Below are 137228 nucleotides of genomic sequence, written 5' to 3'. Positions count from 1 at the left end.
CACCCAAGTATCTGCCTGAGGATCAAAGGGGTGAAGAGAGCACCAGGAGACTGTGGGTAGAGAGGAGATCGGAAACGTTGAGTCCCCAGGTGATCTTTTCACTCCAGGGCTCAGCCCACCCATACATACGTGGGTCTGTCTCTAATCAGCACAGGACAAACTCTGGAGCAGGGACCATGCACACCCAGACCGCAGACTGCCTTGTGTGATACACATCTGGGACCGACGAGAAGCCAGGAAGGCTCTGAGCTGGAGCCCACAGACAGAGGCTGGAACTTACGGCTTGACTCTATCCAGGTGGGCTGCCCAATAAAACTAATATACCTATCTTCATGATTTTTAAACAAGATCCAGCATCCCACAGTCAGGGAAGGGATACAATTTAAAAGACTCTTCAGCATATGAAAACCAGAAGAATTTCAATTCACACAGGGAGACAATCAACAGATACCAGTGCAAAAATGGCAAGGATGTGGGAATTCTCTCACAAATATGATAAAGTACTGACTATGCAAATACACAAACTGCAATCACTAACATTCTTCAAACAAATGTTACAAAATAGAACATCTCATAAAAGATATAAAGAAAACCCAAGCTGAAATTTTAAAACTGAAAAATAAAGTAAGCACAATAAACTCATTATATGCACTTAATAGCAGAATGGAAGGAGTCAGTGAACTTGAAGAGAAATCAACAGAAATTGTTCACTTTTAATTATAAAGTGAAAAAACATGTTTAAGAAATGAACAGATCCATAGGTACCTCGGGGGATGTAAACAGTAGGTCTAACATTCACAGAAGCCACAGAAGGAGAGAAGAAAGACGGTGCTGAAAAGGTTGAGGAAATAAAAAACTAAAAAAACACGTTCCAGCTGGGCAAAAGATATACACCAAAGATTCAAAAAGCTAAGAAAACCCTAAAGAAGGTAAGCCCAAAGGAAGCCACGCCTAAGTAAATTATAACCAAACATAAGGAAAGCCGAAGAGAAAGAAATGAACAATCTGAAAAGGAAATGACTGAGAAAATTTCTTTTACAAAAACTTCATTAAAAAACAAAATTTTTAGGAGTTAACTTAATGAAGGGAGTGAAAGAATTACACAGTGAAAACTATAAAAGAACTTAAAAGAAAACATAAATAAATGGACAAATAAATGGACACACAGCCCATGATCATGGACTGGAAGATTTCACATTGCCAAGATGTCAGTACCACCCAGAGTGACCTACAGATTCAACACAAGTCCTCTCAAAATCCCAAGGATATTTTCTTCACATTAAAAAACAAAATCATTCTAAAATTCCTATCCAGTCTCAAGGGACCCTGAACAGCCAAAATGATTTTGAAAACGAACAAAGCTAGAGAATAGATTTCCTGACTTCAGAGCTTTCTCCACAGGTACAGTAATCCAAGCGCATCTGCCCTCAAGACAGACACACAGACCAGTGGAACTGAGACCCCAAGAATAAGCCTCACCCCCCGGGCAGGTGAGTCTACACAGGGCGCCAGGACCGTTCAACAGGGAGCAGGCCGTCTCCCAGCAAATGGTGCTGTGAAAGCTGAACATCCCCCTGCAGAAGGATGGAGCTGGACCTGGAATTACTTAACACCGCATACAAAAAACAACTCAAAGTGGATCAAGTCTAAATGTACAACCCAAGACTATAAAACTCCTAGAAGAAAACACAGGGCAAAAGCTTTACAACGCTGGATTTGTGATGACTTCTTGTTTATGACAATAAAGGCCCAGGCAACAGCAACAAAAACAGACAAACTGGACTTCATGATGCATCAGAAATGCATCAAAAGACACCATCGACAGAGCAAGAAGACAACCCGTGAGATTAGACAGAGAATTTTAAAATCATCTATCTGATAAGGGATTAATATCCAGGATATGTAGAGAACCCGTAAAACTCAACCACACAAAAAACCAAACTTTTCAAAAATGGGCAAAAGACCTGAACAGTCCTTTTTCCAAAGAAGATGAACAAATGGTCAATAAACACATGAACAAATGCTCAACATGACTAATCATTGCAGAAAAGCAAATGAGAACCACAATGAGAGACCCCCTCATACCCATCAGGATGGCTGCTAACCACACAACAACAAAACGGAAAACAGCAGGCCCTGGTGAGGATGTGGAGAATTTAGAATGTTTGTGCACTACTGGTCGGAATGTAAAACCATGCAGCCACGGGGAAAACACTGTGGAGGTTCTTCAAAGGGTTAGAAATATAATTACCACGTGATCCGACTTCTGGGTACATACCCCAAGCGAACTGAAACCAAGGTCTCAAAGACACACATGTACGCCCATGTTCTTGGCAGCACTATTCGCACAACAGCTAAAACGTGGAGCAAAGCCACTATCCATTGACGGTGAGCGGATAAGGAAGAGGTGGTGTACACAGACACTGGCATTTTTCAGCATTTACAAGAGATGCAGTGCTGATAGATGCTTACAGCATGGAGGAACCTCGAGGGCATTATGCTAAAAGAAATAAGACAAATACTGGATGATTCCACTTATATGAGATTAATACTGTAATTAGTCAAAATCAGAGAGACACAATATACAGTGGTGGTCACCAGGGGAGGGGAGAACCAGGAGTCATTTAATAGGTGCAGAGTTTCAGTTTTACAAGATGAAGAGAGTTATGTGGATGGAGGGTACCGAGGGCTACACATAATGTGAAAGTATTTAACTGAACTGCACCCTAAACAGTGGTTAAATGGTAAATTTGTGTTATGCGTATTTTAACACAATAAAAAGAAAACCTTGAGTGAGATAAAGATATCTACAATGTAATACAAAGTAAAAATAATGCATCTCAAATAGACCCATCCTGCAAGAAGTGTTAAAAGAAGTCCAGACAAAAGTAAAGTAACATCAGAGAATCTGCATCTACCTAAGGACACAGAGATCTTTAGAACTGTCAATTACACGGCTAAACTGATAAGGGACATCGTACGTATTTCTTCAAAACATAATTGCCTGTTTAAGAAATAACAGTGCATTTATGGAATAAACATGAAAATAAATGTTAACAACAACAGCTCAAGAAAAGTACGGAAGAGATGGGAATGTGAAACTGAGACAGGCTGGGTGGGCCCTGGGACCCCTGGCTGCAGTGCTGGCACCTGACGGACCTCTTCTCAAGCAGCTGGGGCAAATGATGGACAGAGAGATACACCAAGACCCAACAAGTCCCAAATGCCACTTCTGAAGGGCTTGGTGCTGCACACACACCACCAGCTAAGGGCTGGGCAGACCACCCAGGCCCCGCCGTGGCCTGAGTCCTGGACACACCTCTCCACTCCCCTCCCAGAAGGAACCAGCTCCCCCACCCCCAGGGAGCAAGCAAGCAGGGGCCCCAATAAAGCCTTGCCTGAACTTCACGTGTGACCTCTAGTCAATTTCTCTTGATGAGGAGGAGGCTAGGAACCCTGGTCTGTATCAGACTTAGTGGCACCCAACTTGGGGCAGCTGTCCCCTTCCAAAGAGAGGGTCTGGGCACCTCTGGGCCCACTGAACAGAGCTTCCCCATGGGTGACAAGCGGCCGCCTGAATTTCTTACTTCAGCGTCACCGTGTTTGTAAGTCTGCCTTCCTGGCCCCTGGGACCTCAGACCCTCATTCGGGCAGTGCTTTCCCTCCCTGAAATCTGTCCATGTCTCTCTCCTCTCACTGAGAGTGGATGTCGGGCAGCTACAGTCTCACTCCTCTCGGCCTGTGAACCTGCTCCCTCTGACGGGTGACAGGCTGGCCTCGCCCCATGCAGACCCTGGTCCAGCGGCATCCCCCTGACCAGAGAGGAGAGTGACAGCGGTTCAGACCCTAGTCATGTAGTGGCTGGAATACCTATCGTCCCAGTGTTCTCGCCTTTATTTCCCTGCTGTCTTGTTCTCTTTTTCAGCTTCTTCTGTCCCTCCCTCTTGATCCTTACACCTACACTTCCATACCCTTTATCCCCAAATATCTTGATTCTGTCTTTAGGTTTTCATCATTGGTATCTTGGTTTTATGCCGTTTTGTCTGTCAACACTGCAGGCACGAGGGAGCATTTAAATCTTGAAATACAAGCGGGCCCCACATGGCCTGAGGCTCCAGCCTCGGGTCACTTCCAGGAGCAGGAGTGCCATCTCTCCTGTTTTCACATGTAACTTTTCCGCCTGGGCTCTCAGGAACCTCCTGATCCATCTGTAGTCCCCAGACAAGGTGGGAAAGAGGCCTTTCAAAATTCAAACAACAAAACTATAAGGTCTCTGGTTCTGTCTTGATGTAACAACTAACTTGCAAGCGAGCTGTATTTAACTGGCTTAAAGGAAAGTGCGTGCATATATACATTATCATAAACGTGAAAGAAAACTCACCAGAATACATTTCAGGTTCCTGTGATTTGGGAAATATTCAATATTGAATTAAACCTGGTACTAGAGCTAGCTGAAGCCTGTGGATTTAATTAACACAGACCTGTCTTTAGAGTCATCGACATTAAAGTGCAAGTCGCTCAGCTGCATCTGACTCTTTGCGACCCCATGGACTATACAGTCCACAGAGCTGGACTATTGTCGGGTTTCCCAGGTGGCGCAATGGTAAGGAATCCGCCTGCAATGCAGGAGGAGCAAGAGATACGGGTTCAATCCCTGGGTCCAGAAGATGCCCTGGAGTAGGAAATGGCAACCCACTCCAGTATTCCTGCCTTCTATTGTACCGAGGGTCACTGAAAGTCAGTACGTGCATATTGTTTCTGTCATAAAGTCTGTCATCAAGGAGAATAACCTGATATGATTAAATTTTTAAATAAATGTAACTGAGATAAGAGCTTTTTGGTCAATTCTATGGGAATGACTATGTTGCAGAAATGTCCATCACCAAATGTTGGAAACTTGAAACTAAATTAAAAAACAGGAGTTCATTGAATATCTAGGCCACTTCAAATAAGATGAACTATTGGAAAGTTCACTGCTAAGTAGGTCTAGATTTACCTACATCTGTCTTCTTATGAGGGAGAAACTAAAGCTGTCTGGTGCCACCTGAAATGTTCTCTATCAATCTATAGGATATAATGTAAAAGACAGTTCCTGGCTGCTTATGGAAAGTAGGATGTGTGCTATCAGAAGGGAAGGTATGAGAAATGGAAACATTTAATTGACAGGAAAAAAGAGGATTTTTAAAATAAAGCTGGCTGTTTCTGAATGGGAGAAAATATGCTTACAGAAAGTTACAGAACGTCTGCAGAAAAGGAACACTGAGAATATATTTTTGTATGTGGTCAGGAATTCTAAGGCTGGATTAAATTTAACTAGGTAAATGGATTCTATTAAGAGTAGGCTACGCAAGACTGGATTTGGTTTTTCTCTCTCACAAGAAAACAAAGCTTTCTTGGAATGCTGCTCTTGATATCAAATTGTGTGAGTTTCTGTGTCTTTAAGTGATCTGTATTTACTTTGAAATCTTTTTTTTCACATTAGAACAACTGTTTCACAGCAACCTATCAGTCTATCTGAACAGGTATTTTAAAGCTTTTGACAGACTTTCCAAACATCAAATTCTAACTAAAGTGCTTTTGATCTCTAGCTAACTCTGGACCACTTCAAAGGGCCCCTGGAGCATCCCAGAGAGACCCAACTACTGGGCTCCTCTGATATGCTGCTGCTTGTGTCAGATGGAATCATCAGCCTCTCCCCAGTTTGATCACAGCCACCAAACAGGGAAAAGGGTTTGAGCTTCTTCTTCTATCTAGTCTTTTCACTTTATGTCCCAAATCCCCTGTGTGAATACTCCCACCTCCAGGCCGTCAGGTCCTGACCTCGTGGCATTTTCCACTGTGCCCAGCTCCAGTTCCTCCAGGAGGTCCTTTCTGCACCTGCAGGGCCGCTTCACTACAGGTGGTGGCAGCACATCCAAGGCTACAGACAACCCACTGGGCTGGGGGCTGCCCAGAAGCCTGCACTGGAACCTCTACAGGTGCTCAGTCTCAAGGAACACACCCCAACACAGGGACGCTTACTACAGGACACGAGCGTGCTCTGTTGGCCGTGCCACTCAGCGTGTGGGATCTAGCTTCCCAACCAGGAATCGAATCTCGGCCCTGGAAGCGTGGAGTCTTAACCACTGGACCACCAGGGAAGTCCCAGACATGAGCTTTATAGACAACAGACCCCCTTGGGGAGCCCTGGGAATGCACTGGGACTGGTTCAAAAGCCCCCCTCTCAGGGACTACTCTCATGGGGGGCCTAGGTCAACCAGAGACGTCTGGTCAGGTGCCGGGAGAGGAGAGGGTGCTCCAAACCCCATTAGGTAGGAAGGGAACCTGGAGGATGTCTGACCGTCTCTCCACACAGCCTCCTAGTACGACGCCTCCAGACGCAGGACTTCCTTTCTTGGAGCTCTTTCTCAGGTGCAGGCCACTCCACACGGCAGGATCCTCTGCTAAGCCAGAAGGGACACCTCTGGAGTACATCCTTGGAAATGAAAAATCCTAGAACTTACCTGGTGGTCCGGTGGCTAGACTTCGCACTCCTCCTGCAGGGGGCCCAAGTTCCATCCCTGGTTAGGGAAGTAGATCCCACACACTGAAACGAAGAGTGCACGGTGCAACTAAAGAACCTGCGTGCCGTGACTAAGACCCGGCACGGCCAAATGCATTTTTAAGAATTAATGTATTTAAAGAGAGATGGGTCGGGACTTTGCTGATGGTCCCGTGGCTAAGACTCAGTGCTCCCGATGCAGGAGGCCAAGGTTCAATCACCGGTTGGGAAACTAGATCCCACATCCTGAAACTAAGACCTCGAGTGGCCAAATAAATATTTTTTAAAAAAAGACGGGTTGAAAAGGGAAAAACTTAACCTGTACTGTAACACTGCCTGACCTTTATATGAGTTGGGGAGGGGTGGGTGGAGAAAAATGGCCTGAAAGTGGGTTCTAAATTACAACACCATCTTGCAGCTGGCTCTTTACTGTCACAAGATGGGAAAATGGACTGAGGTTCCCTGTGCCCAAGCCTTCCTGGCACTTTACCAAACGCTGCTCTGTGCAGCTCCTGTGCTTGGGGAGCCACACAGTACTCCCGACATTCTAGACAATCTCTTCTAAGCCTCCCCAACTCTCAGGGGGACCTGAGCCCCACCCACCTCTTCAGACTCCTCTGACCATCCCACACTCTGCCTCCCTGTGTCCCTCACACTCTCCATTACTTCAGGAAAGAGACCAGAGCCTCCGGGGTAACCCAGGATGGGGAAAAGTGTACCCTCTCAAGAAGTGGCAAACGGCGAAGGGACAAGCAGAGTACATGCCCTTCCCTAACCCACTCAGCCCAATGCAGACAGAGCCTGGGAGGGTTTCTAAAGACGCTGGTGAGTTTGCGGAAGGGTTTCAGCCTTAACTCTGGCCTTTGATTTGGAAGGGTGTCCAAATGGTCCTGCCTACTTGCTGTGCCTGCGAGGACACACAGAGACTTTGGGCAGCAGCCCAGGGGCAGGCTGACCAGCTTCCCAGGGACCAGTCCACACATTTTGCTATGGGTGTGGTCCCAAAAGGGAATTATAATTCCCAGGAGGGAACAGAAGCCAGGAAGCACACAATCTACTGTGCGTTAGAAGGGACGAGAAAGTGTATCAAAAAGCTGGTTAACTATGAAAGGGCTAAAGGAGTGACCAAGAAGGAAAAGAAAACCCAGCCCTCTTTCAGGCACAGCTTGTGGAGGCTTTCAGAAAACTGACTAACGTTGATCCATCTCCCCGAGGGTTAATCCTGCTGGTACAACATTTTCTCAGCCAGTATCCCCCTCATATTAGGCAGAAACTCCAAAAGTTACAATTAGGCCCACAAACTCTGATGCCCCAACTTCTAGAGATGATCTTTGGGCTATTTAATAACCCAGATCAAGCTGAGGAGGAAGAGAGAACCCAATGTGAAAACAGGAAGGCCAGGCTTCAAGCTAAACTGAGCTGTCAGCCACATCTTTCGACTTCAGGACAACCAAGGATCACGGAAGTTTAACCATCCACCTGGAGATAAACCAGAAGGGGAATGCTTCAAGTCTGACGGCCACTGGGCCCCAAAGTGCCAAAAACCACCCGTGGACCATGCCCAGCCTGCAAACGAACAGGTGACTGGAAATGGGACTACCCCAGTCCTGAAAGGGAAGGGGAAAGGGGGCTCCCGCTGACAGCCATGCTGGACAACTGAGGCGGCCCAGGGATTTGGCAGCTCCCTGCAACGAGATGTAAGTCTCCATCGGAAGCACCGGGTGTCCTTGACGCGGCTCGTAAGACAGCCAGTTTTTTAACTGACATGGGAGCCATTTACCACTCTGTCTTGACCTCTCATTCTGGGCCTCCAAAAGCTGTACTGGGACCCGAGTGGACAGAAAACCTCACACCTGTTTCTCTGCGGGGCCTCTAACGGGCCAATCTGAGCAGCACCTGACCTCACGCGCCTTTTCAGGTGTGCCTGCAGGTCCCGCCCCACTCTGGGCTCCCTCAGGGTCACATCGTTAGGAGACCCTGAGCACCCCTTTTCTTGACTCTAGACCAACTGAAAGAGCAACGGCCTGTTCCCAGCCGTATTCTACACGCAATAAACACTTCCTTCTGAGAAACCTGTATGCAGGTCAAGAAGTGGTTAGAATCAGACATGGAACAACGGACTGGTTCCAAACTGGGAAAGGAGTACGTCAAGGCTGCATTTTGTCACTCTGCTTATTTAATTTACATGTAGACTACATCATGAGAAATGCCATGCTGGATGAAGCACAACCTGGAATCAAGATTGCCGGGAGAAGTATCAATAACCTCAGATATGCAGATGATACCAACCTTATGGCAGAAAGCAAAGAGGAACTAAAGAGCATCTTGATGATGGTGAAAGAGCAGAGTGAAAAAGCTGGCTTAGAACTCAATATTCGAAAAAACGAAGATCATGGCATCACACCTGGTCCCATGTTTCATGGCAAATATATGGGGAAACAATGGAAACAGTGACAAACTTTATTTTCTTGGGCTCCAAAATCACTGCAGATAGTGACTGCAACCATGACATGAAAAGACACTTAATTGCTCCTTGGAAGAAATCATGGGGTTGCAAAGAGTCGGACATGACTGAGCTGAACTTGGAAGAATAGCTATGACAAATCTAGATGGCGTATTAAAAAGCAGAGACATTATTTTGCAGACAAAGGTCTGTCTAGTCAAAGCTATGGTTTTTCCAGTAGTCACGTATGGACATGAGAGTTGGACTATCAAGAAAGCTGAGTGCTGAAGAATTGATGCTTTTGAACTGTGGTGTTGGAGAAGATTATTCAGAGTCCCTTGAACTGCAAGGAGATCAAACTAGTCAATTCTAAAGGAAATCAATCCTGAATATTCATTGGAAAGACTGATGCTGAAGCTGAAGTTCCAATAATTTGGCCACCTGATGTGAAAAATCGACTCATTAGAAAAAACACTGATGCTGGGAAAGACTGAAGGCAGGAGAAGGGGATGACAGAGGACGAGATGGTTGGATGGCATCACTGACTCAATGGACATGAGTTTGAGCAAGCTCCGGGAGATGGTGAAGGACAGGGAAGCCTGGTGTGCTGCAGTCCATGGGGTCAAAAAGAGTCAGACACAACTGAGCGAATGAATAACAACAAAACCAGACAGTTTGGAACAAAGGGATCCCTGGGAGGGCTATAAATGCCCAACCTGTAAAAGTTAGCCTTAAACCAGAATCCACTTATCCTAACTAGAAACAAGACCTCCTAAAGTTGAGAGCAGAAAAGGTTTGGAATCCCTTGTAGATAAGTCCTTAAAACACGGCCTCTTGGTGCTCCATCAGTCTCCCTGTCAAACCCCTATTCTGCCAGTTGTTAAGTCAAATGGGGAATACAGGATGGCACAAGATCTAGGGGCAGGAAATGAGGCAGGGGTCCCTACACACCCCCCTGTGGCCAATCCTTGTTATATATCAGTCTAGAATCCTGGACATGCCAAACGGTTCTCTGTGCTTGACCTCAAGGATGCCTTTTTTGGCATCCCAGTTCATGCCTCATCTCAGTATCTGTTTGCCTTCGAGTGGCCTAACCTCTACCTGGGCCAAATGCAACAATATACCTGGACAGTACTGCCTCAAAGGTTTTGGGACAGCCCACATATGTTCACCCAGAGCCTAGGTAAAGAACTAAGGGAAACGCAGCTACAGTAGTATACTGTTAGTATACTGACCATGAAGGAGTTATTCTACGGTATGTAGATAACACACTAACACGCAGGCCCACCATGGAGGAGTTATTCAGCAGTATGCAGATGACATACTAACAAGTTGTCCCATCATGGAGCCCTCAGATCAGAACCCACTGAAATCCTTCATTTCCTGGGAGCCTAGGGCTATAGGCTATCTCAGAGAAAAAGTACAATCAAGTTAAATATCTGGGATATATTATAAGCCCTGGAGGTAGACAGCTATCTCGATAGAGAAAACAAGCTGTTAGGCCTAAGTGCTCCAAAGACAAAGAAACATCTTTGTGCTTTTTTAGGCAGGGCAGGATTTTGTAGAATCTGATTTCCAGGATTTGGCCTAAGGGCTAAGTCCCTACGGATGAAGCCACTGCAGATACAGAACCGTTACTTTGGACTGGGGAACACAGAAAAGCTTTTAATAATACCACACAAGCCCCTGCTCTGCATCTCCCCAATTAAAAAAAAATTTATCCATACATAGCTGAACACAGGGGACATTCTGGGAGTTCCTATACAAAAGCTAAGAGAAGTTCCTCTGCCTCCAGGCTGTTTTTTCTTCCAAACAACTAGAGTCTATGCCCCAAGGTTGGCCTGGATGCCGCCAGGTGGCAGCTCCCCTACTTTACTGGTGGAAGAAGCTAACAAGCTTACCGTTGCACAGTCTCTGGAGGTCCAGACCCATCATCAGTACAGAGGCTCCTAGAGATTAAAGGCCACCCCTCACTAACGGAGGCCACTTTACTAAGGACCAGGCTTTGCTCCTTGACTGCCCAGAGCTAATCCTCTAACCTGCCACACCCTGACTCGGCTATCCGAATGCCACGGCAAGCCGAGATGTAACACTGCTGCTCTGGAACCTTGGCCAGGTCTATGCCTGCAGGCCTGATCCTACAGAGGAGGCCACAGAAGATCGAGGAGCCTGGCTTACTGACGTGGCCACAGCTTCCTTACAGATGGAGTCAAGAGGGCACGGCATGCTCTGGGCAGCACCCACAGTGCTACAGAAGCAAAACCTCTGCATCCAACACTTGAGCCCAGAGGGCTGAGCTAATAGCCCTGACTTGAGCCTTAACCTGAGGGGAAGGAAAAATTATACACAGAATCAAAATAAGTCTTCCTTGTCTTATACGCCCATGCAGTTATATGGTAAGAAAAGAGGACTCTTAAATGCAAAAAATTCCCATGTAAAATATGGGGCCGAGAATTTTACATCTGCAGAAGTGGTTCAAAACCAAACACAATAAATTTTTTTTTAAATCACAACACTTTAATCAACTATACTCCAATAAAAATTTTAAAAACAAAACCAACACAAACACAATTAGCTGACAATCCTTGCTATTCAATATGGGCGAGGAGACTGAAAACTGGTTCCCTAGTTTATTCTTGTGGATCCCAGAAGGTATAAAAAACTTTCTGCCATATGTAAGTAGATAGCCAATGGAAATTTACTCTATGACTCAGGAAACTCAAACTGGGGCTCTGTAACAACCTACAGGGCAGGAAAGGGTGGGAGGTGGGAGGGAGATTCAAAAAAGAGGAGACATATGTACATCTATGGCTAATTCATGTTGATATATGGCAGAAATTAAATCAATATTGTAAAGCAATCAAAAATAAATAAATATAAAAAAAAACCTTTCTGGCAGGTTTTCATTTTCTCATAGCCCTCTTTTCAGCCGTGACTTATGCTGCATCTCGTTTATAGTGTTTTGGTGTCTTCCCTACTATTGTGACTCTGTGACTAAGACTTTTTGGTCCAACAAGGAGACCTGTGACCAAGAGGTCCAGATCTTTCACTCTAAAAATAGACAGACATGTTAAACTTTAACCCTGAGATTAACAAAAATATACAGCCAAGCAAGGACAGTACCGCCTGCCCTGTCTGGTCAACAGTTTAAGGAGGCCCTTTCACAGTTACCCTGGTTCTTCCTCTTTCTAGGCCCTTTAATGGATGTTGTTGTTTTCTCCCTTTTCTGGCCTTGTTTGTTTAAGCTTCTGGTTAAGTTTGTGTCTTTTAGGCTCCAACAGTTTGAAGTGAGGCTCATGATGACACAAGAAATCCAGCCCATTCGGGGGAGAGCGGCACGGGTCCCCCCGGTTCCTGGAACACTCAGTGAGGAGCTCCACACCCCCAGGGCAGGCTGGGGTCTGTGGCCCCTGTCAAGCAGGGGGACGTCTAGGAGAAGAGACCTTGGGCCACACCCCCTTAGGAATAAGGGTGTAGAGCCTCTCCGGGGAGCCGGGCAGCCTGGGACTTGAGCCCCTAAGGGTGTAGAGCCCCTCTCCGGGGAGCCGGGCAGCCTGGGACTTGAGCCCCTTCGCAGCAGTGCTGCAGTGCTTGCACCTGGACAGATGTCTCCTCGATCAACAAATACAAAGAAACTATAAGGGACTAATAATAGCTGCCTGCAGGTGCAGTGTGGCAAATTATGGACAAAAGATACAAAGAGACCAGAAAACCCAACTGCCGTTTCTGAAGAGCTGCCAGAGCAGGGTACTGAGCGTGCCCCTGTGTGGCAGCACCACCGAAGGGGTGGGCAAACCAGCCCAGCCATCCTGTGGCCCGAGCCCCCCACAGAAGAAACCAGCTCGCCCCTTCCTGGGGAGTGAGCAAGAGGGCCTGCTCCTTGCGCTCGCTCCTCCTGCTGCAGTAGGGGCCCCACTAGAGCCTTCTCTTCATTTCTCATCTGGCCTCTGATCGACTGCTTGGGGAGGGCCAAGAACCATGGTCTTCCAGGGCACAAAAGGCACCCCATCACCTGAAGACAGATTGTTAAGTTACATATATATTAAAAACCCTAACACAAAGAACAGAATAACAAAACAAAAAGTTACAACTAATAAAGCAATAGAAATAAAATGAAATCATTAAATCACTAAAAAAATTCAAAAGCAGAAATAAAAGAATAAAGAAGAGATGGGACCAGTAGAAAACAAAGAGCAGGGCGATGGTCATACCAAGTGTGAATGTGTCAGTGTCCTGAACATTCTACAGGCAGAGGCCCAACTATATGCTGCCTATAAGAAACACATGGGCTTCCTGGGGGCTCAGTGGTAAAGAATCCACCTGCCAATGCAGGAGACATGGGTTCAATCCCTGGGTTGGGAAGATCCCTTGGAGGAAGAAAATGGCAACCCACTCTAGTATTCTTGTCTGGAAAATCCCGTGGACAGAGGAGCCTGGAGGGCTACAGTCCATGAGGTCACAAAGAGTCGAACACGACTTAGTGACTAAACAATGACAACAACAACAAGAAATAAACTTTAAATATAACAACATCAACAGGTCAAAAGTGGAGAGATTTGAGAACTGTACCATATTCACATTTACAAAGCTAGAGACTGTGGTATGGAGCTAACAGATCTAGTTTTCAATGTCAAAAGAATAAAGTTTAAAAATTCAAATTTTCTTTTTAGGAACCCAAATTGTATTAGGTTGGTGCAAACATTTTTGCAGTTTTCACACTGTTGAAATTTGCCATTTGATACCGGAATCATTCTTAATAAATGTGGTTATGTTATACATCATTTTATTGCACATTTCTCATTTTATGTGATAATATTTGCTGTTTATATTTATTTTAGACTATGGAAATGATGTAAGACAAAAAACAAATTTGAGTGATTTTCTTATTCAAGTTCAAGATGGATAGTTAACAGGGGAGACAACTCACAACATCAACATCACCTCTGGCCCAGGAACTGCTAATGAACGTACAGTGCAGTGGTGGTTCAAGAAGTTTTGCAAAGGAGACGAGAGCCTTTAGATAAGGAGAGTAGTGGCCGGTCATCAGCAGCTGACAACGACCAACTGAGAGCAATCATCGAGGCTGATCCTCTTACAACTGCGTGAGAAGTTGCCGAAGAGCTCAACGCCAACCATTCTAGTCGTTTGACATTTGAAGCAAACTGGAAAGGTGAAAAAGCTCGATAAGTGGGTGCCTCATGAGCTGACTTCAAATAAAAAAAAAAATTCTCATTTTGAAGTGTTGCCTTCTCTTATTCTACATAACAATGAACCATTTCTCAATCGGATTGTGACAAGAGATGAAAAGTGGATTTTATACAAAAACTGGCAACAACTAGCTCAGTGGCTGGACCAAGAATCAGCTCCAAAGCACTTCCCAAAGCCAAACTAGCACCAAAAAAAGGGTCATGGTCACAGTTCGGTAGTCTGCTGTCTGTCCGTCTAATTCACTACAGCTTTCTGAATCCCAGTGAAACCATTACAGCTGAGAAGTATGCTCAGCAAATCGATGAGACGCACTGAAAACTGCACGACCTGCAGCCAGCACTGGTGGACAGAAAGGGCCCAGTTATTCTCCACGACAACGCCCGACCACAATGTTGCACAAACAACACTTCAAAAATTGAACAAATTGGGCTACAAAGCTTTGCCTCCTCTGCCATATTCACCTGACAACCACTTTTTCAAGCATCTCGACAACTGTTTGCTGGGAAAACGCTTCCACAACCAGCAGGATACAGAAAATGCTTTCTAAGAGTTCGTCAAATCCCGCAACTTGGATTTTTATGCTACAGGAATAAGCAAACATTTTTTGTTGACAAAAGTGTGTTGACTGTAATAGTTCCTATTTTGATTATAGTAAAGATGTGTTTGAGCCTAGTAATAATGATTTACAATTCACGGTCCAAAACCACAATTACTTTTACACAAACATAATACCACATTTCTTACCTGTGCAAATCATGAAATACAGTTTATTTACAAAAAAGGGAAGCAAGTTAGAATCTAGGCTATTCTCCTATGAGACAAGGTAGATTTCAGGAAAGATTATTAGTAGGAATAAGACAGATCGCTTCATAATAATAAAGCAGTCAGTTCACAGAGAACAAAACAGTTGTTGGTGTCTACATACCTAATGGCAATTTTTAAAATACATTTAGCAAAGACTGATTAACCTGCAAGGAGAAATAAACAAATCCATAATTTTAGTCAAAGATTTGAATACCTCTCTCAATAACAGAGTAACTAGGGAGAAAACCAGAAGGACACAGTAAATTTGAACAAAACCATTAACATTTACATTTTTATATTGCATTGCATTAACATTTACAGAACACTACACAACAAAAGCAGAATACACATAATTCTCAATTACAATGGGCATTCATCAAAGGTATACTCTACTCTGATCACAAAACAAGTATCAAAAAATAGAAAGGATGCAAGTCATACAAAAGACAGCTGACCCTGAACAACACAGGAGTGAAGGATGCTGACATACCAGCCTTAGTAAGTCCACATGTGACTTACAGCCCACCCCTGTATCAGGCTCCTCTCTATGTGCAGCTCCACACGCATGAGTCCAACCAACTGTGGATTGTGTAGTTCCATAGGATCTCCTATTAAAAATCTTGCATAGCAGTGAACCTGCACAGTTCAGATCCATGTTGTTCAAGGGTCAACTGTATGTTCTCACTTGTAATGGACATGAGAAACCAGTAACAGAAAGATTCTTTCAAAATCTCTAAGTATTTGAGAAGTCAATAGCTGTTATCAAGATGTCAGAGTAAAAGGAGGTGTGCTCAAATTCTCCTGCAAGAATACCAAAACTGCAACTAGCTGTTGAACAACCACTGAGAGGAGGAAGTTGGAACCACCAAGAAAGATACCCCACAGCAAAGGACAAAGGAGAAGCTGCAACAGGATGGGAGGAGGGGCTCAATCACAATAAAATCAAATCCCACACCCGCCAGGTGGGCAATCCACAAACTGGAGAACAATAATACCAAATAAATTCTCATACTATTGCAAAGGTTCTAGGCCCCATATCAGACTTCCCAAACTGGGGATCTGGCAAAGGGACTGGAAGCCCCAGGGAACCTGACTTTGAAGGACAGCGGGATTTGACTACAGAACTCCCGCAGGTCTGGGGGAAACAGATTCTTGGAGAGCACAAACAAAATCTTATGCACACTCGGACCCAGGGGAAAGGAACACTGATCCTACAAGACTGAGCTAGACCTGCTTGTGACTGAGGGTCTCCTGTGGAGGCGTGGGTTGGAAGGGTCCTGCTGCAGGGACAGGGGTGCTGACTGCAGCAGTCCTAGGGAGTCATGGCATATTGGCATAAGTCCTCTTGGAGGTCTTCAGTAGCCCTACCATAGCCCTACCATAGAGCCTGTAGATTCCAGGCCTGGGTCGTGCTAAGTCACTTCAGTTGTGTCTGATTCTATAATCTTAAGGACCATAGCCCAAGAGGCTCCTTTTCCATGGGATTCTCCAGACAATACTGGAGTGGGTTGCCATTCAGGCCAAACAACTAACAGGGAGGTAGCGTAGCCCCACCCATCAGCAGACAATTGGATTAAAGATTTACTGAGCACCGCCTTGCCCACCACAGCAAGACCCAGTTTTTCCCATGGTCAGTCCCTCCCATCAGGAAGCCTGCACAAGCCTTCCTCATCCATCAGATGGCAGAAAGAAAAAGTAAGAATTATAATCTCACAACCTCCAGAACAAAAACCACAATCATGGAAAGCTAACCAAAATGATCAAATGGATCACAGTCTTGCGTAACTCAATGAATGTATGAGCTATGCTGTGCAAGGCCACCCAAGACGGATGGGTCATGGTGGAGAGTTCTGACAAGATGTGGTCCACTGGAGGAGGGAAGGGCAAACCACGTCAGCATTCTTTCCTCAAGAACCCCATGAACAGTATGAAAAAGCAAAAAGACATGACGTGGGAAGATGAGCCCTCCCAGGTCGGAAGGTGTCCAATATGCTACTGCGGAAGAGCGGAGAGTAATTATTAAGAGTTGAGAAGGAATGAAGCATCTGGGTCAAAGTGGAAAAACGCTCAGTTGTGGATGTGCCTGGTGGTGAACACAGTAAAAGTCCGATGCTGTAAAGAACAAAATTTCATGGGAACCTGGAACGTTAGGTCCGTGAAATAAGGTAAATTGGACATGGTCAAACAGGAGATGACAAGAGTCAACACTGACATTTTAGGAACCAGTAACTAAAATGAACAGGAATAAGAGAAATTAATTCAGATGAGTATTATATCTACTACAGTGGGCAAGAATCCCTTAGAAGAAATGGAGTACCCCTCATAGTCAACAAGGGTCCAAAATACAGTACCTAGGTGCAGTCTCAAAAACGACAGAATGATCTTGGTTCGTTTCCAAGGCAAACCATTCAACATCACGGTAATCCAAGTCTATGTCCCAATCACTAATGCCGAAGAAGCTGAAGTTGAATGATTCTATGAAGACCTAACAAGACCTTCTAGAATTAACACCCCCAAAAGATGTCCTTTTTATCATAGGAGACTGGAATGCAAAAGTAGGAAGTCAAGAGATACCTGGAGTAACAGACAAGTTTGGCCTTGGAAGTACAAAATGAAGCAGGGCAAAGGCTAACAGAGTTTTGTCAAGAGAACACACTGGTCATAGCAAATACCCTCTTCCAACAACACGAGACGACTCTACACATGGATATCACCAGATGGTCAATACTGAAATCAAACTGATTATATTCTTTGAACTCAGAAATGGAGAAGCTCTTATACAGTCAGCAAAAACAAGACCTGGAGCTGACTGTGGCTCAGATCATGAGCTCCTTATTGCAAAATTCAGGCTTAAATTGAATAAAGTAGGGAAAACCACTAAACCATTCAAATATGACTTAGATCAAATCCCTTATGATTACACAGTGGAGATGATAAAGAGATTCAAGGGATCAGATCTGGTAGACAGAGTGCCTGAAGAATTATGGACAGAGGTTTATAACACTGTACAGGAAGCGGTGACCAAAACCATCCCCAAGAAAAAGAAACAAAAGAAGGCAAAACGGTTGTCTGAGGAGGCCTTACAAATAGCTGAGAAAAGAGGAGCAAAAGGCAAAGGATAAAGGGAAAGATAAATCCAACTGAAAGCAGAGTTCCAGAGAATAGCAAGGAGAAATAAGAAAGCCTTAAGTGAACAATGCAAAGAAATAGAGGAAAACAATAGAACGGAAAAGATAAAGAGATGACTTTAAGAAAATTAGAGATACCAAGGGAACATTTCATGCAAAGATGGGCACAATAAAAGACAGTAACAGCAAGGATCTAACAGAAGCAGAAGAGATTAAGAGGTGGCAAGAATACACAGAAGAACTATACAAAAAAAGGTCTTAATGACCCAGATAACCATGATGGTGTGGTCACTCACCTAGAGCCAGACATCCTAGAATGTGAAGTCAAGTGGGCCTTCAGTTCAGTTCAGTTGCTCAGTCGAGTCTGACTATTTGCGACCCCATGAATCGCAGCATGCCAGGCCTCCCTGTCCATCACCAACTCCCGGAGTTCACTCACAGTCACGTCCATCGAGTCGGTGATGCCATCCAGCCATCTCATCCTCTGTCGTCCCCTTCTCCTCCAGCCCCCGATCCCTCCCAGCATCAGAGCCTTTTCCAATGAGTCAACTCTTCGCATGAGGTGGCCAAAGTAATGGAGTTTCAGTTTTAGCATCATTCCTTCCAAAGAACATCCAGGACCAATCTCCTTTAGAATGGACTGGTTGGATCTCCTTGCAGTCCAAGGGACTCTCAAGGAAGCATTATTACAAAGCTGAGGTGATGGAATTAAAGCTGAGCTATTTCAAATCCTAAAAAATGATGCTGAAAAAGTGCTGCACTCAGTATGCCAGCAAATTTGAAAAATTTAGCAGTGGCCACAGGGATGGAAAAGGTTCAGTTTTCATTCCAATTTGAAGAGAGGCAATGCCAAAGAATGTTCAAACTATTGCACAATTGTGCTCATCTCACAGGCTAGCAAGGTAATGCTCAAAATCCTTCAAGCTAGGCTTCAACAGTTTGTGAACTGAGGACTTCCAGATGTTCAAGCTGGATTTAGAAAAGGCAGAGGAACCAGAGATCAAATTGCCAACATCTCTTGGATCACAGAAAAAGCAAGAGAATTAAAAAAAAAAATCTACTTCTGCTTCACTGACTATTCTAAAGCCTTTGATTGTGTGGATCACAACAAACTGTGGAGAATTCTTAAAGAGATGGGAAAACTTGACCACCTTACTTGTCTCCTGAGAAACCTGTATGCAGGTCAAGAAGAAACAGAACAAGACATGGAACAATGGACTGGTTCAGTACTGGGAAAGGAGTACATTAAGGCTGTATATTGTCACCTTGTTTATTTAACTTACATGAAGTACATCACGTGAAATGCCTGGCTGGATGAATCACAAGTTGGAATTAGGGTTGCTGGGAGAAATATCAACAACCTCAGATATGCAGATGATACCACTCTAATGGCAGAAAGTGAGGACGAACTAAAGAGACTCTTGATAAAGGTGAAAAAGGAGAGTGAAAAAGCTGGCTTAAACCTCAACATTCAAAAAACTAAGATCATGGCATCCAGGCCCGTCTATTTGCTATTTCGTGGCAAATAGATGGGGAACAGTGACAGACTTTATTTTCTTGGGCTCCAAAATCACAGCGAATAGGGACTGCAGCCATGAAACTAAAACACTCCTGCTCCTTGGTAGAAAAAATATGACAAACCTACATAGCATATTAAAAAGCAGAGACATCACTTTGCTGACAAAGGTCCACACAGTCAAAACTACAGTTTTTCCAGTACAGATGTGACAGGTGGACCATAAAGAAGGCTGAGTGCCAAAGAACTGATGCTTTTAATTGTAGTGCTGGAGACGACTCTTCAAGAGTCCCTGGACTGCAAGGAGATCAAACCAGTCAATCCTAAAAGAGATCAACCCTGAATGTTCATTGGAAGGACTGATGCCAAAGCTTAAGCTCCAATACTTTGGCCACCTGATGTGAAGAGACAACTCTGGAAAAGACTCTGATGCTCGGAAAGATTGAAGGCAAAAGGAGAAGGGTGCAGCAGAGAATGAGATGGTTAAATAGCATCACCGACTCAACAGCCATGAGTTTGAGCAAACTCCAGGAGACAGTGAAGGACAAAGGAGCCTGGTGTGCTGCAGTCCATGGGGTCACAGAGAGTCAGACATGACTGAGCGACTGAACAACCACCACCAGCATACAAGTGGACATGCAAACTAGAATGATGTGACGTCTTTCCAATTGAAGGTCCACACACACCCTGAACACACTATGAACTGGCGAGAACTGGCAGTCTGGTATACTTATGATGAAGATGTAACACGGCACAACTACTTGGAAAACAGTTTCTTAAAAAGATAACACAGGCGTGACATCACTAAAACTGGTGGAGCAGGAGTCCAAAGTTCCATCCCTCTGTTAAAAGCAACAATTCAGAGGGTAAAAATCATGTCAGACTTAACCTTTACAGATCTCTGGAAAGTAACTGAACATTTTCAATACCTGGGAATGCTTAATGCAGAAATAAGCTGCTAAATTCTGGTAACAGCACAGAAGGGCAGGAAGCTCCAGGAACTGCCCTCCACCTAAGTAAGTATCAGCTGGCAGAAACTGTCTAGCACTGTGACTGTTCTATGTGTACCTGTGCGGCAGAGCTGGATGAAAAAGTGGGTATATTTAGGTAAATTCCAGCCTGTGGCATGAAAGCAGCTGCTATCTCCCATCCCGGCCATGCAGGCAGCAGCCCATGTTTCGAGGAGCCTGTCAGAGCCAGAAAGAGCAAGACAAACCCTTTCTCTATGTACAGGGATTCTAGGTTCTGGTCGCTAACCGCTGCTTTTGATGACTAAGGGGCCAGAACAGAGGACACTGGCCACTGTTTACTTCCAGGGGCTGAGGTGGATTCTTGCAGAGGTCAAGGGACAGTGTTTATTTTTGCTGGCTTTCCCCCCTTTTGAGAGGCAAACATTTAAGGGAATCTTTGTCAGGTCACTGGCTGACTGCAGAGATCATGGACCAGAGATTCTAGTGGCTGTAACTACAAGAAATGTACAGAAATAGTTTGGAAAAGTCACAATAAAACCAGCCCTGAAAAATTCAGTAATCCCTGAGGATTAAGAATGATTTTCGAAGTTGCCACAACATATTATTCAAAAAAGCCCATTCTCAAGAAAAAAGTATAAAACACAGAAACAGGAAAATATGTCAAATTCACAGGGGAAAATTTTCGACAGAAGCCATCCCTGAGGAAGCCCAGACATTGGAATTGTTGGTCACAGATACTAAATATATTGTGTTAAATGTTTGATGAACTAAAGAAAATCACAAAGAACTACAGTAAAGCAGGAAAACAACATAGTAATAAAATGAAAACATGAATAAAAACACAGAAACTACAAATGGAATCTAACTCTGAAACTAAACAGTACAATAAAATAACTAAAACAATAAGCTCACCTAAGCGGTTCACCAGCAAACCTGAGGAGACAGAAGACTCCGCAACCGTGGAGTTGACTGAAACTATTCAGCCTGAGGAGCAGAAAGAAAAAAGCACGAGTTAACATGAACACAGTCTTGGTGGGACTTCCCTGGCCATCCAGTGGTTAAGACTCCATGCTTCCACTGCAGGGAGCGCAAGCTCAATTCCTAGTTGGGGAACTAAGCTCCCCCATGCTGTTTAGCACAGCCAAAAAAGAAAGAAAGGTAGAAAATGAACACAGCCTCGGGGTCATGTATGACACCATGAAACATGCCAACACATGCACTATAGGAATTCCTGAAAGAGGAGTAAGAAGAAGAAAAAATACTACAGAAATGGCCCCGAATTCCCAATTTTGAGTAAACAAATGAGTACATATGTCCAAGAAATGCAATGAACTGCAAATAGGGTAAACTGAAAGTCAACCCACCACATATTATAATCAAATTGTGGGAAGACAAAGAAAATATTGAAAGCCACATGAGAAAGTCGGACAGCTGAATATAAGTCAATGCAGTTAGAACACTCCCTCATGCCCTACACAAAATAAAACTCAAAATGACTTAGACTTAAATAGAAGCCATGACACCATGAAACTTCTAGAAGAGAACATGGGCAAAACATTCTCTGACATAAATTGTACCAATGGTTCCTTTGGTCAGTCTCCTAAAGCAATAGAAATAAAAACAAAAATAAACAAAAGAGACTTAATCAAACTTAACAAGCTTTTGCACTGCAAGGGAAACCATAAACAAAACGAAAAGACAACTGCAGAATTGGAGAAAATATCTGTAAATGATGCAACCCACAAGAGCTTAATTCCAAAATATACAAACAATTCATACAACTCAATAGCAACAACAACAAAAAACAACCCAATCGAAAAATGGCAGAATACCTAAATAGACATTTCTCCAAAGAAGAAATACAGATGGCCAATAGGCACGTGAAAAGATGCTCAACATCACTAGTGATTAGGGAAATGCAAATCAAAACTACAATGAGATACAACCTCAAATCAATCAGAACGGCCATCATTAAAAAGTCTACAAGTAACAAATGCTGGAGAAGGTGTGGAGAAAAGAGAACCCTTGTGCCCTGTTGGTGGGAACGTAAGTTGGTGCAGCTACTACGGAAAACAGTATGAAGGTTCCTTAAACAGTAAAGTCGGTTATCATGTGACCCAGCAACCCCACTGCTGCCACACATCTGCAGAGAACTACAAAAGACACACGCACCCCTATGTTCACAGCAGCACTACTCCCAACAGCCAAGACATGGAAACAACTTCAACGTCCATTGACAGACGAGTGGATGAAGAAGATATGGTACATATATACACAACAGAATACTACTCAGCCATAAAAAATAACGAGATAATACCATTTGCTACAACATGGATGCAACTAGAGATTATCATATTTCATTTCATTTCATTATCAGTGAAATAAGTTAGAAAGACAAAGACAAATACTGCATCACTTATATGTGGAATCCTGAATGTGACACAAATGAATCTGTGAAACAGAAACAGAATCACAGACATAGACGGGTGGCTGCCAAGGGGGAGGGGGTTTGAGGAGGGATGGAGGGGAGGTCAGGGTTGAGCAGATGTAATCTTTTGTATATAGAATGCGTAACAACATGGTCCTACTGTATAGCACAGAGAACTCTACGTGATATCCTATAATAAACCATAATGGAAAAGAATATTAAAAAGTATATATAGACACATACACATATATACATAACCGAACCACTTTGCTGTACACCAGAAATTAACACAACATAGTAAGTCAACTATATTTCAATAAAATATATATCGATAAAAAGAAAAGAGTGAAAAAGAAATTAAGATATTTCCAGATAAGCAAAAGTTAATTCCCCGTAGACCCACTCTACAGAGATGCTAACGGAGTCCTTGAGGGTGGAAAGAAAAGGATGGCAGACCATGATCCAAAGCTGTAATAAAGTAAGGAACACAAGTTCTGGAGGCTGCAAAGCCCAAGATTAAAGTGCTGGCAGACTGGTGAGGATTCTCTTCCTGACTTGCAAATGGCCAATTTCTTATTATGTCCTCACACGGTGGGGAGAGAGAGAGATCGCTCTCATTTCTCCTCTTATTAAGAGGACTAGACGGCACCCCACTCCAGTGCTCTTGCCTGGAAAATCCCATGGACGGAGGAGCCTGGTAGGCTGCAGTCCATGGGGTCGCTAAGAGTCGGACACAACCGAAGTGACTTAGCAGCAGCAGCAGTCACATCCTGAGAGCTCTACCCTCAATACTAAATAGCCCCCAAATGCTCCACCCCAAATACTATCCCACTGGGTGTTAGGGCCTCAACACATGCATTCTGGGGGACACAATTCAGTCAACAGCAAACAGTAAGGGTAAACACATAGGTAAGCATAAAAGCCACTACTACTGGGGCTTCCCCGGTGGCTCAGCGGTAAAGAATCCACCTGCCATACAGGAGCCACAGGAGACCTAGGTTCAGTCCCTGGGTGAGGGAGATCCCCTGGAGAAGGGAATGGCAACCCACTTCAGTATTCTTGCCTGCACAATCTGATGGGTAGAGGAGCCTGGTGGGCTACAGTCCATGGGGTAGCAGAGTTGGACATGACTGAAGCTTCTGAGCATGCACACATGGCTGATTCGTGTTGATGTATGGCAGAAACCAACACGATATTGTAAAATAATTATCCTCCAATTAAAAATTAAATTAAAAAAAGAAAAAAGGACACTACTGGTGTAAAGTCCTGACAAGAAATTAGCAATGAATATTAAATGAAGAAAAGCTAAAAATAAAAAATATTTTTAAAAGCCACTATTACTGTATTTTGGCTTATAACTCCACTTTTCCTTGTATTATTTAATAGACAAATGCACAAGGCAATCATTATAAGTCTTAAAATATATAAAGATGTAATCTGTAAAAAAGATGTAATGTATTAAAGTAACAATCTAAAGGAGAGATAGAGACACACAGGAACAAAGTATATACTGAAACTAACTGGTATTATTCAAATAATACAAACAAGGTATTATTAAGTTCCATTTAAATATTATTCAAGTAAGTTTAAGGTTGCCATAATATATGAACTGTAGTTCCCAAGGTAACCATGAACAAATCACTAAAAAAATATGGGAAAAGAGAATGGAATCAAGACATATGCTTAAAAAAATGAACTAAATACAAAAGTAGGCAGTACTAGAAGAACTGAGCAACATAACAAAAACACAAGACATACATAAAACAAATAAATAAATGCAGAAGGAAATCCAGAAGAGAGCTGGGGTGGTTATACTAAAATCAGAACAGAATATGACCTAAAATTGTTACCAGAATCAAAGAATGACATTATATATTGATTTTTTTAAAAGTCAACCCATCAAGGAGTTAATATAACAGTATATACATGCCAAATAACAGAGCCCCAAAATGCACGAACTAAACACTGACAGAATTGAAGGGAGAAATAGACAGTTCCTCAACAGTAGTTGAAAACTTCAATTTCTCACTTTCATAATGGATGGAAATTCAGTAAGGATACAGAGGACCCGACCACTATACACTAGTCAGATTTCACAGACATATAGAGAACACTTCACCTGAAGCGGAACACACTCTTCTAGTGTGCACGTGGAGCAATCTCAAAGGAACAGGTCACTCACTGGGCACAAGACAACGCCCAATAAATCTGAAATGACTGGAGCAACACAAATAATCTTCTCTGACCATATTGGAATGAAGCTAGAAATCAATAACAGAAAGGAAAGTGGAAAATTCCAAACACATGGAAATTAAAGAACACTTACGTAACCAACGAGTCAAAGAAGAAATCACAAGGAAACTTTAAAAAATGCTTTGAGACTATAGAAAATGAAAAAACACAAAGGATGCAGTGAATGCAGAGGAACACCGAGGGACTCTTACAGCTGTAAACGACTGCTACCTAAAAAACAATGAAGTCAATAAGCACACCTTAGGGAACAAGAAAAAGAGGAGAAAACTAAACCCAAAGCCACTAGAAGAGGGAAAGGATAAATACTGGAGTGGAGATACATGAAACAAACAACAGAGCAAAACAAGTTGGTTCTTTGAAAAGTTCAATAGAATGAACAATTCTCTATATAAGCTAAGAAAAAAGACTCAAATTACTAAAAACAGGAGTGAACAAGCTGGCATTATGATGGATTTTGCAGAAACAAGGAAGGGTTATACAATAAACAATGCCAGCATATTAGAAAACCCAGACGAAAAGGACAAATATCTAGAAACACACAACTACCCGAACTGAAGAGGAAACAGAAGTCTAAACAGACCTATAAGAAATAGAGAGGCTAAGTCAGGAAACAAAAACAGCCCGAGCAAGCGAGCCCAGAATCAGATGACTTCACAGGTGAATTCTACCAAACATTAAGGAATTAACCCCAATCCATACCACACTCTTGCAAAAGTAGAAGGGGAAGGAACATCACTAAAGTTACTCAACATGCCCTAAGTTATGAGGACAGCACAACCCTGGTTCCAAAGTCAAAAACAACAAAGCAAAGAACTACAAGCCAGGATCCTATGAAAACAGATGCAAATATCCTCAAGAAAATACTATCAAGTATCACTCACACATGGAATCTAATTTTAAAAATTATACCAATGAATTTACTCACCAAACAGAAACAGACTTACAGACATCAAAAACAAATCTGTGATTACCAAAGGGGAGACATGGGGTGGGGATAAATCAGGGTCTTGGGATTAAGATACACAAAATACCATGTATAATATAAATAATCAGCAAGGACCTACTGTATAGCAGAGAGAACTCTACTCAATATTCTGTGATAATCTCTATGAGAAAAGAATCTGAAAAAGAATGGATATATGTATAACTGAAACACTTTGCTGTACACTGAAACTAACACAACACTATAAATCATCTATAAATAAAATTCTTTTAAAAAAGAAAGAAAATACTAGCAAGTTGAATCCACTAGAGCATGAAATGATTATACACTATGATCACGTGGGACTTATCCAAGGAATAGAAGGGTGGTTCCACACACAAAAATCAATCAACATAATAATATCACATGATTAGAAGGAAGAAAAAACCACATGATCATCTCAATTAATACAGAAAAGACATTCAATAAAATCCAGCATCATTTCATGATAAAACACTTTTCAAACCAGGAATAGCAGGAGAGTACCTCAACATGTCTCCAAGCTAACATCCCAAATACCCAAAGCTAATACAATAATCAGTGATGAGAGACTGAAAACTTGCCCTCTGAGATCTGGTTCAAGACAAGGAGGACTGCTTTCACCACTTCTATTTCCTGGTGGCTCAGACGGTAAAGAATCTGCCTGTAATACAGGAGACCCGGGTTCAACCCCGACCCAGGGATTGAACCCATGGATAACTCCATGGACAGAGGGGCCTGGCAGGCTACAGTCCCTGTGGTCACAAAGAGTCAGACACAACTGAACGACTAACACACACACATTCAACACTATAATAGAAATTCTAGTCAGAGAAAGAAATAAAAGGCATCCAAATTAGACAGGAAGAAGTAAAACTGTCTCTATAGCAGATGACTTGGTATCCCATGTATTAATAGAAAGTCCTGATAAAGAAGTTCAGCAAAATTGTTGGATACCAGTTTTTATTTTTTTAAATGACTTGTATTTCTATACACTTGTTGTGCTTTGTGCTTAGCCGTATCTGACTCTCTGCGATCCCATGGACTGTAGCCCGCCAGGCTCCTCTGTCCACGAAATTCTCCAGGCAAGAATACTGGAGTGGGTTGCCATTCCTTTCTCGAGGGGATTTTCCTGACCCAGGGATCCAAGCCACGTCTTTTGCATCTCCTGCATTGGGAAGTGAATTCTTTACCACTAGCGCCACCTGGGAAGCCCATACACAAGCAGTAAGCAATCTGAAAAGGAAATTTATTAGATAACCTCTCATTTACAATAGCATTAAAAAAAATTAGGAATAAATTTAATCACGCCCAAGATTTATAAACCAAAACCATAAAACCCTTCTGAAAGAAACTAAAGACAACTTAAATGAATGAAAAAACATCTTGTGAAACTTAATATGGTTAAGAGGACAATATTCCCCAAGCATTCTACAGATTGCCCAACATTCTTTTTTGCAGAAACAGAAAACGTGATCTTAAAATTCATATGGAGTTGCTAGTGAAAAATAGTCAAATAGTCAAAATCATCTTTAAAAAAAAAAGCATTGGTGAGCCCACACTTCTCAATTTCAAAATTGTAGCACAAAGCTCCAGTTTTCAACCCATTATGTTTCTGACATGAGGTCAGACATAGATCAGTGGAATAAAATTCAGAGTCCATATATTAACTACATGACTGGTTTAATCAAGGGTGCCAACATGATGCAATGGGAAAAAAATACATCTTTCAACAAATGATGCTTGGAAGTCTGGATATTCACATGCAAAACAATGAAGTTGGACCCTTATCACATATATAAAATTAAGTTAAATTACTTTAGATTAAAGCTCTAAGTCAAGAGCAGAAACTATAAAACAGAAGTCATAAGTCTTCATGGTCTTGAATTTGGTAATGGCTTCTTACATGTGACACTACAACCATGAGCTCAAGGAAAAAATTAATAGAAGCTAATCAGCATTAAAAACATATGTACATCAAAAGACACAATAAAGAAAGTGAAAAGACAACCTACAGAATGGGAGAAAATATTTGCACATATATCTAATGATGCAAGGATTCAGAATAATATGCAAAGAACTCATACAACTCAACAACAAAAAGGCAGGCACCCCAAGTAAGAAACGGGCAAAACATTTCAGCAGTGACTTCTCCAAAGACAAACATCCAACAAGCATATGAAAGTCTGCTCAATGTCACTGCTGCTGCTAAGTCACTTCAGTCATGTCCAACTCTGTGTGACCCCATAGACTGCAGCCCACCAGGCTCCCCTGTCCCTGGGATTCTCCAGGCAAGAACACTGGAGTGGGCTGCCATTTCCTTCTCCAGCGCATGAAAGTGAAAAGTGAAAGTGAAGTCGCTCAGTCGTGTCCGACTTTTAGCGACCCCATGAACTGCAGCCCTCCAGGCTCCTCCGTCCATGGGATTTTCCAGGCAAGAGTACTGGAGTGGGGTGCCACTGCCTTCTCCGGTCACTAGCCATTAGGAAAATGGAAATCAAAACCTCCCTGAGGGACTTCCCTGGTGGTTCAGTGGCTAAGACTTTGCTCCCAACAGAGTGGGCCCGGGTTCCATCCTGATCAGGAAACCAGATCCCACATGCCACAACTAAGCCCGGGGGCAGCCAAATAAATAAATAGTTAGAAACAAAAACAGGGACTTTCCTGGTGGTCCAGTGGTTAAGAATCTGCCTGCCAATGCCAGGGAAACGGGTTCGATCCCTGGCCCAAGAAGATTCCACATGCCGCGGGGCAACCAAGCCCGGGCGCCACAAGTACTGAGCGTGCGCCCTAGAGATGGCGCTGCACAGCTAAGAAGTCACCGAAAGGAGAAGCCCGCGCACCGGAACTAGAGAGTACCCCTCGACTTGCTGCAGCTAGAAAAAGCCCGCCTGCAGCAACAGAGACCCAGCGTAGCAAAAATAAATAAATAAACTTTAAAAAATATAAAAACCTCAGTGAGCTTTCACTGCCAGGGCCCAAGGTTGATCGCTGATTGGAGAAACTGGACCCCCGCAAGCTTTGCAGTAGGGCCAAAACAAAAAATAAAAACACACACCGCATTGAAATATCTCACATAACCAGGACGTAGATAGATCTTTTTTTTTTTTTAAGAGAAAACAGGTGTTGGCAAGGAGGTGGACAACTTGGAACCTTCATATATCGCAGGCGGGAATGCAAAATACGCAACCACTGTGGAAAATGGCCTGGTGGTTCCTCAAAAAATTAAACACAGACACACTACAGGGCCCAGCCATTCCACTCCAAGGTATATACACCTGAAAGAAGTGAAAACAGGGACTCAAACACTTGTACACAAATCTTCACGGCAATACTAGTCACAACAAATAGTGGAAACAGCCTAAATGTCCGCCAAAGGATGAACGGACATGCACAATGTGACGAATCTGCATAATGCAATATTATGAAGCCACAAAAGGGAATGACGTCCTGATACCTGCGACACTGTGGGTGAACCTGGAAAACATTATTCTAAGTGAAAGCAGCCAGACCCCAAAGGCCACGCGCGGGCTGGCGGGCGGCCGCCAGGTGGCTGGAGGCGCTGGGACAGCGGTGATTACTCCGCCGTTACTTAATCGGTACCAGGTTTTCTTCCGTGGTGAGAAAGGTGGCGGTACCAAACATGGTTAGTTTTATGTGATGTGAATTGCTCCTCAGGAGAAAAAAAAACAAAATTTAAACGTAATCTATAGGACCTATTTTAACTTTCCTGTGAAAAAGGAAAATGAAAAACAAACTCGACTTACCTTGTTCCCGGGACGGGAGAAGCCGAAGCGCAGCGAATACGAGCCTATCTCAAGGGAAGCCCAGCACCGGACGAAGGAACTCGTTCCGCTCGTGAAAATCTGTTCAATAAGCCCCAAACTTCTGAGGGCGCACAGCACCGAGCGGGGTCCCTCCATTCCGGACACCACGCTCCCCCGGGGCCGCAGCCTGGTGGCCATCCAGGAAGGTCAGAGCAAGCCACAGGAGCTGGACGGCCGGAGCCGCTCGCTCGCACGCTGCAGCGCCGCGGCCGGCCGCCGGGGAGCAGTGGTGGCCCGCGCTCCGCAGGCCTGGTCTCACGTCGGCATCGGGTCCAGGAAGTATCCGGCCCGCGACCCCGGCACGTCGCCCAAGCTCGGAGCCTCCTGAGGGAGCGTCCGCCCCGGGTCTGTGGGGTCGACGAAGAAGCCGCCTCGCGAGTCGCCTGCAGCCTCACACCGCTCAGACCTCGCGCGCACGTGAGCGCCCCTCCGGCCACGCCCCAAACCACGCTCCGCGCCAGGACGTCTCGCTGACCACGCCCCCGAAACCACGGGCCCAAGCCCCTCACCTGCCAGGTCCTCGAGGGCCCCGCCCCCGTCAACTCCAGGCCACATCCCCATTCGCCCCGCCCTTCACCCGCGCTTTCCCCACAGGTTCCGCCCAGAGACCGCCTTTGCCGTCCAAGGCCCCGCCCCACCTCTCTCCGTGCCCCGCCCAGGTCCCGCCCCTCTAACAGCCAGAGCGCAGACACCTCCCCTCTCAGATCCCGCCCCGCCTAAACCGCCCCTATAAGGCCCCGCCCCTCACACACTGTCCCTCTCAAGCCCCGCCGCCACCGCCATAGTGCGTAGAGGCCTCGGATGGAGCACGAGGCGCGGGTTCTGCGCTTGGCCGGCGGCTTCGGCCGGGCCCGGTGCCTCCTGGCCGCCGCTTCGTGGCTACCGTGCGTGGCGCTGGGGTTGGCGCTGGGCTCGGAGCTCCTGCTCACCGCGCTGCCGGCACACCACTGCGGCTCAGACCCCGCGCGCGCCCCGAGCACCTGCCTGCCGCTAAGCTACCCCGAGTCCGTGCCCCGCGCCGGCTCCGACGGCGCTCGGCCCTGCTCACGCGGCTGGTACTACGCGCAGCCCGCCGCCGACCTGCTGCGCAGCCCGGTCACCCAGGTCTTCTGCTTCACTGCTCTGTCTCCCCCACCCTCTGTCCCCTCCTGGGGTTCTCCTCGCTCTTCTGCCCTCGGTCGACGGGGACTGTCATCCTGGGGCTTTTGATTGGGGGGTCAGCCCCCTCCTGTCTGACGGTGTAGCAGATGTCCAAATAGGCAGGGTGCCAGGCCTAAAGGCAGAGTCTGAGGTTGGCGGCTGCCCAGGACGGCAGGCAGTCTGGGGAGGCGGAGGCAGTAAACTGAAGTTGAGCCGGTGAGTTTACAGAGGTCAGCAGTGCCATGAACATTCCAGCCGCCTGTGACTTTGGGGCTGTGTAGGTGTCCAGACTGGGTTCCCAAGAGTTTGAATCAAAGGAGTGATTTGTTCAGTTCCGTTTTGAAGAGCAGGTCTTTCCACTGTGAGGTGTGTGCAGGCTGGCCTAGAGGTAGGGGTGCCATGGAGACATCCCAGGCACCTGGGAGGGGTAACTGGGTAACTGGGACCTCCCACCCCCACCCCCCACTCACACACCCCCCAACTCCCACCCCCTCACCCCCCTCCCAGCTAGGGCCTGCCCACCCCTACCTCCCTCTTGGCAGCCTATGCCCCACAGCCACACCCCAGCCCAGGGAAGAAGGGCATCTGCTTGGAAACTGGGACAGGGTTGCCACATTCCTGCTTAGGCTCTTCTGGGGCCCTGAACCCTCTGGGCCTTCTCCTTCTGCCCACCTGTTTGGTGTGGTGACATATCCTTGTCTACCAGCTTTCACAAGCAGTCAGATTTTAAAACAAAATCTCTGATGTAGTGTGACCCAAAATAATGTTAAGCTTAGGGAGAAGGAACAGGGTAGGCAGAGAGCTGCAAAGCTGGGGTCAAGGGCCCTTGGCTGGGACAAGCCGGTGAGCAAGGCCCCACAGCCTGTTCTGGAAGTGGCTCTTGAAGTGCAGAGGGCGGGGGAGGTGCAGGAGAGGCCTTGGGGCCAGCCTGGGGGAGGGTGATGGCTGGAGAAAGCAGGTGCAGCCCCGCCCAGGGAGGCATTGGGGCAGGACCTCTAGGGTCCTTTCTATCCTGACATTCAGGGAACTCCGGCAGGAGAGGAAAAGGAGGGTCTTGGCTAGCTGACGGGTAACTGGTGTCCCCAACAGAGGAATCTCGTGTGTGAGGATGGCTGGAAGGTGCCCCTGGAGCAGGTGGACCACCTCCTGGGCCGGTTGCTGGGCTGTGTCCTCCTGGGCCTGGGCTGTGACTGGTGAGGCGCTGCCCCTTCCCTCCTGCTCAGATAGCCCTCCCCTGAGCTCTCCTGACTGAATCGACGGCTGTCCCCTGCTGCCCACCAGGTTTGGCCGCCGGGCTGTGTTTGTGGGCTCCCTGGTGCTGGCCACGGGCCTGGGGGTCGGCGAGGCCCTGGTTGCCAGCTTTCCTGCCCTGCTGACTCTGCGGCTGCTTCGAGGGGGGGCCTTGGCAGGGGCCTCCCTCGCCCTCTATGTGGCTCGTGAGTACCATGGGGGGCCCTGGGAGGCGCCCACTCAGGCTAGGCCTCTGACCCATTGGAGGGTGCCTTTCCGGCACTCCAGTTGAGGGCCCTTCTCCAGAAGGCAGGAGAGACGCTGTTTACTCTGTGGGCTCTGCTTTTCGTGGGCAGGCCTGGGTGACAGAACAGGCCACACATTGGCCTCAGACGTCCAGGTCCTGGTCCTCCAGCCACTGGCCCTCACCTCCCTGGACAAAGCAGTCCTCCTGAGAGGCCTGGGCCTCAGGCTCTCCCTGTCTGCCCAGGCCTGGAGCTGTGTGACCCCCCAAACCGCCTGGCATTCTCCATGGGGGCTGGCCTCTTCTCAGTGGTGGGCACACTGCTGCTGCCTGGCCTGGCCCTCCTCGCCCAGGACTGGCAACTCTTGCAGGGACTGAGCGCCCTGGCAACGGGACTGCTGCTGCTCTTTTGGGGGTAAGTGAGCTGGGGTCATGTCCACTGCAGAGGCCATGTGTATCGCTTCCCTTTGACCGTTCAGCACCATGCAGGTGGGCACGGGACAGGGACACAGAGAGTCATGTGCTATGTATCCCCACTGGCTCCTGCCCTACGGGGAGGTCCTGCAACATCCTCACCCAAACCCTGCAGGTTTCCAGCCATGTTCCCCGAGTCTCCCTGCTGGCTGCTGGCCACAGGGCAGCCAGCCCGAGCCAGGAGGATCTTGTGGCACTTTGCCAAAGCCAGCGGTGTGGACCCCGAGAACAGCACGGAGGAGGAGAGCTCCCTGGCTATGGGTAATGGACCAGCCAGGGAGAAGAGAGACCTGAGTGCTAGAGGAAGAAGGAAGGGCATCATCCCCTCACTGGTGCCCCATTATGTCTCCCGGTCCACAGAGCTGGATGTGCTGTGCGCAGGACACCCCCAGCCCCGGCACCACTCAGTCCTGGAGCTCCGGCACACACACGTCACCTGGAGGAACGCACTCATCCTGGGCTTCAGTTCGTGAGGAGGGGGGGTGTGGGCGGGCTAAGGGAGGGAGGGAGGGGTCTTCACCTTCCCCCTGGGTGAGATACCCGGCTCTGGCTGGGCTTGTAGCTTTGTATCCCTCCCAGGCTCATCAGTGGGGGCATCAGAGCCAGCTTCCTGCACAGCCTCGTCCCAAGTGAGCCCAGCTTTTATTGGCCCTACTTCCTGGCAGCTGGCCTGGAGGCAGCAGCCACCGTCTTCCTGCTCCTGACAGCAGATCTCTGGGGGCGCCGCTCAGTCCTGCTGCTGAGCACCTTGGTCCTGGTCCTGGCATCCCAGCTGCTCCTTGCAGGGGCCCAGTGTGAGTGTGGGGCCCTGCAGGCTGGCAGGGCTGTCATGTTTGGCCAGGGGTTTGCCCAATGTGTGTGTGGGGGGTAGTCCTGAGATGAGCCCCCTCCCAGAGCTGGGGAGGCAGGATGACGTCGCTGTTCACCCCATCCATCATCTCCCCACTGTGCACTCAGAGAAACTGAGGCCAAAAGAGTTGAGGGCCAAAATGATTCAGTAGACGGGGTTTAATGTAAGGGTTTGGATTGGACGAGGGCTTCCCTGGTGGCCCAGATGGTAAAGAATCTGCCTCCAACGCAAGGGACCTGGTTCAATCCCTAGGTTGGGAGAAGGGAATGGCAACCCACTCCAGTATTCTTGCCTGGAGAATCCCATGGACAGAGGAGCCTGGCAGGTTATGGTCCATGGGGTTGCAGAGTTGGACACGATTGATCAACTAACAATTTTGAATGCGGGCCAACTTCCAAGTGCAGGAGCAGAGAGGGAAAGCTAGTGAGGCCCAGAGCCTGGAGACACGGTGAGGGGAGGGAGGGCGCGTGGGCAGTGTGGGAGACTCTCCTCCTCTGCAGACCTGCCCAGCTGGATGGTGCTATTCCTCTCTGTCCTGGGGCTCTTGGCCTCCCAGACCGTGTCCGCTCTCAGCAGCCTCTTTTCAGCTGAGATCTTCCCCACGGTCATCAGGTGAGCAGGCCCTGCCAGCACACCCCAACGCTCCCCACACTCCCCATCTTCGTGCCATCAGGACGGGAGTTCAGCTGTCTCTTCCTGGGTGATGAGGGGCACGCTGGTCACAGAATGGTCTGCACATCAGCTCGGGAGTGGAGGACAGGGCAGTCAGAGATGAGAGCCCCCAGAGAGGGTGGGATTCCAGGGGGAAATTGACTGGATTTTCTAACGGAAAGGACAACTTTGGTTCCTGGACAGCTTTCCCCCAGACTTTTCAGGTGTTGTCATGGGACCCCCACACCTTGGCCCCCACTAAGGGTACCCACCCCGGGAGCACTGCGCACCCTGTGCAGCCATGTCCTACCGCCCTCTCTTGCAGGGGGGCCGGGTTGGGCCTGGTGCTGGGAGCTGGGTTCCTGGGCCAGGCAGCTGTCCCGCTCACCACAATGCACGGCCGGCATGGCTTCTTCCTGCAACACGTGCTTTTCGCATCTTTCGCCCTCCTCGCCCTGCTGTGTGTCCTGCTGCTGCCGGAGAGCCGCGGCCGCACGCTGCCCCAATCGCTGCAGGAGGCTGACCGCCTGTGCCGCTCCCCACTCCTCCGGGGCTGCCCACGCCAAGACCTCCTGCCTCTGCTGCCAGCCTCCCTCCCTGGGGCAGGAACACAGCTGGCCCAGGAGGGCTGACCAGGCTGCAGAGACACTGCCACCCACCAGTGCTGGTGGAAGGGACTTGGGAGGGTGGTGGGGAGCCGGCTTGTTTCCAGGCGCCCTGGCCCCCCTCCAAGTGAGGAAGATAAAGGTATGTGTGGAACTTGGCTTCTTCTCTGGCTCTTCCCTCAGGCCCCACTCTTGGCTGAAAGGGGCTTCTGGCATCCACCTCCCCCTCACAACCAGGCATCCATAGCCCCTCCCACAGCCCCCCACCCCAGGAACAGCTGGGGGCCAGCCGGCTGCCACAGCTCTGGTGGAACTGAGGTGGCGGAGGCCAACTGTGCAAGGAAGAGAGAAGCACACTTTAATTCACATTTGCCCCAGGGCTGCGTCCTTTCACACAGAGATAAGGTCAGCGTGGGTGGGAGGCACAGCTGGGAACGGGGCCTGACCCCATGGTAGGTGACTGACGGGGGCAGAATGGGTGCCTCCTTCTGGCCACTCCACTCGAGCTCTGAGCCTTGACCTTCCCTGGGGGAAACCAGACGGACCAAGGAGCCAGGGTAGGGCCCAGAGCCATCTTCCACCTTGATGGAGGTCCGCTGGAATTCCTAGGCACACAGCCCAGTTAGGTGTGTCCGCTCTGGCCCCTCAGGTCTGCCCTCTGTGTCCAGGAGGCTGTGCCCTTCACAGGGCGGTGCAGGTCCCCATCAGAAAGCCCTTCTCTGGTGCCCTCACGGGGGCCCGTACAAGTCAGCCAAGCGGGAGAAGCGGGGGCCCCATTCCCGGAGGCAGCTGTAGTCCTGGTCCTCATCGTCCAGGCTGGACAGGATGGAGCTCAGTGTCCCCGCCAAGGAGCCGTCCCCCTCGTAGTCATAGATGAGAGCCGTGTCATAGGGCGGGACGCTGGGGTCACAGTCTGCGGCCTCCAAACCCTGTGGAGAGGCCCAGGTCTCAGGACCAGCACATGCCGGCTTGGTGACCTCCGCCACCGGGTGGGGCGAGGCCTGGAACCGGGAAGGGGAGGGGGCAGAGGAGGCCTAAGTGGAGGCCGAGGGTACTCGGAGCAGCTCTGAGCCCCGCGCTGCCCCTGCCCCAGATGGTAGTTAGAGGCAAGGCTTCCTCTGGGCCTTTCTCTTTCCTTAGTCTGTAGCCACCACCTCCCTGTCCCACTCCAGAGCGATGCCTCAGGCTTCGGAGGAGGGTGTACGGGGCGCCCCCGGGGCACCTACGTCGTTGATGAAGTCAGCGATGTCTGCGGGGCTGGTGGGCAGCGCACGGGTCACCTGGGGGCGCGCTCGGCCGAACGGGGCGTCTCTGCGCAGCGGCGGCCGTCCCAAGGGGGCGCCGAAGGCTGCCAGTTCTGCTGGGTGGCGCAGCTGGTCTATGTCGTAGGCGTCCTGAGGGCAGATGGAGCGCGTTCCGGTCAGCCGCTATCGTCGCGGGTCGGGAGGATGCAGGCCAGCTGGGGCCCTTGGCCCTACCCGCAGCACTTGTAAGCCGCCCCGGCCCCCTCACCTGGTCCTCCTCCCCGCCCCCCTGCTCGTCGTAGTTAAGGATGTTGTCCCGGAGGTCGTCCTGCAGTCCATGCAGAAGCCTCTTGTCCCAGGACTGCTGCCGGAACCGCGCCAGGAGGGCCACCAGCAGGGCGAGCACTGGGTGGGGGTCGGGGCGGAGGTCGGGGTCGGGTGGGGGTGGAGCGCGAGGGTGGAGGGCGGGGCCGGAGGGCGGGTGGGGCTGCCAGGAGGCGGGGCTAGAGGGCGGGTGGGGCTGCCAAGAGGCTGGGGTCCAAGGGCAAGGGCCTGCGGGCGCCGGCACTCACAGAGCAGCAGGATGACGCTGGCCAGCATGATGACCAGGGCACCTAGGCTAATGCCCGCGCCACCCGCCCGCAGTGCCGCGGCTCCCGGCAGGCAGGCGCCGTCCTGGCCGCAGCGGCACACGGTCACGTTCAGGGGCTGCTCGCGCTGCTGGGGCGGCTGTCCGGAGTCCTGGAGCAGCAGGCTGAGGCGGTGCAGCCCCTCCGGGACCCGGAGCTTCGGTCGCAGGCGCGCGTGGCTTACTGCGGAGGGCGCTTGCGGTCAAGCAGGGGCCGGGGGCGGCCGTACCCCCTCCCGTGTCTGTGCCCTGGGCAGCAGCCGACTGGGCGGCGCTCCTGGCATGCTAGGCCTCGGTTTCCCCATCCGTCCTCTGCGTCTGATAACCAATCCCTGCCGGGCCTGAGGGTGCACCAGCGGGAACCTCCCCCAGGCTCTGAACCCCAGGGGTGTGTGTGGGGGGCTCACCATTAACCTGGCTGAGGCTCCAGTTCCGGGCCAGCTCTGGGACCCTGGGGCTCAACTGGAAGTGGAAGGGAGCCCCGTGGGGGGGCAGGTCCTCATCCGTGGCCCCCAAGAGAAGGCCGGAACCCCGGTCTGGTGTGCTGCACAGGCTGCCCCACGGCGGGGACAGCTCAGGGGCGTGGTCGTTGACCTCCAGGATCTCAATGGACAGGGTCCCAGTGGCCGTGCTGGGTGGGGAGGCTGCAGGCGGGAGAGGCCTAGTGGGCCTTTGGCCCCTGCGGAGCCCCCACCCACCCTGTAAGTCTGCTGAGTGGAGCACCTGGCTCTCGGCCCTTGGGCAGCAGCAGGGGCCTCAGCTTGGATTAGGGAGCCCAGGAACCAGGCTGGGCTCCCCACTCACCATCATCTCGGGCCAGGATGATGGCCCTGTACCAGCCATCTTTGAGGAAGGGGGATGAGGGGCTGAGCACTCGCTGGGTCTGGACCCGGCCGGTGGCCCCGTCCACCTGCAGCCAGTCCTCGGGGTCATAGTCCTTGGAGTAGCTGTTGGCAAGTAGGGGAGGAGGGTGCAGAAAGAGCCTGAGCAGGACTCCCAGAGGTGCGTGGTCATGTGTAGATGGGAGCACACTCACACACACACTTACACACATACACACTCTCACACACACACATGCCCCCTTTAAGGATAGTCCTCCCACAGCCTTAAGCTGGTGTTTTCCGACTCAGTCAACAGACGAAGAAACAGAGGCTTGGGGAGGGCAGGGGAGCTGCCCAGGGCCCCATGGCCACAGGTGACACCAAGACACAGTGGTGGGCACAGTGGAAACAGACACAGACAAACAAGGCCAGGGCAGGGGGTGAAATCCAACACAGTGACAGCCAGTCCCAGGGAGCAAGGGCTCCCTGGCATGGACAGGGCCAGACGCCCAGAGGCGGCCAACACAGGCTGGCTGTGTAGGTGTGTGCCATCTGGAGCCCAGCCCTGCCTACAGGACGAGGTCGTGTGAACAAGCACACAGGCCCTTGAGAGCCCCTGAGCCCTCAGTGACCATGCAGAGAAGCCCTCCACCCTCTGACTGGGTCTCTCATGGGAAGAGAATCCTCAGGACACAGGGCTGCCTACCCTTAGCTGTGCTCCTACCCTGGCTGGGAGGCAGAGGGGCGGGCCCTTACCTGAGCCTCTGCAGCTGTTGTGTGTCAGGGTCCCGGGCAGAGAAGGTGGCCACAGGTGTTCCTGGGGCGGCCCCCTCAGCTAAGCTGGTCCGCAGAGGGTTCTCCTGGAACACAGGCGCCTCATTGACATCCCGCACCTGCACGCTGACCCTGGCCTGGCCCCGCTCGGCCCTGGGGGCAGCTGCCTGCAGGGGGGCCTCATTCTGCACGGCCACTTTGAGGTCATACCACTCCCGACTCTCATAATCCAGGGGCTGTAGGGGGAAGAAAGGTGGCAGCCCGTCAGGAATCTGGACCCCACATTCAGGGCACCCATGCTGGCGAGGCCTCTCCTGGGCTGTCCTAGGAGCGCCTTCTTTCCTTCTTCTTTGTAGCTTTGGAAAGATAAAAACTATGCAGAGAGAATAACAGGAAAATACTTTGGACACTCAAATGCCTCTGTCAGGTGTTGTGAGGTCCATTTCCATCCCCTGGCCAGGCTTCCTCCTCAGTGACTCAATCAGTGATCTGGGTCTTATTGCTAAGAAGGTATCTGATGGATGTGGTTGAATGGACCTGTACGACCAGCGATGATCCTGGAGAACCTGGGTGGGTCTCATGTGTGGGTAAATCTCTGAGAGCAAACCTGAGGTTTCTCCTGGGAAAGCAGGATCCTGCCTCTGACACAGCCTCAGCTCCTGACTCTGCAGCTTCTCACAGCCCTGCAGACTCTGGACTCATCAGCTGCCCTCACAACAAACTGGGTGGCCAGCTCTAGTCAGTCTCTTACAAGAAAGGTCTTCATATATCGATAGCTACATCTGTGTCTCTCTGCAGATGTGTGTAGGAACATGTTTGTAGGCATGCGTGTGTATGTGGATGTCTGCACACATATCTCCTGCTGGTTTTGTCTCTGGTTGGCTGACACATGAGGTCTGTACTTGTGCACATTGATCACTTGCATGAAGAGGCAAAATACCAGAAATAACACATGGGCTTGGGGGCTGCCCATTCCTTCCAGCGCCGGTCCTCTGTGGTCAGCGTGGCCCCAGCCCACAGTCCGTGTTCCCGGTCCCCTTGGCTCCCTTCTTAGGGTGCACAGAGGGTCCAAACAGGCTTCCAGAGTGTGAGGAGAGGCTCCCTCCTCAGCTCACCTTCACCACGGACAGCACACCCTCGTTGGTCCTGGGGTCAGTGCGGATGGTGAACTGCCCGTCAGGGTCACCCTCCAGGATGGTGAACCGGGCTGCCCAGTTGGGGGAGCCGGGCAGGTCCCGGTCCTCCACCTCAAGCCGTCCCACGTCCACTCCGCTGACAGCCTCTGCAGCCTCCATGAAGAACTGTGGGAACCCAGCCCCATTATTCACTGGCAGGCAGGGGTGGGTAATGGTCCCCTGGGGCCTCACCCTCCTGCTACCTACATTCGGGGAGTCCAGGACCCAGGGAGCCCCCTCCAGGCTCAGCCATGCCCCGGGTGCGTCTTACCCGGGGGGCAGGGCTGCCCCCACTCCCACCCAGGAGGAACTGGGGACACATCCTAACCCAGGGTCTCAGTGGCTTCCCTCCAGGGCCCTCCAGCTCCTGATATGCTCACAGGCCCCATGCTGGCCTCTAGCCAGGGGTCCTGCACAACCCACTCAGGGTGCCTCCTCTGAGCACCCAGCCTCCCCGTCCTCCGACAACCAGGATGGGGGGAGGGCAGCCCCGGGCAACAGCAGGTAGAGGTGGCACCTGATCCCCAGTGAACTCAGGGGCGTTGTCATTGATGTCCTCCAGCGTGATGATGGCTGAGGCGGTGGCGGTAAGGCCATCTCCAGACATGTCCGCCACCTGCAAAGTCAGATTGTACACGGCGACCACCTGGGGGCACAGTGACAGAGGGTCAGGAGACCTAGGTGGAGCGCAGGGCAAGGCTGGTTGGCCACCTTAGGGCCTGGGGGAAGGGCAGGCATACTCCAGGAGGCTCCAGCTCCTGTCCTGCTCCCAAGTTCTGGAGCAAAACAGACTGCCTGTCCTCTCAGGGTTGGACGGCACCACTGCTGACCCCAGACTCTGCCCCAGCCTGTGAGTAGGCAAGAGGTCAGCTGCCGAATTGGATAAATGCTTGGAGGGCATGTGCTGCATATGGGGGGTTGGTCTCTGCCCCGGAGAGACAGGAGCAATGGCCAAGAGGGGACAGAGATCAGCTAACATAGTGACTGGCCCTGGGGAAATCAAGCAGGATTTCCTGGAGGTGCCAAAGCCACACAGAAGCCAGGCAGTGAGCGGCTGCAGGGGCCCCACAGAGAATAAATAGGCACTGTGGAGCCCAAGAGGTGAGGGGCTCCTTTGATGGACCTAACCCAGGCTGGGGAGCCCAACTGCTTTGCAGGCAGTGGGGTGAGGGAGATTTTTGAACAGAAACAAGCTGAGGGCCCCTCACGCTGTCTCTGAATCCAACGGCACAGCCACCCACGGGGCAGGTCTGCGGGAGCCCAGGGCAACCGGGAGTGTCCGGACCACCCTGTCCAGCTGTCGAGGCACAGCCAGGTGGCCTCACCTCGCGGTCCAGGCCCACTTGCACCGTGCGGATCTCCCCCGTGAGTGGGTCGATGCTGAAGAGCTGGGGGCCGCCTTGCTCCAGGATGGAGTACCGCAGCGCTGCATTGTCTGTCTCCGGATCATCCGCATCTGTGGCTTCAGCCCTGGTCACGTAGGTGCCTGTGAAGGGCAGGGATGTGCAGGGGTGATGCCCAGGGGTACCAGCCTCCAGCTCCAGGGTGCGTCGCCTGCTCCCCTGTGGCATGCAACTGTGCCAGTTCCAGGCTCTCGGTCAGCCTGTGCACACACGAACGTCCCAGCATCCTGGCTTGTGCTGCTTGTGGGGGAGGAGGCGGGTGTCCAGTGCACACAGCTGACAGCTGTCTCCCATAGGACCCCAAGATAGACCAGGCGAGCTCACTGGGAACCAGCCCCTGGGGAGGTAGCCGGTGCACCCGCCACTGATCAGGCCCTGACCTCAGCCCCACCTTCAGAGTGAAGCAGTACCCAGGCTGTATCTGCACTCTGGGGCAAACATGGCCCCACATCTCGGGAGACAGGGGCACGTGGGCCCCCCAGGCACTCGGCACCTGTGTCCACCTGCGTTCCCAATCTCAGGAGAGGGGGGGTCTGCCAGGCCCTGGAGACATCTCAGCATCTGTGCCCACCTTGCTTTTCCTCTGCAGTGATTCAGGCCTGACCCCCCCAGCCCAGCTCAGGTGTATTAAGTGAGCCCAGTGAGGCGGGCTGGCCTTGGGCCATCTGCGGAGCTGCCCCGCAACCTGTGACTGGGCTCACCGCAGACCCTCCTGGGCCCTGTCGGGTCATCTGAGAGTCACGCTGGTGTCTGATGAGCAGAAATGACCCAACCACTGGCCTAGCCTTAGAGGTGGGGGGCTACCAACCAGGTAACTCCTGGCACAATGTTGGACCCCAGGCTGAAGCCAAAAAGAATGCTTAGAACAGGCACTGGGGCGCAAGTGAGTGCTTCCTAAAGCACCTGCCATGCTCTCTACGACCGAGCAAGTGAGCAAACTTGCAAAAGGAGCCCAGCTTCTCACCATCAGAGAAGGGAACCCAGAAGGGATCCCGCAGAGCTGGACTGGAAGTGGAAGTGCCGGAGAGGACTCGTGACTTGTGATGAAGGTAGAAACACGTACAAACATGGCTGTGAGCGAGCACACATATATGCACAAACACACATCCAAGCACGCACACTCTGGACTCTATATACATGAGCAGCTCTGGCTGCTGAAAGGGCCTGGGCTGCTTTGATGAGTTTCTGATCAGCAAAGCTTTCAGCTTCAAAAGAATGATGCAAAGAATTATAACTCATTGAATGAAGTGAGGCTCCATAAAGGCATACTGATACATAAAAACAAAATACATATGAGACAGGCTGGGACCTGGGACCCAGGGCTGCAGTGCTTGCATCTGGACAGACTTCTCCTCAATCAACAAATACAAAAAACTATAAGGGACTGAAAATAGCTGCATGCCTGTGTGTATGTGCAGTGGGTCAAATTACGGACAAGATTTAAAAAAGGCCAAAAAACCCCCAACTACCACTTCTGAAAAGCAAAAATGGGGTTGGAAGCAAAAGCAGGGTACTGCACATGCCCCCTGCACTCAACACCCAATAAGGGGTGGGCAAACCATTTAAGCCACAACCTCCCGCCTGGTCCCTGAACCCTGGATACCCCTCCCCTCACCCCATATAAGGAACAAGCTTGCCCCAACTTGGGGAGTGAGCAAGGAAACCTGTTTCTTGTATTTGCCCCCCTCCTGTGGCTGCAGGAGCCTCAGTAAAGCCTTGCCTGAATTTCTTGCCTGGCCTTTGAATAACTTCTATTGATTAAGGAGGCCAAGCACCTTGGTGGGTGACACATAAACACATACATTCATAAAGGGAGGACTGAAAGTTCTATTACGTAATAGAAAGCCAAGTGATGACAAAGAGGAAAAGATGGACTAGAACCCCGTCACTTCCCAACCATTAGGACAGTTAACTCCTGGCAGGCAGGAGCCTCAGGGACACCAAAGCTGCTGCGCCAGCATGAGGGGACACCTGCGAAAGGATCTCCATGAAGAGAGAAGTACAATCACAGCGGAGACGCCTGGCAGACACCCTCCTAACTACGGGCCAAAGTCGGGCATCTCTGGGAACAGGACCTGTGTGCCTCCTGAGGGGATCCAGCCACACAGCCTCATTCAGAGACAAGGTTCACAGCGACTATACATGCCTCAGGATGTCAGTGTTGTGACCAATGAGGCGAGAGACTTTTCACAATGAAAACTACAAAAAATCGGTGAGAGAAGTTGGAGAAAACATAAATAAATGGACACACAGTCCATGATCATGGGTTGGAAGACTTGCTGCCAAGTTGTCAGTACCACCCAGAGTGACCTACAGATTCAACGTAAGCCCTCTCAAAATCCCAAGGATGTTTTCTTGACATTAAAAAAAAAAATCATTCTAAAGTTCCTGTCTAATCTCAAAGGACCCTGAGCAGCCAAAACAATTTTGAAAAAAGAACAAAGTTAAGAGGACATACTTCTTGATTTCAAAGCTTTCTCCACAGGTACAGTAATCCGTGCACATCTGCCCTCAAGACAGACACACAGACCAGTGGAACAGAACTGAGACCCCAAGAATAAGCCTCACCCCCCGGGCAGGTGAGTCTACACAGGGCGCCAGGACCGTTCAACAGGGAGCAGGCCGTCTCCCAGCAAATGGTGCTGTGAAAGCTGAACATCCCCCTGCAGAAGGATGGAGCTGGACCTGGAATTACTTAACACCACATACAAAAAACAACTCAAAGTGGATCAAGTCTAAATGTACAACCCCAAACTATAAAACTCCTAGAAGAAAACACAGGGCAAAAGCTTTACAACGCTGGATTTAGTGATGATTTCTTGTTTACAACAACAGAGGCCCAGGCAACAGCAACAAAAACAGACAAACTGGACTTCATGATGCATCATAAATGCATCAAAAGACACCATCGACAGAGCAAGAAGACAACCCATGGGATCTACAGAACATTTTCAAATCATCTATCTGTTAAGGGATAAGGGATCTGATATCCAGGATATGTAGAGAACCCATAAAACTCAACCACACAAAAAAACAAACAACTCTGTTCAAAAATGGGCAAAAGACTGAACAGTCCTTTCTCCAAGGAAGATGTACAAATGGTCAATAAACACATGAACAAATGCTCGACATGACAAATCACTGGGGAAAAGCAAAGGAGAACCACATGATATATCCCCTCACACCAGCCACACAACCAGGGATTGAACTTGGGGCCCCTGCTTTGTTAGCAGCCTCACAGGATGGCTGCTAACAACACAACCACAAAACAGAAAACAGCAGGTGCTGGTGAGGATGTGCAGAACCTGGGACCCTCCTACACTGCTGGTGGGAATGAAAACTGGTGCAGCCATGATGGAGATGGAAGATCCTCAAAAAGTTAAAAATAGAACTGCTACATGATCTAGAAATCCCACCTGGGTACGTACCCAAAGGAATTGAAAGCAGGGTCTCAAAGACATATTTGCACACCCATGTCCAGTACGGCACTACTCACAACAGCTAAAAAGTGAAAGCAACCCAAGTGTCCACTGAAGAATAAGCAGATCAGCAAAATGTGGTGCAAACATCCAGCGAGTATTATTCAGGCTTGAAAAGGAAGGTAAGCCTGACCCGGGCACCACACTGAGGAACCTTGAGGATGTGACACTCAGTGAAATGGGCCAGAAACGGACGGACAAATGCTGTGTGATTTCACCCATACACAGCCAAATCATGCAGGAAAAAGTAGCCAGTAGGTGCCAGGGGCTGAAGAGGGGAAATGGAGAGCTAGTATTTAATAGAGACAGAGTTTTGGTTTGGGAAAATGAGAAAATTCTATGGTGGTAGTAGTTGCACAGCGATGTGAATGGACTTAAAGCCACTTAGAAATGGTTATGAGGGTAAATTTTCTTACATGCATTTTGCTACAATAAAAGTTTGCAAAATAAAAGGCAGCGTTGTGAAGACTAGTGGCCCAGGAACTGTCCCCAACAAGGACGCATGAGCAGGTGGGGGTGTCAGTCTTGCCCCACAAGCAGAACAAGGGGGAATCCTCAAGATCACCCCTGTGTGAGCATGTCAGATGATGGGACACAGGCGACCTGATGTTCTGGGGGTCCAGGGTGTGAGTGGTCCCCACGGAGGTGTACACACGGGGGCTCCCCTGGTACAGTAGGAGGAGTCCCCCGTGGAAGCAGGAAGAGGGGCCAAGGTCGTCGCAGCCACTGGTGCCCGCGCGGGGGGCTGTGCCCTTCCCCACCACCCACTGAGGCTGTAGGCAAGATGTTACTGTCAGTGTCGCCCTCCTGATGATGGCGACACTAAGTCACTGGAGTGTGTGCTCTGAAGGCCTCGTGTTGTAACCAGGTCCAGACAGGAAGGATGGGAAACAAGGAAACAGTGGTTGAGGCAAACATGTGCACCTCTCTGAAGCCTGTAGAGGGATTTGGGGCCACTTTCCCAAAACTATGGAACCATGTCAGAAGGAGAAATTAGAAGTAAAAAAAAAAAAATTATTGTCATTTTAAGTCTTGAAAAGCGCAAAATGGGATGAAATAAACACATGTGGGGAATTCTCTGGTGGTCCAGTGGCTAAGACTCTCGGCTCACAAAGCAGGGGCCCCAGGTTCAATCCCTGGTTGGGGAACTAGATTCCATATGCCACCAGTAAGAGTTCAGTGCAGAAACTGAAGACCCTGTATGCTTCAACTAAGACCCGGCACAGTCAGATTAAACACACACACGCATGTGACAAAGGAGGGGCATGCCTCGGTGGTGACCCTGAGCCTTCCCACCTCTGCAGCACGACTGCCTGGGGATCAGACTGGAGCCCCTGGGACCAGGGTGGGAGGGGCAGGGGTAGACTGCTGTCTGCAATGTCTATCTTCCTTGGAACAGACTCAGGCCAGCGAGTCCATCCTGTGAGGACTCATGAGGGATAGAGGGTGGGGGGTTCTGCAATCAAAGTGTAGAATTAATAAGCAGTAAAGGCAGTGCCGATAATGAGCAGGGGGTCTCCTCTTGGGCCTGAGACTGTTTTGGAAGGAACAGAGGTGCTGGTTGCACAACACTGTGAATGTGGTAAACGCCACTGAATGTTCACTTCCAAATGTGTACTCTTACATTATGTGAATTCACCTCTATTTAGAAGGGAAGTGGGGAAGAGGAAGGAGGGGTGGGGGGGAGACAAGGGCAGGAGGCAGAAGCGGGAGGGGAGTGCAACAGAAACCACCAGAGGTTTGCCATCCAGGATCTGCCACCTCTGCATTTTGGAAGACTGGGGCATTGAAATTTATACTGCAACAGGAAGTGACTTGAGTCGACCCATGGAAATTCCCTCCATCCTGGAGACTCTCTGAAGGACCTCTCAAGTTCTCGCTGACGGGAAATCCTGGACTTCTGACCCACCAGTGCCCATGGCAAAGCCCCCTCCCCCACTGGGACCCCACCCGGCTCACCTGGGACAGCACCCTCCAGCACCCGGCCAGTGAACACCTCCTGCCTGAAGACAGGCCGGTTGTCGTTCTGGTCCACAACCACGATCTCCAGGTCCGTGGGCTCTTCCAGGGTGGCCCCCCCCAGGTCCAGAGCAAAGGCCCTGAGCTAGTGAAGCAGACAGCAAGGGCTGGCACTGTGGCCCCCAATTTCCAGTAGCTCCCACGAGGGCGACAGGGACAGTGAGAGCCGATTTTGCTTCCCGCAGCAAAGAGGTGAGAAGCGGCCCGCGGCCCGCGGCCCGCGGCCCGGCGGTGCTGGGCAAGCGGTATATCCCCACCAGGGGGCGCCTGCGTCCTCTCAGCAGGCCGGCCGGCCACCAAGCCTGCCCACTTTCCGGGAAGTCAGAGCCTAGTGTTAAGTGTGGCTGGAGCGCTTCCTAAGTGCTCCTGGTCTCGGAGCCCTTTTTCTGTAAACGGTTTGGGCTGCTTTTGAAGTTTCCTCTCCCCACGTGAAATTTTAAATTAAGCCACCTCCTGTCCCTTTGGAGGATGGGCTTGATACAACTTCCAGGGAAATACGCTCTCTGACTCAGTGTAAGGGAACCAGCCTCTCAAAGTTTGGCGACGGTTCGGGGCACATGAAAACAAAGTCTGAAGCTCCCTCCCTGGGCCAGGCTGGAGGGCTGATCCTCAGTTTATAGGAGACTCAGGTGAGTTCCAGGTTCCCCTCTTCCACGCCTGGCTCACCCAGTCCTGACTCCCCTCCCCACGCCCTTCCTCTCAGGCTCCACAATCCCAAGACCTCCAAGGGGCAGGTCCCATGCCACCCACCCCACCCTGACGGTCACTATGGGGCAGCTGCGTCCTGGGTGGCCTATTCTGTGGGATACCCCCACAGCGTCCCGTCCCCGCCACATTTAGCAAGCCGAGGGGAGAATCCTCCACACCTGGGAAAGCTGACGCTCACCCTGCTGCCGGCTGCCCAGTCCTCCCAGGCAGGACGCAGACCTCAGCCTGCTCACGCGCATCTGTCCAATGCGCGAGCGACCCTGAACACCTGCCTCTGTGGGAACGGGTCCCAAACCCTGCCCGCTGCCCCCAACTAAGGACGCTAGTCTCGCAGGCGGAGGTGTGGGCGGGGCCCCTGCGGGAATGGTGCAGGAATGGTGCAGGAATGGGCGGGGCGGGGCGGGGCCCACCCTGAAGCGGTCGGTCTTCTCCCGGTCCAGCATCGCGTTCAGGGACACCTTCCCCGTGAACTTGTCAATGGAGAAGACGCCTCGCGGCTCCTCGTCCACACCGGGCCCCTGGATGCTGTAGATGACGCTACCCAGCTGCTGCTTGTCCGACTTGATCTGCAGGCCAGGAAATGGGCTGGGGAGTTGCCCCCAGGGCAGGGGGTCTCTCCCCTAGTTCTCCGCCCCTCCCCCAGCTGGGACGAAGTCGCTAGGCCTGTGGCCCCAGGGTTTCCCCTTCCTAAAGCACACGCCCTCAGGGCCCCCCTCCACTTGGCCCCTCACCTGCACCAGGGGGAAAGGGAGGCGCTTGTGGTTCTCGGACACGCTGATGGGAGGGATGACCCAGGCTCTCCGCACGCGACCCAGTGTGGGTGCCTGGCGCCAGGGGTACAGGGTGCGGGGCCGCCTCAGCCTGGGGACCCCCGCTGAGGGAAATAAGCTCTGCAACGAAGGAGAACGGCCATCACCGGCACAGCAGTGCCCAGGGCTCCCCATCCAGGGCCCGACATCCCCTCCCTGAATACCAGGCCCTCCCTCATGTGGCCAGGGGAGGCTATGGTGCAAGGACCTGGGTGGCATGGGGAGCTCAGGAGGACAGAAGGTGGCCTGGCTCCCAGGATCCTGGGGAGGCAGGGGGTGGGGGAGGTGGGTTGTTCAGAAAAGACAGCTGGGCCAAGCTGGGCAGCCCTCCCACGCCTCCCCCTACGTTGTGGGTAAATAGTGCCGATAATGGGGTGGAGGGGCAGGAGGAGATCAGCCTCCCCGCACATGGCTGATCTGCCAGAGGTGACTGTGGAGCTCCTGGCTGGGGACATGGGGGTGACACACGGCCATCCCAAGCCTCACCACTGTTTGAGTTCTTGAGGGTTGATCGAGATTGACCAGGCCAACGCTTCTGTCCTAAGAGGCGGGGGCACCCATCCCACACCCAGGGCAGCTGTGCACACCGCAGGCCTCCTCTGCCAGACTGGGGAGGATGCAGGGTCCCCCCCTGCACAGGCCTCTTCCTCCAGGAATAAGGCCAGGGGAGGCAGGACAGCATGTGGGGCTACTGTGTAAGGCTGCCATGCTTCCCCAAGTCTACCCAACAGGCAGAAGTGGGCACATCACCCACTTCCCAGGCCCTGCCTGGCTGCCACCTACTGAGCTCTGGGCTCAGAACCGCGCCAGTAAGGGGCCTGGTGGGAGACAGAGCACCTGCCAAAATGCTCCCAGACCCACCATGAGCTCACCCCACTGCCACACTCAGACAAGGAAGCTGAGGCCCAGAGAAGGAACCCGGTTGGGGGTTGAGGCAGAGCTGACAGCAGCCCCAGCTAACACCCAGGGCTTCCTGAGGCCTGGTTGAAGCATGCAGTTTCTGTGTCGGCTCCTTGATCGAGCAGCAGCTGGTCTGAGCCTGGGCTCAGGCACTGTGGCCAGCTGAGCATAGAGGTATTAGGGGTCCTCCACACCCCCCGAGTGGTGAGTGGGGCTGAGGCTGGTGCAGTCTTGGGGGACACAGAGCCTGGCTGGACTTGGATGAGGGCTGTCAGGGCCCGAGGCGGGGCTTGGTGGGGGCACTGCTGGGACCCAGCTTGGCGTGGCTATAGAAGAATGTGAGCAATGTGCCATTCATGGCTGTTATGAGCCCCTCAACTGGGCTGGTGGCTTCAGGAAAGGAGGGCGAGGTGACTGGTGAGTGTGGTGTCTCGGGGTGGGGGCTGAGAGGGAGGAGAAGCCCCTCAGCCAGGAGGCTGCTGTTCTGGGCAACCTCTGGCCCGTGCCCCGCTCCCCAGCACAGCCTCCCTGTTCTGCCTAGCTGGGTCCTCGCACACTTTGCTTACAGAACCACAGTGACACCCGGACTAAGGCCAGCCTCCCCAGGGGCCCCGAGCCACCTCCATACTTCTGAGTTCCCGGTCCTGCCCTCTCACCTGAAATGCCAGGAGCCTACGGTCCAGAAAGTAGCAAACTTGGTTAGGAGAGAGGACCAGCCATTTCACCAGGCCCCCAAACTCCCCGCGGCCTGACAGATGGCCGCGAAGCTTCCAGGCTCCCTGGCTGCTGGCCTCTCACCAAGCACAAGCCAGTGTGGCACTGCCACCAGGCGAGGACCTGCTGGCCTTTGTCACAGGCTCGGGGGACGGCATCTGTTTCCTGGGCATCTCAAGGCAGCAGCTCCTTTGCTCCCCCACCCCACTCTTCCTGCCCCTCTCGGCCCTCAGGGAGCAGCAGAGCCGGGAGCCCCAGCACCACCAATGCTGGAACCTCTGTCAAGAGAGTTTCTGAGCTGCCCAGTGACACAGAGGCCCTGCCTTGACCTCAGTGTGGTGGAGGGCTGGGCTGGGCAGGTGTGGGGGACAGTCAGCAGGTGCTTCTTGACCTCAGGCTCTTGGAGGGACCCTGAGGGACACACTTTGCCCTGTCCACACCTGCACTGGCCCTTACCCCCCTGGAGCCCCCCATCGAGCCTCTGGCTGACCCCTCCCCACCCCCAGCTTTGGCGACACCCCATGATGCCCACCAACTTGGCACAGGGCAAGTGGCCTGGGTGGGCTGTGGGATTCCCAGCCACCAGACTCTCCCCAGCCCACGGTCACAAGGTCAGCAGAAGCTATGGAGCCTTGGCAGGGGCCCCTTACCCAGATGAGAGGCTGCAAGGGGTGGGGGCCTGGGCTGGCCTGCAGCCCATTTCCCACTCTGGGAATGTGTCTCAGTCCTTTGTTCTCCCAACACCCCCTTTTCAGAGACAATGGTGGTCAGTGAAGGCCTGGGAACTGCCTAGGAATCACAAAACATCAGGGCCGGGACGAAGCCACATGGACAGAACTGTGGACATTGATCGGAAGAAGCTCATAAAAGCCCCTGTGCCACACAGAAGCAATGGGTGTCAGGGACCCCCTTCCCCCAGTGGGGTCCTGCAGCTCCCCAAGGGTTACCCTCAGCCCCACCCTTAACCAAGAGCTGAAGACAACACCTGGAACTCCTAGAGATGCCGGGCCCCCTGCCCTGCTGTTGGGCCCCCAATCCCAAGGCTTCTGAGTAAAAGAGCTCCCCGCCACATTTGGAGTTCGTGGAGCCCAGCCGTATGGTGAGCACCCCACAAACCGGCAACAAGGGCAGGAACGGCCTTGCCCACCCCAGACCAGGCAAGGGCTGGAGTGGGTGACACTGTCCAGCTGCGGGCTACCAAGTGCCAGGCCCCGAGGCCGAAACCTCCTTGTGGGGCCTTTCTGGCTCAGGACCGCTCATCCCCTGGGACCTGTGGGGTGCCTTCTCCACCTGGCCGCCACAGTGCAGCTGGGCTACTTCAGCTTGACTTGTCATCAGAACCAACCAGGATTGGTAAACAATACGGACAGATTCCACCAGTTCACCCCAGACCTACTGAGTTGGGAATCCAGGCAGGCACAGGGCTGAGAGGTGGGACTGGGAGACCCGGACTGGGCTCCACCCCACCTCTCAGAGGGTCTGGTGTGGGGTGGCGTTGGGGTCCCTGGTGGATCCATCCCTACCATCGACTGTACAGAAGGAAAAAAGTGCCAGAGCCCCAGAGGGGCGGCCAGCTGCCCTTGACCTCCGCTGGGGTCCATCCTGCCCAGGGGCCTGGAGGCAGCCCGCAGAGCTCTTGGCTGTCTTCACCAACCCTCGGGTTCAGAACAAAGAATTACAAGGCAGGCTGTCTCCCAGGGGCCCAGGGAAAAGAGTTGGACACTCTTCCGTGCTGGGTAGAGACCCTGGTGACCAGAGACAGCAGGGAGAGCCTGCTTCAGCTCCTGGCCCTGTGGCCTCCGGGGCCCCTGTGAGTGGTGAGCAGGGGATCCCCATGCGTCTTGGCTGACAGAAGGGTGTTTTCAATCTCCCTGCCTGGTGCAATCAGAGGCCGCTGCGGACAGGGGAAGGGGTTCTGGGGCTCTGCTGAGTCACGTGGCCTCTGGGAGGAAACCTCAGCCATGCTCCCGGGGGCTCTGCAAACTCTGAAGACCCCCTAGCAAAAGGAAAGTCCTGGAACAGGGCAGCCCCCACAGCAGACACACGGTCTCCTCCAGAGCAGGCCAGGGGATCAGCCCCACATCAGCGTGACAGTAAGCAGGGCTGCAGGGAGGGAAGCCAAGGTGCCGCCCTCGCACGGTGGGCGGGACAGCAGGGAGCATGGTGCTTGCCCTAGTGGGGGTGGGGGGAACAGCTGTCCTCTGCCTCACCATCCTGTCCCTCCGCTGAGGCCTGCAACAGCTGGAGGGGGGCTCAAGGGAGAACCACAGGGCCTCTGGGCCAGGCGGACAGCTGGCTCCATTCCTGGCATGCCTGATGCCTGCCAGGCCATCCAGGAACGGGGTGGCCTGGATTCCAGCCGAGGAGGTTGGGGGAAGGGGCTCAGGCCTGGGAAGCTTGCGGGGGAAACCAGACTGGAAACGTTTTGCCCACAATGTACCTCGGCCTCTCCCTGGCCCAGGCAAACCGCACCCACATGACCCAAGGCTCCAGGCCTCCCCCGGGTCCCTAGAATTTGAGGAACCCAGGCTCGGAAGTAATGTTGGAGGGGTGTCCCCACACACAAGTGCAAGGTCTATCATGCAGCTCACCGGAGCTGGGGGCCCCTTCCAGCAGTGTGTGGGTCGGCTCCGAACTATCTGCTCCCTTTCCCCAGGTGGGGCAGGGTCCTGGGGTGGGGTCCCAGTATGGACCCAGCTACTGGGGACACTATGGGCACAGGGGAGGGACTGACAGAGGCCGGCTCTGAAAAGACACACGCGAAGCCCCCTGGCTGAGATTTCAGGAGACATAGGCAGGGGGGAGGTGAGCCTCCTTCAAGCCCACCAAGCTGGCATTGGGCCTACACAGAGTCTGGTCAACAGCCCCTACCCCAGGGGCCCACCCCAGACAGCCCTGCTCAGGGCCTCTCAGAGGGGAAGGAAGGTGTGTCCAGGAAGTGGCCACAGGACCCCTGTGGCTGGACAGGAAGGGACAAAAGTCTTAAAGCTGAACTGGGTTGGGGAGGGCTGGTCCAGGGGACACTCCCCTTGTTTGGGTGCTGATCCGAGCTGGGCTGAGTGCAGGAACATGAGCGGCCAGGCCCACTGACTGGTCCACCCCCCCACTCCCGCCCCCCAGAATCCTTGCAGTCCCAGCTGTCTGGGAGGGGGTGCATTCTGTACTAGCCCTGGGGGAGGGGAGAGGAATCTGAGCTCTCCTCCCCTCCTCTGGGACCTGGTCAGGGGATGATACCCTCAGTCTTAAAGGAGTGGGTCTCTGGGAACCAGGGGCTGGAACGCTGTTTCTGGAGTGAGTGGAGCCTTCTGGAGCATGTGGGGCATCTGGGCCTGGCTTGGGAGGAGCAGAGAGCCCATTGCACCCAAGGAGCTCCTAGCAGGGGGTTGAGGGGCACAGGTCATGGGCATCTGGGCTGTGCTGGGCAGAGGGTGACCATGGCCTCTCTGAGCTAGCTAGACACAACAGTGGGGAGTGGTGAGCATGGTCTACAGGGGGTGGGGGTGTCAGTGAAAGGGCCCAAAGGCAGGTGTGGAGGTGGCTGGAGCTGGGGGCTGGAGGCCTGAGGGGCTGGAGGCCAGGCGCTGGAGGGTCCAGATGACAGGCACTTAGCTGCCAGGGGCTGAAACCCAAGCTGGCACACCAGAACTGTGGGAGGGTCTGTGGGGATGAGAGGGGATGCCCTGGTGGGTGTGAAAGTGTAACAACAAGCAACGGGTCCTAAGCGTGGCTCATCGCCCTCCTGATCATCACCTGTCCAATCTAACAGGCCTGAGGCCGTCCCCTCCGGCCTCACCAGTGGCACTGGCTCACACACTGTACTCCTGGGCCCAGCCCAGTGCCTTCCCAACAGCTAAGGGGTGTGAGGATGTGGTCATATCTAGGGGTGCCCATGTGCGGAGTGGGGGCTCTGTGCTCCCCCTCCGCCTGCTGGCTCCCAGGCTGCAGAGACCTCAGGGTGTGGGGGTTAGAGGGCTGGCAGGAAGTGTGGAGGCAGCGGCTATGTGTGCTGGGACCTGTCTCTACTGGGCATGGGGCTCCCCAGGGAGAATGGATTTCTGGAGGGCAGAGCTGCCCCTCCCCACCGGACACAAGGGGACCTTGGGCTCCATCCAATGAGGCGGGTCAGCGGCCAACTCATGGGGGGTCGACGTGCCTGGAACCTGGCCTCCAGGCTTTCCCAGCCAGGGGTGCTCCTGCTGCCCCCTCTCCCCATGCACCCCATAAGACTGAATACCCCAAGACCCTAGGGCTGAGGCCAGCACCTCCAGCGTGAGGGCGGCCTTCTGGGTCCTCTCTCCTGGCAGTCCCTGAACTTGGCTCCCCGGCCTGTCCACTGGGGGCAATTACACTACTCTCCCCCAAGGGCACAGAGCCCGCTGGACAGGGCTGCCCCACCCAGAACCCACCCAGGGCCCCTCAGCTCACAGCCGCCCACGGGAGCCCAGAGCCAGCGGTCCCGGAGACCTGAGGCCGGGCTGCCCCACTCTGAGACGCGGCGCTTAGCACAGGGGCCAGCGATCCCCGCGCGGCCCCCGGCCTTACCTGGGCCAGCAGCCCGAGGGCGAGGAGGAGCGCGGCGTCCATGGGCCGGTAGCAGGCGGCGGGCAGAGTGTCGGGCGGCGGGAGTGGCGCCTTCTGCTGGGACAGGACCCGGGTGAGTGACAGCACAAGTGTACGGGCGAGGGAGTGATAGCACGTGTGCGGGGGCAGGAGGGGCGGGGCCTGGGCGGGGCCTGCGGCTGAGTGACAGCACGTGTCCGGGGCGGAGCCGAAAGCTGGGCTCCAGGTCAGGTGGGGGAGAGGAGGCCTGTCAGAAAGGCTGCGAACATTCTCCCTCATACTGGGCACTTTCGTGCTCCTGCCTCAGGGCCTTTGCACTGGCCATGTCTTTACCCGGACTGCCGTCAGGCTCCAGTCCCAAGGCAAGGCGCTTGCCACCTTGAGGGCTCGATCACTTTTGCGGTGTTCATTTAGTGTTCGTGCTGTGGGTGGAGCTCCTCAGGGCGGGTTGACCCTTGCTGCCCTCTAGGGATAGCATACAGGAAAGAGAGCCCAGCCCTGCCTGCTCCCTCCTTTCTTTCCTCGTCGGTCGGAAACTGCTGGGTGGTAGGGGCAGGCTGTCTCTCCCCTCCCAGCCCCTACCTCCTGGTGTGTCGCTCAGAACCAGGGGAGGGCAGGAGGTAGGGAGGTAGGGGGTGCCCTGCGGACCTCGAGCAGGGGAGTGAGGAGTATCCTGTGCGGGAGCTGGTCTCCGCGGCAGAAGCAGGCATGGGGCCTCAGCCCTCCTCTCTAGATTGAGCAGGTGCAGCACCATCTGTGCCTGTAGCCTGCTTGGAAGGAGGCCAGGCTGCCGGGGTGGGGCGGGGGCTCTGGCAGTGACTGTATCCCTGGCACTCAGGGCTCCAAGGTGGGGGTGGAGGGCGGGAGTCCCTTCCATCTGCAGGCTCCGAGGCCCTGATGCTGAATAGTTCCTGGAGGCCACCGTCCTGCCTCTGAGGTCAGGGACCCAAACCCGGATGAAGGAGGAGCCCTCTGAATGCTTTTGGGTTTCTGCCCCCATAGGTGAGGTAGAAGGGGGTAAGGGGGGCCCTGAGTGCCCAAGTCCCCTGATTACCCTCAGGCACCCTCTCCTCTCTCTAGTCCATCCCTGCTCTGTGCCATCTATCTGCTCAACAGCCTCGGGATGGGGGCTCCAGGGGGAGGGTGAGCTGGATCTGGTCTGGGGGTGGGGTGGCCCAAGAGATGCAGAAGCCTGGGCCCAGTCCAGCTCTGGCCCTTGTACAGGAAGTTCTCTCCGCTGACTGCTTGTGTCTGAGCCTCGAGGGCCTATCCAGCACTGGTCCACCCCAGGGTGCCAGGGCTAGTTGGCCTTTTTCCCAGTGGACTCAAGGCTACTGACCCTCTGGGCATCCCCTCCCCTTCCCAACTCTGCAGGCCCCAGGCTGCCAACCCCAGGGTTCAACCCTTCACCACCAGCAGACCCTCCCTGGGGTCCTGTGTCAATGGGGTGGGGGGCCTGAGGTGTGGGTGCCCTCACCCAGCTCCCAGGGGTCTGGATCCCCTTCCCCGGGGTGGTCTCCCCTGATTTTGGTGGGGCTTGGGCACCTGTGAACTGGGTGGAGGGCAGAGGCTCCACTAGGGGGAGCCTTGGGGGAGGGAGTAGGTGTAGGGGGTGTGGGAGGTGGGGGTCAAACCTTGGGAGGTTCATCCACCTGTTCAGGGATTTGCAGCTTTCTCTTGATAAAAGAGAGGCACTGAGGCTTTCAGCAGGGAAGTGAAGCTCCTATAACTTTAAAAAATAATGTAGTTATATCAATAATAACATAATGATAGTGTAACAAGGATTATTATTATGTGTAAAAGAATAAAACAGTGAGGTTATAAAGTTGTTTCAGCTGCTAAGTTTACAGTAACTTTCTGGCAATGTAGTCGGGTGTGTAACTGGGCCGCACGGCTGGTGTTCAGTGGGCATTTGCTTGTTGGGCTCCCTGGGATAACTTCATGCTCCCACCCTTGGCCCAGTCTGCCCAGGGCTCCATGGTGCACATGCCCATTCTGCAAGAGAGGGTCAGCTAGGGTCGTGTGGCAAGGGGACAGATGGCTGCACAGAGCGGTTGCCCCCCACCCACCCAGGGTTCAGGCTCTGTGTCCAGAATGGGGACACAGGGGGGAGGGAGAATGCCTGGGGGCTCAGGAGAATTGGACAGAAAGGAGGTGACCTGGACACCAGGCACTGACCTGGGTGAGGACAGGTTCCTCGTGGACAAGAACGGAGTGCCTGTGGTCATCCAGGTGGAGGTGCCCAGGGGCAGCTGTTGGCAACAACTGTCAAGGGCAGTGCTGCTCCAGGGGGCCAGGCACTGACCTCACCTCACAGTGGCTGGACCCTCTGGGACCCCACTTTACCAGGCAAGGAGCCAGAGGCCAAAGTGGCACAGCCAATCCTGGTGGGGTCTGGGAAGGACCCCAGGCAACAGGCAGCAAGGCCCTCGCCCCTTCCAAGTTCAAGCCTGGTCTGGAGGCTGGGTGGAGGCAGACACTCCCTCCCCTCTTCCTCCTTCCCTGTCTCTCCCTTCCCAACCCTCCCACCGTGCGGTTTCCAGGCCCCTTCCAGGCTCTGGGGCATCAGCTCTCCAAGGCTGCCCTCCCTGGGAAGTCAGACACCAACAGATCCCAATATGGTGAGGCAGCATGAGTGTTGCGGGGCTGGTGGGGGATGGGGTGGGGGGGCGGTCTTCATGGAGACAGGCAAACAATGGGGCAGATCTGGGAGGGTCCTGACCCGCTGCCTGAAGAGGGCTTCTTGTCCTTTAAATGGGGCCCAGGGTCAGAGAGGACAGCGGGGTGGGCTGGAGCGTGGGGAGCGCAGGGTGTCACTACCCCGTCCAGACTGTGCGCGCCCCCTGGCGGCCACAGCACAGCCAGGCAGGGCCTCCCAGGACCGCACAGGTATGAGTGTCTGCAGGCAAGTTTGGGGGGGCCTTGCCTATTCTGGAGCCCAGTGACGGCTCCCAAACACACACTGAATGGTCATTCTCAAACTGTTTCTAAAGTATTGGGTGCACAGAAGACTTTGGACAAACAAATGGACAGAGACAGAAGACAGAGCAGGAGCTGGGGGTACTGGCAGCTCCCACTGGCCCTACAGCCCTGAGAAAATGGGAGCCAGGCTAGAGGCCCTGGGGCAGTAGGCTCTGTACCAGCCATCCCCAGGGCTGTCTCTGAGTTTCAAATTACCCCCCGCCCCGGCCGCCCTCCACCCCCCCCTCCCCCCCCCCGCCTCCAGCTTCTGGGACCAGGGTCCTTCCTGCCCAGCTGTCCTGACACAAGGGATGAAGGGTCCCAGCAGGTACTGGAGTAGGAGGGCAGGGATCTCTCCTCTATCTATCCATGCTATGCCCAGAAACACCAGCAGAGGACAGTGTGGCTCCAGGTAAGGTGGAGGCGGTTGTCTGGTCCTCCTTGAAGGGGCCGGCCCTGAGTCTAGGGGGCATGGCCTCTGCCAAGTGGCATCTTCAATGACCGAGCCAGGCTGCCCCACCAGAATCCCAAGCTCCTGAGGCCAGCCTGAGCCTCAGGCCACAGCGAGGACCTGCAAGGTCCAGGGCAGCAGGCCCAGCCACACTGATGCAGTGCAGGACAGGCCAGCGAACAGAGGTCTCTGGGCTCAAATTGTCAGGCTTGAAAGCAATTCGTAAACATAACTGGCACCCCCAGAGGGTGGCTCTCATGGAAAATCCCACTCCAGTAAAAACCTCGACCAAGTGGGCAGGGCCAAGGCACCCCTGCACCCTAAGACTTCAGGCAGGAGTGCACTCCTCTATCCTGCTCACTCAGAGGCCTCAGTGAGCCTATGTCCTGCACACACGTCATGTCACAGCCTCACAAGCCACGCCCTGTGCATGCCATGTGCACCTGGTGCCAGCCTGGGCTGGAGAGGGTCCTCGTCTGGAAGAAACTGGGGGGATGTTGTTGTTTAGTCCCTAAGTCCTGTCCAAATCTGTGGGACCCCATGGACTGCAGCACACCCGGCTTCCATGTCCTCCACTATCTCCCGGAGTTTGCTCAGATTCATGTCCATTGAGTTGGTGATGCCATCTAACCATCTCATTCTCTGTCGCCCCCTTCTTTTGCATTCAATCTTTCCTAGCAATCAGGGTCTTTTCCAACGAGTGGGCTCTTTGCATCAGGTGATCAAAGTATTGGAGCTTCAGCATCAGTCCTTACAATGAATATTCAGGGTTGATTTCCTTTAGGATTGACTGGTTTTCTCTCCTTGCAGTCCAGGGACTCTCAAGAGTCTTCTCCAGCACCACTATTTGAAAGCATCAGTTCTTTAGCGCTCAGCCTTCTTTGCAGTCCACTGTCACATCCATACATGACTGCTGGAAAAACCATATGGAAAAACCATTGACTATATGGACCTTTGTTGGCCAAGTGATGTATCTGCTTTTTAATATGCAGTCTAGGTTTGTCAAAGTTTTTCTTCCAATGAGCAAGCATCTTTTGATTTCGTGGCTGCAGGCACTGTCCACAGTGATTTCAGAGCCCAAGAAAAGAAAATCTGTCACTGCATCCACTTTTTCCCCTTCTATTTGCCATGAAGTAACAGGATCAGATGCTATGACCTTAATTTTTTGAATGTTGGGTTTTAAGCCAGCTTTTTCACTTTCTTTTTGTGCTCCTGGTGGGCATGAAGAAAATGTCAGGCGAAACCCATGGTGCTGCCTGGGGCTCTTGGTTCCAATGTGGAGCTCCTGGGGCCATAGCAGAGGCCTCTCTTCTTGCACCCTCATCAAGAGGCTCTTTAGTTCCTCTTTGATTTCTGCCACAAGAGTGGTATCATCTGCAAATCTGAGGTTGTTGGTATTTCTCCTGGCAATCTTGATTCCAGGTTGTGACTCATCCAGCCCAGCATTTTGTAGGATGTACTCTGCACGTAAGTTAAATAAGCAGGGTGACAATATACAGTCTTGTCATACCCCTTTCCCAATTTTGAACCAGTCTATTGTTCCATGTCTGGTTCTAACTGTTGTTTCTTGACCTGCATACAGGTTTTTCAGGAGGCAGGTAAGGTGGCCTGGTATTCTCATCTCTTTAAGAATTTTCCACAGTTTGTTGTGATCCACACAATGAAGCAGATGTTTTTCTGGAATACCCTTGCTTTCTCTATGATCCAATAATGGGCTCTGGCAAATGAGGCTGCTCAGTGGCTGATCCTTCTGGCCTGGGGAGAGGGGAGGGAAGGTCAGGGGCTGTTCCGGGCGCCTCGGGCACCACAGGCTCCCTGGGCTGCAGGGTACCAGTCCTTTCATCTGCCTCTTGGCTCTTCCCAGGCGTTCCAGAGATGCCACCAGTGCAGCTGCTCCTTGGTAACTTCCCCAATCAGAGCTGGTGAGGGCCAGGAAGAATGGAGGGGTGCTGGCATGGGAGGGGGACATGCGGTGCGCCAGGAGGGACCTCCAGAAGGAACGTGGGGTTCCCGTCTGCCCAGGCAGACTCTCTCCCCCTATCCCCAGCCCGCCCAACTGGGCACCAGCAACACTTTCTCTCAATCAATACCAAGAGGACTAGTGACAAACTTGGGAGCAAAGGATCCCAAACTGCCACGTAAACCACATTAACCGCCATTCAGATTAAATCAGCCACTGTAAGAGGACTCCGCCCCGCCCACCCTGAGGGCGGGGAAGCTCCCCGCCCCGCCCACCCCCAAGGGCGGGAGCTCATTGCCCCGCCCACTCAGCAGGCCGTCCCTCTCCTGGTACCCGCCTGAGAAGGAAGATGCGGGCTGGGTGCGCTTGGGGACCTGGGCCCTTCCTGTCGGCCTTTCTCCTCCAGACACAGGACCCTGGCAGGATGTCCAGGGAGAGACCTGCACTGGTCGGAGCTGTAGGCCCGGGCCCTACTGAGCAACGCCCAGCTAGCAGCCTTCTAGCCTCTACTGGAGAAGAGTCTTACATTCCGGCCACTCTCCTTGGTCCTGAAGTCCCGCTCGCTCCTGAAAGCTAAGAGCCTGTGCGTACCTGGCAGGTATCCCAGCCCCACCTCCGCCCCTTTCCCCACACGTTCTCCATCCCGACTGCTGGGACCAGAACTTCCCAGACTGTCGCTCCCCTCCTGCCAGTCCTCTGGACCTGCCCCCACCCAGGCCCTCAGGGCTCTGTCCTAGGCGTGAGTGAGGCAGACACTTACCGGTGTCCAGGACAAGGAAAACCTTTTTGGCACCAGAGGAGCAGACAGCCCGTCTGTCATTCGAGAGTGAGGAAAAGTAGAGACTTGTAAAAACCCTCAGCCGCGTTCTTGAAACAACTGCAGAGAATTTCTGGTTAAAATGAAATCCCATTAAACCAAGAAGTGGATAAAATTTCAGTAAACTTAATGACTGACTATGGAAAAGTATAGTAATTTTTAAAATTTTTATTTGTCTGTGCTGGGCTTAGTTGCTGCATTGGCTTTTCTCTAGTCACAGGGAGGGGCTACTCTCCGGTTGTGGTGTGCAGACCTCTCACTGCTGTGGCTTCTCCTGTTGTGGAGCACAGGCTCCAGGTGTGCAGCCGCAGTAGCTGCAGTTCTCAGGATCCAGAGCTCAAGCTCAGTAGCTGTGGCACACGGCCTTAGTTGCCTCTAGGTCTGTGCGATCTTCTCAGTCCAGTGATCCAGGGATCAAACCCATGCCCCTGCACTGACAAGTGGACTCTTAACCACTGGACCACCAGGGAAGCCCTGAAGCCTATTAATTTTTGTATCAAAAACAAAACTGAACTGTTATAGAAACCTATTGAGATGGCAGCGGGGCAGGTACTGGCAGGCATCATCCTGGCCATGGGGGAGCCCAGTGCCGCAAAACCGCGAAGAACTTAGACTTTATCAGTTTAGTTGCTCAGTCGTGTCTGACTCTGCAACCCCATGGACTGCAGCACACCAGGCTTCCTGTCCATTATCAACTCTCCAAACTTGTTCAAACTCATGTCCATAGAGTTGGCGACGCCATCCAACCATCTCACCCTCTGTCATCCCCTTCTTCTCCTACCTTCAATCTTTCCCAGCATCAGGGTCTTTTCAAATGAGTCAGTTCTTCTCATGAGATGGCCAAAGTATTGGAGCTTCAGTTTCAGCATCAGTCCTTCCAATGAATATTCAGGACTGATTTCCTTTAGGATGGACTGGTTGGATCTCCTTGTAGTCCAAGGGACTCTCAGTAGTCTTCTCCAACACCATGGTTCAAAAGCATCAATTCTTTGGCACTCAGCTTTCTTTATAGTCCAACTCTCTCATCCATACATGACTACTGGAAAAACCATAGCTTCGACTATCAGACCTTTGTTGGCAAAGTAATGTCTCTGCTTTTTAATATTAGCAAGTATTTAAACATCTTAAGGGTACTCAAAAAACAGAACTTTAGTTTATAATTTCGAAACAAACAAAGAGAAAAAAGTAGAGAAGTTTATTACTACAATGAAAGAGAAGGCAAAACAGCAACCCCACATTCCTAAGGTGGCGGCAGAGAACACAACTAGGGATTGTGGAGATAAATCCAAAGACATCAACAGTAACAATAAATGCACTGCACTTGTTCACTAAAGAAGACACTGGAGTAAAAACATCAGACCTAGTTGCGCTGCTCACAGGACAGTACAGCAGACAGTACAGCTACAGGGGGTGGGGTGTGAAGGAGCCCAGGGACAGAGCAAACGCCAACCCCAGAAGCCGCACAGCAGTACTGAACTCAGACAGTGTGTGACTTAACAGGGAAACTCAAACAGAGATAAAGAGAGACTCCATATGTAATTTGAAATGTGGTGTTGGAGAAGACTCTTGTGAGTCCCTTGGACTGTGGAGATCAAACCAGTCAATCCTAAAGGAAATCAGTCCTGAATATTCATTGGAAGGAATGAAGGGGACAACAGAGGGTGAGATGGTTGGATGGCATCACCGACTGGACGGACATGAGTTTGAGCAAGCTCCGGGAGTAGGTGATAGACAGGGAAGCCTGGCATGCTGCAGTCCATGGGGTCGCAAAGAGTCAGCCACATGACTGAACAACTGAATTGAACTGATATGTAATAATGGGGTATGACCAGGGGCTAAGCACCTACTGCTGAAACACATCAGAAGAGCAGCCTCCTGAAAGGACAGAAGTTGCTGCTGTGAAGGGGGCACAGGAGGTACCAGGAACTCCAAAGCACTGGAGCCCCATGGCCCACATTCTCGGGGTCACGGCAGAGACCAGTGGGGAAATGGTGGACACAGGACATGCCTTCATCACTCACGGGTTAAGAAAGTAAATCAAAGCAGCAGACTTCCCTGGTGGTCCAGTGATTAAAAATCGGCTCGATCCCTGGTTAAAGGAGGATTCCACGTGCTGTGGAGCAACTAAGCCCGGGAGCCCCAACTACTGAGTCTGTGCTCTCAAGCCTGTCCACTGCAATGAGAGAAGCCGCCACCACGGGAAGCCCGCGCACAACTGGAGAGTAGCCCTGGCTCGCTGAAACTAGAGAAAGCCTCACGCAGCAACGAAGACCCAGTGCAGCCAAAAACAAAGCAAATTTTTAAAATTAAGGAAAAATCTCAAAGCAGAAGTGACCCAGAGTTTGGAGCTGGATGGGGAGGGAGGTGCCCAGGAAGGGGTTAGGAGAACAGCCAGGTAAAGACAGTCGGGGCAGGTCCAGTCAGCCACCAGGAAAAGAGACGCTAAAGAAACAGAAAAAATTGGGAGGAGGATGAGCCAACAAAAAGGAGAGCCAACCAGACGCACCAGCAAGACTGGTGAGTGACTTCGTGCCAGGAGGTCTGAAACCTGGATGAAGTAAATAGCTTTATAGAAGATTCAGGTCATGAAATGGAAGTAAGAACTCTGAATAAACCAGTAACCCCTGAAGAGCCCAAATCCACCACCAAAGACAGCCCAGCCCGACCGAGGAGACCACTGGCCCTGGGGGTCTCAGGCCAGCCTCACCCTCCCTCAGAGCCCTAAGTGAGACCCCTGGCCAGTGTGTGGGGAGTCCATCTCCAGGTGTCTGTGGCAGGTTTGGCATGGTGAAGGCAGCTCCTCTCCCTCTAACCTTACAAGAACCTAATTATAGGAGTGACATCACTAGGCAACCGAAACTGACTCCTGATTCACACTTTCCTGAGTGGACACCACGCCTTGTCCAACCTGCCGATGCTTTTTCTGGACAAAAAGAAGTAAGCACTAAAGAACTAAGCACTTAAAGAACGACTAGCTGTTACCCCGCAGCCCCCTCAGCCAGAGTCAGCCAGTGGGATCAGGTGAAGAGCCGGCAACGTGAGAAACAGCGGGACCCAGAGGTCCAGTGCCGCCCAAGAGGACTGGCCACCGGCCAGCGCCCAGCCGGGGAGGCCAGCCTGCTGCATAGGCGGCGACTGTGCATGGCCAGGCCTCTCGCCAGAGGGTGCTGAGGTGGATGTGCCCGGGGCTGGCCTCAGGCAGTCTCGGGCCGTGCACACAGGGTGGAACAGGGCCCCTGGCCCCACATGCTTCCCACCTGGGCCTTGGCTCTGTCCTGGTTCCTGCTCAGCCTCCCCCCGACCCTTGGGCCTCCCAGGGCACCTCTGCCTTTGGCTGGGGAGGGCAGGGGGGCCTGCGGCCGGGCAGCAGGGGCCGGTGGGGGTCTAGGAAGGAGAGAGAGACATCCAGACAAAGACCGGAGCGGGCTGGGGGTGTTGCAGAGGAACAGTACAGGGGAACAGAGGGGTCAAGGGTCAGGGGTGCAGTAGTGGGGCCGTTTGTGGTCAACCTCTGGCTACTGAGCACTCTGGACCCTGAGGATGGTGGGATACAGGCTGCAGCCACAACTGGGAACAAGTGGCCCCAGAGCCCCAGATACTGGCTCCCAGCCCGACCCTGGTCTAGGTGGCCACTCTGGGGCCAAAAGTCAGGCACTCCCTGCCCTCTGGTCGCCTGAGCCACGGCCCTGGCCCTGAAGGCCTAGTGAGCCTCGGCCAGGGTCACAGGGTGACCCCACAGCCACCCACTCTTGTTGTGGGAAACGCCCTCCCCTGGACGCCCAGGGCCGCTGTTCACCCTGCCCTGCAGTGTGCACACACATGCAGACCGCGCCCTCCCCATGCGAGGGCAGGGACCACAGAGACCCAGGCGGGATTGCCGGACAGGCACTGGCTTCTCTGTGAGGCCTTTATTGAGTTTCCAGGGAGACCGGCTTCCCCGAGACACCTCTGGACACACTGGGACCTGGGGGTTAGGGGTGCAGAGCATATGGAACTGTGGGGTGTGGCTACAGCCACAATGCCATTGCAGGGTTTAAGGTGGTTTCATTCTGGCTGCGCGGGAGGCTGGCTCACTGGCTCCCGGCCTCGGGGGCGCCCTTCTCATGCGGGTAAAGCTGCCGGACGAGGTCTCGCTTGTTGACCTTCCCCATCTGGTTCCGCGGGATCTCCTCCACCAGCAGCAGCTCCGAGGGCACAGCGTATGGGGCCAGGACGCCTCTGCAGAGACAAGGGGCCTGAGTGCAGGGGCCGCAGGGATGGTTGGCACCTTTCCCCAGTGGGAGGTTACTGGAGGGGGGTGGTTGGCACCTCGCACACCTCTGGGTGTCCTGACCATGCATGCACACTGGCCAGCACTGCCCCGTCCACACCAGAGCCAAAGCCCACAGAGTGGGAGGGGCCCCGTTGATGAGGCATCCTCCTGTGAATAGCCGCGGTCAGCTCTGAACCCCACGCTGAGGCTGCAGGCACCGCGGCTATCCTGGGCAGAGCTCCCTGCGCCATGGCCGCACATGGGCCCCTTTGTAAGAGACCAGCAGAAGCACAGGTGCTGCCTGGGGCAGGGGGGCAACAGAGGCAGGACGCACAGCCCGAACCCCAACCCATAGTCACCAAAACGGGAACAGAAGTCGCAGGCATGGAGAGGAGCAGTCTAAAAGCCTGTGAGCTCGCCATTTCTGAGAACAGACCCGTTCTCCTCTGGAGAGCATCAGCTCAGCAAGTGGTCTGGGAGGAACTGGTCAGGGCAAAGTGCCGCCTGAGTGGGAACCCTGCAGAGCTGAGCTGTTTGTTCCAGAGCTTCCCTGCAGGGAAATCCCCACTGTTCAGTGCCTTGGGAGCATCGTCCCTGCTTGATACCTGATCCCGCAGAGCTCCATCTGGGCACGGGATTCCTGAACTAACCCCCCGCCCCTGCCCAGGGGGTGTAAGCCTCACATGGGCTTCTGTGACTGGACAGTGTGATGGGCAGGCCATGTCCAGACCCGGGAATGTGGTGTTGCCGCCCAGCCCCAAGCCACGCGCACCCCTAGATTCACAGTGCCTGAGCTGGGGAGGGCGTGGCTGCCAGCTTCCCCCAACTCCTCTAGGAGCACAGCAGTCTGGGGGAAGGGGCAGGACGGACCTTTACTGGGGGGCAGACAGACTGTGAAGCAAGAATCTTCAAGAATGAAAAATAGCAGCAGAAGGGAAAACATGATTTTAAAATAATCTTAAAAAAGACCCTTATATAGCAACAGACATGACATAGGAACAGCAGCTTCACTAAGCCAGTGTCAAGAAGGACTGGAGTGAGGCCCCTCCTGCATACTCCCCCACCAGGGGTGTAGACAGATCTGGAGCCGGCCCTGCCCTCTGAGAGGAGGACCTTTGCTCTCCATCCATGGGGTGGGCAGTTGTGGGGTCACTATCCATGGCTGCCTTGTGTGAGACACAAAGCCCAGCGTCCCAGCTGCCCCAGGCCCACCCTGCGGGGAGCATCTCCCAGGACCCCAAGCTCTCGGCAGGCAGCAGACCCCATGGAGGGATGCCGGGAGCCTGGGGCGACAAGGAGCCCCTCTAATGCCAGGAGACCCGCTCTCAGCACAGGATGGTGAGCTCTGCCTTTTAACAAAGCAACTGTTTAACCAAAGCAGCAAAGCCAACTAGAATCCTGCTCACGCCTTTGTGAAACTATAACGTTCCAGCTGTGATTCTGCAAATCCAGGGGAATCTAATGGCCCAGCTGTGCTGCCCGATAAACAAGGACTCCGACTGCTCCCGAGACCCCGCTGGGAGAGCCACAAGTATCTTCAGTGTCGAGGAAGCAGCAGAAGGAGGGGGTGGGGTGGGGAGGGGAGAGGGAGGAACCTCCTACATCTAAGATAGAGAACCTGGGGACAGAACTAACAGCTTCTTTCTGAGCTCAGCTGGCAGCGAGCACCCACAGGCCCCTGCAATGCCCTGAGCTCAGCGGTGCCCCCAGCCTGTTCAGCCTGCCCCAGCGTCCTCTGAGCTAGGCTCTGTGAATGGACCTTCCCTGACGAGGTCCCTCCTACACCCAGGAGAGGACGCAGGTGCTCACAGGTCCCCTGTCTGCCTCAGAACCTGCCTGGGAAGCTCAGACCTAAGCCAGGGGTCAGGGTCCTACATCTGCTCCTGCCATCACAACGCAGCCTTCTTGGGGTCCTTCATGCCTCACATGTGTCCGTGTGGGGGAGGGAGCAGCTCCTTAAGGACTACCTTCACACTTATGTCTATGTATGTGGGGGCAGCTCCTGTAAGGACCATGTTGCCCGCTAGCCATCATTACACAGCTGTCTTGGGGTCCTTCACACCTCGAGTGTCTGTGTGTATGGCGGGGTTGGGGGGCAGCTCCCATAAGGACCACATAGCTCAGCCCTCACCTGGCCCACTCCTTGAGCTCCCGGTGGGACAGCGAGTGGCCCTCTTGAAGGGTCACCACTGCGGTGACCCGCTGGCCCCATGTCATGTCTGGAACTCCAATCACAGCCACGTCTGTGGAGGAAGCAGAGGGAGGGATCTCAGGACACAAGAGGACGAGCACTGAAGGCTGCAGGAAGGGCCCAGAGAAGCCCGAGTGGCTAGAAACGTGGGCACAGGGCACCCCTAGGGTGTCAGGACAGCCCGGGACACCACCACTCCTGACCACGGGGTCATGGCCTGCACTGGCCAGCCTGGACCTGAGATGGGGAGCTGTGAGGGGAGCGGAGGACCAGATGGTGTGCCTTGACACACACAGGAAGCCACATCTGGACCAGTCCCAAGATGGCCTGGGAAGCCGAGGGCAGCTGTGTCAGCCGAAGGGCAGGGTCACAGGGCCACTCACCGGTGATGCTGGGGTGGGCCAGCAGGAGCCGCTCCACTTCCAGGGCGCTAACCTTGTAGCCGCCGCTCTTGATGATATCCACAGAGGTGCGGCCACGGATCCAGTAGCAGCCATCCTTGAACACTACCGTGTCACCTGGGGAGAGGCCTGGGTCAGCTGGTTGGGTGTGGCCCTGTGTCTCGGGGCGTCTACATCTCTCTGGAACAAGCCGGCCAGTGCCACGTGGACAGCTGGGGCCTTGCGTGATGCCCACACAGACGCCTATGTGGCCACATCCCACAAGGACCATCGTGAAATAGCCCACAGCTTCCCAGGACCACAGAGGCAGGACGTACAAGCCATGGGGCCTCCCTGGGTTCCAGCCACAGAAGGGCCTGGCGTGGGCATCAGGGTAGACCCTTCCCGACAGGACGTGGGCCACACATGGTGTCACGTGGGGGATCTGGCAGGAGGAAGGGACCCCCCCTGCCATGCTCAGTGTGGGTGCTTCCCACCCCAGCAAGGGCACAGGGCACATGCCCACTGGGGCATCGTGGGCACAGGGGGAGCAGGGCTGAGGGTGAACGCGCTCACACAAGTGTGCACGCACGTGTGAGACTGGGCACATGGGAACGCCCGCCCGTGCTCTGAGAGCCGCACTGACGCACCACCGTCTGCTCTCACACACTTCACGCGGGTGATTAGCTGGAATAAATCAATATTTCATGATACATTGCCGTCCAACGCAGGAGGCCCATCCATCAGCTCGCTCTCCCGGAGCCCAGCCGCGCGGGGCGCTCCAGCCTATTAAACAAGATGGATGGCTGTGCCCAGCTGGCCGCGGCGGGAGCTGGGCTCCTGAGGTGGGGGCCCTCCTGCCCAACATGAAGCAGGATGAAGGGGAGGCCCTGGGAGCCACCGCGGTCCCGGATGCGTGATGGGTAGGTGGATGGCGGGGAAGGACGCGTGTGACAGGAGTGACAGGCAGGTTGCAGGGACAGGACGCAGGGTGCCCCACCCCCCGAGGCCCACCAGGGCCCTGGTACGCGGCTCTGGCTCTGGCCGTGTCCCCTCCACACAGGACGGCTCCTCCATCCCTGAGTATCAACCCCAGCCCAGGGTGGTCCCTCCTGTGGCTTCCAGACCTGGCTCCCACTGGCCTCCGCCTGCCAGAGACCCAGGGGTGTGGGGGTCACTGCCCTGCCCTGGGCTCCGCATCCCACACCTAGTCCCACCAGGGACACCCCCAATGCCCACACCAAGGCTAAGGTGGCCTCAGGGCTCCTGGCCACAACACCTGCACCCTCCTTGCTCTGATGTCAACTAAACCCAGGGCGAGAGCTCCCAACGACCACACCCACGTCCTCTGGCAGACCCCCAGCCACGCCCCTTGCCCGGGGGCGCTCACACCCACCGCCCACCTGCAGCGTCTGCTTCTCCACCTGTCCGCCCGCCGCTCCGCTCAGACATCACTCCCATGGCCTCACTAGCTGCCTGGCACCCCGCCTCGACCCTGCACACCAGGTGGTCCACTTACTGACCTCCTCCAGCCACATGAAGAGCACTGAGACTAGGGTCTTTGAGCAAAGCCAGCCCCGAGATGGCAGGGCTGGTGGAAGGACATACGGACGATGGACCGGGGAGGTCCCGGGCCTGTGTGCTGGGTGAGGGAGGCCCTGCTACTCCCTGGGGTCACCGTCAGGCAGGAAGTAAGGATACACGTCATGGAGGTCCTTGATTCCCTGGTGGCCTCAAACTGGTCACAACATCCTCATAAGAGGGAGGAAGACGGAGATTTGAGACAGACAGACGGACGCAGAACATGAGGATGGAGGCAGAAGGTCCCGGTGGGTCTGCGCCCCTCGGCATAGCCCAGCAGGAGGCCAAGAAGAACAGAAGGAAAACGGACACACGACACCTCCCTTGAGTGGGGCCTGCCTCAACACACAGCTCAGACTGCTCCCTCTTGAAATAAAGTCAACAGCAACTGGTTTTTTTAAGGCACCAAAGCAGAGGGGACGGGAGAGGGCGTGTTGGGGAGAAGACTGGCAGCTGGAAGGAAGGTAGACAGACTCTGTGGACCATTTACAGCCAGGCTGGCAGGTACCCTGGGGGAGGCTCAGAAGATGGCTGAGAGCAGGGCGCAGGGGCACTGGCCCTCAGTCCACGGCTGCCGCTCACGCTCTGGGGACAGAGCGGGTGGACGGCAGCACGGAGCCCACCCCCAACCCACCTCCTGCTCTCAGCCCCCGACCCCCGCTGGACATCGGAGAGGAGAATGCAGCCATCAAGCGCACTAGCGAGACGAGGACAGTCAGAGCCCCAGAGGCAGGGGGCTTGTCGACCAAAGGGCTCCCAGGGCAAAGGGACTCAAGAGGGGGGAAAGGTCACGATGCACCAGGAGCAACGCGGCTGCGGCCAGCAGTGCCCTTGAAAGCTGGACACTAGAGCTCTGTGCCCAGCTCGGCCCAGCCAGACGAGTATGCCGGTGACACAGCTCTCCGGAGTGCACCTCCTGCTGCCCACTTCAGAGGCTCCTGGGAACATGGCCCGAGCCGAGGAGGAGGACTCAGGGCTGCAGGGACAGACGTGACCCTGGAGGAAGGAGGTGGGTGGAAGCTGTATGCTGGTGTGGGGGAGGGGGAGCCCTGGGGGATCTCTTGGTGGGGCTGGACAGACGAGCACCCCAACTCAGGAAGCCCCGAACAGTGTGTCCACTGTCTGGCAGTCCCTGGGTGGCCTCCAGCCGCCAGCATGGACACAGCTGGGGTACGAGGGCTCCTCCCCAAACCTGACAGACGGCTGGAGTCTCCCAGCTGCCCGTATGGGACCTTGATGAAAACAAGGACCCTCTGCCCAGAGGCCTGGGCCAGCCTGGGCAGACACGGAGGCCAAAGGGCAGCACCGAGGCCCAGCAGGAGTGAGATGGGATGGGACCCACCATCCGCACAGGAGCTTTGCCAGGTGAAGCAAAGCAGGGTGTGCCAGAAGAACACAGAGAAGCAGGTCTCGGCGACCACCGGGGAACAAAGGGTTTCACGAGACACACAAAGTAAAGCCCACACAAAGGGACGGCCGCCAGGCAGCACCACAGTGCGCCACACGGGCTGTGCCCCGCGGGGTGGCCGGGGCCAGTGGGTCAGCAGTCTGCCCGCACCGCACGTCCTGGGGGTCTGGAGGGCCCTGCCGGGGGGCGGGCATGTGCTAATCATTCACGGTCAGCAGCCGCAAAGGGGTCGACATCCTCCAGCTACACACGCTGTCACACCCTAACAAGAAACCCTGCCTGATCAATATGCTGCCTGATTCCTGACTGTTGTTGGTCACAACGGATGCACAGGTTACGGAAAAAATGTGTCAGAGCTGAGTGTGCACCGGGTGAGCGCGGGGCAGGTGAGCCTGGCGCAGGGTGAGCGCCGGGGCGGGGCGGGGGGGGGGGCCTTCGTCTCACACAACTGAGAGCGTCTCACCCTCACCTGTGGCGGCGGAGCTCACCCAGGAAATTCTGCTGAGAGAAACAAAGGCCTAGAGGGAATCATGCAGAGACAGCAGCCAGTGTCCTGCGCATGGTGCGCAAACCCGTCCGTGACGGCTGTGCATGCCCGCAGACACGCGTGTGTGGCACATGCCAACAGGGCTCCCTGAGGCTGGGATCACTCGGGCCGTGGGTGTGGAAGGCTCGCAATCCTCTGTGGGTTGGACGCACCCGAGGCGCCCATGAACCCAGCAGCCTACACCTCTGTCTGTGAATGGATTCCCAGGAGCCCTCCTGACATGCACCCCGCCCGCGGGGGCCAAGCACCCACCCCGCAGCACTGAGCGTCAGCTCCAGAAGAGTCTCTGCCAGTTTGGTGGATGGAGTCTGTCTCCATACTTGCCTTTCACCACTGGGAAGTGAAACAGTTTCTGCATTTTTATGGCCGACCGCACTTCCCCTCCGCTTGCCTGTGGCCTTATTTTCCTCCTGGGCTCTGGGCGCAGGGGGCCACTCTCTCAGCCTGGGTCAGCCCTCATGTCCCAGGCTCCCCAACCTCTCAGTGGACCCCACGCTCAGCCGAGTGTGCAGAGGGCCACAGAACGGCTCCCTTCTGTTTTCTGCTGGTGAACCTTCTTTCTTAGATAAATACCCTTTAAAGTTTTTCTCTGATAATATCATTGTGTTTTCGTTAACAGAAGAAAAAGGGATCATCAACTCAGTGCCAGGTACCCTGTTACATCCTGGTGGGCTTCTTACACACCCTACCCCAGTTACCTGAGCTCCTTCCACAAATGTGTGGGTTTATCATCAGGGATGCTCCATCTCCTATGTCACTAACAGCAAACTGTGTGATGAAACCTTTAAAGGGTAGAGACTTTGTCTCTTTTTTCATACGCTTAATTTAACTGTGGCTGTGCTGGGTCTTCGCTGGTGGGCAGGCTTTTCTCTAGTTGTGGCGAGCGAGCAGACCTCTCACTGTGGTGGCCTCTCTTACTGCAGAGCCTGGGCTCTAGGGCACATGGGCTCAGCTCCTCCATGGCATGTGGGATCCTCCCGAGTCAGGGATGGACCCATGTCTCTGTTGGCAGGCAGATTCTTTACTCCTGGGCCACCAGAGAAGCCCCAGGAGATCTTCTCTAGAATAAGGCAGAGGTGATGTTTCTGTTTCCTTGTTCAGTTGCCAGTCACTCTACTGCGTCCAGAGGGCAGGACGATTGCGGCGCTGGCTCGGCTCAGGTCTGCATTCCCTTATGCGTGCCGTGTCCCCATGTCTGTCCCGTGTCCTCGGCTCTGTCTCGGTCATCGTCTCTGTCCCAGGTTGTCTATGTCCTCATCTCTATCTTTAGCTTCATCCTGTGTCCTTACATCCATCTGTCCCGCATCCTCGTTTTTGACAGCGGGGTCAGTGTAAAGCCCTGAGGAGGGAGTTCGGGCATCACCGTTCCCCCCCTCCCCGGGGGCCAGCACTGAGCCTGTGCACATGCACGCGTGGAAGGCGGGATGCAGTCAGGGTCATCATCGGGGGTGCTCCAGAAGAGAGGCTCTGATTTCCTGCCTGAACAGCAGCCAGGACCCCAGGGGCTGGCAGGGAGCTCCCGGCGATGGAAACTGAGCTCTGTGCAGGCCGGGGAGGGCGGCCTCTCTCCCCTCATCCTCTGAGAAGCCCCGGACACAGCCCCCTGCAGCCTGGGCCAGAATGTGTGTGGCAGGAGGGCTGGTCGGGGAAAGGGTTAAGTTTAATTCATCCTGATTTCTACTTAATATCCCGCTCGCTTGCCCCGCAGGAGCGGCAGCTGTGCGCTGATTGCCGCGCACATTATGCAGCCTGTATCACTAATGGCCTGTGACAAAGGCACGCGGCTTCCAGGCCTCACCCCCGAGAGCCAATTAAACACACAGACTCCCTTCCTGTTTGCTGTGCATTACAATGAAATTAAACTGAATTTCAAAATCATTTTCTCCTAAAGACATCTCTTTACGATAATTAATGCATGCTATTCCTTTCAACTGAAATATTCATCACGACCAGGGACTGAGACGTGTTATGCTGACTGCCCCTCACTTTGCACGCTGCTGGCCCAGCATGCGCGAGCCCTGCTATTGGCAAAGTCCACAGGGCTTTGGTTCCTGTGCTTTTAAAGAAATAGACTGCAGCTTTAGCTGAGTTTAAAAATAAAGGAAGATGCCCACAAAGAAGTCAGATTTCCAAGTCAGGATGCTCAGAGGGCTCCAGGAGGGACACACAAAAGCAGGATGAGCCTAAAGTTGTATTTCTTAAACCCTGCGTTTAAAGGGCAGTGGTAATCTTGTTGCCACCAGGCCGGCCTGTACGAATTCAACGTTTACAAAGGGAAGCTGGAATGCATGAACAGCTGACCCGGCCCCGGGGCCCAACCACTGAGCTCTCTGCCGACACCACCCAGGGCCCCTGGAGCAGGCCTCTGCTCTGCTCTGGGGAACTCTCATCTGCCCCCTCCCCTCCTCAAGCCCCACCTGACGGCCCCCAGCACCCCAGGACTGCTGGGGGGTATGCGCATGGCCCTGCTCTGTCACCCAGTGACCTGAGGCCCACGATGGTGGCAGACTAGAGAGTGAATTCTACCCTGAGAACCCACGCTGCCTGAGCCCATGAAGACTCATGTGTGTGCCTCGGCCTGGAGTGGTTCCCAGGGGGTCACCAGGCCAAGGGCACGACCACTGCCTCTCCCACCCCCAGACGCACCCGTGTGCCCTCACGGCTGCGCCTCACTCTCTCCTCCGCTCTGCTGCCCACAGAGGAACTGTCAAGAGGTGCGTTTCTAATTAGGAGGCCGTCTCATGATGACAGAGGAGCAGGCCTTTCTTTTGGGAAAATATTGCTTTAAGATTTTTAAGATAATTGTGACATAATGCGTGCTCAGCATGCAAGTTTTAGAAATTCAGATAGGCAACAAGCAAAGGACAAATGCCCGGAGCCCCTCTCCTGGCTGTCAGGAACTGCTGGGAGTGTCCTGTGTGAGCACACACCAGTGAATCCCGTGCAGCTACAAACTCGAACACTTCCAGTATCTGCAGAATCGGCCTCATACTCGATGGGACCAATGGGACCAAGGAGAGGGGCATGGGGGTCGGGGCGGGGGGGTGGTGAGGCACCTCAGAGCAGTTTCTGGGTGCACGGACGTCGGGGGACCCCTGCCTGCCCTTGCACAGGGCCCCAGGCTCTGGCTACACACACTGTGCAGGCAGGTGACAGAGAGCAGACTTCAGGGGACCAAACCAAACCGCAAGCAAACTCCTTCTGTGGGGGTGGGGGAGGGGCTACAAAGCAGGGGGAGTGGGGATGGGAAGGCAGGGAGGGTCTCTGATGTGGAGAGAAGCGGTCCCTCAGGAGGGGAATCCTGACCCTTGAGGGGCAGATGGACCACCACGTGCAGGGCGGCTGGGCAAGGGACAGGGCCAGAGTCTGGCCACAGGGCTGGGGGAAGCTGGCCCCCGAAGCTCACAGCCTCAGGATCTTCTTTCCAGAGGCTGCGGGGGGCTAGGGTACAGTGTCGGGGGTACAGCTTTAAAGACAGGAGATGCAAAGTGCCCCCTTCCCCTCTCTAGGGAGGATTCTGGGGGTGTCCTGCTGCAGCGGTACTGGCTCCTCTTCGTCCCCTCTGGACCCACCCGCCTACCTGTTTTGAACCAGCCGTCTGAGGTGAAGGCGGCTTTCGTTTCCTCCGGCTTGTCCCAGTATTCTCGAAACACAGAGGGCCCCCTGACCAGGAGTTCGCCCTCTTTCTCCTCGAACCCTGGGGTCACCTGTGGTGAAAGACAAAGGTAGGCATCAGAGTTCACCCCTTCAGGCTGATCTCTACCACTCCGGTTCCTCCCGAGGCCCATATGCTCTCCTGAGATTAGATGCTTTGATGGGAAGCACCAACCAGCTTCCACGCCCCACTCAGAAACGCTGCCCAAGGCCTCTGTGCCCACCCCGTCCCAGAGCTCACAGCCTGGCCTGATTGGCCTGTCTGTCCACTTCTGAGGGCCACGCTCTTGTGAAACTGTCTTCAGGGTGTCTTTTAGACCAACCTTGGACACGGGAGAAGTGGGCAGCTGCCCACATCCGCCATGGCTGCTGGGAAGAGCTCAGGATCAGCAGCTTTGCTGGGCGGGAAGGGGGCCCATGGGGGTTATGGTGGGAGGAGCCGGGTGCCTGGGAGAGCCAGGCAGTCATGAACAGGGACCCTACAGTCTCCCAGCTATGGGCACAGTGAGGGTGGAAGGGGTCTGGGTGTTCTAAGACATGGAGTCGGGGTCTGTGATGCTGGAAAAGGACAGAGCAAAGGCGGAACCACGTTCAGTGGGGCCTCACTGGCCCCACACTCATGGCTTGCCTGACAGCAATGTAACTACGATCCATGAGACCAAGTGCCCCTGGAAAACCCTGCCTGGCTCATCAGGTCCCACCTGAGATGAACTTTTCGTGGGGGAGAACATCCCCCTATTTTAAAGAAAAGAGACCCTTGGAAATGTGCTGTAAAATTGTCTGAGTTGTCTGAGGCCTGGATGGAAAGCTGAATGCCCCTGGGACTGACACAGCGGGTGGACAGCAAGGGGACCCTCCCCACCGCCTGGCTCCCACACAGGACTGATGTCACCCAGGGGGACTGGGCTGCGTGTTCCAGGCCAGAGGGGCTTCTGCCATCCAGTCTGCTCAGAGGAGGTGTTTGTTTTTTCAATTACACCACAGACTTTATTTGAATTTCACCATTTTTCCCACTGCCATCATTCATCTGCTGCACTGCTAACGTCGGCCTGGCCACGGGGTGCCACGTCTGCAGGGCTGGTATGCACAGTAAACAGAGGCTGTGAAAATGAAACTGACGTGGAAACCGACCCCAGAGATGGCAGGCTGCAGACTTAGACCAACTAGATAACAGTAACAGAAAAATACCGACCTCTCCATTGGACGTGAACAAGATCCAGAGTCTCATAACACAATACAGAGTGTCTAGGACACAACACAAAATTAACTCAGCACGTGAAATGCCAAGAAAGTGCCAACTCTTATGGGAAAAGGGCATCAGTATGGGACAGCACCAGATGGCACAGGTACTCGGTGCGCCTAAGAAAGACGCTGAAGCACAGATTATCAACATGCTCTAACAGGTAAGAGCAAACACTGCAAATACAGGGGATACAAAGTTTCAGCTGAGAAATAAAAGACACAGGGCAGAACCAAACGGAAATTTTAGAACTAAAACTACAAGAGAAACATGGAAAACTTACTGAATGGGCTCCCTGGTGGCTCAGATGGCAAAGAAGCTGCCTGCAATGTCAGAGACCCGGGTTCAATCCCTGGCTTGGGAAGATCCCTTAGAGAAGGAAATGGCAACCCACTCCAGTATTCTTGCCTGGGAAATCCCACGGACAGAGGAGCCTGGTGGGCTACAGTCATGGGGTCACAAAGAGTTGGACATGACTAAGTGACAAACGGCGGCCGAGAGGAGCTACCACATGCCCGAGGTCAGGGGAGGCGGCTGAGAGGAGCAACTCCACATCTAAGGGGAGGCAGCTGCGCGGGTGCAGGAGGGCCGAGAGGAGCTACTCTACATCCAAGGTCAGGAGGGGTAGCTGTGAGGAGATACCCCTCATCCAAGGTAAGGAGCAGCTGCTGCGCTTTGCTGGAGCAGCCGTGAAAAGATACCCCACGTCCAAGGTAAGAGAAACCCAAGTAAGATGGTAGGTGTTGTGAGAGGGCATCAGAGTGCAGACACACTGAAACCATACTCACAGAAAACTAGTCCATCTAATCACACTAGGACCACAGCCTTGTCTAACTCAATGAAACTAAGCCATGCTGTGTGGGGCCACCCAACACGGGAGGGTCATGATGGAGAGGTCTGACAGAATGTGGTCCACTGGAGAAGGGAATGGCAAACCACTTCAGTATTCTTGCCCTGAGAACCCCATGAACAGTATGAAAAGGCAAAATGATAGGATACTGAAAGAGGAACTCCCCAGGTCGGTAGGTGCCCAATATGCTACTGGAGATCAGTGGAGAAATAACTCCAGGAAGAATGAAGGGATGGAGCCAAAGCAAAAACAATTCCCAGTTGTGGATGTGACTGGTGATAGAAGCAAGGTCTGATGCTGTAAAGAGCAATATTGCATAGGAACCTGGAATGTCAGGTCCATGAATCAAGGCAAATTGGAAGTGGTCAAACAGGAGATGGCAAGAGTGAATGTCGACATTCTAGGAATCAGCGAACTAAAATGGACTGGAATGGGTGAATTTAACTCAGATGACCATTATATCTACTACTGTGGGCAGGAATCCCTTAGAAGAAATGGAGTAGCCATCACAGTCAACAAAAGAGTCCGAAATGCAGTACTTGGATGCAATCTCAAAAATGACAGAATGATCTCTGTTCGTTTCCAAGGCAAACCATTCAATATCGTGGTAATCCAAGCCTATGCCCCAACCAGTAACACTGAAGAAACTGAAGTTGAATGGTTCTATAAAGACCTACAGACCTTTTAGAACTAACACCCAAAAAAGATGTCCTTTTCATTATAGGGGACTGGAATGCAAAAGTAGGAAGTCAAGAAACATCTGGAGTAACAGGCAAATTTGGCCTTGGAGTACAGAATGAAGCAGGGCAAAGGCTAATAGAGTTTTGCCAAGAGAACGCACTGGTCATAACAAACACTCTCTTCCAACAACACAAGAGAAGACTCTACACATGGACATTACCAGATGGTCAACACCAAAATCAGATTGATTATATTCTTTGCAGCCAAAGATGGAGAAGCTCTATACAGTCAGTGAAAACAAGACCGGGAGCTGACTGTGGCTCAGATCATGAACTCCTTATTGCCAAATTTAGACGTAAATTGAAGAAAGTGGGGAAAACCACTAGACCATTCAGGTATGACCTAAATCAAATCCCTTATGATTATACAGTGGAAGTGAGAAACAGATTTAAGGGACTAGATCTGATAGATAGAGTGCCTGATGAACCATGGATGGAGGTTCGTGACATTGTACAGGAGATAGGGATCAAGACCATCCCCATGGAAAAGAAATGCAAAAAAGCAAAATGGCTGTCTGAGGAGGACTTACAAATAGCTGTGAAAAGAAAAGAAGTGAGAAGCAAAGGAGAAAAGGAAAGATATAAGCATCTGAATGCAGAGTTCCAAAGAATAGCAAGGAGAGATAAGAAAGCCTTCCTCACCGATCAATGCAAAGAAATAGAGGAAAACAACAGAATGGGAGACTAGAGATCTCTTCAAGAAAATTACAGATACCAAGGGAACATTTCATGCAAAGATGGGCTCGATAAAGGACAGAAATGGTATGGACCTAACAGAAGCAGAAGATATTAAGAAGAGGTGGCAAGAATACACAGAAGAACTGTACAAAAAAGAGCTTCACGACCAAGATAATCACAATGGTATGATCACTCACCTAGAGCCAGACATCCTGGAATGTGAAGTCAAGTGGGCCTTAGAAAGCATCACTACAAACAAAGCTAGTGGAGGTGATGGAATTCCAGCTGAGCTACTTCAACTCCTGAAAGATGATGCTGTGAAAGTGCTGCACTCAATATGCCAGAAAATTTGGAAAACTCAGCAGTGGCCACAAGACTGGAAAAGGTCAGTTTTCATTCCACTCCCTAAGAAAGGCAATGCCAAAGAATGCTCACCGCACAATTGCACTCATCTCACACGCTAGTAAAGTAATGCTCAAAATTCTCCAAGCCAGGCTTCACCAGTATGTGAACTGTGAACCTCCAGATGTTCAAGTTAGTTTTAGGAAAGGCAGAGGAACCAGAGATCAAATTGACAACATCTGTTGGATCACAGAAAAAGCAAGAGAGTTCCAGAAAAACATCTATTTCTGCTTTATTGACTATGCCAAAGCCTTTGACTGTGTGGATCACAATAAACTGTGGAAAATTCTTAGAGATGGGAATACCAGACCACCTGACCTGCCTCTTGAGAAACCTATATGCAGGTCAGGAAGCAACAGTTAGAATTGGACATGGAACAACAGACTGGTTCCAAATAGGAAAAGGAATACGTCAAGGCTGTATATTGTCACCCTGCTTATTTAACTTATATGCAGAGTACATCATGAGAAACGCTGGGCTGGAAGAAGCACAAGCTGGAATCAAGATTGCCAGAAGAAATATCAACAACCTCAGATATGCAGATGACACCACCCTTATGGCAGAAAGTGAAGAGGAACTAAAAAGCCTCTTGATGAAAGTGAAAGAGGAGAGTGGAAAAGTTGGCTTAAAGCTCAACATTCAGAAAACGAAGATCATGGCATCTGTTCCCATCACTTCTTGGGAAATAGATGAGGAAACAGTGGAAACAGTGTCAGACTTTATTTTTTAGGCTCCAAAATCACTGCAGATGCTGGCTGCAGCCATGAAATTAAAAGACGCTTACTCCTTGGAAGGAAAATTATGACCAACCTAGACAGTATATTGAAAAGCAGAGATATTACTTTGCCAACAAAGGTTGGTCTAGTCAAGGCTATGGTTTTTCCAGTGGTCATGTATGGATATGAGAGTTGGACTGTGAAGAAAGCTGAGCACTGAAGAATTGATGCTTTTGAACTGTGGTGTTGGAGAAGACTCTTGAGAGCCCCTTGGACTGCAAGGAGATCCAATCAGCCCATCTTAAAGGAGATCAGTCCTGGGTGTTCATTGGAAGGACAGATGCTGAAGCTGAAACTCCAATACTTTGGCCACCTTATGCGAAGAGTTGACTCATTGGAAAAGACCCTGATGCTTGGAGGGCTTGGGGGCAGGAGGAGAAGGGGACGACAGAAGATAAGATGGCTGGATGGCATCACCGACTCGATGGACATGAGTTTGAGTGAACTCCAGGAGTTGGTGATGGACAGGGAGGCCTGGCATGCTGTGATTCTTGGGGTCGCAAATAGTCGGACACGACTGAGCGACTGAACTGAAGTGACTAACATGCTGAATGGGCTAAGTAGCAAAATGGAGAGCACAAAGGAGAGAATCGTAGAACCTGAAGAAACAGCAATAGATATTACTCAACTTGAATAGGAGAAAAACTACCGGAAAAAATAAACCAGTAATGAGAAGCCAAGACCAGTATCACAAGGGCTAACAGTCATGATATCAAATTCCCAGAAGAGGAAAAGCTAGGGACACAAAGATATTTGATAAAATTTGGCTTAAAATCCCTCAAGTTTGGTGAAATACATAAATGTATTCAAGAAGCTCAAGATTCAAGACTCAAGAAGCTCCATGAGCCCCAAATAAACCCAAAGAAATACAAGCCAAGACATATAATCCAATCACTGAAAACTAAAAAGAAAGACAAAACTCTTGACATCAGGGCATAACTTTGAGGCATTCAAACAACTACTGACTTCTCTGCAGAAACAGTGGAGACCAGAAAAAACAAAACAGAATAACATGTTTTAGGCATTGAAATAATTGACAACCCAGAATTCCAAATCCAGTGAACTTTCAAGAATGAAGATAAAGAAAAGACAGTCTTAGATGAAGAAAGAAAAGAATCTTTTATCAGCAGATCTGACCTAGAAAAGTTACTACAAAATTCCTGAGTCAGATTGAACCTGGGAGATCAGAAGTAAAGGAAAAGCAACAGAATTGGTAAATATTTGGTTGAATAAAACCGACTCTTCTTTTCATTGTGAATTTTTGACCACTGAATGCAAAAATTGTACCACTGTCTAAGGAAGCTTGCCATACACGGCACCATTATGTATGACAACGATAACCTAAAAGGGAGAAGGCACAGTGACCCATGTGGTATGACAAAGACCCACTGCTCCATTCAACTGCAGTCAGCCTCCTAAACCTCTCCTGGGCCCATCAGGGTGAAAGTGAAAGTGAAAGTCGCTCAGTCGTGTCCGACTCTTTGCGACTCCATGGACTATACAGTCCATGGAATTCTCCAGGGCAGAATACTGGAATGGGTAGCCTTTCCCTTCTCCAGGGGGTCTTCCCAATCCAGGGATCAAACCCAGGTCTCCTGCATTGCAGGTGGATTCTTTACTAGCTGAACCACAAGGGAAGCCCAAGAATACTGGAGTGGGTAGCCTAACCCTTTTCCAGCAGATCTTCCTGACCCAGGAATCAAACTGCATTGCAGGCAGATTCTTTACAAACTGAGCTAAAGTGTACTTCCTATGAAAGCCAGTTTTAGCAAGAACTCAGCTAAGTCAGTTTAGTGAGAGGCCCCTCCACTCGGATATCTGCTCACCCTCCTATCTGTCCGGTTCCTCGTCCTCTGCCACCTCGCTGGTGATGGCTGACCACCCACCCAGCCAGCCTTCAGTACAAATCCTGTTAGGATCCTGTTTAGCCAGGATCCCCCTGACCCATGAGGTTTCCTCTTAGTAAACTTCCATCCAGTGACCCCCACTGCTCCTTGGCTGTCACCCCCTCTTGCTGACACTCTTTTCAGGGCTGAGCCCAGTCTCTCTGCCTTCTGCATATCCCTCGAGGGGTCCCTACGCCCATCATGTGGGTCCTTGTCAGCCTCAGCACTTACATGAGCGATGATTACCTTTTCTTTGCAGTAGTAGGAGTTCTGTGTCCTGCTGGAAGTGTCACAATGTTGAGTCTAAGTAGATCTCAAACCGTGAACCATGTATTTTGTAATCCTTAGACCAATTACTAAAAACTGCAAGATGTATGTTCAAAAACTCAGCAGACAAATTAAAATGGAATACTAAAAAAATGACCCCAAACAGGGCAGTTGGATGAAAGCCAAGCAATGAGAAACTGAGGGCCAGAACCGTAAGCAAATAACAAATGAGAGGTTTAAATTCAAACATATCAACAGTCACATTAAATGTACATGGCGCTCTAAATATAACAATTAGAAGACAAACTTCAAATTAGATTAAAAAACATACATGATCCAACTATGTGCTATCTACAGGGCTTCCTTGGTGGCTCAGAAGGTAAAGAATCTGCCTGCAATGCGGGAGAATCTGGTTCAATCCCTGGGTCGGGAAGATCCCTTGGAGGAGGGCATGGCAACCCTCTCCAGTATTCTTGCCTGGAGAATTCCATGGACAAAGGAGCCTGGAAGGTTACAGTCTATGGGGTCGCAAAGAGTCGGACATGACTGAGCGACTCACACACACGTGCTATCTGTAAGAAACTCACTTCAAATACAGTTACATGGCAGGTTAGGAGCAAAGGGACAGAACAATATATGCCATGCAAACATCAATCAGAAGAAACCAAGCCATAGATCAGGAAGAGTCTATATTAATACAAACAAAATAAATTTAACAGCAGAATGTTACCAGCAGCTTCATGGTTGTTCAGTCACTAAGTCGTGTCCAACTCTTGCAACCCCATGGACTGCAGAATGCCAGGCTCCTCTGTCCTCCACTATCTCCTGGAGTTTGCTCAAATTCATGTCCATTAAGTCAGTGGTAATATCTAACCATCTCATCTTCTGCTGCTCCCTTCTCCTTTTGCCTTCAATCTTTCCCAGCATCAGGGTCTTTTCCAATAATTAGACTCTTCGCATCATGTGGCCAATGCATTAGAGCTTTAGCTTTAGCGTTAGTCCTTCCAGTGAATCTTCAGGATTGATTTCCCTTAGGATTGACTGGTTTGATCTTCTTACAGTCCAAGGGACTCTCAAGAGTCTTCTCCAGCACCACAATTTGAAAGCATCAAATCTTCAGTGCTCAGCCTTCTTTATGGCCCACCTCTCACATCCATACGTGACTGCTGGAAAAATCATAGCTTTGACTAAATGGACCTTTGTCAGCAAAGTGATGTTTCTGCTTTTTAATACTCTGTCTAGGTTTGTCACAGCTTTCCTTCCAAGGAGCAAGCGTCTTTGAATTTCATGGCTGCAATCACCATCTGCAGTGATTTTGGAGCCCAAGGAAAGAAAATCTGTCCCTGCTTCCACTTTTCCCCCTTATATTTGCCATGAAGTGATGGAATCAGATGCCACGACCTCAGTTTTTGAATGTTGAGTTTTAAGCCAGCCTTTTCACTTCCCTCTTTCACCCTCATCAAGAGGCTCTTTAGTTCCTCTTCACTTTCTGCCATTAGAGTTGTATCATATGCTTATATGAGATTGTTGATATTTCTCCCAGAAATCTTGATTCCAGCTTATGATTCATCCAGCCCGGGATTTAATATGATGTACTCTGTATATAAGTTAAATAAGCAGGGTGACAGCATACAGCCTTGTCGTATTCCTTTCCCAATTTTGAACCAGTCAGTTGTTCCAGGTCTGGTTCTAACTGTTGCTTCTTGACCCGCATATAGGTTTCTCAGGAGACAGGTAAGGTGGTCTGGTATTCCTATCTCTTTAAAAAATTTTCACAGTTTGCTGTGATCCACACAGTCAAAAGCTTTTGTGTAGTCAGTAAGCAGAAGTAGATGTTTTTGTACAATTCTCTTGCCTTCTCTGTGATCCAACAAATGTTGACAATTTGATCTCTGGTTCTTCTGCCTTTTCTAAACCCAGCTCGTACACCCGGAAATTCTCAGTTCATGTACTGCTTAAGCCTAACTGGAAGGATTCTGAGCATTACCTTACTAGCATGTGAAATGAGTGCAATTGGACAGCAGTTTAAACATTCTTTGGCACTGCTTCTTCTTTGGATTAGAATGAAAACTGACATTTTCCAGTCCTGTGGCCACTGCTGAGTTTTCCAAATTTGCTGACATATTGAGCACAGTACTTTTAACAGCATCATCTTTTAGGATTTTAAATAGTTCAGGTGGAATTCCATCACCTCCACTAGCTTTGTTTGTAAAAATGCTTCCTGAGGTCTACTGACTTCACATTCCAGGATGTCTGGCTCTAGGTAAGTGACCACACCATCGTGGTTATCCAGGTCATTAAGACCTTTTTTTGTATAGTTCTTCTGTGTATTCTTGCCACCTCTTCTTAATCTCTTCTGCTTCTTTAGGTCCATACCATTTCTATCCTTTATTATTCCCATCCTTGCATGAAATGTTCCCTTGGTATCTCCAGTTTTCTTGAAGAGCCTCTAGTCTTTCCCATTTTATTGTTTTCCTCTATTTCTTTGCATTGTTTATTGAAGAAGGCCTTACATGATGATAAAAGTCAATTCACCAACAAGGCAGAGCAATTATAAATGTGTATTCACCAAGCATCAGACTTTCAAAGTCCACAAAACAAAAGACTGATAGGGAATTCCCTGGGGGTCCACGGGCTGGGGTTCTGTACTCTCACTCCTGCGGGCCTGTGTTCAATCCATGGTCAGGGAACTAAAATCCCACAAGCTGCGCACGACTGACAGGAGAAACAGACAAACAATTCTGGCTGGCGAATTCAACACTCCTCACGTGGTACTAGAACTCGTAGTCAGAAAACCGGCACAGATACGAGAGAGACCTGAACACCATCATCAACCGTTTTCATCTAAGGGACATTTACACCCCAACCAAAATCAGCAGAATACACACTGTTCAAGTGCACCAGAACAGTCACCAAGAAAGACCACATTCTGAGTCATAAAACACATCTCAACAAATTTATAAAAACGGAAATAATACTGAGTATGTTTTCTGACTGCTGCTGCTGCTAAGTCGCTTCAGTCGTGTCCGACTCTGTGTGACCCCATAGACAGCAGCCCACCAGGCCCCTCTGTCCCTGGGATTCTCCAGGCAAGAACACTGGAATGGGTTGCCACTTCCTTCTCCAATGCATGAAAGTGAAAAATGAAAGTGAAGTCACTCAGTCGAGTCCGACTCTTCAAGACCCCAGGGCTGTAGCCTACCAGGCTCCCCCGTCCATGGGATTTTCCAGGCAAGAGTACTGGAGTGGGTTGCCATTTCCTTCATTTCTGACTGCAGTGGAATTAAATTAGAAATCAATAAAAGAAAAAATTTTAAAACTTGGAAAATAAACAACATACTTCTAACTTATCCATCAATCAAAGAAAAAGTTTTAAGAGAAATTAGAAAATATTTTGAATATAGAAAATATTTTGAATATAATGAAAATTAAAATACAATGTATCAAAATTTCAGAGGTAAGGTTTCCTTGGTGGCTCAGTGGTATTCACCTGCAATGCAGGAGTCATGGGTTTGATCCCTGGGTTGGGAAGATCTCTTGGAGAAGAAAATGGCAACCCATTCCAGCATTCTTGCCTGGAAAATTCCATGGACAGAGGAGCCTGGTGAGCTACAGTTCATGGGGTTCCAAGAGTCCGACATGACTTAGCAACTAAACCACCAAAGCTAAAGCAACGCTTAAAGGGAAGTTCATATCATTAAATGCATATATTAGAAAAAAGGGAGTCTCAAATCAATAACCTAATGTTTTACCTTAAGAAAAAAGAAAAAGAGAAAAGTAAGCCAAAAGCAAGTAGAAGAAACAATATAGATAAAAACTGAAACCAATTAAAATTGAAAAGAGAAAAGAAATAGAGAAAAATCAAGGAATTCTGAAGTGAATTTAAAAAAAAATTTTTTTTTAATGGATAAAATTCTAGCAAGAATAACAAAGAAAAAAATAAATAGACAAATTATCAATATGTGTTGTGAGAAGGGTATCACTTTATACTAAGCAGACATTAAAAGGTCAATAAAGGAATACTGTGAAAAACGCCATGCATAAAGTATTCAATTTCTCAAAAACCACAATCTACCAAAACTCACCCCAAATGTAACAGATGATCTGAATCGTCTATAACTATTAGAGAAACTATATTCATAGTTAAAACCTTCCAAAAATAAAAAAAAGAAACCACTAGGCCTGATGGTTAGGTAGAAATTCTATAAAATACGTAACACCAATTATATGCAATCTTCTCTAGAAAATAAAAGAGGGAACACCTCCCAACTAATTGTATGATGCCAGCATTACCTTCATATGCAAGACAAAAAAAGTCTAAGAAAACTACAGACTAAAATCCGTCACGAATACAGATGCAAAAATCCTCAACAAATGTCAGTAAAGCAAATCCAATACTATATAGAAAGAATGATACACCATAACCAAGTGGGTGTGTCCTGGAAATGCAAGGCTGGTTCAATATTAGAAAAATCATGCAGGGACTTCACTGGTTAAGAATCCACTGGGCAATGCAAGGGACAAGGGTTTGACCCCTGGTTGGGGAACTAAGGTGCCACATGCGGGCTACAGTTCATGGGGTCGCAGCCAGAGCCCGTGCAGCACAGTGAGAGACTGTCGCATGAGGCAACCAAGATTCCGAGTACCACAACTAAGACCCAATACAGCCAAATAAATAAGTCAATGTTAAAAAAAGAAAAATCATTCAGTGCAATCACCATGTGAGTTAGTTGCTCAGTTGTGTCTGATCCCGTGGACTGCAGCCTGCCAAGCTCCTCTGTCCAGGGGATTCTCCAGGCAAGAATACTGGCGTGGGCTGTCATTCCATTCTTGAGGGGATCTTCCCAACGCAGGGATCGAACTCGGGTTTTCTGCATTGCAGGCAGATTCTTTACTATCTGAGCCACTAGGGAAGGCCATAATCCATCATATTAGCAGCCAAATAAGGAAGAAGAAATTAATGCAGAAAAGACATTTGAAAATATCCATTCATGAGAAAAAACTCTCAGCATATAAAAAACGGAATGGGATCTACAGAAAGTCTAGCTACTGTCATGCTTCCAGTGAAAGACCTAATACCTTCCCCATAAGATCGGAAATAAGATAAGGACATTCACTCTTACTACTCCTATTTGACATCATACGGGAAATCCTAGTCAGGGCAATAAGTAAAGAAAAAGAAATGAGGGATACAGATTGTAAAAGAAACAAATTTGTTCTATTTGCGACTGCGTATATAGAAAACCTCAAGGAAAAATAATTTTTAAAAAGTCCTAAAGCTAAAAAGTAGGAAGTCAAGAAATACCTGGAGTAACAAGCATTTTTGGCCTTGGAGTACAGAATGAAGCAGGGCAAAGGCTAATAGAGTTTTGCCAAGAGAACGCAACACAGTGGTCATAGCAAATACCCTCTTCCAACAACACCAGAGAAGACTTCACATGGACATCACCAGATGGGCAACACAAAAATCAGACTGATTATATTCTTTGCAGCCAAAGATGGAGAAGCTTTATACGGTCAGCAAAAACAAGACCGGGAGCTCACTGTGGCTCAGATCATGAACTCCTTATTGCCAAATTCAGACTTAAATTGAAAAGAGTAGGGAAAATCACTAGACCATTCAGGTATGACCTAAATCAAACCCCTTACAATTATATAATGGAAGTGAGAAATAGATTCAAGGGATTAGATCTGACTGACTGAGTGCCTGAAGAACTATGGATGGAGGTTCATGACATTGTACAGGAGGCAGTGATCAAGACTATCCCCAAGAAAAAGAAATGCAAAAAAGGCAAAATGGTTGTCTGAGGAGGCCTTACAAATAGGTGTGAAAATAAGAGAAGCAAAAGGCAAAGGAGAAAAGAAAAGACATACCCAATTGAATGCAGAGTTCCAAAGAATAGCAAGGAGAGAAAGAAAGCCTTCCTAAGTGATCAATGCAAAGAAATAGAGGAAAACAATAGAGTAGGAAAGACTAGAGATCTCTTCAAGAAAATCAGAGATACCAAGGGAATATTTCATGCAAAGATGGGCATAATAAAGGACAGAAATGGTACGGACCTAACAGAAGCAGAAGATATTAAGAAGAGGTGGCAAGAATACGTAGAACTATACAAAAAAGATCTTCATGACCCAGATAATCACGATGGTGTTATCACTCACCTAGAGCCAGACATCCTGGAATGTGAAGTCAAGTGGGCCTTAGGAAGCATCACTACGAACAAAGCTAGTGGAGGTGATGGAATTCCAGTTGAGCTATTTCAAATCCTGAAAGATGATGCTGTGAAAGTGCTGCACTCAACATGCCAACAAATTTGGAGAACTCAGCAGTGGCCATAGGACTGGAAATGGTCAGTTTTCATTCCAGTCCCAAAGAAAGGCAATGCCAAAGAATGCTCCAACTACTACACAATTGCACTCATCTCACACACTAGCAAAGTAGTCCTCAAAATTCTCCAAGCCAGGCTTCAACAATACATGAACCATGAACTTCCAGATGTTCAAGCTGGATTTAGAAAAGGCAGAGGAACCAGAGATTAAACTGCCAACATCTATTGGGTCATCAAAAAAGCAAGAGATTTCCAGAAAAACATCCACTTCTGCTTTATTGACTATGCCAAAGCCTTTGCCTGTGTGGATCACAACAAACTGTGGAAAATTCTTAAAGAGATGGGAATACCAGACCACCTGACCTGTATCCTGAGAAAGCTGTATGCGGGTCAAGAGGCAAGAGTTGGAACTGGATATGGAAAAACAGACTGGTTCCTAATCGGGAAAGGAGTACATTAAGGCTGTATATTGTCACACTGCTTATTTAACTTATATTCAGAGTACATCATGAGAAACACTGGATTGGGTGAAGCACAAGCTGGAATTAAGACTGCTGGGAGAAATGTCAATAACCTCAGATATGCAGATGACACCACCCTTATGGCAGAAAGAGAAGAAGAATCAAAGAGCCTCTTGATAAAAGTGAAAGCAGAGAGTGAAAAAGTTGGCTTAAAACTCAGCATTCAGAAAACTAAGATCAATGGCATATGGTTCCATCACTTCGTGGCAAATAGATGGGGAAACAATGGAAACAGTGACAGACTTTATTTTTTTGGGCTCCCAAATCACTGCAGATGGTGACTGTAGCCATGAAATTAAAAGACGCTTGCTCCTTGGAAGAAAAGCTATGACCAAACAAGACAACATATTAAAAAGTAGAGACATTACTTTGCCAACAAAGGTCCATCTAGTCAAAGCTATGGTTTTTCCAGTAGTCATGTGTGGATGTGAGAGTTAGACCATAAAGAAAACTGAGCACCAAAGAATTGATACTTTTGAACTGTGGCGTTAGAGAAGACTCTTGAGACTCCCTTGGACTGCAAGGAGATCCAACCGGTCTATCCTAAGGGAAATCAGTCCTGAATATTCATTGAAAGGACTGATGCTGAAGCTGAAACTCCAATACTTTGGCCACGTGATGCTAAGAACTGACTCACTGGAAAAGACCACAGTGCTGGGAAAGATTGAAGGTGGGAGGAGAAGGGGAGGACAGAGGATGAGATGGTTGGATGGCATCACCAACTCAATGGACATGAGTGTGAGTAAACTCCAGGAGTTGGTGATGGACAGGAAGGCCTGGCATGCTGCAGTTCATGGGGTCGCAAAGAGTCAGACACAACTAAGCGACTGAACTGAAAGTTAAAAAATGAATTTACCAAGATACAAAGTGAATAGCTTGAATCAACCGTATTTCTATATACTAGTGATAAATTAGAAACAAAAACCAAAAAAATTCTGACCTTACTTACAATCATTGAAAAAGAGAAAAAGGAGTAAGAGATGGAGAAAGGAGGAAATATTCAGGTATGAATCTAACAGAACATGTACAGCAGCAGCATGCTGAAGATCTCACTCACACAACCCCTGCCAAAGCAGAACTAAATGGGGAGGTGTACCAGGTTTACAGATTGAAAGAATCCTCAGAGTAGAGATGTCAGCTCTCCCCAAACTGATATATAGTTGAATGCAATTTTCAACAAGCTCCCAAAAGGATTTTTTGTAGATATAGGCAAACTATTTCTAAAATGGTATGGGCAAGCAAAAGAACTAGAACAGCCAAAAAACCTTTGAATAAGAATAAAAGTTGCTAGATTAACACTACAATTTTGAGGTTTACTATAAAGTCACAGTGGTCAAGACTGTGATACTGCAGAAGAACAGATACACATACAGTGGAAGAAAATATATCTGGGGTCTCAGCAGTAAAGAATTCGTCTGGAATGCTGGAGTCGTGGGTTCGGTCCCTGGGTGTGGAAGATCGGCTAGAGAAGGAAATGGCAGCCCACTCTAGTATTCTTGCCTGGGAAATCCCAGAGGAGATGGACAGAGGAGCCTGGCAGGCTACCCTTGGGGTGCAAGAGAGTCAGGACTGAGCAACTAAACAACACATATATTCAAATAGGTATATACTTTACAAACAAGAAAGAGTAGTCTTCTCAGCAAATAGCATATGAACAACTGGACCTCCATATGGACAAAATAAGACCCCTGATGAGCCTGCACAGGGGGAAGTCACCACATGGTGTCACTGCACGGAGGTGGGGTGGCGGGGTGTGCAGGCAGTGAGCCAAGGACCGGCAGGAGTGGACGCCCACTTGGGGCCACCGTCAGGAGGGTGAGCCCGCATGCGTGGAGAAGGACAGGTGCACTGGGCACAGGCCAGCGGGCTTTCCTGACTCAGGTATTTTTGCAAATTTCCGTTAAGTTTGAAGTGATTTCCAATTAGATGTTAACAAAACCCCTGAACCACATCACCAGTAGGCCCCCTGACTTCTGAACATTACAGTCCCTCCTGTCTGGACTGTGTGTGTGGGCATCCATCAGATGAGAGCTGGAGGGTTTTGCTGCGAGCCCCAGGTCAGGGACATAACCAGTACTTTTCAGCAACGTGTTCAGACCAGGTGTGCACCTGGGAGCCCGCGTCCTCCTCTACCGCCGCCAGCAGTGCACAGTACCTGCGCCCAGCTCCCCCAGCAAGGCCTGAGCCCAGGTGCCGTGCCTCTGGGCCTCACCCTGCCACTCTGTCCCACTAAGCACGGGGAGCTGGGCGGAGGCTCCATGCAGGTTTTGCCCCCGTGTGGAGACTCGCTTTATTCTCTCTACAGGGTCCCTACAGGGGCAGGGCGGTGAGAAGTATCCAGAGACCAGCCCAGCCTTGGAGTGGGGGCACTGCCACCCGTCTCGTGAGCACAAGCATGGGGGGGGGGGGGCGCGGCGCGTGGCCGAGGGGGCAAAAGACCTGTTGGTGAGCCATCCAGACAGCTCCATTCCCACGGGCCCTTCGACTGAACTGGAAATGCTCCAGAGCACGCCGCCTAGAGCTCCAAGTCCCAAGCTTCCTCACCCTTACTGTCCCCAGGGCCCTGGAGCCCCACCCCTGTGGACCACTCATTTCCTTCTCTGACTGTCAAGGTGCTCAGGGCCCGGGCTGCCACTTCAGAGCCTCCTATTCTGAGCATGTTTCAGTGAGGAAGGCCCTACAGGCTGGAGCAGGAGCTGGCGGAGGGGGCGGGCTGCTCGCCCCACAGGCACGAAGTCATTAGGCTTGGCTGTGACTGAGAAGGGACCTGCTCCCCACCCCGTGTTCTCTCCAGCAGGTCCCGAGACATCTCGCAGAAAGGTGCTCAGGCACCCGGAGGAGGGTGGTGCAAGGGCCCCCATGCTGTCTGTGCTGCTGATGCCTATGGGCCCAGCTATCTACACTGTTCCTCTGCTGGGGAGACCTCCTCCAGTGCGGGGTCCCTGGAAAAACACCAAAAATGGGGGCGAGCTGAGCATCTGGAGGGGTGGTGCGGGGAGAAGGGTGTCGGGGGAAGCTGCCCCGATACTGCAGGGAGGGCTGGACGCTGGGGCAGGTGACTCGGGTGTGGGCAGGAGTCCATGAGGAGGCAGAGGGAACCTCAGGGAACAGGCCAAGAGCCAAAAAAGGATCCTGTGGATGTGAGTGTGGCCCTGCAGCTGGGCTGACGCTAGAGCCCAGGCAGAGTTTGGTCAGGGAGTGATGACCAGGACTGGGGACCTCTAGGCCACCCTGAAATCTGCCCACACACTGTGGACATGAGCAAGGCTGGTCTAGAGGCCCATCATGCCTGGGAGGAGAGGCCAAGAGGGCACATGCCCAGCAAAAGCAACCCAGGTGAGAGGTTCTTGAGTTAAAGGAACACATACTTCTTGACTGTGGAGCCCTATACCAAGGTCATCTCCAGAACAACCGAGTCCCATAGCAACCATTGCCGTGAGCCCCCAGGATCTAAACCAGCAGCTCCCTGACCTCACATTAGCTAAAAATACCCACCTTATAGCACCCTAACCAATCACCTAATGCCACTCTTCCAGCAGGAGCTTTGTCTTGAGGCTGTAAAAACTGGCTACTAGCCTACGAAAGGTGTCAGCTCACTGTCTCCCATCTTAATAAACTCCATTCTCCTCTCATTCTGCCTTTTGTCTGAAAATTCTTTTCCAACCCATGCCCAGACCACAGCATTGATGTCATTTTTCATAAAGTTACAGTAAAAACGACCCAAGTTCCCCCCACGGGCTCGATCTCAGACATTCAACAACCATCTCCTGGATGCTGCCATCTCCCATGATGAGATCGAGGTCCACAAGGGCAGGGATGCCAGGACCCCTCCAGGCACAGGTGAGGGGTGGGGTGGGGGGCGCGGTGGGTGATGCTAGAGTACGGGCAGGAAGGAAAAAAACGCTGAAATGAGGAAACACTGCTACTTTCAGCTTTAACAGAAGTCCACAGTATAAAGAGCTGCTGTAGATAAAACCATCTCTTAAAAATTCCACTTCCCACCAATCCCGACCTCTTCTGTGACCCTGATCACTTGTGACCAGCAGGCCTGTGGCTGTGACAGTCCTCACTGAAATGAGACCACAGTCCTTGCTTCCCTTCACCTCCAGATCTTAGAAAAACAGACAATAGACAGTGGCTTCCCAAGCAGGAATCTCCATTTCCAGTGAATTTGTCCAAAAGGGTGACTGTTAGGCTGGGGGGCCGGTCTCACCGTCAGCTCGGGCTGTCCTAGCTGAGGCCCTCCTGACCCCCCTCAACACGGCTCAGAGGAAGGAGCTGGGGAGAAGCCTGGCTTCACCCTGCTCTGCACTGTCTGCATGGTGGGCGGTGCCCTAAACACCAGCAGTGCCCGGAGTCAAGGCCCACTAGCACTGCTGTGGTCCGGGGGCTGCCCCGTGCAGTGGGGACTTCACCTCTGCCACCGGCCTGCTGGGTGGTAATGGCTGTGCAATGCCCATGTGCCACCAGTGCGAACAGACTCACCTTGGTATTCTCCTCACTTCCTTCTGCGTGGATAAGGTAGGGGGAGCTGTCCTTCTGTGGGTTTTCCGACACAATGCGCACCTCAACGCCGGGCAGCGGGGTCCCCACAGAGCCTGCAAAGGGTGGGGAGGCACGAGGAACAGAGGCGGTCAGTAGGATTCTGGAGAGTGCCTGCACGTGGAGGTGCTGGGAGCTGCCTGACGTCATGTGGGCACACCAGGGTGGGGTGGGGGGAGACCCGCGGACCGCCTCGTGCACAGACAGGGGGATCCCACCTAGGGTCAGGTGCACACCGAGGGGCAAAGCACCAGCAGCCAAGAGCAGAGCCTTAGGTGGGACCACAGAGCAGCAGCTGGGGCCCCAAATGCCCCAGGTCTTTAGGTCACCTTGGTGGTCGCCCAGCACCCAGAGCTGGATGCAGGGCACGTCTGCTTCACTGGAGCACCTGTCTGGGTAGTCAGGGCCTGCTGCTGCTGCTGCTGCTGCTAAGTTGCTTCAGTGGTGTCCGACTCTGTGCAACCCCATAGACTGCAGCCCACCAGGCTACCCCATCCCTGGGATTCTCCAGGCAAGAACACTGGAGTGGGTTGCCATTTCCCTCTCCAATGCATAAAAGTGAAAAGTGAAAGTGAAGTCGCTCAGTCATGTCTGACTCTTAGCGACCCCATGGACTGCAGCCCACCAGGCTCCTCTGTCCATGGGATTTTCCAGGCAAGAGTACTGGAGTGGGGTGCCATTGCCTTCTCCGAGTCAGAGCCTAGGTGACTGTAATTTGTCTGGTGAAGGGGCAAGAGAGGAACGGGTGTGGGGCAGGGCAGTGGGCATCCTCACAGCAGGGGTGATGCAGCTAGCATCCTGGCTCACTTATTAGATGCCTGTAGTTTGCTCAGGGCATCCCTCCACATAGTTACAATCAACTTTTGAACCTGCAAAAGTGAGGGCAGGTGGTGGCCATGATGACACTGTAATGAACAGCTAAGGCGGGACAGAGCCTCTAGGGCCAGAGGCCTGGTGTCTGAGCCTTCACTTCAAGGTTTCAGGCCCTTTATTTTAATATTTGTCACAGGATAAAAACCCACTTCATGGCAAATAGATGGGGAAACAGTGGAAACAGTGTCAGACTTTATTTTTCTGGGCTCCAAAATCACTGCAGATGGTGACTGCAGTCATGAAATTAAAAGATGCTTACTCCTTGGAAGGAAAGTTAGGAAGGAAAGTTATGCTGTCCAACCTAGACAGCATATTGAAAAGCAGAGACATTACTTTGTCAACAAAGGTCCGTCTAGTCAAGGCTATGGTTTTTCCAGTGGTCATGTATGGATGTGAGAGTTGGACTATAAAGAAAGCTGAGGGCCGAAGAATTGATGCTTTTGAACTGTGGTTTTGGAGAAGACTCTTGAGAGTCCCTTGGACTGCAAGGAGATCCAACCAGTCCATCCTAAAGGAGATCAGTCCTGGGTGTTCATTGGAAGGACTGATGTTGAAGCTGAAACTCCAATACTTTGGCCAACTGATGCTAAGAGCTGACTCATTTGAAAAGACCCTGATCCTGGGAAAGACTGAAGGCGGGAGGAGAAGGGGACGATAGAGGATGAGATGGTTGGATGGCACCACTGACTCAACAGACATGGGTTTGGGTGGACTCCGGGAGTTGGTGATAGACAGGGAGGCCTGGCGTGCTGCAGTCCATGGGGTCGCAAATAGTCGGACACGATTGAGCGATTGAACTGAACTGAAAAACCCCCAGGAAACCCAGTTGGCAAATTCCATGAGCTGCCCAGTATTCTGGAATCCACACTCTTGGGAGAGTCTGTGACCAGGTCTCAGTTTGCTAGATGGTGATGTCTTGTTCATTTCAGCCTGTCTTTTAAGGTTCTAGGGGCCTCCTCCTCTTTTGCTCCCAAAGGTTTTTAAAACGGAAGCAAAATCTATATATGATGCAGTTATTTAGTATAAGGCATAGAACTCAGTGGCATTTAGCACATTCACAACTTTGTGCAAGCAGCACCTCTATCTAGTTCCAGAACTTTCTGTCAGCCCAGAAAGAAACCTGTCCCACACGATGTTGACGTAGCCCCTCCCACATGCCGTGAACATGACCGGCCTGCCCACAGTGTGTGACGCAGCCCCTTCAATACTGTGTGACGAAGCCTCCCACACTGCGTGACAAAGCCCTTCCCCGCTGCGCGGACGTGGGCCCGCCCACAGGGCGTAAAGCAGCCCCTCTCATACTATGGGACATGACTCCTCCCACACTGTTTGGATGCGGCCCCTCCCACAGCACGGAATGTGACCTCTCCAGCACTGCATGACACAGCCCCGCCCACAGCATGAGGCGTAAGCCCTCCCACACGGTGTGACCACCCCTCTCACAGAGCGGGGACATGGCCCCTCCCACAACATGGAGGCATAGCCCCTCTCACACTGCATGGACTTTTCGTGTCCACCAAGGAGCATGCTGGCTGTGGTCAGGGTCACTCCGTCCTTCCGCTACCCTTTAGAATGGGTGTCAGCTGTGTCCGGGTGACTTTGTCTTATGGCCCCTCCTGGTTTCTGGGGTGGGAAGCCGCACTGCACTGGGTCCTGGGGTGCCTCTTCGGCCGGGCCCAGTAAGTGCTGGCAGCCTCCTGTCAGTGCGTGTCCAGGTCACCCCCGGGGCCTCACCCTAGGAGGGCGCTGGCACAGGTCCCTCCGTCCCCGGCCTCTGCCTCCACCCCAAGCATGTTCCACACCTTCCCGCAGACCCCCAGGTGGCCCTGTGCTGCTGAATCCTGTCCTGGCCCTGGTCCCAGCTCCCACCCTGAGCTTGCTCTTGGTCTTGACCAGGAGATTCCCTGCCCACCTCTTGGCCCCCTACCCCAGACCCGTCTGTCTTTGGTGGCAACAGAGCATGAACACCTGCTCAAGCCTCAGGGTCCTCATCTGTTGGGGGTAAGATCAGCTCTGCTTCGGGACTGTTCTGTGCACAGTTCACACCCACCTCGTCACCTAGCAGTTGCATTCTGAGGCATCTGCCCACGAGATGTAAGGACATGTTCACACAGCAGCCTGCACACAAACCTTCACAACAGCCTGACTAGTAACTGTCCAAGACTGGACACAATCCAGTATCCATCGGTGGTGGACAGGTTAGCAAAAGGCAGCCCATGCACACCATCGATGATGCTTGGCACAGGATGTCTCAGACTCGTCCTGCCACGTGAGAGAAGACAGACTCCAGAGGCAGGTCCAGAGGCTGAGTCTGTGTGACGGTCCAGGAGACGCACAGCTACAGGGAGTGCAACCAGGGACCTGCTCGCTGGCCAGGGTGCTGACCACAAAATGGGGAGGCTCTTGAGGTGACTCAGAGTCGTCTACCTGACAGTGATGGGCATACTGAGAACTCACAGATCACCCCCCAAGAAGGGTGCCTTTTACTGTCCATGCAAGACAAGTGAATGGACAGACAGAAGTACAGGAGCAGAATCACCTTAGATTTATTTCTGAGACTCCTCTTGTGTTTTGGAAAAACTGGAGGAGACAGACCACGAGGGCTGGAAAAGAGCCCAGAACACAACAGGCTCACGTCTCAGGCCTTGGACTCTGCCCTCAGGTTCCCTCTCAGGGATCCAAGACCTCAAGGCTGTTTGTGTGGAATGCCCTAGAGAAGGAGGGACAGGAAGACCAAAGGGCAGGAGGCCTCCCAGAGCAGCAGGCCATCCAGAGGCACGCAGGTCACCAAGCACAGGTTGGGGCCCTTCCTCCCTTGCCCCCCACACCCGCCATCTCCTCTGTTGTCATTGCCCTTGTGTGGCTCAGGGCGCCTGGATGGGAGGCTCTGGGCCACAGGTGACCTGGTCTGGAGGAAGCAGCACCCAGCCTGGAGGTGATCTACCAAGCACATGGCTTCCGGGTCACGTGGAATCCAGGGTCACCTGGGAAGGCTCCCCTAACCCAACAGGGCAGCATCACCTATAGACTCGTTCACCCGAGGACCCAGAGCAGAGAGAGGACACAGCTTGCGGGCGCTGCTCATACCTGGCAGGCGAGCTGCGGTCAGGGGGTTGGACAGGGCCATGCCAATCTCCGTCATCCCGTACCTCTCCAGCAGAGTGTGGCCGGTGATGCCCTTCCATTTCTCCAGCACTGGCAGGGGCAGCGCAGCAGAGCCCGAGACCATCAACCTGCCCAGCACAACACAGGCACCTCAGTCTCTCAGGAGCACACGGCTGCTTCAGCACAGTGACAAGCACGCCATCCTTGTCCTGGGGGCCCCAGAGCAGTGCCTCGTGGGAGGGCGGCACCCTCACAGAGGGCTCCAGTTCCACCAAGCATCTTACAGAAGAGGAGCAGAGAGCGGTTAAACAGGAGCAGAGGCCCAGATCAGATATTCATCTTGGGCAGTTGGGAACTCTCTCCAGGAAACACTTCCTGAGCTCCTCGTAAGGACCAGGAATCAGATGCACAGAGGGGGAGAAGTTCATGGCTGTTCGGGCTCTCGTTGCACATGTCTGTGCATCTTTCATTGCACAGACCTGTAAAGACCTGCCAAACTAGTCACTTCCGTACCTGCACTCTCAGGTGAACCGAGCAACTACAAACGGAGAGTTGCCATGGTCTGCAGACTCGTGGGTACATGGAGACCAAACGCGCCACCAAAGGGGCCAAAGAGCTAGCATGTCCATTAGGAAGGGTGTCTGTGTGGGCGTTGGGGGGTTGCTGAGAGCCTGCAGATGTGGGCTCAGATAGGACATTCTCACCCTCATCCTTCAGGCTCCACTGGAAGATGGGTGGGCAGACAGAGATAGATGGACAGAGGGACCCAGAGACAGAACAGACACATGGATGCAGAACCCAGGCAGCTGTGCTGGGAATACAGGTGTGTTGAGAGAGACGTAGAGACACATTTTAAAGTACAAAGAGCACAGTGCTTCCTAAACTTAGTAGAACTGACTCACTAAAAGTGAGTTACATTTGCTGATCTTTAGGACTTTCCAGATGGGAAGGTGGACTATACTCACTGACCTGATTTTTTCTTCACAAACTGCACGCACAAAATCCTGGACATGAGGCTGGGTAAAATGCTTGTCATAATAATCCATCAACTTGCTGTAGATGGTAGGCACTGCCATAAATACATTAATCTGGGGAGCTTCAGAACTTAAGAACTTCTCCCAAACCTAAAAAGAGAAGAGGACGCAGACAGCAAAAAGACTAGAAGACACATCTGCACAAACAGGTGTGTGGGCCTTCAGTTCCAGGAATAGTGCTCTCAGCAGAGGACCCCCTTCTCTCAAGTGTCAGAGGGTCTCACTTTCACAGGGTGACAGACGCTCCTGGCCCTCGTGGAGTCACTGTGCAGGGGACCCTGGCGTCTGGTCTGAGGAGGAAGAGGATGGTGGGGGGAGGGGATGGGTCCTGACTCAGGGACTGGCCTCAGATCCACCATCAGGGGAGAGGTGGCACCTCAGACTTTTCCAGCCATGCAGATGGGCGTGGATGCAGCTGGGCAAGGGGCCATGCAGGCTGGAGTGCAGCACAGACCACGCACGACGGGGGCAGAGAGTGGTGCTGTTGTATCCGAAGAAGTCACGTCAATTTTGTATTTTACTCTCTTTAACAGATGTTTCTTATTTTAATATAGAGAGGCTTTGAGTTTTTCAGCTCACGCTGACAAAGTGCTCGCGTGTGCTCACCCTCATCTCCATGGAGCCACTGCACCAGCACGTGGTCAGGGTGGGACAGGGGTTCAGCACACCTCACACCGATAGCCTCCCCCACAGGCAGTCCCCGCCCCGGTTCCTAATCAGATGCTAGTAACTAGTTCCTCACCTGAGCTACTCCACAGGAAAGGTGTGCCTCTGTAGGGAGAAAACTGTATGGTTCTTTTACAGACAACCCTGCCCCATTATAAAGCCTGTATGAAAAAAAGAAAAGTCAACAGGAGCAGAGCCTCAGAATACACATGTTGAAATTATGGCAAGGAGTATAAATTCTTAGGTTCAGAAATTTGGAGAAGACGAATGAATTGGGGGATGATCAAGGATTTCCTCAGAGAAGTAGAAATATAAGAGAACCATTACAAGCTGGAAAGTACATTACGCGAAACTAGGAATTCACTGCAAACACTTAACAGACTAGACACAGCAGAGAAAAGACAGAAGTCAGGCACAAGTCAATGGAAATGATCCAAACAGAAATACACACAGGAGATAAGAGGAAAAAGAAGAGTGTCACCATGTGTAGGCCGAGATGACATAATATGACGCGTCAGGAGAGGCAGAGCGCTCGGTCAGTAGAGATGCGTCCACGTCCACGGATGGGAAGACCCAGTGTTGCTAAGACCGCAGATCTCCCCAAACCCCAGCACACTCTGTTTTGCAGAAATCAACAGGCTGACCCTACAATTTACAGGAAAAGGTAGAGGACTCAGAGGAGTCAAAACAAATGTGAAAAGGAGGGAGGAAAGTGGAGGATGCCCCCAAACTGACTCCAGAGCGCTACATTCAACAGCATGTGACGCCGGTGTAAGGTCAGATACACAGACCATTGGAGCAGATGAGACTCCAGAAACAATCGCCACGATGATGGCCAATTGATCTGTGACAGGGGCACCAGATCACTCCAGTAGGACAATCTTTCCAACCAACAGTGCAGAGACAACTGAATATCCACGTCCAAAAAGAGGAATTCTAGACCCATTTCTCACCATACCTAAGAATTAATCCAAAGTGGGTCAGAGACCTAAACGTATCAGCTAAAACCATAAAACTTGAAGGAAAAAACATAGGAGAAAATCTTCATGACTTCTGGTTAGGCGAAGATTTCTTAGGTATGGCAGCAAAAACATGATCTAAGAAACGAAAAAAACTGATAAAATGAATTTCATCAAAAAAATTAAAAGCATGTGTGCTTCAAAAGATGTCATTAAGAAAATGAGAAGACAAGTCAAAATGGGAGAAAATACCTGCAAACCATCTGTGTGATGAGGAATTAGCATCCAGAATAAACAAACTTAAGTCAAACAACCTGACTAAAATGGGCAAAACATCTGAATAGACAGCTCACCAAAGAAGATACACAGATGCAAATAAGACCACGAGAAAATGCTCACTCTCCTCGGTCATCAGGGAAATGCAAACTTAAACCACAGTGAGATAACGATGCTGGTGAGAATGGGGGGCTGGAGTCCTCGTGCAGTGTTGGTGAGAACGTGGACACTACCGCCACTCCGGGAGACAGTTTGGCATCACACCTCTAGAAGCAGAAGGGATGGCGAGACACGCTACAGCACGGGGACCAGACGCTGGGTGGGCCCGATGCAACCACATGGTTCTTATGGGAGGGGGGCAGCGGGAGGTCTGACCACAGAAGGGACGGCAGCCACGAGGACACAGAAGCGGAAGCTCGAGTGATGCAGGTGCCTCCCCATCTGGGAGAGGCGGGAGCAGATCCTGCTGAGGCCTCTAGACAGAATCAGGCCTAGGACACCTGGACCCCAGCTCCGTGAGACCCTTCTGGACGTGGACTTCCAAAACTGACAGAATAACTTGTACTGCCTGAAGCCCTGACTCGGGATCCCTGGCTCCAACAACAACAGGAAACTCCCCGTTGGGTGCCTGCGTGCCCCCAGGAGGTGCCGGGTCCATAGGGGCCCAGCCAGCAACACTGAGAGCTCATCCCCAACTTACCAACTGAGCACTGAACTCGGGCAGCATCACACAGGTGGCCCCTACCCAGAGTGGGCACAGCAGCTTGTTGACCACGCCATGGACGTGGTGCAGCGGGAGGACATGGAGGATCACGTCGTCCTTTGTCCAGGCCCACTTGTGGACCAGCCCCGTCACCTGCAGGACGACAGCACAGCCTCAGGGCAGGAGGGCTGGCCTCCCTAGCCAAGGTGGGGAGGCGGGGAGGGTGGCAGGGGGAGGGGGAGGGGAGGGGCGGGCGGGGGATGGGGAGACCGGCTGGCCTGCCCTTGGCGCATCCGGGGGAGCTGATAATGAAATGACCTGGGGCTGTCTGTCCAGACACCAGCCCTTCTGTTGGAGAGCAGGGCTGCATGCAGTCAGGGGCTTCAGCCAGTTTAAAAGGACCTTAGATTTGGGGTTTCAAGGCCTCTGCAGACTCTGGGCAGCTCTCCCCCAAGGCGGTCAGAGAATCTACATGTGCTTCTTGTAGATTCAAGCCCAGGCTTGAATCCAGCTGCCAGTCTGACCCTGCTGATTCCAGCACCTCTTTCTCCCCAGCTCCACCAAAAACTCCCGAGTCACTGCCGAGCCTGTCCTCACGTGTGCCACGGTGACTGCCACCCCCCAGAAATACTGGCCCAGAGATGGCCTCTCCTGGGAGACAGAGACAGTCTATAATCTCACTTGGCCTGCAGCCAGCCCGACTCGGTTCACGCTGACTTACGGACTGAATTAGCCAGATCTCTGGCCTCCCTCTGGTGGGTCTGAACTTCTGTTTCCCACTCCTGCTGTACACGCATATACTTTTTGGAAGCAAGAAGAGTATAAACTACAGATGAATAAAGCAGCTGCGAAGCTTTACAAAGACGGTAACTGAGTATGCAGAGTAATACCTGAGCCGTGGCACGCACCTCCTGCTCTCTTGCTTCCCAGAGAAGCTGCGCTTCCAGGTGCTGAGGGCACCGTCCTGGTACTCACTTGCAGCTGGTTTCTTTGAAAACCTTCCCCCACGTACAGTGGCCCATCCTGTGCTGGAGGAGCCTGGGGGGGCCCATAACCCTGGCACCTTGGCACAGCGCCCCTACATGGCCAGTGGGGCTGGTGGTCCCACAGCCCTGGCCCTACATTTCTGGGTGCTTCCAGCAGGGTGGGGGTGATGATGAGAGCTGTCATGGGCCTGTGAAGAGAAGGCCACCAGAAAGTCACTTGTCCGGCCATGGCTGTTGCAGGGACTGACCACAGGGACTCAGCTCACCCCTCTCGAAGGTGGTGGCCAGGTCACTCACCACGGCCCTGATGTTGTCATGGGTGCTCAGGACGCCCTTGGGCCTCCCCGTGGTCCCACTGGTGTAGATGATCATGGCACCCCGGTCTCTCCAGTTCCGCTCCAGCACCAGGCCCTCTTCAGGGTCCTCGGCTACCCCATGGTAGACTGTGGGCGGGAGAGGCAGGAGCGGGACTCCGAGCTTCTGGGCCACCGGGCTTAGAAGCTCCACGTGCTCTGGGCCGGCAAGGACCACGGAGCTGCGCGAGTCCTGGATGAAGTACTCCAGCTGGGCCCGGGGGTGCTTCCTGTAGAGGGGGACGGCCACGCCGCCGCTCATCCACGCGGCCCACTGTGCCACCACAAAGGAGACGTCGTTGGAGCACAGGAGGGAGACCCGCTCCTCCCGGAGGTCCCCATCGGCACACGCGCGGAGCTGGCAGATCTCCCGGGATAGGCGGAGGCTGCGCAAGTAGAGGTCCTTATACGTGTGGCGGCCGTGCTGGTCAATGAGGGCGAGCCTGTCCCCGAAGGCTGGGGCGCGGATGAAGACCGGGGCACTGCAGTCCGAGCGTGCGGCCGGGGCCGAGTGCAGGGGGCCACTTGCTCCACGTGTCCAGGGGGCCAGCCGGCAGGAAGCCACGGCCCAGGCTAGGCGCCGGAGGGCCATCCCCACGTATGGCAATGGCATCGCGGCAGCAGACGCCAGCTGGTAGTACCTGGGCGGGAAAAGAAGGCACTGAGGTCACAGCCTGCCCTGGCCTGACTCCCATGGTGGCCAGGAGAGGAGGCCTCACCTCCAGTCGGGGGGTCGTCCCAAGACAGGAAACACTAACGCCCTCTCGATGCATGCCTTTGGAACTTAAATGGCTTTTTATTTAATCTCATTATGTTAAGGATTTTAAAAACACAAGATTCTAAAACAATGAATTAAACTAGGTAAGTCAAGGAGAAACAGAACTCAACTACTTACGTCCTTCCACAACATGAACATGGAGACTGGGGATGCACAGGAGGGCTGACTGTGAGGTTACCTGGATTTCTAGCTGTGTGGGGTTGGTGCCTTAACCCCCACCCCAGCCCCCAAACTGTGCCCCCTCGCCCTCAGCAGGGGCCTGGAGGCTCCAGCGAGCCAGATACAGACACAGGGCTCACTTCTGCTCCGGACACTCACCCCGCTGAGGTTACCCAGGAACTTGTCTAAAGCAGAGCAGACTCTCAGAGGCAGCATGCTCACAGTCTGTGCATCTGTTCCTTAAGCTAGAAGAGAACTCCCTCCTTCTCCCCCACAACCTGATGACAAAACAACGACCAGCACAGCCAGAAGGAGGGCCGTGACCCGCCACACGCACCTGGAATTCATCAGACTGCTTGAGAGGATGAAGCCTGGGGAAGGGCCAGCCGGACTCTGAGCCCTGCCCTAGGACCCCACCCCCCTGGGTGGCCAAGGACCAGGGCACACCCTCTCCACACCTCTCCGCAACTGGAGCAGTCAGGAACCCGCCTGCCACCCAGTACCACTGAAGATGGTGCCCTCCCAGCACCAGGGCAGCCTGCGAGGTCCACAGACCACTGCCTGCCCTGTCTCAAGGCCCACCTCTGCTCCACCTCAGTGCTCTTGGCCAGAGCAGCGCCCCTGACTAGGAGATGATGGGTAGACCAGCTTTCTGAGTTGTTCCCAAAGGATTTTTAAAAATATTTATTTAATTGGCTGCAGTGGGTGTTAGTTGCAGCATGTAGGATCTAGTTCCCTGATCAGGGATTGAACCCAGGCCTCCTGCACTGGGAGTGGAGTCTTAGCCACTGGACCACGAAGGAAGTCCTCCTAAAGGTTTTTTAACAAGTGTTATTTGACAGCGATACTACACTTAATATATCATGATGTGTTTTCATCTTCAACTGCCTTGTTCAGTAAACAGGGCAACCTTTGGTAACCCTATCTCACCCATGAGAAAATTCCAAGTCGGCCTGCTCCTAAATCAGAGCCCAGAGTCCAGCCAGAGCCTTTCACCCCCAGCCATCGTTCCCCATCAGCCACCATGCCAGGCCCCACATCCTCCTTGCCCACGAGAGCACAAGGAAATGGCCTGATCCTGACTGCACTGTGGGGGGAAGCATCTCTCCGTGCTCGAGGGACAGAGGACAGGCGTAGGCACCCCAGAGGGCTCTTCTGAATGTCAGAGGCTAAAATGAGCAGGTGGACCCTCACCCACGGCTTGGTGGCTTGCCCCCCACCCCAGCCCCCTCCTCCCTGCCCTGGATTCAGGCATCCTGTTCCTGACAAGCCTCACTTTCTCTGTCACTAACTTGCTCCAGGGGAAAGAGAATATGTTGTGTTTGTTATATCACACCAAACAGTTTTGCCCTGTTTTTCATTTAAAAAAAGATTACACATAGCACTCTATAATTACCTAACAAAACAAACACAGCCCCCAGCAGTAAAGGCCTGTCCTGAGCCCCTCCCTGTGCAGCCTGCTGGCCACCTGCTCCCCGCAGCAGGAGCTCCTGACACAAGGTCTGCCAGCCTCCAGGCCCAGCAGGCAGAAGCCTGGAATAGGGGAGACGCCTGCCCGGCCCAGCAGCTGCTCCGGAAGGCTCCAGGCCTCCACCATCATGGCCCCTCCAGGGCACGTGGCCCACGTCCCTTTCAGAGGCAGCAACCAAAAGCCGGAGTGTCTTATGGCTTACCCTCTATGCAGGGTTCCGAGGTGGGCTCATAGCCATTCACACCTCTGGATTTTTGTTACCATAAATATGACAAGTTCTAAGAAAACAGCTCGCCTGGACCAGAGAAAACAAGAAATGTGATGAACATGTGGGACGTGACAGTTTCAGAGAGAAAGTGAGCCACTGAAAAGCAAACCAGGGGTTCAGTGCTTCCCCTTCTCACTTCTAGCAAATCCTTCTCTATTTGCTTTAAGGGCAGAGAAACGAAAACAAACGGAAACCGTAAACAGAAAACGAACTGCCTGTTTCTGGGTTACGGCCCGAGGCCTGACTTTTGCTGGTGACAATGCAAGAGAGATGTTTAGGGATGCCTGCTGAAGTGGCAGCATTTTCTGGGGTGCAGAGGAGCAGACAGATGGACGGCCAGGAGTGGCCACTGCTCCCACCGATCTACCTACCAGGCTTCACAGGGCATCATGGGCAGTGTCACACTGCTGCCAGCGAGACCACTGGAGCGGCCTTCCTCTAACACAAGGGGCTGAGGGGCGAGCCGTCTGCCTGCTCCCTCTGGGGAATCAGGGGCTGCACCACCCCAGCGAAAAGCTGGGGTGCTAGGACTTGAACTGGAAAAAACAGGGCTGAACCCCACTTTCCCTGCCCACCCCCCCACCCTGGCCAGGGCAGGAGGGCTAGCTGACTTCTGACTGCACATGGGGCAGGCAGGAATGGATGCAGTGAGCCGGTGGTCAGAGCAGTGCCTCCAAGGAAGACAGAGAGGTGAAGCCACCTGCCCAGGGCCACAGAGGAGCAGGAAAAGCAACTCCCAGACCCAGGCCCGGCTGGCCCGCAGGCCCTGACCACTCTGCAACACCATGAGTGGTGAGAAAGGCCTTGGGCGAGGAAGGTCAAAACCATGCTGCGAGCTGCCCCAAGAGACACTGCACGTTAACTGGCCAGCACCCCAGCCTAGTGAGGCTTGGGGCCTCGGCCCAGCCATCTTAGTGGACATCAGTAGTCCCTTCAAGATGAAACATGAACATAGGAAATGCAGGCCCTCTGTTCCTACGGCAGCTTTTCAAATGCATCTTAAGGAAATAATCAGCGATGTACGTCAAGGTTCACCATGGGTCTTCACTGCAGCATTATTTCTGATACTGAAAAACTGGGGCTGACCTGGGTGATCCGGAAGATCTGAGGGGAGCAGGGCATACACATGTGTGTGGGGCTGGGCCACAGTCTGACCACACAGCCCTCAGTGAGGCCCAGGGGAGGGACATCCCACCCCGGGATGGGAAGGTGAGCCCCAGGTGGCAGGTGGCTTTTGTTTTCTTCTTTGTGCTTCTCCACTCTCTGCAGTTTTTATGCAATGAGCATGTATGACTTTTGTGATCAGATTTTAAAAGTCTAGCTGTTGTTCAGTCTCTCAAGTCGTGTCTGACTCTTTGCGACCCTATGAACTGCAACACTCCAGGCTTCTCTGTCCTTCACCATCTCCCAGAGCTTGCTCAAACTCATGTCCATCAAGTCGGTGATGCCATCCAACCATCTTGTCCTCTGTCATCCCCTTCTCCTCCTGCCTTCAATCTTTCCCAGCATCAAGGGCTTTGGCTCTTCGTATCAGGTGGCCAAAGTATTGGAGCTTCAGCTTCAGCATTAGTCCGTTCAATGAATATTCAGGACTGATTTCCCTTAGGATGGACTGGTTGGATCTCCTTGCTGTCCAAGGGACTCTCAAGAGTCTTCTCCAATGCCACAGGTCAAAAGCATCAATTCTTCAGCACTCAGCCTTCTTTATGGTCCAACTCTCACATTCATACGTGACTACTGGAAAAACCATAGCTATGACTATACACACCTTTGGTGGCAAGGTAATGTTTCTGCTTTTTAATACACTGTCTAGGTTTGTCATAGCTTTTCTTCCAAGGAGCAAGCATCTTTTAATTTCATGGCTGCAGTCACCATCTGCAGTGATTTTGGAGCCCAAGAAAATAAAAACTTAGTAAATGATGCTTATATTTTAAAATGGAGCTATTTCAACCCCAGCACAAACATTTTGATACAGAAAAGAAACAGGAAAATATTAAAATTATGTGTTCTGGATGGTGTATCTACAGGGTGTTTGTAATTGTCGATAACTCTTCAATTTTTCAAAATGACAGAAGCAAATAAAAATGAGACAATGGCCTTCTTCTCTTAATTAAAGCTAGCGGTTCACGGAAGTCTCACGTGGAGAATAAAGAAGTCAGTTATCAAGTCAGTTGGAAGGCTGCTACACTGGCGCTCAGAACACCGCCAGGTGGTATCCAGCAGCAGTGACCTGACCCCAGTGCCAGGGCTGGGAGGTGGTGAGGTACGCTGGCTCCATGTGGAGACGGGTGATCCGTGGCACAGTGGGACAGGTGGCTGGAGCTGGGGAGACAGGGAACCTGTCACATCAGCCTGCAGGGAAGAAAGCTGGGGGGATGTTTAGCTGTGGTCACCCGGGGGTGTCTGTGAAGCAGAGGCTGAGAAGGGCCCCTCCTGCTCACCCTTGAGCCTCACAACAGTGACTTTCAAATGGGTAAATATGGCCCAGGTGGCCTGCACAGAGGCTGCACTAACTTATCTCCAGCCAAATGTGTGGGAACAGGGGTCACCCCTTCAGAACAGCTTCATGTGCTCTTGAAGCCACTCATCTTCCAGTCATTCAACAGAGCTAAAACCTCCAAGGTCATGGTGGTGGTTTAGTTGCTAAGTCGTGCCCGACTCTTGCGACCCCATGGACTATAGCCTGCCAGGCTCTTCTGTCCATGGTCACAGACGTGTCCAAGGTAATGGGGAGCAGCAAAAAGCATCAGGTCAGGGCAGAGGACTGTGTCCTGAGCAGGTCCAGGTCCAGACAGACCAGCAGCCTCAGGAAGAGCCCTGCCTCCTAACCACAGGTGCGCTTTGTTACGGGCTGCCCTCACCCACCGTGGTACAGACTGGAGCGATGCTGCCACCAAGTAAGTGCAACATGGCCATGACTTTTCCCTGTCTCAGTCAACCGACATCATGAGACCACTGTCACGGTGTGCAACAAGAAAGGATCCCAGCCAAGAGTACGGAAACCTGAACTGTGGTGAGCCAGACGCCTGCTCCTGGGAAGGCCACCCTGCGTTCAGATTCCGCCAGGTGGCTGGAGCCCAGCAGAGATGCGGCAGAGGTCACTCGGTGCTCTGACCATCAGGTTCTTGGGTCAGAGCACTGAGGCGCACAGCCCTCTTAGGACACGAGCCTGACACCTGGAAGATGATAACATCTTTCATGTCCTAGTCCGGGTGCACAGATTTTAGTCAAAACAGACCCAGACTGAAACATTCACTGGTCCTTTTGAGTTTTCCTCACCTGTCTGAGCCTTCAGTTCCTGTGAGAACCGACAGAGGGGGGAGGCAAGTGGACCAGCCATGTTCAGCACCTTGCTCACCACGGAGCCGTGTGACAAAAATTACACGATAAGAATGATACTTGCATTCAAATGAAGGCGGCTGGTTTCGAAATGAGTAAAATGGCACCTGATGGGTCAGCACCACCTTCCCCCCACCCTCCTGCCTGCTGTCTTGAGGCCTGGGTGGAAGTGTGGGGCAGGAGAGGGGACCACACTCTCCCTCTGGGGTGGAACACTTGTTTCAGCACGCCACCTGCGGTTTGGGAGCTGTTTTCAAAGTTACATTTTTAAGTAACAGACATTCACACTGTATTAAAAAAAAAAAAAAAGGAAGAAAACAAATGCTAAACTCATATCCATATTTGGACATAAAATACCATTTTAAAGATGCCAGCTGGAGGGAAGAAGCTTATGACCCCTGGCCCGTGGTTTAATTTGTCTGCCTTTAAGAGTGGATCTTCTGCATGCTGCCCGGGCCCAGCAGGGGCTGAGAAAAGGTCGCTAGACTTGCTGGTGTGTCAAGTTTCACATCAGAACCGCCAGGGGCCCTCGGAAGCCAATTGTGGACCTGTGTGCTCCTGGGCTCAGCACCGGTGCTCCCTACCCATAAATGTCCCTGCCTAGGCCTCCAGACAAACATCGCCCCTTCCCCGGGCTGGAAAGCTACAGACTTCCCAAACACGTGATTCCTCTTTCCACCTCTACGTTGTCATCCTTCCCCTTTTCGGTAAACTCCTAATCATCCTTCAGAGTCCCCCTCACTACCACCTCCTCTTTAGTGTAAAAGACTGTGGGGCGGGGTGCTTCGAGGAGGATTCCAGCGGCCAAAGAGGAAGGAAATGGATCTACTTCCGTCACAACAGATCAAGTTCCCCTCCAACGCTGGCTGAACTTGAACTCGACTCCCTTCCACACCAAAGGGGCCTGGACGTCGCCTCAGCGCCGAGAACGCCAGGCAGGGTCCCCACGTGACGCGGCCCTTGCGTGGGAGGGGGCGGGGCGGGCCGGGATGCGGTGGGCGGGGTTAGGGGGGTGAGGGGTGAGGGGTGAGGGGTGAGGGGGCGGGCTCTACCTCCGCAGGCCGGGGTCGCGCACCTCCTCCTAGCCGGGTCAAAACCGGAACAGGAACCGCGGTACTCGCGCACCGCTCGTCCTGCACCCAAGCGCATTCCCCCGGTGCGACGGGGCGCGGCGGCGAGGGTTCCGGGTGCGAACGTTCCCCTCAGGGGGTCGGCGCCGCTCCCGGCCTCAAAGCGGGCTGGGAATCAGGCGCCGCAGGTGTGCTAAGTCCCTGTGGGGCGGAGCTGGGCACGAAGTCCACTTGACCGAAACGTGAGACTTCTCCTAAGTAACAAATCAATAAACACGCACTCTGTGGGGCTGCAGACACACGGTTAGAGCCAGCGCGCTTCCCGGCCTCGAAATTCAGGGCTGGGCCGCTGCACCCTCGGGGTCGTGAATCCCCGGGGGGCTGAAGACGGGAGCCTGAGGGAAGAGAGGCTGGGAATCTCCCAGGAGCAGCAGAACGACTGCGATGGAGAGGAAAAATGACAAGATCCCCGGGCCTCCGAGCGGTCCAGTAAGAAAAGTGTAATAGTTTCAGGAAGGGACCGCAGACAAGACAAAGGAGGAATCACCGAAGAAATTCAAGAAAATCAGCAGAACCTCCTGGTGGGAATGAGTGGCAATAGACCCACAGCCCTTGGGCGAACAACGGGGCTGTTTCCGAGCCTGGGGGTGGGGACAATCCTAACCGCCCACTTGACCTGATAGCCACGTGGACGTGGCCCCACCTGAACTTGGGATCTTCCTTGCTATGACCTGAATGTCTGTGCCCGAACAAATTCGTGTGTTGAAGCTCGGACCCCTCAATGTGATGGTGTCAGGAAGTGGGGACCTTCAGGGAAGTGATTAGGTCATTAGGGCAGGGGCTCCATGAATGGGATCAGTGTTCCTAGAAAAGAGACCCCACAGGGCTACCTCACCTCTTCTCCAGGTGAGGGCACAGTGAGAGGACCTGTTCCATGAACCTGGAAGGGGCTCTCACCAGACACAGAGTCTGCTGGCACCTTGACCTTGGACTTCTGGCATCCATAACTGGAATAACTATCCCCCTTCCCTGCCCCACCCCCTAGCCTGCGGCATCTGTTATAACAGTGTGGATGGACTAGAACTTGCGCCTCAACATTCAGAAGATGAAGATCATGGCATCTGGTCCCATCACTTCATGGGAAATAGATGGGGAAACAGTGTCAGACTTTATTTTTGGGGGCTCCAAAATCACTGCAGATGGTGACTGCAGCCATGAAATTAAAAGACGCTTACTCCTTGGAAGAAAAGTTGTGACCAACCTAGATAGCATACTCAAAAGCAGAGACGTTACTTTGCCAACAAAGGTCCGTCTAGTCAAGGCTATGGTTTTTCAAGTGGTCATGTATGGATGTGAGAGTTGGACTGTGAAGAAGGCTGAGCGCCGAAAAATTGATGCTTTTGAACTGTGGTTTTGGAGAAGACTCTTGAGAGTCCCTTGGACTGCAAGGAGATCCAACCAGTCCATTCTGAAGGAGATCAGCCCTGGGATTTCTTTGGAAGGAATGATGCTAAAGCTGAAACTCCAGTACTTTGGCCACCTCATGCGAAGAGTTGACTCTGGAAAAGACTGTGATGCTGGGAGGGATTGGGGGCAGGAGGAGAAGGGGACGACAGAGGATGAGATGTCTGGATGGCATCACTGACTCAATGGACGTGAGTCTGAGTGAACTCTGGGAGTTGGTGATGGACAGGGAGGCCTGGCGTGCTGCGATTCATGGGGTTGCAAAGAGTCGGACATGACTGAGCGACTGAACTGACTGACTGACTGAGGATGTTAATCATTGATAGTGTTGCATCCATCATTTGTGGGGTCAGGCACACTCCTCTCCTCTCCTTCCTTCCCGCCTCACGTGCAGTTCTGCTGGTTTCTCCTTCAGCATCTTTCAGAGTCCAGCCACTTCCACCACCACCAGCACTGCAACCACAGAGGAGGAGGGAGCCTGGTCCTTTACCCCAATTACTAAAGTAGCCTCCTCCTGGCTTCCCTGCTTGCACACCCAACCCCCTCAGTCTGTTCCCAGCACAGCAACTGGAGTGGTCCAGGGACCACTTGAGTCAGATCCTAGCATCCTGGACTCTGGGTCTCCCACCAGACAGACAGGACCAGTCATCCTCAGGAAGGTGAAGCTGGGGCAATAATGGGTGCATTTGCTCTACTGAGAGAAGATCTGAAGCATCGAGGGAGAGTTTGGGGGTAGAAGAAGGATAAATATGTAGAAAACTGGTCAAGAGGAAATAGGTGATAATTAAATACTGGGAAAACAGCAGTAAAGGCAAAGTATCCTGTGGCTCTAGGAGGCTTGGTTCAGACAGCATTTGCAGAACTGCAATAAAGGCTGAGCACCGAAAAATTGATGCTTTCAAACTGTGGTGCTGGAGAAGACTCTTGAGAGTCCCTTGGACAGCCAGGAGATCAAACCAGTCAACCCTAAAGGAAATCAATCCTGAATATTCACTGGAAGGACTGATGCTGAAGCTGAAGCTCCAACACTTTGGCCACCTGATGAGAAGTGCTGACTCATTGGAAAAGACCGTGATGCTGGGAAAGATTGAAGGCAGGAGGAGAAGGTGTGACGGAGAATGAGATGGTTGGATGGCATCATTAACTCACTGGACGAGTTTGAGCAGTCTACAGAAAATGGTGAAGGACAGGGAAGCCTGGCATGCTGCAGTCCATGGGGTCGCAAAGAGTCAGACATGACTGAGCAACTGAATGACAACAAATAATGCAAACATTGACTCTGATCTATCTGAGTTTAGGCAGTTCCCCCCCAGCCTGCCTTGGAGGGATGGGGACACAGGAAGGGTGTGGGATGGAGGGACAGAGTGAAGCCAGGTGTCCATCGCAGAAGCAAACTGTAACAGGGCGACCTTGGAGACTCTTTGGACACATAGTGGTAAATATCAAGGAATCAGCCAAAAGTCGTGCCTCTGGTGATTGGGAAGGGAAGGGTGGTTTCTTCAACTGTGTGCATGAATAGCTGCGTATGCCTGCGATAAAGATAAAAGTTCAACTAGACTATAAAGTAACTTTTAAATGGGGAGGGGACAGGGAAACGCTTCAAGAATGCCCACAAGAACATGGCTCCTCTCCATCTCCAGGCAGCCTCTGCCCATCATTGAGTCTCCGTGACTGCACTCTCACTTCCAGTCCTCAAAACACTTCTAGGATTCCCAGGGTTTTCCTTCCACCAGGCACACAATGGGAAAAGGAGCCTAATCAGCAGCCATCACAAATTCTTATTGTCACACCACCAACTTCAGCTAAGCAACACAGGACCCTTCGGCCTCCCACAGCTCACGACAGGCCAGTGGGTGGTTGTGCTGGTGCTGCTGTGTCCGCAGGTATGGTCTGGCTACTGAGGATGTAAACAGAGCCCTTGCCCTCCTGTCACTTAACATGATCATGGGGAGAAGAAAAGGGAATAGTTAGACAAACAAGTCATACGCCATTGATGTTATAGAGTGAATCTCCTCCACCCAATTCACATGTTGAAACCCCACAGTGCTAAGTGTGACAGTGCTAAGAAGCTGGGTCTTTGGGAGATGGGGTTATTTGAGGTATGAGGGTGGAGCCCGCAGGATGGGATTAGTCACAAGAGAGCCTGCTTCCCTCTGCTGTCCAGCCGGTGAGGACACAGTGAGAAGATGCCATGAAATGAGTTCTCATCAGGCACAGGGTCTCACATGTCCAGCCTCCAGAAGTGTGAGAAACAGGCCGTCCGAGCCAAGACAGACAGTGACCTGGACCAAAATCAAGTCAGGCAAGGCCATGGGGGCTTGCAGACATGGAGGTCCCAGGGTCCTGGGAGGGGTACACCACCAGGCGGGGGCTCTGAGGGCATGTGACACCAGGACCGCGTCATCCCTAGTTTACAAATGAGGAAACTGAGGCTCCCAGTGTCCACACTCCCTCTGACAAAGTGACAGAGCTCTGCTCCCTGTCTTGGGCGTCTAGTCTCTCTGTGGCTGTGAGATTCTTGAGTGAATGAACGGGTGTGTGTTGCTGTGCTTAAAACCAAAGTCTTCCCCACACAGCGCAAGACAGCTCCTTCCATCAAGAATGAGTGGTCTCCACAGCTGTGTCCTCAAAAGGTGTTGCTTCCACAACCAGGAAACAAGCTAAGAACTGCCTGGGGCATGCTGAGTCAGGAGAGAGGAAAACAGCAAGACGACAGGGCCACGCAAACTACAGTAGCGAAGCCACAGAGAAATGCTAGACTTGCTCACAGCCATCGCTGGCTGAATACTAATAGCATAAAATAACTCCTAGCTACTAACACTTAAAAACTGGAACACAAAACCATGTGCACTAGGTGTCTCGCTGAGCACGCGGACACATCCTGAAGGATGGGGTGGCTGCAAAGAGGAAGAGACAGGCTGCTGGGATCTTGGCCACTATGATCTCCCCATGGCCACCTACATGGTCAGGAGGGGGCCATCCCTGTGTGTACAGTGCTGGGGGCGGCCTTGCATGGCAGCCCCTTGGAGCTGGGAGGCCACAAAAGATGAGCGCCTCCCTGCTCCTGGGGCATCTGGAGGAGTCCAGCTGTTCTGGACCTGAGCTGGTCTTGGATCTGACCCTGGGAGGAGAAGTGCCCGGGGAAAGGATTGGTGGGGGGCAGCCTCGGCAGGGCTGTGGGGTACTGGCCACTCAGTCCGCACCTGCCTCCAACTGAGAGCCCTAAGGACGTGTGGCAGTGCTGCTGGCGTGCACACTCTGGTCCATGAAAACAGGTCATGGCAGCTCCCACCTCCGTTCCTGGTTCAATCCTGCTGGGAGGATCCAGGACTCAGGACACTTAAAGCTGTTCATCAGTGCTAACTGTGGACACTCTCTGCTACTGGCGTCACCAGCATCTTTATTGCCCGCCCCTCAACAGAGACCTCGAGCAGGTCCTCAGTCAGTGGGAGTGGAATGAATGGGATGCTTCCACAGAGGGCAACTGAGACTGGAGCCTCCCCACCTGACAGCTTGCCCTGAGGCCCCCTCCATTCTTGACCTCCAGCTTTCCCCTGGGGAAACCCTTCCAGCTGGAGCACCTGGGGGCCCAGGAGACCAGGCAGCAGGCTTTTCCTCCACTGGTTCTGTTCACACCTCCAGCTTAATGAGCCCAAACTGCTGGGGGTGTCTGGGTTACACCTTTTCACTTGATTAAAGCAAAACACAGATGTGCTGGCAGCAGCGTTCTCGGGAGGGGAACATTTGCAGATTGTGAGCATGGAGTCTCCCTCTGAAGAGGGATGGCTGTCATGTGGGGAACAGGTTTGAGGGCGCCAAGTGGGCCCTGGACACACAGAGGACAGACCGGTCAGCAGCTGGGGTTAGAGTCAGGCAAGGCCTGGGTTTCCACCCTGTCTGTGGCCACCAGCCTCCAAGACGGGAGGTCCAGTCCCACTGGACTCACCTCCTGGTGTCCCTGCCATGTACGGTCTGTCCCAGCTGAAGACGGCTGACCTGGGCAGGAATGTGAGTGGCTCCGGGCACATCCATGATGCCCTGAACTTCCTCCTGTCTCTCAGATTGCTTATCTGGGGGAGCCACGTAGTGAGGGTGCTCAGGCAGCCTGAGGGAGAATCCACATGGGAGGAACTGAGGCCCCACCCACAGCCAGGGGTAGAGCTTCCCAGGAATCGGGCCTCCAGCCCTGGTCAAGCCTCCAGGTGAGACACAGCCTCACTCAAGGCCAAGCCACTTCTGGGCTCTGGACCCACAGAAACAGTGAGATGATAAGTGTGTGCCATGGCGGCTGCTAAGTGTGGGGTGATTTGAACATAGTAACAGAAAGCCACTACCCTGCTTCCACTAATTATAGTGATAGCGCGTAAGTTAATCTGAGTCTCAGCTTCTCACTTGAGAAGAAGAAGGTGGAGTCTGGGCAGCTGCAGGGACGGAGGTGGCAGTGGCAGCAAGGTGAGCGGTGCTAGGAGTCTGTGGAGGATGGAGCAGGAAGAGTGAGGCGGAGGGCAGTAGTAAACCAGACAATGCACCTGGACTCCTCCATGGGTCTTTCTACATCAGTCACAAGCTCAGAGTTACCCCCGAGGCCAGCAGCTGAGGGATTCGTCCACAGTGTCCCCAGGTCCAGCAAGATGTTGGGTTTCCCAGGGCAGAGCCATGGGGATGAGAGGCTGAGTGGTCACTTGGGCTCCAGGGTCACCCCAGCTCCTCAGAGCAGTTTATTGTTGGGAAAACCATGTCCTGGCAAGGTTCCAGACCAGTCCAGGGCCCAGCTCTGCCGTAGTCTGGACCCAGCAGGTGGCTCTGGACCGGGGTCCTGCCCGGCTCACGTCCATGTCATAAGACAGGACGAGCCTGGAGCAGGAAGTCCGCTGAGTGCAGATCACAGCCTTAGCCCAGCAGGCCCCACCCCTCCCACGAGGTCCCTCCCCTCCGATGAGGACCCTCCCCCACGAGGCCCCTCCCCTCCCACCGGGCCCGGGCCCCGCCCGACCCTTCAGCAAGCACAGGCTCTGAGCTGCTGCGGACATGCCGCACCTGCTGGGGCCTGGCCTCAAGTTCCCCATCCTGGGGCCTGGACTCAGCCTCCGCTCCTGGTCTTCTCTGCTCTTCTCTGTCGGAATGATATTTGAATTCAGGTCACTTTGGGCTCAACGCCCCATTTCCAGACCCAGGGCAGAGTCTTCAGAACACAGGGGCCATGCTCCACCCAGGCATCGCCCTGGGTGGCCTTAGGGGAGCCAGGTGGCCCCGGGCCCACGCTCAACACTTGCCCAGCTCCTGCCAAGCAGGTCTGGGTTGTTCTAGTGGCTGGAAGCAGTGGGCAGAGGCGGGAGGACCTCCCTGCCCAGGACCACTGGCCAGGGGTGAGCATTGGAGACCCCACAGCCTGCTTGCCCCTGCCCCAGCCCCACGCGGTTCCTAGAAACACTTCTCCATCCTTGTGCTTTTCATTTAAATGTTCCCAGGACATGTGTGCACCGGTGGGAGGGGCGTCTGATGACAGCTGAGTGCCCTGGGCCCCTCGCCCCAGGTCGTTCCAGAGTGGGCTGCAGGCGAGCCAGCCTGCAGCACAGCCGTCCTGTCCTCACTCCCCTGCCTGCCGTGCCACCGCCCCTTGGTGCCTCTGTCCCCCGCCCGGAGGGCCAGATGCTGGACCAGACGGTTCCTGTGCAGGACCCCGTCCTGTCTCAGACGGGAGCTGCTCCCTGGGTACCTGGGCTCGGGAGAGGCCATGGGTCAGACTGACTCTTGGCATAGGAGGCTGTCATCTGACGGTCCAGAGCACTATGGACTGGGCCCTTAGGGCCCTGCAGAAACAAGGCAGGGTGATACTGATGGTGAGCGTGGCAGTGATGACACGAGTAACTCACCAAGCTCAGCACAGGCCACAAAACTGCCCAGTGCAGATCAGCCCAGGAAGCAGAGCAGGGGTTGGGGGGCCACACATGGTGAGTGACAGGCAGCGGAGACTGTCCTCCTTATGGAGGTATGGATAGACACACCACTGCATTAGACCACAGACAGGCCCCATGGGGTGAGGGAAGGGGGTGCCGAACAGAAATAGCTGCAGCTGGGGCCCCAACAGAAGGGAAAGCAGCCTCAGGAACTGTGAGGGGCAGCAGAGGAGAGACACAGGCATGGGGGTCCGGGTTCCATCACTTACCACCGAGCCTCCCTGAGCCTCAATGTGCTCATCTGTAAAATGGGTTGAGCAGAGGCACTGACCTCCAGAGGGGTGGGGGATTGAATGAGAACATCGAGGAGGCAAGCTTGGTCGACAGACACATCTTCTGTCTTTCCTTCTGTCTCTCGAGTAGAGTCCCACTGGAAAAGAGGAACTCAGGAAGGAGCCCGAGGGCCCGGCCTCCCAGCCAACACAGGTGTCCCACCCCTGTCCCACTGATCTTCGGGACAAGAAGGTGATGGGGTGGCCATGGGTGCAAGCAGCCAAAAGCCTGACTAACCGGCCTAAGAACTAAGAGTTGGGAACCTGTTCTGCCCCTCACCCAGAGCAGCTGACCTCCCGAGAGTGCTCCCTGGCAGAAGTAGAGATGGAAACCCCCAATGGACACCCCAGGCCTTGCTGCCAAACAGTCCTACCAACAGCCAGTTAGGCCAGCGGCCACACTGCCACCTGAGCCAGGGTGGTCACTCCAGGGGGCAGATCTGGGCCGGGTTGCTGAGGGAGAACGAGACAGCCAGTGGTGTTTGCTGAATGCGGGTGTATATCCAGGAAAAGGAACTGAGGTGGGGGGCGAGGAGTCCAGCTTTCTTCCCAAGTCTGGAGTTTTCTGGCTGTGTCCTGCGGTGTGGCCAAGGGAACAGTGAGACACAGGGAGGAGGTGGGTAGCCTGGGCTCTGGAGGCAGGGGATCCGAGGCCTGAGCCTGCTGGTGGTGCCCCCTTGGGGGCCCACTGTCCCTGCCTGAGTCCAGTAACTTCCAGCACATCTGGCACCAGGCGTGGCCCAGATCAGGTCTGAAGGCAAGACTCCAGGTGGGTGGGAGGGTTGAGGCAGAGAGGCCCTAAACCCCAAGCCCAGGAGGGAACCTCCTGGTCAGTGGGATGAGTGACTCGGGGGGCTGCAGCTCCCTGGAGCGGGACTCCCTCTGTGAGGGTCCATTAGAGAGCCCCGCCCATACCGGGCAGACCCTCCCACCTAGCCCCTATATGCATCCTTCAAAACACAGCTCAAACCTTATCTCCTGCACAACCCTGGCCCCTCCACAGCGTTCTCACTCTCAACTCCAGGCTCAGCCCTATGCTGTTCTCACTGGGTACCTTTGTGGGAGGCAGGATAGCTTCACTGGGGAGCTCCTGACACAGACTACAAATTCTGTTGCTCTGAATCCCTGCTCTGTCACTTCCTGGCTGTGTAGCTTTAAGCAGGTGATTTACTCCCCCTCTTTATGCCTCCCTGTCCTCACCTGTAAACTGGAGATGATCATTGGTTAGTTGTGAGAATTAAAGGAGTTAACATGTATAAATTGCTAAGAACAGTGACAGGTGTGGAGTAAATGCTATGGAAGAATTACATGGGCTTCCCAGGTGGCACTAATGGTAAAGAACCCGCTTGCCAATGCAGGAGACATAAGAGATGCAGGTTTCATCCCAGGGTCGGGAAGATCCCCTGCAGGAGGGCATGGCAACTCACTCCAGTATTCTTGCCTGGAGAATCCCATGGACAGAGGAGCCTGGCGGGCTATAGTGCATAGGGTTACAAAGAGTCAGACCCGACTGAAGGACTTAGCACACACGCACGTGTTACATATCACGACCATGACCATCATCACTGCCGTCACCATCATCATCCTGGTTGAATCCCTAGCTCCCTTCTCTGTTGGCTGCATGGCTTCATGAACTGTGAACTGCTGAGCCTCTGCGCTGTCCCCTTTCCTGTAAGTGGCAGTAACAGTGCCTCTGTTCTTAGGTAGCTGTGAGGATCAAAGCCTCTGGCTTCTGCGGATGACACCACAGTACATATCAGGTGGCTGACTTCTTGTCTGATCTTCCCAAGAATCCAGGAGGGTGAAAGTACTCCCGTCTGTTTTACCGATGGGGAAACTGAGGACTAGGGAAGGCAGGGATCTGCTAAGGCCTCGGAGCTGGTGGGTGATGGACCTGGAAAACCACCCTGGGACTGGCCAGGGCTGGACTCTGTTCATGTCCCTTCCTAACCATCTTTTCATCGCTCTGTCTCAGTTCTGAGTGCATGTCAGTGATGCCAGGCACTGGCTGATGAGGGTTCTGATGGGTTGGTCTGGCTGAGCCTGGGCATTGGGACTTAAGTGTTCCAGCTGAGAGCCCTGCACAACCTCAGTGTTGGGACTGGGCCAACCCCCTGCCCCCGAGTCTCCCATGGTACCTGGGACTCGGTGATCACCCCTCATTGGTCAGCACATTGGGCTGCGTAAGTGGCAGGCAGTTCCTGCATGGGAGGGGACCTGGCAGCCCCAGTAGAGGACAGAACAGGTAAGGACTGCAGCTGCCCACTAAAGGTTTGCCTGCAGCCCTGGGCATCACGATCGGGGCAGGGCTGCCACAGGGAGGCCCGGCCACTCTGAGCAACACACTCTTCAGACAAGAGCCACAGTGATGGGGCAGGGCTAGGTGGCTGCCTGCCACACATCTGCCTGGGCACACAGGGCCCCTGCCACAGCAGCAAGACCAGGCCCCCGCACTGGAGGTGCACACCAGATGACAGACAGCCTCCGCGGCAGCTAGAGTCCAGAGCCTGGGCACTGCTTTGGCACCATTCACATGACCTGGTCAGAACCCCCAGTTCCCTAGAGGCCATCCCCTGCCCACTCCTCATCTTGCTTTAGCTGCAAGGCTCACAGGAGACACTTACTCCTAAAAAAACCCAAGCAAAATGCCTCTTGAATGAGCCTCCCCTGGGCCAGCCTTTCACATGTGTGATCTACTCATTCGCTCTGAGCATACTGCCCATTTTACAGGTAGGGACACTGAAGCTCAGAGAGGCCCAGCAGCTTGCCAGGGCCACACAGCAGGCCCCCTGCAGAGTGGGATCCAAGCTCTGACCCCCAGAACAGTGGCCCACAGCTGCACAGCTGGTATTTGCTGCTGGCAGCGATGAGGCGGGTGGGGTGTGCCCACATCCCCACGCAGTGGAAGGAGGGCCTGCAAGGCACGGGGCGGGGGCCTGAACCGCAGACCTGGCCACACTCGCTGCCTGGCCAGCACACAGTGACGTCTGGGAAGTTTGGTCTCTTTGGTAGGGTGTGCCCTCCTGTTCCCCCTGCCCCCACTCATCCTCTGGCCTGCACCTGCTGGGCTTCCCTTTACTGTCACTGCTCCTGGTCCTTGGCTGGTGGGGATGGGGACAGCAGCCAGCTGTGAGAATGGGCTGGCCTCCTGTTACCTGCCCCTCCTCAACTGAGGCAATTCCACACATGGGTCCTGCTCCCCGACAGGGGACAGGCATCTCAAGATAGAGTGACACAGTCCCACAAGAAGGGACCTTGGTCGACAGTCACGTGTGTGGATGTAGACGTGCTGCAAATGGTGTCGGGAGTCCTGAAGCACCTCTGGCCAGCAAGTAAAAGTGAAAGTCGCACAGTTGTGTCTGACTCTTTGTGAATGGGCTATACAGTCCATGGAATTCTCCAGGGCAGAATACTGGAGTGGGTGCCCTTTCCCTGCTCCAGGGGCTCTTCCCAACCCAGGGATCAAACCTAGGTCTCCTGTATTGCAGGTGGATTCTTTACCAGCTAAGCCACAAGAGAAGCCCTCCAGCCAGCAAGGAGACCCCCAGATCCGACTCAGAGGACTGGCTCCCAGCCTGTCCAAGCAGCTCTGAGTGACCAGGCAGGAGACCTGGACCCTGGGTCAGCCCTGCAGGAGCTCCCACTAACTCTTGGGGCCTCAGTTTCCTTCACGTTGAAATCAGGGCTTGGATGAAATCCATGTTTTACATTTTTAACACATATAACTCTTTGAACCATCTTTCCTCCAAAAAAACTACTGACCACAAATACCTAAGCTAGAATTGGAGTTCCTGGGGGTCCAGTGGTGGAAGCTAGAGGTTTTGCTTGGCCACCCCCCAGGGCAACCTCTGGGAGGCCCATGGGAACTGATTCTCTAGGGAACCCAGTTTGAGAGTGCCTGGACTAGGCTGCTTCAGACCCCTAGCTTGGCCTGGGAGTGCCCGGAGGTGGCACTGGCCTGCTGGGGGCTGTGCAGGAGCAAGCCCGTGGCCCTCTGCAAGGGTCAGGAGCGCCTACACTTGGTTAAGACTCAGCTGTTAACGTCTTGAAATGCTTCATACTTTTTAGACAAGGGCCTGAATTTTCATTTTCCATGGGCTGCACGGAGGAGGCAGCCGGCCCTGGGTCTGCTCCTGATTACTCATCTACACAAGGGGAGGGCATGGATAACTAAGCCACTTCCGGGCTGTGATGAGTGATGAGGCTAAGTGGACCCTCTCCCCCAGACCGGCCATGTGGGACACAGGACCCACAGGCCACCCATGTGCATGGGCATTGTGGATCTGGCTGCACAATCATCTCTTCTCCCTGTGGTTGGGCTGGTCGGTGGTCAGAGGCATGTCGGCAGGGCGGGGGTCTCTTTCCCACTCTCCCAGCGGTCCATCGCCTGCAGATCCTATGCGGAGGACACTGGAGTCCACCCTTGTGCCTGGGCAGAAGACCAGCCTCCCATGACGCCTTGGCAGCCTCGCCTGTGGACCCTCCCGCCCCTAGCCGGCCCCTCGCCCGCCCACCCAGCAATTTCACTTCCCAGTGCCGGTGGGCAGGGCGCAGCGGGCGGAACATCCCTGCGCCCACGCAGCGCCCGCATCCGCGCAGGTGCAGCTGGGGCGCGGGCCTCGGAGCCCAAGGCGCCTGATGGAACGGCTGCCAGCACGTGGGCTGGCCGGATTGCCCCTCCACTGTCACAGGTCTGTGAGGCTGCAGCCGCATAGATGGTCACTCCCCAGGGCCAGGACCAGCTGTAGAAGGGCTGTGCTGGGGGAGGGGCGGCTAGGGCCTCCAAACTAGGCCCTAGGCCTGGGACACCCTCCTTGCAGCAGGGTCAGTATGTGATCAGACAGGAAAATGGTTCATTTTAACATGCCTCAGTTCATGGAAACTTCCAGAAGCAGCAGCCAAGCAATGTGGCCAGAGCTGAGCCCTTCCACAGGACTTGGCTATCTTGGGCTCTTCAGGGTAATTCCTGCAGCCTCTGTGTCCTCCTGGCCGCTGGAAGGGCCTCCTGGGACAGATGGAAGGAAACCCTTATGTGACAGGCAAGCCTGGTCCCAGTCAGATGTGGCCGCACACCTGCTGGGACAAGGACAAGCGCTCAGCTCTCTGGGTCACCAGGACGACGGCAGAGGGCAGCAGGGGCCTGACTCCCTGTGGGATGGCTGCCTCGATCAGTCCTGGAGACCCAGGGGGCAGCGGTTGACCCCCTGGGGCCAGTCTTTGCTTCTGCTGTTTCCACAGGATCAAGGATCCTCAGAACCGAGTGTCCACCCAGCGGTCAACTCACCCAGGCTTTGGGACTCTGATCCTGCAGAGGCCAGAGGGGTCTCGGCAAAGGGGAGGCCAAGGGCTCTGCGTGGGTGTCTTAGGAGTAACACCCATGACACTGCACAGCCCTGACACTCGAATGCTTGTAAAGCTCCGAGGGTCACGGGTAACAGGCCTAGGAGACACTTCCTTGATAAATGTCTTCTAGAATCACCACATGGCCCCCCAAGAGGGAGTTCACTCTTGGGTGAGAAAGGACAGCTTCTCATGCCCTGAAATGAAGGCTGTGCGGGTCAGGGAAGGAACAGGAACTAGCACGGGGGTCCTCTCAGACGGACCAGCTGTGTTAGGGACCCCCACTCCCAGCCAGAAGAAGAAGAGACTGAAGTTCAGAGAGGAACACATACAGCCAGCGGGTGGCAGGTCTTGGACTCCAACTATCACCTGTCCAGTTGAGCCCTGCCCTGCTCAGGGCCCACTTTGGGGCTTGATGTGAACAACTGGACTCCGAGTCTCAGAGGAGCCCCCAGGTCCCTTCCTTTCCCAGGCCCCTTGGTGAGCAGACTGTGGCATCCTGGGTCCACATGAGAGCTTTGGGGTGGCCTCCCTTCCCTAGGTGACACGTGGCCCCAGCCTGTCCTGCCATCGCATGGTCGAGGGCCGGTCGGCAGGGGTGGGTCACGAGCCCGGCTCGACTGAAGGCCAGCCCGTGTTTCCGGGTCCCCGGAAGCGTCTAAAGGGTTGGCTGTGTGGCTGGGAAACTCCCCGCACCCGCCTGCCTTCCTCTTTCCTCCGGCCTGGCCTGGTCGGACACCTGGGCTCCGGCCCTGCCCACTGTGCCTCCTCCTGTGGACGCCCCCGCACCCCAGGGCCCAAGAGCCAGCAGCCTCCTCCCATAAGGAGGGGGTGTGAGGTGAGGCTCTCTCGGAGACCCCCGTGCTCCTCATTGGCCCAGAGCTGGCCTCCAGCCACACGGCCAGTGAGCAGCCCAACAATGACCCAGCTCAGACAGTGTGGGGCCTTGGGCGGCCTTATTGCGGGCGCCGGTGACCCACAGAGGAGGTACCACCAGGCCCAAGGGCCAGGCCAGGGGCCGGGCCTCTGGGTTCCGCGTTGTGCTCCCTGGCGGGCTGGGCTTTACTCCTGCATCCCGAGAGCCTCCAGCATCTCCAGCCCTCAGGCCGGTGGTCTCCCTCCACCCAGGGGGGCTGTCCCAGAAGGGGCCCATCAGGTGTGGGGAGCTAACCCTTATGGTAGGGGTCCTGGGTCTGTCCTTAGGTCGGAGCAGCCGGGAGCACCAAAGGACAGATGGACTCCTGCAAAGCATCTTAAGGCCTTTGTGCCAGGAAGCCCCCCGGCCTCTTCTCTATCTACCTATCCTGGACCTTCTGGGGCCGCTTGGGGATCATGGCCCCAGTGACCACACACGGGGTGGGGGAATCTCTGTCCTGAGGGTCCCATCTGGCTGTGTCCACAGCACCCCCGTGGTGCCCACCTCTGGGACTTTCTGTGCCCTGGACTCTCAGGACCCTCCCCTCGTCCCCTCCATAGCCTCCTCTTCCCCGGCCCCCCGCGTCCCCAAGGTGCACAGGAAGCTTGGTGGGTGATGATCTCGGTTGTGGTGATGGTCTCAACTGGATGCAAATGTCAAAACTTAAATCGTATCTTTTAAATGTGTACAGTTCATCCTGTGTCAGTTATGTCCCAATAAATCTGTTTAAAAAGTGGTGTCAGTGCCTGGACAGCAAGGAGAAGCAGCTGGGGCGCCAGGAGGACAGTGAGGGAGGGGCGGAGGATGTCGGGGGTGGGCAGGGGCTGCCATCCATGGAAGGGCCGAGAGTGGGGGCAGAAGAGCGTGTGTCACGTGACGGGGAAACCTCCCATCAAAGTGAAGCCCCGCGTCTTGCAGCTGGTGAAGCTAATGAAAGGAAAAAGCCTTAGGTGATTCTCAGAAAGAAAAAAAAATTTAAGTCTTGAGACTAAAGAAATAATTCTATTAACTTCTAGGCAGAAAAATGATTACGTTAAATTCATCACTTCCTCAAAATAATAAATTCTGAGAATAGGGAGTACACTGTGAGAGCTCACAGAGAAAATGATTCTAGTCCAAGATTTTATGTAAAACCGAGGTGTTCCCTGGTGTGGTGGCAGCAGAAAGACATTTCCACTCATGCAAAAGCCCCAAAATGATGCCCCAGGTGACCCCAGTCCAATGAGAGGTGAGGTGGGACACCCATAAGAATAAGGAAGACTGAGCAACAAATGCCTACTCTTAGAGGCAAATCCAGGTCACCATTACAATGTGGTTTAAAAAAACAAACAGGATAAAATTGCCAGAAATGACTCAAGAAGAAAATATAACATGCTAAAACAAACACTGTCCGCCAGCCCGGCCTCCTTTGCCTAATGTGCCAGTGAAAACAAGGAAGGGTGGGGTTAGGGCGAGGGGGCAGGAGCGGGCAGCGATGTGGGCGAATTTCCTCAAACCGCCCAGAGAGGATTCATAACCGATGCAGTGGACAGAAACACAGGAGTCAAATGTGTGTTTTTTTTTTAAATATGGTAACTCCAAGAACATTAAGAACAGGAATAATATCTCCCAAGCAACTACTGAAAATAAATTAAATATAGTCAATCTGCAAATGCACGCATTCATACGCACACACGGTGAAAAGACCAGAACAAGGGGTACTCTTTCTACCCCCTTCTGATGCCTATGTCAGAAGCTTTCTCTATCTCCTTTATACTTTAATAAAACTTTATGGAAAAAAAAAAGAACACCAGAACAAGTACCCCGAGATGAGATGAAGGAGAAATGACTAACATGTCACTGGCTTGCGTATCAATAACCAGAAACAGACTTGGTGCTTTTTACAAAAGACAAAGGAGAGTGTGTGCGTGTGTGTATTTTAGTCACTCTGTTGTGTCTGACTCTTTGCAACCCCATGGACTGTAGCCCGCCAGTTTCCTCTGTCCATGGAATTCTCTGGCAAGAATACTGGAGTGGGTTGCCATGCCCACCTCCAGGGGATCTTCCCAACCCAGCGATCGAACCTGGGTCTCCTGCATTGCAGGCAGATTCTTTACTGTCTGAGACACCAGGGAAACAAAGGAGCTTAGATTTGGTCTTAAAAAATTATATACGGTTGAATTCTATAAGAGAATATCTAAAAGAAAGGAAATCAGAAAGGTTAAATTTACATGAGACAAGACAGGCCAGCGAGTGCAGAGCAAAGGAGATAAAAGTTTCAGTGTTGGGATGTCCCTGGTGGTCCAGTGGTTAAGAAATCTGCCTTCCAGTGCAGGGAACTCAGTTCGATCCCTGGTCAGGGACCTAAGATCCCACACGCCCTGAGGCAGCTAAGCCCACTTCTTATTGATGAAGTGTACAAACCACAGCAGTAATCCTTTCAAAGGCGCTCACTAGTACGTAGCAAATGGACAAACAAGTTGTACGGACCACATACTTGTGTCTAAGTCCTAATGGCAGAGTCCCCAAACCATCACAGATGGCCTATTCCCAAGGTTTTCTAGTCCTTACCGTCATTTTTTTTTTTTTGCCTAAATTTTTTTTTAGATAATTAGAGAGTCACATGCAGCTGTAAGGAATAACACAGAGACCCTGTGTGGCCTTTATCCCATCATGCAAAACTACATAAAAACGTCACCACTGGGGTGCTGGCACAGTGCACTCAGGACCTAGAACATCCCCACCCTGGTGGGGAGTCTTCCTGTTGCCCTTGGTAGCCCCCCTCCCGCCCCACTTTCTCCGTGACCCCTGGCAAGTCATTTCAGGGATGGGGTACAAATGGACCCCACAGTATGCAACCTTTCAGGACTCTGTTGGCGGCCACCCAAGGTGCTGCATGAACACGTGGTTTGTTTCTTCCTTTGCCGAAGGGTGTTCCCTGATGTGACTGTACCTCAATTGGTTTAACCATTCACCTGTCAGTGGACATCTGGGTTGTTCTCCGTTTTCTGCTGTTGCAAATAAAGCTGCTGTGAATATGCATGGACAGGTTTTAGTGTAAGTCTTCATTTCTATGCAGTAAATGCTGGAGAGTGCAGTTGCCAGGTCATGTGGAAGCTGCTCATACTGTTTTGTGGGAGGCTGCCACACTGCCCTCCTGAGAGGCTGCACCATGACCCGCTCCCAGGGCAGCAACGTTGGAGAGGTCCACGTTCTCTGCATCCTCACCAGCGTTTGGTGTGGTTGCTATTTATTTTAATCACTCTGATAGATATGGGATATGTACATGTGTAGTGATTCTAGTGTTCATTTCCCTAAGACTAAAGATTTGAGCATCTTCTCAGGTGCTTATTTGCCATCTCCTCTTTGGGGGAAATGTCTCTTCATGTCTTTTTCCCATTTTCCTTTCTTAAAATTTATTGTATTTTTCATTTTTGGTTGTGCTGTGTCTTCGTTGCTGTGCCTGGACTTTCTCTCGCTGTGGTGTGGTCTTCTCACTGCGGTGGCTTCTCCTGTTGCAGAGCACGGGCTCCAGGCGCTCAGGCTTCAGCAGCTGCCGCTTGCAGTCTCTAGAGCACAGACTTAGTAAGTTGTGGTACACGAGCTTAGTCGCCACGTGGCATGAGGAATCTTCCTGGAGCAGGGATGAACCCATGTCCCCTGCATTGGCAGGTGGATTCTTAGCCACTGGACCACCAGGGAAGTCCCCTGGTTCATTTCTGATACTGGTGATTTGAGTCTTCTTTCATTTTAGTTTCATCAGTCTTGCTAGGGGTTTATCAATTTTGTGATAACAAACTTTTAAGTGAAAAATAATAGCAGTGAAATCTATAAGGCAAAATATGTTTGAAAAAATTGACAGATACAACAGCAGTGGTGATATACTTTAATGCACTTCTGTTAATTTTTGACTAATCAAATTAGCAAAAAAATAGATATTGAGGAACTGAGAAATATTATTAATTAAGTTAATTAAGTAGATCTAAATTTAAATTTTGCACCCTACAATCCGGAAACATGTTCTTCACAAGTTCCTTTGCAGCAAGTACTAATACAAGTCACATTTTCGGCAACAAAGAAAGCCATGGTGGCTAGGGAAACCAGCTCATCCTGGTTTGCTTGGCATCAAAGGACTTGAGTCCTGGAAGCCCCTCAGTCCCAAGAAAACCAGGATGGCTGGACACCCAGATACTATCCAGACAGAATCCAGAGACCACAACACATTAAAATTGATAATTAAATGTTTGTTACAATTCTCTATTAGAATGTAAAACATAACCTAATTGACTACTTTAACAAAAAGAAAAGCAAAACTATAATTACAGGGTATCTAGAAAATAACAATGAAATTCTTACGTTTTTATACCTATGGGATACAGTTCAAGCTGAACTTAAAGGCATATATGCTTAGTTGCTCAGTCATGTCCGACTCTTTGCAACCCCATGGACTGTAGCCCGGAGGCTCCTCTGCCCATGGGAATTCTCCAGGCAAGAAAGGCACATCACTTGAAATATTTTCATTATTATGAAATATTTTCCTTATTACACAGTGGTTCCATATAAATTTTAGGATTTCTTATTCTAGTACTGTGAAAAATATCATGGGTATTTTGATAGAGATTGCATTAAATTTGCAGATTGCTTTGGGTAGTATTGCCATTTTAACAGTATTAATCCCTTCAATCCAAGATCATGGATTATCTTTCCATTTATTTGAATCACCATCGGTTTTCATTATCAATATTTTATAATTTTCAGTGTATGGGTTTTTTACATCCTCAATTAAGTTTATTCCTAGGTATTTTGGTTTTTGATATTTTTGATATTATGACAGGATATTAAATGTTTTTTTTTTTACTTTCTCTTTCTAATATTTCATTATTAGTGTGAAGAAATGCAACAAATTTCTGTATGTTAATCTTGTATCCTGCTACCTTGCTGAATTCATTTAATAGTCTTTGTGAGAAGAATTTAGGGTTCTCTACATTAAGAGTATGGCATCACTGACTCAATGGACGTGAGTTTGAGCAAGCTCTGGGAGATGGTGAAGGGCAGGGAAGCCTGGGGTGCTGCAGTCCATGGGGTCGCAGGGAGTTGGGCACGACTGAGCTGCTGAACAACAACGTAGAGTATTATGTGACCTACAAATAGTGACAGTTTTACCTCTTCCCTTCCAGTTTTGATGCCTCTTTTTTTTTCCTTGTCTGATTGCTGTAGCTTACATTACTATGCTAAATAATTTTTTTTTCTCTTTTCTAACTTTTGATCTGAATGCCTTATCAGATCAGATCAGATCAGATCAGTCGCTCAGTCATATCCAACTCTTTGCGACCCCTGCGATTCATGGGGTCGCAAAGAGTCGGACACGACTGAGTGACTGATCTGATCTGATCTGATAAGGCATTCAGATCAAAAGTTAGAAAAGAGAAAAATAAGCCCAAAGAAAGTTTCAATAAAAGAAAGATAAGGCAGAAAATAATAAATTAGGAAACAGAAAAATGCATACTGGTAGATTTAACTGAGAGATATTTCTTGGTTAAACAAACAAACAGTAAAGTATCTTAACTTCAACTTAATCTGATCCAGAAAACAAGAAACTGGAACACAGAGCAAAGCCTAAGAAAGGGGGCAAAATAACCAATGAGAAAACTTTAAAAATTACAAGAGAACAGGCGCAATTCTATACCAATATACTCTAAATATTACTGAAATACATAATTTTTTAGAAATGTATGTGATCAAAACTGATCTAAAAAAGTAGAAAATCCAAATAAGCCAATAAACACAACCAAAGAAGAAACTGAAAAAATAATTTAGAGGTTATTCTGAGGAGGGCCTTAGGCTCAGAAAGTTTTACAGGCAAGTTCTTCTAAAGAGTCAAGGAAAACCAATTCCCAATTTATTTTACAAGGATAGCTTAACCCTGAGAGCAAAACCAAATAAAGATAACACAGAAAGAAAAGAAAATACAGATTGCTCTTTGAAAGCAACACACTGAAAACAAATACGCGAGATTGAATCTCATGGTATTTGAAAGAACACTGCACATTTCCAAATGTAGTCCATTTAGAAACCCCAGGGTAGTTCCACATGGGCCCTGTTTTTGGAATTCCTCACATCAACACATCAGAGGAGAAAATCCCACTTGATAACATTATCATGTTTGTTATTTTGTAACTTTTTATTTTGAAATAATTTCAAACTGACAGAAAATTGGGGGGAATCATAGGAAAAATGTCACACACCTTTTCCTGGTTCCCCCAATTATTAATATTTGACATTTCTTTACCATTCTCTCTACATTATTGTGAAGTTGCAGACACGATGCTTTCTTACCCCTCAAAACATCTATGTCACCTCCTTCCTTAATGAAAATCAACTTAAACTCCCAGCACCACTTGACCGTCTCCCCACCCTGAGTCCAGTGATCTCACAAGCAGGCTGGGTGTCTGCCAGGTGGGAGGACAGATGTCTTAGAAACTGGCAGGACCGCCAAGCAGCACCTGGTGGTCCTTGGCAGCCTGACTACTTGCACACTCCCCAGCACAGCTCACATGGCCCAGCACATGTGCAGAGACACACACCCACCCTAGCTGGGGGACAGGGTGTGGGAGGTCCCACCCACTCACCCACAAAGGCGGGGCAGGGGGCTGTGCATGTCACAATCAGGCCCCTGGAGTTTGAGTTGTGGGCACTTCATGTCCAAGCCTGGGTTTCCTCGTCTAAGTGGAGAAGGCTGTGTGGACATCCCAGGCTGTTGGGGAAGGAACTGCAGGTGACGCTCACCTGTGGGGCTTGGCACACAGGGAGCTCCCAGATGGTAAGAGCCACTGCCTGACCATGCCTCAGTGCAGGCCCCAAGGGGTAACTTCTGGGCCTCATCCCAGCAAGTCCCAGGGCACCCTCAGTGGGAGCCAGAGGCCTCCAGCATCAGAAGGAAGCCAACAGTTGATGGATGGGCAGGGAGCTCCCTCCCATCCACTGCCTCATTCAGCTACCAGCTGCAGCTCGGTCTGTGACCATGCACCTGCCCTCATGGAGCTGCCAGTCTCTTGGGGGTCAGTAACATTGTGCTTCTCAGCGGCAGCACCTCAAAGAAAGTCCAGGGGGTGTGGGCATGTGAAAAGTTCTTGGAGGCTCCCCAGGAAGCCTGGTGAGGAAGTGACTTCCAGGCTGATGGCGCCACAGTGCAAAAGTTCTGGGGCAGAAGCCAGTGCGAGCTCCAGGGAGAGCAGGCAGGCTGGAGGGGCCAGCAGGAGAAGATATGAAAGGAGAGGAAATGCCTGCCATTTGCTTCCAGGATTCACTGTGCATGACGTTCCCTTAAGCCAAGGGCAAATCAGGACAGAACCAGACACAAGACCACACAGCCAGGCCAACCTGAACCAACGAGGGTGGGAGAGACGTATCAAGGCTCTGGTGTCAGCGTCTAATCATGTGTCACTGGTCAGCCTTGCAGAGCTGGGAAAGCCGTGGGGTCCCAGGACTCAGGACGGACTGCAGGGCTGGACGGGCTGACCCTGAGATCACTTCCAGCCCTGGGGAGCCCGGTGGTGGAAAGGGGGCCGTGGAAGGACTCGGGACCCGTCCTACTCACAGACACGGCCTGTGGGTTCATGCATACCTGGAGCCCATGCGCTCAGTGTGTCCACAGCACCCACAGGCAGGCAGACCGCACCTGCACGTGGTCCTCTTCTGTCCAAGCTCTCCTCAGCCTCTGGAGGCCTCAGGAGCAGCACTGTCAGAGCTGCCTGGAGGCCAAGGCCCAGAGGCCACCGAAGGTGCGACACTGCGAGGCCGCACCGGGAGAGCTGAACCTGGACTGAGGTTGCTGGTTGCGTCTCGCGTGTGCAGTCACCAGGTGCGGCTGCAGGCAGCCTCCCCCACTCCTGGCTCTGCCCACTGCACAGGCCCCGGGGTTCGCCCCTCCTGCAGCCAGGCTGCCAAAAGCCTCTCTGCCATGGCAGACAGTGCCAGGTGGTGCCTGGCCAGGGTTCTGGAAGCTGAGGGAGGCAGGTGTAGGCTGGCCATGCACCCATCCGCCCTGGATGGGGAGGAGGGGCCCACTTGGTGGCCTCTGAAGGCACGTGCTGGGCTCTCGTGCAGCTGCCCCACCCAGCCCGCCAGGAGCCCCTGGTGATGGATGAGGCATGAGTCCCACAGGCAGCAGGGCACTGACCCCAGTTGGGGGTCCCCTGACTCAGCCCATCCATCAGCATGACAGATGGAGCCCCGGCGAGTTGGGGGTGGGCCTTGGGGGGAGGCTGGCCTCCGGGAACTGCACACACAGGCATCCCAAGGACGCTGGGCTTGGGGCCATTTTGCCAGTGTAGTTCGGTGGTCAGACCAAGGCTGCCGGTCCACCTTCCTGATGGGCTGCCCTCCTATTGACCTTGCCCTGAGCACGCCAGCCTCAGGCCCACAATGGATTCATCATCCCGCGGCCACACCTGCTCTCCCTGCTCAGTGGTCAGCAGGACATCTGGAACCTTCGCTTCTTCAATTCCACAGGACCTGGCTCCCACAACCATACACAGATGGCAGCTGTTTCACCCCACAGGGGTGGACGCTAGGGTGGCCGTGGGCCTCGGGCCCTGGGGCTGGGTGCACCCAATTGGACAAAGAGCACAGTCAGTTGTATGACCTCATCCAAGGGGCAGGGGGTTCCGGGGCAGGGTGACCCTCAACCTGACTGAGACAGATGGGCTTGTTTTCAGGGAATCACGCCTCCTCCTATCCCACCAGGCTAAGAGCCATCCTGAGTCACTAAAAAGCTTCATTCTTGTCACAGCCCCACTAGGTCGTACCCTATGGTTACTGTGGACGGGGCCACCAGCTGCACAGGAGGAGGCAGGGCCGCTGAAGGAGGAGCCAATCAGCCCCACAGGAAGGCGGCTCGCTGCAGGCCATGGTGCGGAGCAGCCTCGAAGCGCCCCAGAGGGGAGCCGTGTGTGGGTGGTACCCTGTGGGGAACCCCAGGCGTGAAGCGGATGTGGCCATGCTGGGGTCAGTGATGGAACTTTCTGGAACTGGACAGAGCTGGTGGCCGCACAGCCTGGGGACCAGTCAGATGCCACTGACCTCTGCTCTCCCGGGTGGTTTCAATGGTGACTCGTATGAGTGTTTGAACACAATTTAAAACAGGGCCCTTAGGAGGGAGGGAAGAGGGCTATCTCAGTAGGAGCTGCTGGCATGTTCCAGAGAACGAGGGTGGGGAGTGGGGGCTGGGCCCACCCTACATAGAGGGAACCCAGTGAGCTCAAGGTCAGAGGTTGCCCTGGAGGTCAACTTGGAGCCACCTGGATGGTGCAGAGGGCCAGGCACAGGCAGAGCAGAGGGGCCGCTGGGCCTCAGCCCCACAGACAAGGACTGTCCGGCAGCAACTTCTCCTTCTTGACCACCTGGGGCTCTTCAAGGAGTTTTGAAGCCAATTACAGTTTTCTAGTGCTTAGAATAATTGGTAGGAAAAGAATTCATAGAGAGAAGGGCAAAGCAAGGCCTGGAGACAGAAGATCAGAGAGGTTCCTGGCAAGGGCAGGTGCTTAGGGATGGCAGGTATTTCCTTGGGTGATCTTTGACCCAAACAGACCCCCAGCCAGAGGAGGGCAGGAACAATCTTAAGAGCTGCCTGCTTCCCACCTGCATCTGTGGGCACGGTGGTCTCTGCAGGTTCCCTGAGACCGTGGCTAGGGGCTTGGTCTAGCAGGGGTTGTTTTCTCAGTGGTGGAAGGAGGGAGGCAGGAGGCCCAGGGGAAAGAGCTGCTGGGGCATCACTAAAGCCCAACTCCTTGCTCTGCGTCCTGAGGTCGGGATGGGAGCTGCACCTGCCCATATCCCCTGCCTTTGGCAGCCACGGCCAACTCCTGGGTCAGAAGTAGCTAAGTGCTGACCACGTTGGGTTCCAGGAGTGACCTAGGGCAGGCTCAGAGCTGGCAGCAGGGTATCTACCCTGCCATCCTCTCCCTGGAGCGAGGCCCCTTTTCCTGCCTCTCTGGTCCTGGTTTGAGGTCGGTCCAGACACTCATGCCCACTTGGGGCCCCGCCCTGGCCCCTCAGGCAGACTCAGTGATCCCCACGCAGCACACGTGTGTCCCCAGAGCCACGCTTCACCATGTCTGCTACACTGGGCTCCAGGAGGCTGGCCCCACGCTTGCCCAGCTGGCTGCCCAGCATGAGCCCCGCGGTCGGCCCGCCGCAAATGGGCACCCCTCAGGGAAGGATGGGGAGTGGGCGTGATCACTGGGACAGCAGGACAGTGGGATGTTGGGGCCGGGTGGGGTGCGGAGGGACCAGGCTGCTGACCAGGTGGACCTGTGTGGGGTCTCTGAAGGGTGGTGTGACTCAGGCCTGTCTCCTTTCCACTGGTTGGCGGAAGAGGGAGGCGATGGCAAGAGGAGGCGTGCAGAAGCTGGGTCTCCACCGCCCACTGCCGGGCTGTCTTGGCTGGAGCTACTCCCGACAGACGGGATGCGTGTCGTCAGGGGCGGGGGCCTGGCGTGTGCGCGTGTGCATGTGCCAGAGTATGTGTGTGCGTTTAAAATACGGAAAAAGGAAGCGTGGCTGCACTCAGCTGCAAGAGGCTGGCCGGCTCCGTCCGAGCTGGTGCGGTGGGGACGGGAGGAGGGCGAGGTGAGGGGCCGCCGAGGAGGAGAGGATGGACACTTGCCACGAAGAGCGGCAGGGCCGGGGCCTCTTGGGTGCCAGCGGGCGCGCGGGGCCGATACTCACAAACAAAACCCGCGGCAAATTGCTGGCAGCCCATCCTGAAGGCGGCAGCCGCTTGGCAGAGGAGCCACGGAGGACCGGCTGGGAGCAGGCGGCCAGCGCAGCACAGGTAACAGCCGCGTGGGGCTCATCCAGCAGGTGGCCAGGTCTTGGCCTGGGTGCGGATGACACGGCACCAGCTTTCGGGGACCGGTGGGGGTCTGGGCCCTCCATGTCCGGGCCAGTGCAGTTGGCTCTCTCAGTCCCAGGCTCCTCAAGCGCTGTCCTGGGTGCGGGAGTGGGCCGGTCGCCCCTGTAGCAGGGAATGAAGCGGCCAGTAGCCACGCCCGGGTCCCTGGCTCCGCGTGGCAGCACCACCGGCTCTGGTGCTCGGGCCTCCCTCCGGGGTCCTGTGGCTGTGTCATCTCCACTCCAAGAAGCCCTGCGGCTCTCAGGGCCAGGTCCTCTCTGTCCCCCGTTTTGGAACGTCCCCAAACCGTCCTTGAATGTCTGTTTCTTCTTGGAGACCAACCCAGGGAAATCAGGCAGGGTTGGGAAAGGTGGTTGGAGGGCGACACCTGGAGGGGCTGGGCGATCCCGAGACTCCCCTCCCTCCTCCCGTCTGCACAGCCCCACCGCCTGCCTGGCGCAGCAGGGCTGTGTGCAGACCCGTGGGACCATGGCCAAGCGTGCCCATCACAGGAGCTCGGATAGCGGTGCCAAGCAGCCCAGCTGTCGAGGGCATGGGGTGGGGGCGAGCCGCCTGGCTGGGGAGGACTCGTGTCAGAGGCTCCCTGGACAAAGCCCTGCAGGTGCCTGGCCACCCTTCCCTAGGCAAGACCCGTGGTAGTGGTGGGTGGGGGGCAGCCCCTGAGCACCTCGGTCGAGGGGCACAGGGATGCAGGTTTTGGCCGGGGGCACAGGAGCAGGCAGGACACCACTGCCACCCCAGGGACCACTGGGCTGGACGCTGTTCTCCTTGACACTCAGAGCACCCAGTTATAGACCTAGACAGAAGGTGCATGAGGGGAGTGGCGGGGCAGGGTGTGGTGGTTCCCCCTTGGTGCCTGCACCCGGGGTAGCAGCTGGTCCCAGTGTTGCCAAGTCAGGAAGAGACTGAAAAGCCAAGTGCAGGGTTTGGCGGGGCTGGAGGGGCCTGGCTTTGAGGGGCAGAGAGGGGTCTGGGCTCCAAGTAGTCACTTGGGCAGAGGGAAGGGGCTCCCAACGGCAGGCTGTCCCCCTCACTGGGCGGGTAATGGGGTGCGTAATGGGGGTCTGAAGGAGGCACCCAGCCCAGCCACCATCTCTGGGAACTGGGCCAGCAGCCTCAGTGCACTGGGTGGGTAGCACTCTAGGGGCTCCTGGAAGCAGCAGGAGAGCAAGGGCTCCCGGCCTCAGTGGGCAGCCCCCTGGGTGAGTTGCCAGTGGGACAGCGGGGCCCTGTGGAGAGCCTTCCCCGCTCTGTGGGTTGGCCGGGTCTTTGAGGCTGAGGGGTCACCTGTCTAGCCCCAGGTCTCTCCATCGCCCTCCCTGACACTCCAGCCAGCAGGCCAGGTGCTGATCAGGCAGAGGTGAGCCCTAGTCTGAGCACCCAGCAGGGGATTTCGGAACACCATGATCTTTAGGCAACTGTGCCCATCCACTGTGCTCCCAGTGATGGGTGCAAGCCCCCCCAACCACAGCCCACCTCCCCATCAAGCCTTTCTGGGTACCCTGGTCCCAATGCTGCTCCAGCTCCATGGCCTCACCAGGTCTCGCCCCTCTCTGGGATCCCCTGCTCCCTAAGCAGCTCTGATCTGGCCACGGGCCTGGGTGGGGCAGGGTGTGGGCCGTGGGAGCTGTGCTGCGGGCAATGAGGAAGCTGGCCCAGGACCTCTGCCCTCACGTCAGCAAGTCTTTGTCCACAGAAATGGGCTGGTGCTCAAGCCAGCACGGTGACAGGCAGAGCATGAAGGACCCCAGTCGGCTGGACATGAGAGCCACCTGCAGGGGCAGAGGCTGGCGCCACCCCTCCCCCACTGTCCCCAAGCCCCACCCCGCCCCCAGCATCTCACAGTCCTGCTTCCTGCAGGGGGCTCCCAGCTCCCTGGAGACCCTGCCAGACATTCCTGGAGGCCAGCACAGCACCCCCTAATGAAATATTCATGGAGTCTTTCTGTTTCTTGACAGAACAGGCTCTGCAGTTTCCCACATCACAGAAAGTGAGCCTGGGACCCAGCCTCCCAGAAAGGTCCCGGGAATGAGCGGGCGTCTGCTGGGCAGATCCTCCGCCCACTGCATCAAACCCTGGCCACCTCACGTGAGCACCAGCTGCCCCATGGGGACAAGCCGTCTGCTCTGCGGCCCCAGCTAGAAAGGCATCTATAGTTCCCCTCAATGATTTGCTCTGGTGTCTGATGGCCCCCTGCCTCACACCAAGACCAGCGCACAGCCAACAAAGTCCCACCTGCTGTGTGTGGCCTCTGGTCACCTGCCATCCACCCATCCATCTTTCCATCCGTCCATCCACTTGCTTATTCTGTATCAGTCAAACAGCTATGTGCTGGCTTCCATGCATGGAGACAGGGCTTCATAATGGAGCAGACTGGACCCAACCCCATGCTCTGGGCCACGCACACCTACATTACCCCATGCTGGTCACACTGGGCATCCCCAGACCTTTGGAAAGTCCACACAGAACCCCAACTGCCATCTGCAGCCTGTGAGGGGGCCCCCAGGTGTCCCCACCATGTCCCTGAGTCGCAATGGACAGAGTCACGGTCACTGCACCCTGCCCCAGCCATGTCTGGTGGGACCAAGGACAGGATGACTGGGGGTTCATGACCCAGGGCTTGGCCCTGAGTGGCCTCAGCCACTGCTCACAGATGGGCCAAGTGCTCCACATGCATGGATCCTGATCCCCCAAGTCCCAGTGTAGCATTCTACGAAATGGGAGAACCAAACAACCCAGCCAAATCCCTCGGGACAGGTGTTGACTGCCCAACTGTCAGAACCCGTGGACGGCTACCAAGAGCCTCCTGCCAGCGGTGCCCTGGGCAGGTGCCCTCCCACGGTGCCAGGCACATCCTGACACTCCCCACCCCTGTCACTCTCCCCACCTGAGCGGCCCCACAGCCAGCACCTCTGCAGCTCCACTCGGGCAGTGACTGCCTCTAGGCGCCCCTCCTCTGCTCCCTGATCTGACACTGGCTCCTGAGCGGGACAGCACTCCTCCCACCTCTCAGATACAAGGCTGTGGTGGTCTGAGCTTGAAGCCGAGGTTCTGCTGGTGCTGGAGGCTGGGTTGTTGGGTGATGGGGTGGGGGCTGGACAAACAGGAGAGGAGGGTGAGGTGGGCGGAGCTCAGGCCTGGAGTTCAGGTGGCTCCCCCACACCGATGCCTGTACCACCTGGTCTTGGCTCATCAGGGGCAGGGGGTGGAGTGGAGGTGGGGCGGAGGGGGGGGCAGCGAAGTGCTCGATGCCGAGTTCAGCTCCCAGCTTGCTGTGTGACCTTTTCCCTCTCTGAGCCTCCACTTTCTCATTTGTAAATCTGAGTTCATGGAAGGGTGGTGCTGCACCCCAACTGCTCCCAGGAAAAGCCAGTGGTCAGGGACCAGGCTCCGGTTGGCCAAGG

General features: G+C 52.7%; 3 protein-coding genes across 13 annotated transcripts; 1 reads left to right on the top strand and 2 right to left on the bottom strand.

Annotated features, from left to right (window-relative positions):
* The first annotated feature begins 30861 nt into the window (after nt 1-30861).
* SLC22A31 (solute carrier family 22 member 31) lies at nt 30862-35606 on the top strand. 6 transcript variants are annotated; one of them, XM_005218492.5, is made up of 9 exons: nt 30862-31184; nt 32310-32413; nt 32502-32656; nt 32941-33109; nt 33284-33429; nt 33529-33637; nt 33748-33962; nt 34519-34630; nt 34995-35432. In XM_005218492.5, exons 1-9 carry the CDS (start codon nt 30882-30884, stop codon nt 35299-35301), a joined length of 1620 nt encoding a protein of 539 aa, XP_005218549.1. In that variant the 5' UTR covers nt 30862-30881; the 3' UTR covers nt 35302-35432. The 6 variants fall into 6 exon arrangements, with proteins under 6 accessions (XP_005218549.1, XP_059732563.1, XP_010812739.1 ...); NM_001101901.2 differs by having other exon boundaries at nt 30864-31184; nt 33066-33109; nt 33529-33633; nt 34995-35428; XM_059876580.1 differs by lacking the exon at nt 34519-34630 and having other exon boundaries at nt 33066-33109; nt 33731-33962; nt 34995-35606.
* A 3-nt stretch (nt 35607-35609) lies between these two features.
* Nucleotides 35610-54861, bottom strand: CDH15 (cadherin 15). Of its 3 annotated transcripts, none has more exons than XM_059876754.1 (14): nt 54491-54861; nt 48257-48415; nt 47936-48091; nt 46758-46902; nt 41242-41402; nt 40434-40562; nt 39857-40042; nt 38724-38827; nt 37951-38093; nt 37554-37790; nt 37091-37330; nt 36787-36923; nt 36501-36668; nt 35610-36203 (listed from the first exon to the last, which is right to left on the bottom strand). In XM_059876754.1, exons 1-14 carry the CDS (start codon nt 54785-54787, stop codon nt 36003-36005), a joined length of 2463 nt encoding a protein of 820 aa, XP_059732737.1. In that variant the 5' UTR covers nt 54788-54861; the 3' UTR covers nt 35610-36002. The 3 variants fall into 3 exon arrangements, with proteins under 3 accessions (XP_059732737.1, XP_005218662.2, NP_001095536.1); XM_005218605.5 differs by having other exon boundaries at nt 38724-38977; nt 54491-54852; NM_001102066.1 differs by having other exon boundaries at nt 36787-37330; nt 38724-38977; nt 40434-40532; nt 54491-54593.
* Nucleotides 54862-64590: 9729 nt separating this feature from the next.
* On the bottom strand, nt 64591-109014 carry ACSF3 (acyl-CoA synthetase family member 3). Of its 4 annotated transcripts, none has more exons than XM_005218509.5 (10): nt 108964-109014; nt 101841-102537; nt 100555-100710; nt 97889-98043; nt 96902-97047; nt 92885-92997; nt 74637-74763; nt 67524-67658; nt 67081-67192; nt 64591-64915 (listed from the first exon to the last, which is right to left on the bottom strand). In XM_005218509.5, the coding sequence occupies exons 2-10, from the start codon at nt 102507-102509 to the stop codon at nt 64768-64770; spliced, it is 1761 nt and encodes a 586-aa protein (XP_005218566.1). In that variant the 5' UTR covers nt 102510-102537; nt 108964-109014; the 3' UTR covers nt 64591-64767.
* Nucleotides 109015-137228: the final 28214 nt, after the last annotated feature.

Source organism: Bos taurus, chromosome 18 (genome assembly GCF_002263795.3).
Source record: "Bos taurus isolate L1 Dominette 01449 registration number 42190680 breed Hereford chromosome 18, ARS-UCD2.0, whole genome shotgun sequence".
NCBI lineage: Eukaryota > Metazoa > Chordata > Mammalia > Artiodactyla > Bovidae > Bos > Bos taurus.
This window is presented reverse-complemented; position numbering and strand designations above follow the sequence as displayed.

What these genes read in the sequence shown, in the direction of transcription:
- ACSF3 (XM_005218509.5), bottom strand. Translation starts at nt 102,509, where the DNA reads ATGCCATTGCCATACGTGGGGATGGCCCTCCGGCGCCTAGCCTGGGCC. An exon ending in GACCGCAGCTCGCCTGCCAG is followed by an intron (nt 92,998 to 96,901) that starts GTATGAGCAGCG and finishes CACCCTTTGCAG; the next exon opens with GCTCTGTGGGGACCCCGCTG. An exon ending in GGCCCACCCCAGCATCACCG is followed by an intron (nt 67,193 to 67,523) that starts GTGAGTGGCCCT and finishes CTTCCTCCACAG; the next exon opens with ACGTGGCTGTGATTGGAGTT.
- CDH15 (XM_005218605.5), bottom strand. Translation starts at nt 54,787, where the DNA reads ATGAGGGAGAATGTTCGCAGCCTTTCTGACAGGCCTCCTCTCCCCCAC. An exon ending in GAGCCTCAGCCAGGTTAATG is followed by an intron (nt 37,331 to 37,553) that starts GTGAGCCCCCCA and finishes CGCCCTCCGCAG; the next exon opens with TAAGCCACGCGCGCCTGCGA. An exon ending in CAGCGTCATCCTGCTGCTCT is followed by an intron (nt 36,924 to 37,090) that starts GTGAGTGCCGGC and finishes ACCCCCACCCAG; the next exon opens with TGCTCGCCCTGCTGGTGGCC.
- SLC22A31 (XM_059876579.1), top strand. Translation starts at nt 30,882, where the DNA reads ATGGAGCACGAGGCGCGGGTTCTGCGCTTGGCCGGCGGCTTCGGCCGG. An exon ending in CTGGGCCTGGGCTGTGACTG is followed by an intron (nt 32,414 to 32,501) that starts GTGAGGCGCTGC and finishes GCTGCCCACCAG; the next exon opens with GTTTGGCCGCCGGGCTGTGT. An exon ending in CCTCGCCCTCTATGTGGCTC is followed by an intron (nt 32,657 to 33,065) that starts GTGAGTACCATG and finishes CAACTCTTGCAG; the next exon opens with GGACTGAGCGCCCTGGCAAC.